The sequence below is a fragment of the Dipodomys spectabilis genome, unplaced genomic scaffold, assembly GCF_019054845.1.
Source record: "Dipodomys spectabilis isolate Male_0828 unplaced genomic scaffold, ASM1905484v1 ptg000140l, whole genome shotgun sequence".
NCBI classification, from domain to species: domain Eukaryota; kingdom Metazoa; phylum Chordata; class Mammalia; order Rodentia; family Heteromyidae; genus Dipodomys; species Dipodomys spectabilis.
The window spans coordinates 3763685-3885580 of record NW_024870817.1 but is presented as its reverse complement, the minus strand read 5'-3'; the positions used below and the strand labels follow the sequence as shown (position 1 = coordinate 3885580).

Below are 121896 nucleotides of genomic sequence, written 5' to 3'. Positions count from 1 at the left end.
AGTAACAACACAAGAGGTATCACAATACAAGAATTCAAATTCTACTATAGAGCCATAATAACAAAAGCAGCTTAATATTGGCACAAAAACAGACTTGAAGAACAATAGAATAGAATAGAAGATCCAGAAATAAAACCACATACTTACAGTCAATTGATATTTGATAAAGGAGCCAAAGACATACAGTGAAAGAAACATAGTCTCTTCAACTATTGGTGCTGGGAAAACTGGTCAGCCACATGCAGAAAACTAAAAGTGGACCCCAGCCTGTCACCATGCACTAACATCAACTCAAAATGGACTAAAGACCTCAATATCAAACCTGAAACTTTGAAACTACTGCAGGACAGAGTAGGAGATACACTTGAACTTATAGGCACAAGTAGAGACATCCTGCACAGGCAGAAACAATCCAGGGTCACAACAAATTGGAGAGCTACTCAACAAATGGGACTACCTTAAAATAAAGTTTTTGCATGGCTAAAAACAAGCTACTAAACTAGAAAGACAGCCAACTGATAGGGAAAGGATATTTACCAGCAATATATCAGACAAAGTCCTAACATCCATTATATACATGGAACTCAAGAAACTAACCCCTCCCAAATCTAACAAACCAATCATTAATCGGCAAGGGTTCTAAAGAAAGACTTCTCAGAAGAAGAGACAAAAAATGGCAAAGAAAACCGGCACCAGTGGCTCACTACTGTAATTCTAGCTACTCAGGAAGCTGAGATCTGAGGATCACAGTTTAAAGCCAGACCTAGCAGAAAAGTCCATGAGACTTTTATCTCCAATAAACCACACAGAAAAACAGAAGAGCTCAAGGACAGCCATGGGCCCAGAGTTCAACGCCCATGACTGACAAACAAAAACAAAAACTGGCAAAGAGGGCTGGGAAGGTGGCTCAGTGGTAGAGTACTTGCCTTGCATGCTCTAGGCCCTGGGTTCGATTCCTCAGTACCATATAAGAAAAAAGCCAGAAGTGGCGCTGTGGCTCAAGTGGTAGAGCACTAGCCTTCAGCTGAAGAGGTGAGGGACAGCGCTCAGGCCCAGAGTTCAGGCCCCACGACCGGACCCCTCCAAAAAAAAAAAAAAAGAAAAGAAAAGAAAAGAAAAAAAACTGGCAAAGAAACACATGAAGAAATGTTCATCATCTCTGGCCATAAAGGAAATGCAAATAAAAACCACCCTGAGATACCACCTCAGAATGGCCCATATCCTAAATTCAGCCAATGACAAATGCTGGTGGGGATGCAGAGAAAGAGGAACCCTATTGAACTGCTCGTGGGAATGTACACTAATACAATCACTCTGGATAGCAGTCTGGAGATACCTCAGAAAGCTAAATATAGACCTCCCCTATGACCCAGCCATAGGACTCATAGGCATCTACCCTGAGCAACAGGAACTAGGATACAGGGACACATGGAACTGAGCAACAGGAACTAGGATAGGTTGCAGCACTGTTCACAATAGCCAAGATATGGAAACAGCCCAGATGCCCCACTATAGATAAATGGACCCAAAAATTGTGGTACCTATATACAATGGAGTATTATGTAGCCATTAGAAAGGACAAAATAATGGCATTTGTAGGGAAATGGGTGGAACTAGAACAAATCATTTTGAGCCAGGTAAGCCAGGATCAGAGAAACAAACAGCACATGGTCTCCCTGATATGCGGATGTTAAATTCAAAATGCAAGAAGATACAACAAAGCAAACAGAACTCAAGAAACAAAGGACCTCTACCTAATTTGTCATATCATTTCTAAATGACTCTATGTTTTTGCCCTCATATATGGTATATACATGTGCACATCTGAGGGCAGCTAAGAGAAAGACACAGAATCAGACGGAAACAAGGGAAAAAGTACAACAGAGGGGACCATCAGCTGCATTGAACATTGATGAAAATGAAGCAAGTAACTCAAAGGCAGTGATTGGAGGGAGAGAATGAGAGGGAAAGAAGGAAGACCTTATACTAAGCAAAAAGAAAGAAGTGTATATATCACCTAATTTGGAAGAAATAGTTGTATTGTCAAAGCTTATAGAATTCACAAACTTTACAGACCATGATAATGAAAATTTTCCTGGTGATGGTTAAAATGTGTTTGTGACTTTAAGTATCCCTATCCCATAATACTGTGAAATTTGAGAAATATATATAATCACTTAATCTCAATAAACATTATTAAACAACAACAACAACAACAAAGATGTCATTCTTCAGGGAGCTAGTGGCTCATACTTGTAATCCTAGCTACTCAGAATGCTTAGATATAAAGATCATTGAAGCCAGCTTGGGCAAGAAACTCCATGGGACTCTTGTTTCCAATTAATTACCAAAACAAAAAGTCAGAAGTGGAGATGTGGCTCAAGAAGTAGAGTGCTAGCTTTGGACAAAAAATCTGAAGGACAGCATCTAGGCGCTGAGTTCAAGACCCAGGACAGGCACATACACACAAAAATATTTTTTTCTTTGCATTTTTTATTGTACATAAGTACATTTCTTGTCAAACTTGTTACCCCTTTCCTCATTTTTCTCCTACTTTCCCTCCCCCTAACTTCCCTACCCCCAAGTTGTACAGATCATTTCCAACATACTGTCTTGTGTATTTCACTGTTGCATTGGTTCTTTGTCTCACTATTCTGTTTTTCCCCTTTCCTTCCCTACTTCAGATAAATGTATATACAATGCCAGAGCATCAAAATCAAATAGAGTGACAACAGGGAATATACTATAGGGGGAAGAACATACAAAAGAGACAAAAAATCATATAGTATATTAAAAACAACAAAGAAAATCTCGTCTCCATGTTTTGTAGTTCATTTTGCTTAGATCTTATACGGTCATATGTACATAGCTATTGAGCTATTCTGCTCATTTGCTAGGATTATCTTAGACGTATACTAATTATTGCAAATAAGGAAAACCACGGGACCTATATTTCTTTGGGTCTGGCTTACTTCATATGATATGACTTTGCTCAAGTCTTTCCATTTCCTTACAAATGGGGTGATGTCATTCTCTCTGATGGAAGCATAGAATGTGTGCGTGTGTGCTTGTGTATGTGTGTGTGTGTATGTACCATATTTTCTTGATCCATTCATCTACTGAGAGACATCTGGAAGAATGGTTATAATCAAGAAATCTAATAACAACAGATGCTGGAGGGGAAATGGCTAAAAGGGAACCTAATGCAATGTTGATGGAAGTATAAACTTCATCAACCACTTGGAAAACAGTATGGAGATTCCTCAAAAGACTAGAAAGAGCTCTCCTATGACCCAGCAATCCCACTTATGGGCATTTGTCCAAATGATCACAAACAAGGCCATACCAAAGCTACCAGCACAGCTATGTTTATTTCAGCATTATTCATCATAGCTAAGATATGGAACCAAAATTACATTCTTTTGAATCAGATTCCAGGAAGCTGAAGCCTGAAGTTTGAGATTCAGAGCCAGTCTAGGCATACAAATCCAATAGAATGTTATCTCCAACTAGTCATCAAAAAGCTGGAAGTAAGCCAGGTGCCAGTGACTCATGTCTGTAATCCTAGCTATACTCAGGAGGCTGAGATCTGAGGATCATGCTTCAAAGTCAGCCTGGGCAGGGAAGTCTATGAGACTCTTATTTCCAATAAACCACCAGAAAACCGGAAGTGGCACTGTATCTCAAGTGGTAGAGCGCTAGCCTTGAGCTGAAGAGCTGAAGGAGAGTACCCAGGGCCAGAGTTCAAGCCCCATGACAGACAACAAAAAGCTGGAAGCAGAGGTGTGGCTCAAATAGTAGAGCACCAGCCATGAGCAAAAAGGCTGAGTAAGAGCACCAGGTCCTGAGTTTATACTGGCAGAGTCACACAGAGACACAAAAGACATTCTTCACAGAACTGGAAAACAATCTTAGATGTATACAGAATCCTCTGTCAATCTCTCTGTCAACCTCTCTCAGTCTCTGTCTCAGTCTCTGTCTCTGGCTCTCTCTCTCTTTCAAACACATACATAAACAAACACACAAAATCACCAAAACCACTTTGAACAAGATGAGCCAAGCAAAAGGCATTATATTATTGGGCTTCAAAACATATTTTAATTATTTCAGATTGTATTTTGAAATCAGAGTATCACTGCATCACTGTGTATCTCATAGATTAATATGTAAATAATCGGTGGTAAAGTTACAACAAAATCATCTTTGAGAGTTTAAAGTTTCCCAAGGATATCAGTTTCTCTCAAAACTGAAAAATGTTTTTAAACTGAATTTCCAGTTTCACTTGATACACATTGTCAAAAGTACACTAATTCCTTTTGTATTTTTTTTTGGGGTCCAGTCGTGGGGCCTGAATGCTGGGCCTGGGCGCTGTCCCTCAGCTCTTCAGCTCAAGGCTAGCGCTCTACCACTTGAGCCACAGCGTCATTTCCGGCTTTTTTCTTTTTGCTTATGTGGTGCTGAAGAATCGAACCCAGGGCCTCAGGCATGCAAGGCAAGCGCTCTACCACTGAGCCACCTTCCCAGCCCTCATTTTGTATTTTTATATAACTTATTTCAATTTTTTTTAGTAGTTGTTCAAAAGTTTCAGTTCAACATGTCAGTTTAGGAGTACAATGAATCTTGATCCATTTCATCTGATCTCTAGTTTACATCATTCTCCCCATCCATTTTAACTCCACCTGTCCTCTTAAGTTACCTGATTCCATTTTCACAGTGATTTTTAAAATCATTCTAAGACTTAATCCAAAAGAATGCACTTAGGTGAGCTTTCAGTATTTATTTTTTCTATTTGAGATAAATTCTCCTATATAGCTAAGGCTGGCCTAGAATTCTCTTTTTGGTCCAGTCCTCTCGCCCAGCCTCCCAACTGCAAGGATTATAGAACATGACACCATATCTGCTGATTTTTAAGAACTTTTTTTTTGGTGGGGGGGTCCGGTCGTGGGGTCTGAACTCTAGGCCTGGGCGCTGTCCCTCAGCTCTTCAGCTCAAGGAAGGCTAGCACTCTACCACTTGAGCCACAGCGCCACTTCGGGCTTTTTTCTTTTTGCTTATGTGGTGCTGAGGAATCGAACCCAGGGCCTCAGGCATGCAAGGCAAGTGCTCTACCATTAACCACCTTCCCAGCCCCCCAGGAACTTCCTTTATTTTCTAAAGTCTCTTCTCTCCTCTAAGTATTTAGAAAACAGTAAAATTGGTTTTAACAAGGGAATTGTTGAGTTTTATTAAACTGCTTCTTTTAGTTTGTGATTAGTGATTAGTTTGTGATTAGTGATTGGTTTGTGATCTGTGATTAGTTTGTGATTTAGAAATGTGTTCTGATGTAGCAGGAAGTTACACCTAAAGTCATCACACTGTGCCCCAGCTCATTATATTATATTAGTTAGTTAGTTACTTATTGCTGGTCCTGGGCCTTGAATTTGGCCTAGATGCTGTCCCCTGTGCTCCTTTTGCTCAAGGCCAGTGATCTACCACTTAAGCTACAGTAGCATTTCTAGCTATTTCTGTGATTAACTGGAGATAAGAGTTTTATGAACTTTCCTGCTTAAGTTGTCTTCAAACCATGATCCTCAGACCTCAGCCTCCTGCTGGGATTACAGTGTGAGCCACTTGTCCACTTCATTATTATTCTGTGTTATATACATTTGCTTGTTTTCTTAAGAGATAAAAAGAAAAACAGAGGGTTGAGAATGTGACTTAGTGGTAGAATGCTTGCCTAGCTTGCATGAAGCCCCGGGTTTGATTCCTCAGTACCACAAAAACAGAAAAAACTGGAAGTGGTGCGTGTGGCTCAAGTGGTAGAGAATTAGCTTTGAGCAAAAGCAGCTCAGAGACAGCGCCCAGACCCTGAGTTCAAGCCCCAGGACTGGCAGAAAAAAAGAAAAAGAGAAATAAGAGAGAGATACACATATGTGTAGCTATACATATAACACACACACATACATATAACACAATCCCACACTTACAAGTATGTTTAAAGAGGTCCTGAAAGTTACAATTCTTTTGAGTGTATAATACTAAGGACTTTCAACTTGTACTTGAAAATTGCCAAACTTTAATTTTCAGTAAAGTCAATATTATTCACTGACACTTAAAAATGCTAACCCATAAACACATTTTCAGTAATGTCACACAAGAAGACACTTTATTCTAAAAGACACATCACCACAGACACTTTGCTGAAGAATCATGTGTGATTGCTCTTTTCCAAAAGAAGAACACAGCAGCAGATCTTACAGAATATTTCATGAAGAGACTTGCGATTTGTTGCCGTGACCTTCACATTTTCTGCAGTCCTACAAGTTCAAACCAAGAACAGTCAATCAGTCAAGGAGTTTCTCATAAAAACCAGTATACAGATTTTCACAAGTGTATAGTGAAGTAGAAAAATATATAGCAAGGGAGGAATATCCCCTAGTTCCATTTTCTTCTCCAACTGTCACCCTAATTGATTCACTCTACCATACAAAGACATTTATTAAGGAAAGTAAGAAAGGACTTGTGAAAATATAAAAGGACACTTTCTCCCAGAAAATGAGGAAGCATCATATAATTGTTGTATGTGTGCATGTATGTATATGTGCTGTGTGGGCATGGTGATGTATGCTTCTATCATCTACTCAGGAGATAGAGGCACGAAGATCACAAGTTCTACAACAGCCCAGGCAAAGTTACCAAGACCCTATCCAAAAGCAAAATACAGCCAGGTATCAAGGCTCACACCTGTAATCTCAGTTACTTGGGAGTCAGAAAAGAGGAGGGTTTTAGTTCAGAGCTATGCAAAAAGTTAAAAACATGCAGTCTCAGTCAATAAAGCAAGTGCAGTGGCATGTGTTCACTCCATCTATGAGGGAGCAATAAATGAGAAAACCATAGTTCAAGGCCCAGCCTTGGAAAAATGCTAGACTCCACCTGATAAATAGCTAAAGTGATAGGTGGCTAGGGATGTGGTTCAAGGTAGAAGCTACCACGACCTACTTAACAGGCTCGATGCCTTGGGTTTAGTTCCCAGAACAAAATCCTTTTTGGTTACACAGCAATCATATTTTTATCCAATCTTGGAAGACATAAGTTGCATAAGTGTATAATTTTGTGTGTAAAAGAAAAAATTTACCTGAAGAAAAATTCGATATTGCTAACACATTCTACACTCCAATAGAGTGGTTTAGTTTTCACATGAAAGAATTATGACTCATAGTAAAATAAAGTGCGAAGTACAAAAATGAATATCAGTTCAGGTGATTATGTTTTCTTCATCAGTAAAATTCAGATGAGGATAAAAATATAGAGGAATAAGATAATATTGAATTTTACATCTGCTAAAAATAAAAGAAGCAGGAATCCATGTGCAGCAAAATTGTCAACTGGCCAGAGAAATTTTCTGGAGAAACTTCGCCATATCAAATCATTAATAAATAAAATGTTAAGTTTTCAAAGGTTCTAAATAGACGTTTTTTAAAAGTTAACCCTTCTAACTATTTGAGCCACACCCCTTTATAATAGCATCCCTGAAAAAAATGGATGGGACTTATTTAAATTTTCATTATATGAACTGGACAAGAAAATCTAATTTTACTTTGAAAAATTATTGAGGAACAAATATAAAGAGCCCAAATAAAAGGTAACAACAAATACACTAAGAAACCCAATTACCTCTACATAGCACACACTCAATAATGAGTAGGACACCTCTGTACTTAGAATTACCCTATGTAGACATTCCACTTGGACCTTCTTTTACAAAGAATTATCTTTCTATTAGGAATACTAGATTGTGTATCCCATAATATCTTTAATTAATTTTAAACACTAGGACATATTACTACATTGTCAAAACATAATAGATCATGTGGCATTCCACTAAGCATATTCATTTGTTAAACATGTAACTATTACTAACGCTATTTTAAAAGCTGTAAATATAATATTCTATTTGATAGAGTGAAAATGTGACTCAAGGGAGAACTCAAACAGTATAATTCCTTAGAAAGGCAAAGTTCAGCAAAATAAACAAATAGCAGGAAGTAGGTACTTGGAAGAGGTGGAGTGTGGTCAAGGAGAGCCAGGTAGACGAATAAAGAAGAGGAGAGGGTGATAATGCAGTCAAGAATACAATGTACATACTACAAAATCAAGAAGAGGGAGGCAAGGGGAGGGTTGGAGAGGGAAGGGTGAAAGAAGACATAGAGATGTAACTTTACAACTTTGGTGGGAGGGGGGGAGGAGGATAGGATGGGAATCGGAAACAAAGGAGGAGGCTACAATGCTTGATAAGAAATGTACTCATTATCTTGCCCATGTCATTGCAACCCCTCTGTACAGTATTTTCACTATAAAATTTTTTTTAAATAAAAAAAGATGTATTGTATTCACAAACTGCTTTGTTAAGTGGCAACCCCTTTGTACAACTACATAAAGATAATAAAAGAAGAAAATGGGAAGTTCTTACTTAATGAATCCAGTTATATATTAATTCTTTTCTTTCTTTTTTGATTTCATGGTTACAGGCAGGTCATCTATGCTTTCCTTTTTAAAACGTTTCATTAGGTGAAGTCCAATACCAGCGAGTAAGATGGTATATAATTTGCAGGAAAAACCTGAATTTGAAAACATGCAGTGATCTTGCTGTAAATTTAGTTTCAATGAAAGTATTCATAAAAAGAACATCATTTACTAAGCAAAAGAAACATTATTCATCTCTGCGGGTATAAATTCCTTAGTTATAAAATATAATTGATGTTACAAACGTATTTAAAATTACTTAAAGGAAAATAAAAATGTTTATAAGCATTTACAGCGTGTGAATTCTAAAACATAAAAGTAAGTTGTCCTTGCTGGGCTCCAGTTGCTCACGCTTATAATCCTAGTTATTAAGGAGGTTGAAGTCTGACGATCACAATTGAAAGCCACCAGGGTAGAAGAATCTACAACACTTATCTCCAATTAAATACCAAGAAGTGGTAGAATTTTACTCCTAAAGAAAAACAAAACAAACAAACAAACACAGACACAGTACCCAGACCTTGATTTCAAGGCTGGTGTGCACGCTCTAACACACACATACACACACACAAGCACACAAAGTAAACTATCCCTTCAAAATGGGATCTGTGGCCTGTTTAAAGCAGAACTCGAAAAATAAGGAAACAGAGTGGGTATAAGGGAGGAGTGAAGATGTTGAAGATATGACACAGATCTAGCTGCGCTGTATTCATAAATTGCCTCGTTAAGTGGCAAAAAACATCAATACATAACATAAAAATTAAGAAGAGGGAAGGGAAGGAGTGGAGTGGGAGGGTCAATTGAGAATGTTAAAAGGGGCAACATAGATCAAGAAGCACTGTATTCATAAACTGCTCTGTTGAATGACAACTCCTTTGTACAACTACCTAAAGGAAATCAAGATGTATTTAAAAAAATAAGCTGACATGTTAAATTAAAAACCTTCATGCAGCTTCAATTTTTAAATGTTTCTTATTTCTCAAAGACAAATATAAAAAATTATGTTAAGTGAAGTAAGCCAGACCCCAAAAAAAAACTTAGGTCCCATGGTTTCCCTTATCTGCAATAACTAGTATATGTCCAGGACAAGCGGAAGAGGTCAAAAGCTATGTCATATGACAATATAAGCTGATGCTAAGCAAAATGAATCCCAAGATAGGGACACAAGAGATTTTTTTTTTTTTGGGTCTGGTCGTGGGGCCTGAACTCTGGGCCTGAGCGCTGTCCCTCAGCTCTTCAGCTCAAGGCTAGCGCTCTACCACTTAAGCCACAGCACCACTTCTGGCTTTTTTCTTTTTGCTTATGTGGTGCTGAGGAATAGAACCCAGCACCTCAGGCATGCAAGGCAAGCGCTCTACCACTGAGTCAACTTCCCAGCCCGACACAAGAGATTTTATCTTTCTTGATGTTCTTGTTAATGTACTTATAATATACTGTGTGATTTTTTTTTTGTTGCATGTTCTTCCCCCATGCTATAACCCCTGTTGTCACTGTATTTGATTTCGGTGTCCTGCATCATCTATCTATCTATCTATCTATCTATCTATCTATCTATCTATCTATCTATCTATCTATCTATCTATGTTTCTAATTTGGTTATGGGAAGGGAAATAACAAACTGCTGATATAAGGACCCATTGTAACAATGGGATGTACAAGACACTATGTTGAAAATGACCTTTACACCCCTGGGGTAGGGAGAGGAGTTGGGGAGTTGGGAGGGAAGGGATGGTAGGGGAAAAACAAAGGAGAAGATAACAATGCTCCATAGGAAATGGACTCATTACCTTGCTCATGTAACTGTAACCCCTCTCTACAGTATCTTTACAATAAAATATATACTAAAAAGATAAATAGAGAAAATCGAATTGCTTTGTAGTTATTTACTTTCATTTTATATTTCAAATTTCAGAGCATTAATTCAAACATTATATAAAAGTATTTAAACTGAAGATGTGAACACCCCTGATAATTAAAGGGAACAATACGGTAGAGCAATTATCTGACATAGAGATTAAATAGGGAACATTAAGGATTCTCTGCCCTTCATGACTAAAATATTTTATATATTTTGTGACATAATTATATCTGATACAGTTACAATAATGATATTGCAAAGTAGTAAATTATTGCAGTGAATTCTCTAAGAAATCTAGTTTTTGAGGAAAAGTTGAGCAGTTGTGAATTAAGAAGTCAGTAGATCTTCCATGAAAAAAAAACTAGAAGCAGGCAAAATATATGAGAGTATTAAGAAGAGCCAAAAAACACAGCAAACGGTTCCTTTTAAACCTTGTTGTCCCAGTGTAACACTGAGATATACAAAACAGTATGTTGAAAACAAACTTTACAACTTTGCTGGCTGGGGAGGGAGAAGGGAGGAAAGAGTTGGGGAGGTGGGGAGGAAAGGGATGGTAGGGGACAAATAAAGGAGGGTGTAACAATGCTGGACAGGAAATGGACTCATTACCTTGGCTCATGTAACTGTAATCCCTCTGTACAGTATCTTTAATAAAATATGTATATTAAGAACAAAAAAATTAAAAAAAACCTTGTTGTCTGTGTCTTCTAGGTTTGCAGGTAAACAAAATGTAAGAGTGATGAGATATGGCTTTTCAAAGAAAAACACTAGTGGCTAGCTGGAATCTGCTTTGAAGACCCCTATGGAGCAATGACAAGGAGAGTGGTAGGGACACTGGAAAGGTAGCACACTCAGCAACACACACCATCATCAAGGAAAGCTGTGGGCATTGCCAAAGAATCGCCGTGTAACCTGTGATCAGCCAATGCATAGGGGCAGGACTATCTGTGGCACTGAGGTGGGAGTCAACTCTTCAACACAGTAGTTACACTATTCTAGGCTTGAAGCTGTAAAGTTTGTCTGCCTTGCTGGTCAGGACCCATTACTAGCCTGTGCTTCCTAAGTTCTCTTTTGAAATAGGAATATTAGTCCTATTCCTATCTGAATATTGTAAATTGGAGCCATATAATGTTTTGATAAGCACTTGTGAATGAGTATGGGAAGAGACTGTGGACTTGGACTTTGGTGTGATACTGAAATGAGTTAAGAGTTTTGAACGAGGCGATGGAATAATCACATTTTACATTGTGAGACCAACGTGAGCCTTGGGGGTCCAGGTGTGCTGGATGTAGTTCATTCACTCAAGGGCTTGTTGGTTGAAGGCCTGATCCTGGAGATCTGTGAAGGGATGAATGCTAAGCATCCTCTGTCATTTTGATGACATCCTTCAGCCTCTGGAATGCTCAAGACTCCAAATGTGTATCTGCACTTAGCATTTCAAGTGACTCTGATTTACACAGCTCATCTCCAGAGTTTGTATATATGTCTCCAGAAAGCTATGTATTGGAAACATTTCATTTTAATAGTATTTGAGACCGAGCCTAATAAGGGGTGGCTGTGCTCAACCAATTCACAGAGGCTCAATCTTCACAAGTCAACTACTGCCATCATCATGGAAGTAGGTTGGTTATCACAAAGGTAGATTGATGAGTCCCAGCTCCCTTCTGTCTGCCTCATCACTTTCTCCCTCTCTTCTTTAAGCCTGAATCATTATTAAATTCCCCACCATGTTAATAATACATTAAGAAAGTCTATACTAGGCGTTATCTGTATTTCTTTTGCCTGTCCTGGGGCTTGAACTCATGGCTTGGGTGTTGTCCCTGAGCTTCTTTGTGCTCAAGGCTAGCACTCTACCGCTTGAGTCACCATAGCACTTCTGGCTTTTTTTGAGTAGTTTGTTGGAGATAAGAGTCTCAAAGACTTTCTTTCCTGGGCTGGCTTCGAACCAAGATCCTCAGCCTCCACGAGTGGCTAGGATTACAGGTGTAAACCACTGGTGTGCCTAGCTTTAAATTTAATTTCAAGTTTCCAGAAAGATCTAGTGAATTTTCCAGAGAAATATAAACACCGCTAGACTTTCCCTACATTTTGACCCTAGCAGCTACCACCACAATGAGCTTCCAGGCTCATTGTATATTTTATCTATTCAACAAATACTAAATGTTTACTATATTCTAGGTACTACCAAAGAAGGGGGAAAAAGACAGAGAAAAAACATAAAATTTAGACTTGACTTAGATAACAGTATTTTGGTGATTTTTGATGTTATCAATTCCTCCATTTTTTAAATCTTTTAAACTGGAAAGGCTCCTAAAGGTAAGCACTTGATTGTATATATGTACAAAGAAAATTACTTACTCAATTGAAATTGCAAATGCTCTGATTGCTATGTTTTCTCAGGAATACCATAGAATTACAATATATTTAATACAATATTAAATAATACAAAGTTTCCATGAATTACACAGTACTTATTTGTAAAATAGTTTTCTATAAGGCCAGATGATAAACCTCTTTTAATTTTCAAAGTACCTATTTGTGAAAATTACAGTTATTATTATTTTTTGTTGTTGTTGGTCATGGAGCTTGAACTCTGGGCCTGGGCGCTGTCCCTAAGCTCTTCAGCTCAAGGCAAGTGCTCTACCACTTGAGCCATACAGTACCACTTCTGGTTTTCTGGTGCTTAATTAGAGATAACAGTCTCATGGACTTTCCTGACCTGGCTTTGAACTTTGATTCCAGATGTCAGCCTCCAGAGTAGATAGGATTACAGGAGTGAGCCACTGGCATCCGGCTTGAAAACTACAAATTTAGCCGGTCGCTGGTGGCTCACGCCTGTAATCGTAGCTCCAATAAACCACCAGAAAACCAGAAGTGGCGCTGTGGCTCAAGTTATAGAGCGCTCACCTTGAGCTGAAGAGCTGAGGGACAGCGCCCAGAGTTCAAGCCCCACGACCGACCAAAAAAAAAAAAAAAAAAGAAAACTACAAATTTAAAAACCATTTTACTTCTCTAAGTTTCTATAATGTGTGTCACTTACATATTCCCACCCATATGGAGGCCATTTTCATCTTGTTATAGATCCAACAACGTCCTTTGCGTCCACATATATTAGCGTCTCGAAAAGTACATGAACTTCGTATTGTCCATTCAAAGATTAAGGGTCCAGGAATGGTCCCTGTAATATTCAATCACTGTTTCCCATGAAAATACTAGAAATTTTCTCTTAAAACATCAGTGTACAGACATCACTTAAAATTATCTAGTAATTTATATATAGCTATTATAATTAACTCCTGGGAGCAATATTACGTTTTCTAAAAATCCTTATGTCTCCATGTATCAAAATAGTTGCAAACAAATGTTTTGTTTTTTTTTTTTCTTTTTAGAATTTTGTGATGGCATTTTCTATAAAACATTTCAAAATATATTTTTATTTTGCATGGAATATATGGGATAAATATTTATAACAATTACTATTTTGTAAAGATAATTGTGGTGTTTTTCAATGATAAAGAAATGAGTTGGCAACCTACATCTTTTGTTTATCAAGATACTATGAAAGATAACTGAAAGCACAAAGCCTTTCATATGTTCCGGTCATCCTAAAATTTATATGGCATAAAATCTCAAGAAGCAGCTGTGTAGCTTGAGGAAAATCCTACATACTCTCAGAGACTACATCTCCCCAGCAACAGGGCTACTTCCAGCTGAAGGTGAGTGGACAGTTACACAGAATCATCCCCAAAATGCTAGAAACTGGATTCTCGCCTTGTGACTCTTGATATTTGTCAGTGGTCATTATCTACTTTTTTTTTTTTTTTAAATCGTTGCTCAAACGGAAAACCCTAAACCTACTATTTACTACATCTATTTCTTTTTTTGTTTTTTATATGTTTTTTATTGTAAAAGTACTGTACACAGGGGTTACAGTATCATGAGTAAAGTAATAAATACATTTCCTATCGAGCATTGTTACCTCCTCCTTTGTTTTTCCCCTACTTACATCTATTCCTTATCACTGTTTTCCAATCCACCACAAAGTTTGCATCATGAATTCTAAAGGTATCTTGAATATGTTGATTTTTCTTTCTCCACTAAAACCTCCAGATTCCAATTCAGAATATCTCTTTACACTTAAGCAAAAACCCTCATTTCTTTTCCTCCACATGTTGAATAATATTTTTGCCATCAGTTATCATTTAAAAATAAAATATTTCTCCTTGCTTAAAATTCTTTAGTGATAAAGCACCATATTAACTATAGTCTGTATCTATAATGCCACCTTATTATAGCCTCTTTCAGGCAAAAATTCATTAGCCTTAATGGGCCTTTTTGTGGCAGGGAATTTGCTGTTTTTTATGCTACTTCTTTTTTTTTTTTTCTTTGGGTCCGGTCATGGGGCTTGAACTCTGGGCCTGGGCGCTGTCCCTCAGCTCTTCAGCTCAAGGCTAGCACTCTACCACTTGAGCCACAGTGCCACTTCCGGCTTTTTTCTTATGTGGTGCTGAGGAATCGAACCCAGGGCCTCAGGCATGCAAGGCAAGCACTCTACCACTAAGCCACCTTCCCAGCCCCTCTATGCTACCTCTTAACAAACCTCTCCTTATCCTTCTCTGATCTTCATCAAAGCCAGATGTATTTCTCTACATTCCCTTATTACTTGCATTTCAGTCTGTAATCCAATCCAGTCTCGTTCAATCCGATCTAGTTTTTCTTACTGCAGAGGTGTGTGTGTGTGTATGTTTTGTTGTTGGTGGTGGTGGTGGTGTTAGTTGTGAGGCCTGAACTCTGGGCCTAGGCACTGTCCCTGAGCTATTCAGCTCATGGCTAGCGCTCTACCACTTGAGCAACAGTGCCACTTCTGGCTTTTTCTGCTTATGTGGTGCTGAGGAATTGAACCCAGGGCCTCATGCATGCAAGGCAAACACTCTACCACTGAGCCACTTTCCCAGCCCCTGCAGAGATATTTTTAAAGCATTGCTTGAACTGAACGTTTTAATTATAATGCAGATTTGAAATACAGATTTTTTTTTTTTGGCTACTTAAGGTGTGAAGAGTCCATTACCTTTAGGAAATGTGTTCTTGGGAATAAATACATTAGTGAACACGTCTGATTCAGTATCTTTGGTGATTAAAATATTTTTAAAAACTAGTCTTATTTAATGACTTACTAAACATGTAAAAAAAAGTAAAGTGGTTTTGATTATACAAATGTTTTGTATTGGCTATTAAAACAACTCATATGAGATGATGAATATATTTCAGGTTAAATGCATTGCATATCTCATCCAATATAATTTATTGTCTCTCTTTTTGGACAGCCAGGGCTTGAACTCAGGGCTTGGCCATTGTTTCATTGTTTTTTTTTACTCAAGGTTAGTGCTTTCATTTGAACTCCACTTCTGGCTGTTTGCTTGTTAATTGGAGAAGAGTCTTACAAGCTTTCTTGGCCAAGCTAGCTTTGAACCATACTCCTCAGATCTCAGCCTTCTGCATAGTTAAGATTACAGGCATGAGTTAGTTAGTAGTACCTAGTCAATTATTTCTTCACAAAGACTGCTTCCTAAATTTTTTCAAATAAGTCTTCTATTCATTTCTTCTATCATAATACATTGCAATTTATTACAAAATTCTAAAATCTTTAAGCATACATACATATAAGAAAAGAAACATTTGATCTAATGAAAATTGCTACAAATTCATACCAAGTAGTCTCACAATCACATAGGAAAAGCCCAAGGCCAGAGAATGGAGTCTGCTAGGTACAATCCTGAAAACAAACAGCAATGGTATTACTAGCTATACATAATGTATGCTGATTTAAAGCTTTGGTTTTTTTCTTATGTATCAGTTGTACTAACAGTTCAATTAGAAGATTTCAACTCCTTTCATTTCCCATTTTCTGCTTATTGCCAACCAATATCTTTCTTTTTTTTTTCATGAGAGAATGTGTATGTTTTGGTCCTGAGGCTTGAACTCATGGCCTTGGAGAAGTCCCTGAGCTCCTGTTGCCCAAGGCTGTGCTCTACCTGTGTGTGTGTGTGTGTGTGTGTGTGTGTGTGTGTATGTATGTTTAATTGGAGATAAGAGTGTCTCACAGACTTTGCTTCTCAGGTTGACTTTTCAATTGCAATCCTCAGATCTCAGAGTAGCTGGGATTACAGGCATAAGTCACTAGCACCTGGCTGAAAGAGAGGATTTTGTGAGCCAAATCTACTATCCCAGCCTCCTTTCTCTGCTGATATAAGCTCTCAATTTTCATACCAGATTGGCTGCATTGCACTTTGGCATTCCTTGCATCCTGCCCATATCTGAAATAGTCACTTCATTCAACTTTGCTTAACTTGTCTCAATTTTCATGCATTCCTCCCTTTCCTTGTGTACCTTTGGTTATTATATTCTCTACTCAAAAGCTAAAATAAATTAGCAATAATCTTCCTCAATAATGAGTAATATAGTAATTGACATAGATGTGCATGTGTCTTTACGATTTATATTTATTTTTTTTAATTGTTGTTTAAAATGAGTATTTCTGGGATCTTGTCTCCAATGATATTCTTTCCTTTCTACACAATCTAATCCATTGATGAAAATTTCTACTTCTTTTTTATTTATTGACTTTTCATTTCTTTCTTTCCACAGAGGAATAAAAGCATGTGGGGAGTACTGCCACCCATTACTAAGACTAAAGATCTCCCAGGCTGGATTTCTCCTAGCACTGACAGCCTACTGCTAGTGTTGATTTAGCATGGAATAGTACCATACAATAGTTTCTTTGGCCCTCTGAAAGGGTACAAAGCAATCAAATAAAAGCAGCTTGCATTGGCTGGGTAAAGCACCTAAACTCTGATTGATCTTGAGAGCCCTAGCCTCACACTTCCCTGTTTAGGAAACTTGATTCATATTCACAAACATCTGAGCTTTCTTACCAGAGTTCATAGTTTGTGATACAGCTCCAGTGCTTTGTTTCTTGTTGCTTTTACTCTGGGGTACACTGCCAGGTTCTACAATGATTCTCAGGGGGCTCACTTGCTTAGCCAGTAGAAAGGTAGCATGGGTCTTCTCTTCTCCCCAGCTAGGAGTTTGAGTACAACTTCTCCTCTGTGCTAATAGACACATTAGAAAGTTCTGGGAGGCCTTTCGCTGAGTTTGTTTACTGCACATGATATAGATTTCCTATTTTAAAACTTATTTTTGTAGAGTGCCAGCTGGTGAGTGCCTGTGGGTCTTCCTGAGGTTTGCCTTTTTTCTCTTGTTTGAAGCCCTGCTCAGAAAGTCCCTTTGTGGCCTACTGTTTTGCTCCGAGCTCTATGTTACATTGTTCCTTTTGCAAATATAAGTTTAATATTTCTGGTTTTAATTTGATTTTTTAAATTTCATTTTTTTAATATTTATCATTGCCTTCTCTTGCCTTTTTGTGTCCCTTGTCTCTCTCTGAGCCATGATCCAGATGGTTTGTGCTAGGTGTTCCTAATCTACCATTTAAAAACTCTCATTAGTTTACTCTTTGCAATGGTTCACAAATGTGTACACAGGTAACAGTATTCATATTAACATGGTAAAATAAAGATTAACATGGGCAAGGACTTAACTAGCTCAAATCTCCTATTTACCCATCATGCTGTACCTATCTGAAAAATCCTTATCAAAGTATTTTAATCATTTTTTGCTTTCCTTTCATTCATAATTTTTCCTGTGAATGAAGATATTGTCCCTTGTCTGGTTGGCCTGTGAAAAACCATCTATCTTCACAAGGAAGATATGGTAGTACCAGATCAGGTTATGTTTTGCCCCCTACTTTGTTACCTGGCTATTTTCTCCAGGATATTTATGGCTCAAAATTTCTTGTTAACCTCTTGAGAAAATTAAATTTCAAAATAATGACCAATGGTTCTATGGATAAGAAAAAAAATAATGCTGTGAATCTTCAGGAAGAATTCATGAAAAATGCTGGCTGGGCCAGACACCAGTGGCTGATGCCTGTAATCCTAGCTACTCAGGAGGCTGAGATCTGAGGATCAGCCTAAACAGTAAAGTATGTGAAACTACGTATCTCCAAGTAAGCACCAGAAAACCAGAAATAGCACTTTGGCTCAAGTAGTAGAGTGCTTGCCTTCAGCTGAAGAGCTGAGGGACAGTGCCCAGAGAATTAAGTATAAATTCTGACAATATTAACTTTTTCTTTTGTATCTGCTACCAGGAAAGATAGAGAAAATTTTCAATAATATAGTATAATCTAAAAACTTGCCCTTTTGTCCTAAGTGAATGATAATTGTAAATATTGTATACCTACCGGAAAATTACCAGATTGAGTGGTATAGAAGAAAAACAGGAAAAAATAATTGCAGAAAAGATAAAAGCAAAAAACAACGGTAATTTATAACACTTGGTGTCACATTTTCCAGGCAGGGCATCAATAAAATCACCTTCTATATCAGAGTTTAACAATCCATTTTTAATGCAGCTGCAATTATAGTATGCCTATTAATGTCAAGATAGAAAACAATGTGTCAGAAAGTCATGAATCAAAAACTCTTCATTAAAAAATAAAAACTTAATCAGTAATTGTAGGCAGACTGATGTATTAATAAAAATACCCTCACACTAACTCTGATGTTTATTATTTAGAAGTGAAACATTAATGATAAACTCAAGTTATTATTATTATTATTATTATTATTATTTTACTATTGTCAGTCATGGGGCTTGGACTCTGGGCCTGGGCACTGTCCCTCAGCTCTTCAGCTCAAAGCTAGTGTTCTACCACTTGAGACACAGCACCACTTCTGGTTTTCTGGTAGTTTATTGGAGATAACAGTCTCACAGCCTTTCTTGCTCAGGAAGTCTTTGAAGCATAAGCCTCAGCTTTTAATCTCCTGAGTAGGTAGGATTACAGGCGTGAGCCACCAATACCTGGCAAACTCAAGTTATTTTACCCAGGGATGTGTGTGTGTGTGTGTGTGTGTAATAACTATTATGTAAAGTTCTGCTGACAAAAAATCCTCAAATATTCATACTTTTTTCATAATGATCCATAGTATGTAAATTGGGGGCAATTAATGTAAAAAATAACAGACAATTTTAGTTGGTATTTAAAATACAATTATATAAGTGTGAAACGTATTGGAACTAAGTTGAAAGGATAATACCTTTGATTTATAATGTAATGATGTCATGATTATTATTTATTAAACCCAGCAGATATAGTGTCTGGGTCACAAAATGCTTGTAGAACCATGTAAAATGATTTCATATTAGTTACTTTTTATAGTTATATTTTATTAGCATTAATTCGTTGACAAGAGGTTTCATTTAGACATGCCCATATATGCATTTAATGAATCTTGATCAGACTCATCTCTCTCCCCATTCTTCCTCATCTTTCCTAAACCAATATCAACAAATGTCGCCAGGTGCCGGTAGCTCACGCCTGTAATCCTAGCTACTCAGGAGACTGAGATCTGTGGATCACAGTTCAAAGCCATCCAGGGCAGGAAAGACTGTGAGACTCTTACCTCCAATAAATCACTCAGAAAACTGGAAGTGGCACTGTGGCTCAAGTGGTACTTGCTTTGAGCTGAAGAGCTGAGGGACAGTGCCCACGTCCAGAGTTTAAGCCCCACGATGGACAAAAAAAAAATTGTCTCTGACCCACTTTCCAGGTACATAAACTATTTCAACAATATTTCTCCTTCTTTGTTCTCTCTGCTTCCACTAGTAATCCAGTACAGATGGGATCTGTCTTTTATTCCTGTCCCTCATTTTTCTTTCAGTGTATGTTAATTGTTAAATAGGGTTTCGCTATGGTATATTTCATGGGCAGGTATATAACATTGAAATCAGGTTGACCTCTCATTATTTCCCCAGCACCACTTTTCCCATTATTCAACAGGTTTCAGTGAGTAGTTTCTTTTTACAATTCTTCATTTATCATATGCAATATATTTTGGTATTGTTCATAGTTTAACATTCTCTTCCCTCTTCAGTTCCTTCAAATAGTCCCTCAATTATAACATATAACATGTTTGTAATTTTAGCAATTTGAGGAAGGGGCAGTATAGGAGTTTGAACTGGGATCCTTCCATTTCCTAGGCAGGTGCTCTTCCACTTATGCCAAGACTCCAACACTAATTTTAGTGAGTCTCAAAAATAAATAATAATTTAAATATTATTATATTCATATTATTAAGCAAAACAATATATAAAACTTGCATAGATATGTTAATTTACATAACAATACATTTAATTTATTTTTTAAATGAAGAAAGGGTAACACAAAAATAAAAAGTTTATGGAGGGTCAGTGAAAGTCTCAACATGGACATGAATAGAAGAATAATTAAAACCTGAATCTTTATTATGTTATTTCAGGGTTAATACTGCAAGAAAAATGAAGCAGTACAATTTTTCTAAGACCTAAAAAATGATTAGAGTCCAGAAATTATTTAGAAATTTGTTAACTACCAAAACTACCCTAAATAATGAACAATAAGAAAAGCAACAAATTGAACAGGAATATAGAGATAGACTACTAATAAAGAAATAAGAGATAAAAGGTGAATAGAATCCAAATGATTAACAAAGTAAAATTTCATAAGCATTGTTGAGGAAGTTCTTATTACTGGGTATGTTGAATAACAGAAATATGAAACTATCCAAATTAAAGTTCATTGAGAAGAGAAACCAGAGTTTACCATAGCCACATTATGGAATCAATTCAAATGCCTTTCAGTGGATGAATGGATCAAGAAAATGTGATATATGTACATATACACAATAGAATTCTATGCTTCCATCAGAAAGAATGACACTGCCCTAATGATAAGGAAATGGAAAGACTTGAAAAAATTATACTAAGCTAGACCTAAAGACACATAGGCCACATGGTTTCCCTTATTTGTAATAATTAGAATGTGCCTATAAATCTACAAGTAAACCCAATGGATAGCAAATGACAAATAATTATACCTGGACATGATTAACTATACAGCTTAAACATTTACACAATGAGAACACAGGAGGACTATAGGAGAGGATCACAAGGGCTCAATAGCTATGTGCATATGATCATATAAAATAATGCTTATCAAAATGAACTCCAAGTAATTGAAGCAAGAAGTTTTTTTTATTGTACTGTTCATGGTTCTCTTTTTTCTCCTTTTTTTCTTTGATTTATTCCCTCTGTTGCTGTTTTTTTTTTTTAAATTTTGTACTCTGTCTTGTATATAAGTTTATCTGATTTGGGGAGGGGAAAAGGAAGTACAGAAATGGTGGGACAAAGAGTGAACCAATTCAGCAGAGATAGTCACTAGACATTATGTTGGAATGAACTTTACAACTGGGGAGAGCAATGTTGGGAGGGGAAAAACTGGGCAAAATGAGGTGGGGTGTCACTGCTCAAAAGGAAATGTACTCATTACCTGACTCATGTAACTGTAACCCTTCTGTACATTACCTTTACAATAAAATTTAAATAAATATCCTTCTGGTTGTTGGGGGAAAATACAGAAAAAACACAATGGCAATATACTGTGTCATTTAGAAAACATCCTACTTGGGAAGATAGATATAAAAGGAAATCATTGATAATGGGCATGTGGTTATTATGGATGAAAATAGGGCAAAGAAAAATTGCAGGTGGTATTAGGGGATGTAAGTGTATACTAAGCATAAACTTAAATTGTCTCAATGATGAAGTGATATTTAAGAAAAAAGTTGAAGAAAGTATAGGAATGAGTCATATGATTATCTAGAAGTATGTTACCAGTAAGAGCAGATAAGCTGTTGTAAAAAATTGCACTAGCACTTGCTTGACAAGTTTACAAAAGAGCTAAGAGAATAATATGGGCCACAAAACATCAAGGAGACCAGAGAAAAATAAAATTAGGATTGTAAAAGTAAGGTATACTGTCCAACAGTTATTAAGTAATTGATAAAGAATGTAAGAACTTTAGTCTCCATTCTTATTGATGAGAAGCTCTTCGGGAAATACATTTTTTGGGGGAGTCCAGTTGTGGGGCCTGAACTCTGGGCCTGGGCACTGTCCCTCAGCTCTTCAGCTTAAGACTAGCGCTCTACCACTTGAGCCACAGTGCTACTTCTGGCTTTTTTCTTTTTGCTTATGTGGTGCTGAGGAATCGAACCCAGGGCCTCATGCATGCAAGGCAAATGCTCTACCACTGAGCCACCTTCCCAGCCCCAGGGGAAATACATTTTAAAGATCATTTTGGTTGCTAGCAGTCTAGGAAATTAAGGGTAAAAGTAGACACATGTTCAAGGAACTATTAAAACAATGTGTGATACAATAGAGCTAGGAAGAAAGGTTTTATAAGAGAAAACAATCAAGATGATCATATGTACCATTATTTAGAAAGTCGATTTAAAAGGATTTGCTGTAGAAGCCTAGCGTAAATGATAACCAAAGACATAGAGACACATAGAAAGGGTCTCCCTGGGATAAACAGAGGTCTTCAACCCAGGATAGCAATCAGGGAAGGAACTAAAAAATCACACTATGATATTACCTTGCTTTTATTTTCTCCAAGGACTCCTTAATAGGTTAATTTAGTCAAAGGAGGGCTAAGGAGGGCAAAGGAGCACACATCTTATCATGTACTCTTCTCATACACTGAAGAGGTAGAAAAGGGTAACGAGTGGATCAGGAAGTCAGACACAATATATACAGCACAGTAGTTGGTTGTAAGTCAGAAGAATCTAAGCTAAGAGAATGAGTGAAAACACAAGATAGTAAGGTCACCAAAAACTAGGCTCTGGAAGGGCTGAAAAACTCATGGATCTATGTAATGGAGAGTTAACTGAAAGAAATAAAGTGTAGTTCAAATGTAGGATAACTGAAGTTGAGATCATAGAAGGGTGTAGGAACTGACAAGAAAAACCCTTGGGAAGAATGGAAGGATATTGGATGAGGAGGATAGTCAAGATTTGGAGGAAAGAATAAATCAAGAATTTGTAAAGGTAGCATATTTTAAAATCCTCAAGATAAATTCTGCAATCACCACGCATAGTATTCAGGAGCATGACAGTGCCCAAAACCTAAATACTTGAGATCTTTTATTCAAGGCTAGTACTCTATCACTTTGAGCCATAGCACCACTTGTGGTTTTCTGCTAATTCATTGGAGATAATTGTCTCTCGGCCTTTCCTGCCTGGACTCGCTTTGTATTGAGATCCTTAGATCTCAGCCTCCTAAATACCTAGGATTAGAGGCAGCCAAACATGAATTCTTAAAAGTCATTCTGGCTCTCTCCTGTACTCCTAGCTACTCAGGATGCTGAGATCTGAGGATAATGGTTCAAAGCCATCCTGGGCAGGAAAGCTTGTGAGACTTTTATTGCAAATGAACCACCTGAAAACCAGCAAGGGAGCTGCATCTCAAAATGATACAGTGCTAGTTTTGAACAACAACAATAACAAAAAAAGCCCAGAGCTAGAACCAAGGCCTTGAGTTTAAGTTCCACCACCAACCAAAAAAGAAAAAAAAATGATGTCTGGTGATGGTAAAGAGAAAATAGTCCAAATGTATCAAAGAGGAACTAGTAGAATATTAATCTCTTCTATGGTGCAGAAATATGAGACAAATAGGAGAAAAATAGACTTCTATGAGTTAATGCGTCTATTAATTAATATTTTCTGGAAGAAGTAGACACTGACAACCAGAAAGGTAAAAAAAATGCTTTAGAAAGAGATAGTTAAAAAAATAGTTTTCAACAAATCCTCAAAGAAACAACTGCCCAATAAGTAAGTGGGCGAAAGACCTAAAGAGAAGCTTCTCTGAAGAAGAAAGAAGGATGGCCAATAGACACATGAAGAAATGTTCAACATCCCTAGCCATAAAAGAAATGCAAATCAAAACAACATTGAGATATCACCTCACTCCAGTTAGAACAGCAAAAATCAAGAACTCTAACAACAACAGATGCTGGAGGGGATGTGGACAGAAAGGAACCTTACTTCATTGTTGGTGGGAATGTAAACTTGTTCAACTACTTTGGAAAGCAGTATGGAGGTTCCTCAAAAGACTCCATATAGAGCTCCCCAATGACCCAGCAATCCCACTTTTGGGCATTTACCCAAATGACCACAAACAAGGCCACACTAAAGCTACCAGCACAACTATGTTTATTGCAGCATTATTTACCATAGCTAAGATATGGAACCAACCCAGATGCCCCTCAGTAGATGAATGGATCAAGAAAATGTGGTATATAGACACAATGGAATTCTATGCCTCCATCAGAAAGAATGACATTGCCCCATTTGTTAGGAAATGGAAAGGCTTGGAAAAAATTATATTAAGTGAAGTAAGCCAGGCCCAAAGAAACATAGGTCCCATGGTTTCCCTTATTTGCAATATCTAGTATAGGTATGAGTCAAGCGGAAAAAGTCAGAGAATGTGATGTTAGGAAAACTAACCCTCAAATATGTATTTTAATGTTTTTGTTTCATTCATGCATGTGTTTCTAACGCATTTATAATATTATTTCTTTGTTGCTTTGTATGTCCCTCCCCCACAGTGTAACCCCCGCTTTCACTATATTTGATGTAAGTATAACATGTGGAGGAGACGGGGACAAACAAGTCGTTTAAGGATTCAGGTGGACCTGTTGCAACAATGAGAAGTACAAAATGTCATGTCAAAACCAGCTTTACAATGTCGGTGGGGGGGAGGGAGGGGGGGTATGATTGGGTGGGGGGGAAGGGGGAGGCTGGGAAGGGAGGTGAAGGATAAACAAAAGAGGAGGCTGCAATGCTTGGTAAGAAATGTATGCATTTTCCTGCCCATGTAATTGTAACCCCTCTGTACAGTATGTTCTCAATTAAAATAAAATAAAAAAAAATAGTTTTAAATAGTTTTGGCTGTCTTGTTATCTTTAAAGAGTTGTATAGCTGGGTGCTGGTGGCTCGTGCCTGTAATCCTAACTACTCTGGAGGCTGCAATATGAGGATCTTGCTTCGAAGCCAGCCCAGGCATGAAGCCCATGACTCTTATCTCCATTTAATCACCAGAAAATCAGAAGCGGTGCTGTGGCTCAAAGTGGTAGAGCACTAGCCTTGAGCTGAAGAGCTGAGGGACAGCACCCAGGCCCCGAGTTCCAACTCTACAACAGCAACAACAACAAAAAAGCGTTTAGAATAAAGTTGCAAAATAAATTCAACTCCAATAATTGAAAAGGCAGATTAAAATCCAACCACAAGTAATGAGAAGCACAGGTAGGCATTTTGAATTCCTCAGTAGGAAGGAACTAGACTGAAAGGCCAAAAGGTGAGAAGTGGCCAAATGCCTAGATGTGGGAAAAGATCTTGCAAACTTTTGGGTGTCATGTGCTATTGATAGTTAGTACAGAACTAAGGTAAACCACAAAAGTGAGAGAAAAAAAATGCCTTGAAGGTAAGTAACAGTCACTCACAGATTCAAAAGTATAAAATCAGTCTGGTATAATATCTGGAGGTATATTTTGATGCTAATGTGTCTCCTCCATTTCTAACTCCCACCTGATAGTCCATTCCATGGAACAGATTTTTCCCTTGTTTTAACATTTAAAATAAGATAAGCAGGACAGAAAATCAGGAGTAAAATAGAAGCATGATTTGCAAGTTGAACATATTACTGAAGAATTACCTTTTCTCTGTTTAACACTTTAGAACGTTTACAGCCTGCAAAGCAGGGAGAAAAATATTCTATGTCATCTCTTCCACATACAGAAAAATAGACCATGGCTGAGCATCTACAGTGAGCATTGCAAGGCGCTATGAGGTTTCCTACCTCACCTGTCCTGTAAAAAATAAGGAGATCAAATTTAACTGTATTATTACTGTTTTGAATTAATATACACAGCAAGTTATCAATGATAAGCATAGGGTATGCTTATTGAAATTATTTCCTTTAACAGCTTTTCTGAAGACATAATTAAATACAGTAGTAAACATTTTAGATTATACCTCTTCATTTTTTTTTTTTTTTTGGTCATGCAGCTTGAACCCTGGGTTTGAGCATTGTCCTTGTGCTCTTCAGCTCAAGGTGAGTGCTCTACCACTTGAGCCACAGCACCACTTCCAGTTTTCTAATGGTTTACTGGAGATAAGAGTCTTACGGATTTTCCTGCCTAGGCTGGCTTTGCACCGTGATCTGCAGATCTCAGCCTCCTGAGTAGCTAGGATTACAGGCATGAGCCACCAGCGCCTGGCCCATGATACTATTTTTAAATATTAAACACAAAAGTATATATTTTTATTCTCTATATATGATTTACAATTTTAAAACTGACATATAATAGTTAGTGTATAAATAATTATTCATTGGTTGAGAAATATTCTATTGGGTTCTGATTTTAGAATATAATGTATGAAATCATATTTACCCATCATAATTTTCATTGATTCCAGCAAATTTATCTGGATCGCAGTTTACAAAAATTACAAGGGAAAGACATGCAGCAGATACAGCAGAAGTAAGCATTATAAATCTCAGCAGGCCTTTACAAGACAGTTTTAACTTAGAAACAATGAAACCTCCCAGAAAATGGCCAATTGAACCTCCTGGAATTAAAATAACTCCTGAAAAAAAAGAGAAGAAATTAATTAAGCATTACAATAAATATTGCAGAAAATAGTTAACCTATACAGAAAATTCATACAATGATGTAATTCTCTCAATGATGTAATAAAACATAGAATTTATTTCTGTGTGTGTGTGTGTGTGTGTGTGTGTGTGTGTGTGTGTGTTTCCTAGGGCTTGAACTAAGGGCCTAAGCATTATTCCTTAGCTCTTTTGTTCAAGGATAGTGCTCCGATACTTGAGTCACAGTTCTACTTCCATCTTTTGGTGGTCAGTTGGAGATATGGGTCTCATGAACTTTCCTGCCTGAGCTGGGTTTGAACCACAATCTACAATCTCAGATTCCTGAATAGCTATGCTGGTGGCACAAGCCACCAGCAGCTGGCCAGAAAAAAAAAAGCATTAATAAACATCTTTTTTTTGTTTTTGGTCCTATCATGGGGCCTGAACTCTGGGCCTGGGCGCTGTCCCTCAGCTCTTCAGCTCAAGGCTAGCACTCTACCACTTGAGCCACAGCACCACTTCCAGCTTTTTAATTTTTTTTTTCTGCTTATGTGGTGCTGAGGAATCGAACCCAGGGCCCCATGCATGCAAGGCAAGCACTCTACCAGCCCCATAATAAACATCTTAACCCACATAAACATCATAAGAAAAGCAAATTAAGAGTAGCACTAGCATCATGGACCTATTGAATTTTCCAACTCCTATATGGTAATAACAACTGGACAAAGACTGACAATCCATGCCAAATAGAAGTTGGAAGATTTTTCTACTGACAGTTGTACCTAGCTAGATGACTGGGTTTATAGCTATTGCAAAAGACACGATTAAAAGAACATGAATTCTTAAATATACATTTTTGAGGGAGACTGAACCAAGCCACCCTCTGGATCTGTAAATGGATGGGCAATATGAGTGATCTAAGAGAAATGGGGGACTCTAGCAATTATCAGATGGAGTTCCCATTCAAGCACAGCTACTTACAAAGAGGGACATGGGAAGAGAGAAAGGAAAACAGAAGAGAAATATAGTTAGGAAATAGTCAATGAAGATATACAGTAAATTCCTACACTGATGTAATCCAATGCAAACCACAGCATGCATGTTGGGTTAAGTTGAGATAAAGAAGAGAAAATTAAAGAACAAATCACAGAGTTCCCATTACCATCAGATACAACTTTCAACCTAACAAACCTGACAAACACTTGAAAAATAAGCATTTTCCAAATGTTCAGAAAGATACATAACAAAAGATACATGACATGAAAATGAAGAAGTAAATGAAAAAGGGAAGGCCGGTAACAGGTGGCTAAAAAACCATAAGAAAATTAGACAGTTAAAGAAAAAAGACCGGTGTAAGCTCAAGGTAGCACAGTAGGGAAACAGCTCTACTTTGCTCCTCCATAGGCTAGAAACAAAGCAACAGGTGCATAACTAAACAACAGCTGATAGAAAGGAATGTATGCATGTAGGCAGTCCTCACCAGTAGCACAGAAAAGGAAATCTGGAATACTGTAAAGATGTTCAGGAGAACAACAAAGCAAGGTAAACAGAATACCTCAACTCCTTCTGCTCAGCAAATCAACTGGAGAAAGAGATATCTTCCCTCCAAGGAAGTAAAAACCAAAGAGTCACAGCATGGCAATGAAGATTGCACCCTACAGACAAATCACTTAAATAGGTGACCTGACATCCGCACAACACACTCCACTTAAAGAAAAAAAAAATCCCCATCATGTCTCTGCAAAATATGAAGGCTAAAGCCAGAAACCATCTTGACAATTATCCTGTTGTTAAGGACTCAACTGCTCTGGAGTTTTGAAAACTTGGCACAATCAAATCTCAGTTTCCTTATGGAGATTTCACTGCATTAACCAGATAGCAAAAGTCACACCCTTAACTAAAAAGAAGTACTTCTGAGAGGTTTTTGCTGTGAAAAGTTAGAAGTTGTAATGGGAAAGAGATGTAACACACAGTGGGCAACTGCTCTGGGGCACAGAGGGGAGAGAAGGTTTCTGAGTAGAGATCTAGAAGACAGAGGCCAGGAGAGGATTCCTCCAATATGGGGCATCACCGGCTCTCTCCCCAAATGAAGCCCCCTTATGGCTAAGCATTCACAAAGGAAAACAGAGTGCCTCATAGTCTGCCTTCACTGGAAAAGAGAAGCCAGTAGTCATTGGTTCTGTGTTTGTACGTTGCCCAAATTGGCCCTCTCCAAATACTGGAAGCCTATCCTTTCCTGAGACATTTTTTTGTTTATTTCCTTGTCCTTTTTTTTATTCTTCTCTTGTTCACTTGTTAACATGAGACTTCTCAAACAAATGATTAGTTGAAACACTCATATACTCTACACAATTCTTGGGGTTCTGATAGGTGATAAGACAATTGGACTAAAGGGTTTGAACCTCAAACTCAATCATTCTGACCATAGTATTTTCAAACCTTTACCAGTAAGGATAACTCATGAAGTCCAACAAGATTCTGAACACTTTTCATTTCATTTTTATTGACTATGTAGACAGATTGAAGATGTTCAACTTGTTGGGCAGTTGAGGAAGAACTGATTTCTTTCTTCCCTGCAAACAATAGGCAGACTAACATCACTTGAGACTCTGACTTCTGGAGGTGCTTATACTTCTGTTTGACATAATACTTGTTTTTTTGCCCACTTTGAACTACATGTGTTCCCTACAGATGGTTTTGTGGACTTACATTTCTGAAAAATAGTGTAAGTTTTCATCAGGCTAGCTAATGGGAGATCAATGAATGTAAGATTCACTGGTTCTTTAAAAGATTTGCTTTTGGAGGACACATATTGTTTGTCAAAAATGAAGGGTGAAAAAGTCCAGCAGTGGAGCTAAAGGGATACTGTGATGAAAGTGAACTATACAACTCCTGGGTGGAGAGCGGATGGAGGTAATGGAAGAGAGTGAGGGAAAGGAAGATACTAAACTAAAGGAAATGTACTCATTACATAACTTATGTAATTTTAATCCCTCTGTGCATCACATTTTAGTAACAAAAAAGTAATTTAAAAAAAAAACTTTTTTTTGGGTCTGGTCATGGGGCCTGAACTCTGGGCCTGGGCGCTGTCCCTCAGCTCTTCAGCTCAAGGCTAACGCTCTACCACTTGAGCCACAGCGCCACTTCTGGCTTTTTTCTTTTTGCTTATGTGGTGCTGAGGAATCGAACCCAGGGCCTCAGGCATGCAAGGCAAGCGCTCTACCACTGAGCCGCCTTCCTAGCCCCCAAAAAAGCAATTTTTTAAAGTGAAGCTTTGAAACAGAAACTTGATAGCCTAAGACTGATCAGAGGATGGACCAGATAAACCTCACAATTCACTCTTTGACAGTTTTATTTAACCAATAGGACTAATAAATGCAAGCACATAGGAGTACAAACCAGATGGGGTAGTATACATCTGTAATCTTAGCTACCTACATAAGAGGCATAGGTAGGAGGATTTTTTTTTTTTTTTTAAATTCCGGTTGTGGGGCCTGAACTCTGGGCCTGGGTGCTGTCCCTCAGCTCTTCAGCTCAAGTCTAGCGCTCTACCACTTGAGCCACAGCGCCACTTCTGGCTTTTTTTCTTTTTGCTTATGTGGTGCTGGGGAATCGAACCCAGGGCCTCATACATTGCAAGGCAAGCGCTCTACCACTGAACCACCTTCCCAGCCCAGGTAGGAGGATTTTGGTTCAAGGCTTGCCCTGGGCCAAAGCACAAGAGTCTACCAAAAAAGTAATCAAAGTAGAAACTGCTAGGAATATTGCTTAAGTTGCAAGCATGAGACTCTGATTTCAAACTCAAGAACCACCAAAAAAGAAAAGGAAGAAGGAGTAAAAAAAAAAAAAAAAAGACTTGTCATTGAAATGTTCCAGTGTTCAAGGAGAAATGGCCAGTAGATCATACAACCTCAGGAGACCATGGAATTCTCTCTAAAATAAAGTCTTCTATTGGAATTCTCCCTTCCTGGCAGGATCAATACACATTATTTACATTAATTCTGAGCACAATGATTTCTGCAGTCCAATTACAAGAGGTGATACAAAATTTGTTCCCAAAATTAGCTAAAATAATCAGATACCATCTTAGTCCTGGAAAGTGCTCTACTAAGCCAGATCACTATCCTTGTAGGTCAAAGCCAAATATTTAGTTAATAATACATCTGTTATACTTAGTTTAATATGTGAGGCTAAGTGCAAAAATCAATATATAAGCTTAAGGGAAAATATGACAGTTATAGGATTTATTGACCTGGCTGGGTCCAGATACTTGATGGTCTCATCTATCTCATGGAATCAGATAATCTTATTCATAGTAAATATTATTAGAAACAAATTGGACTTATTTAGTGTGAACCTGTCGATTATAAAAATCAGAGTAGCCAAGAATGTGGTTTATGCCAGGCGCCAGTGGCTCACACCTGTATTCCTAGCTACTGAGGAGGCTGAGAGCGGAGGATCACAGTTCAAAGTCAGCCCGGGAAGAAAAGTCAGTGAAATTCTTATCTCTAATTAACCACCAGAAAACCGGAAGTGGTGCTGTGGCTCAGGTGGTAGAGCACTTGCCTTGAGTTGAAGAGTGCAGGGATAGCGCCCAAGCCCAGAGTTCAAGCCCCATGACCAACCAAAAAAAAATGTGGTTTACTCACAGGAAAATCTATCATTATGTTCATGGAAATAGATCTGTACCATGTTTTGGCCTTTGAAGAAGTTTCCAGTCTATAATGCAGGGCCTTTTATAGAAAATTCTATTTAATATCTAGATTTTAACTGAAGTTTTTTGCATGGTTAACATTGCTTTCCAGAAAAGGCCAACAGCTCTGTACATATGACCATATGAGATGATGTTAAGCAAAATGAACCTTAAGATAGGGACACAAATATTTTTTTTCTTTCTTGCTATTGTTCCTAACGTATTTATTTTTTGTTGCTTTGTATGTTCCTCCCTCATGGTATAACCCCTATTTTCACTGTATTTTATCTCAGTGCCCTGTATCTTGTATATACACTTCTCTAATTTAGGGAGGGGAGGGAAAAAAACCAAAATGCTTACATAAGAACACAGGTTGACTCATGTAACAATAAGATATACAAAAAACAAACAAAAATTGCTTTCTAGTTGACTCACTTAGCTTATGTCCATTCCTTCTTTCATATCATATTTCATATTAATATTACTTTTTACTATTCTTATATTTGTTACCCAAAAAGTTGCAACATGTGTCCTTAACTATTTATTGAATAAAATAAGTCAATTCTTTTAACTACTTTCCCATTAATCCTAGAGTATTATAGCACTTAATTCTATTAGCAACTTTTATGGAGGAAGCAAATTCTCAATAACTGAGATTGAGGATTGATTACACAACAGGAATTCACCTCTAATGACAAATGAAGAGCAACTTTAGTAAATGTACCCAGGTGTATATTGATAAGTCTATTCACTACATTATATGAAAGAGCAAAACTTTGGAGGTAACTTTATATCTGTTATTAGGATAATATGTTCGTGCATAAAATCTCGTACTACAATTAAGATGCATTAAGTAGATATATGGCTACCTGAGTTGGCAGAATGTATTTTCTCATAAATAAAGGTAGCAATGAACAGACAAGGGTCTCATATCTAAAATATACCTGGAACTTAAAAAATTAAATCCTCCCAAAACAAATCTTCAAAGAAACAACTGCCCAATAAATAAGTGGGCTAAAGACTTAAAGAGAAACTTCTCTGAAGAGGAAAGAAGGATGGCCAATAGACACATGAAGAAATGCTCAACCTCCCTAGCCATAAAAGAACTGCAACTCAAAACAACATTGAGATACCACCTCACCTCAGTTAGAATGGCTATAATCAAAAACTCTAATAACAACAAATGCTGGAGGGGATATGGACAGAAGGTAACCTTACTGCATTATTGGTGGGAGTGTAAACTGGTTCAACCACTTTGGAAAGCAATATAGAGGTTCCTCAAAAGACTCCACATAGAGCTCCCCTATGACCCAACAATCCCACTTTTAGGCATTTACCCAAATGATCACAAACAAGACCACACTAAAGCTATCAGCACGACTATGTTTATTGCAGCATTATTTACCATAGCTAAGATATGGAACCAACCCAGATGCCCCTCAGTAGATGAATGGATCAAGAAAATGTGGTATACATACACAATGGAATTCTATGCCTCATCAGAAAGAATGACATTGCCCCATTTGTTAGGAAATGGAAAGACTTGGAAAAAATACATATATTAAGTGAAGAAAGCCAGGCCCAAAGAAACACAGGTCCCATGGTTTCTCTTATTTGCAATAACTAGTATATGTCTGAGTCAAGCAGAAAAGGTCAGGTAAGTTGATGGAAAGGGAATGAACCCCAAGTTAAGTATTTAAATGTGTTTTTTTCCTTTCATGCAATTGTTTCTAACATATTTATAAGATGATTTCTATGTTGCTTTGTATGTCCCTCACCCACGGTATAACCCATGCTTTCACTGTATTTGATGTTGGTATAATTTGTGGAGGAGAAGGGCAAAAACAAATGGTTTAACTAGGGATACAGGTGAATCCATTGCAACAATGAGATGTACAAGTCGTTATGTCGAAAAATGAATTTTGGAGAATCGGGTGGGGGTGAGTATGGGAAGGGATGGGAAGGGGAAACAAAGAGGAGGCAACAATGCTTGATAAGAAATGTACTCGTTATCTTGCCCATGTAATTGTAACTCCTCTGTATGGTATTCTCAACAATAAAATATAAATAAATAAATAAATAAATGCAGCAAGGAAAAGTTTATATTAAATGATACGTGAATGCTAGACATATTTAAAGAGAAAGTACAGAGAAACAAGCAGAGATTCGTGGGAGGTTGTGAGACCCAGAGTTCAATAAATAAACAAGAGAAAACTGTTCCAATCTGTAAGGAGACTTCATGGTAATTTCAAAAAAGTGATTAAATAAGGAGTGGGAAGAAGAAAAATGTAGATACCTTACAATATTTAACATATAAAAAATACTGACATAATAATAAGGCTGTTCATACTTGTTCAAATTTCAGCAAAAAGAGTTGAAGTATATTATTTCTTATATATATATATATATATATATATATATATATATATATATATATAATCTGCTCTATCTCTCCATAAGGACTTAATACAAACTCTTTGAAAAAAACCTATGAGAAGTCTACCTGTAAGCATAGTTGCCATCCTGGGTGTTAATATAAATTGATTTTCTATATATACAGGCAAAAACTTGGAAGCTCCAATAATAATTAAGGCTTCTATAGATTTGCACAGAGTTTGGCACATGAACAGTGGATTCTTCATCAGACCCTAAAACAGAAATAATTTTTGTCATATATTTTATTAAGTCAAGACCAGATGCATTTAGTCATATGTTAATGATCAATCTATAAAAATGTGCCATGCTTTATCTAAAAATTATATATATATATAGTATGTACATGTTATCCCAAACTATGTATATATACATATAAATATGTAACCCAAACCCAAAATATATGATTCACCAATATACACATTCCATAAAAGTTGGAGTTTTTTTTGTTGTTGTTTTGTTCTGTTTTTTTTGGGTCCGGTCGTGGGCATGAACTCTGGGCCTGGGCGCTGTCCCTCAGCTCTTCAACTCAAGGCTGGTGCTCTACCACTTGAGCCACAGCGCCACTTCCAGATTTTTTTCTGCTTGTGTGGTGCTGAGGAATTGAACCCAGGGCCTCATGCATGCAAGGCAAATGCTCTACCACTGAGCCACATTCCCAGCCCCAAAGATTGGAGTTTTTGACCACTTATGCTTAATTTGGTCTTTATATCTCCTACAATTTTTATTTGTGTGCCTCAAAGTTTGTTGAAAAGCTTTGAGAAAAATCTTGTGCTTTGTGAGATATAATCATATTTTGCATATTTATCTAATTCAGCTATCTATTTAATTGTGCATAGCAGGATTTCACTGTATTTACCCATTCCCATAGGTGATTTTGTTACAACCTACACCTTACTGAAACAAAGATGTCTGGATTTAAAGTCCTTGAGCAGTTGAGGACCAGTAGTTCACACCTGTATTCTCATCTACTCAGGAGAAAGAATCTGGAAGCATGGAAGTTCAAGGCCATCTTGAATATAAACATGAGACATCCACACCCTCAGCCAAAAGTTGTACATAATGGCACACACTTGTCATCCTAGCTATATGGGAAGCATAAATATGTGATAGCAGTCAGTCCATTAACATGAGCAGGAGCCTACTTGAACAATAGCAAAGGTTAAAAGGTCTTGCAGCATGGTTCAGGTAGAGTATCTGCCTAGCAATCACAAGACCCTTAGTTCATTGTCCAATACCACTGAAAGAGGTGAAAGAGGAGAGAGAAAAGAGAGGGGGAGGGGCAGGGAAGGAGGGAGGAAGAGACAGAGACAGAGAGAGAGAGAGGAGAGGAGGAGAGGAGGAGAGAGGAGAGAGAGAGACAGAGAGACAGAGAGACAGAGAGAGAGAGAAGAGAGAGAGAGAGGAGAGAGAGATCCCTGTACTATTAATGTCCCATGATTCCTTTAGAAGTATATATCTAGGATAGAATTACTAGGAGGGGATAATAATGAATTTAATCATTTCTCTAGATTTTTCTCTAGAATACATTTTTCAATATAGGACTTTCATTTTCTTCATGTTTCAGCTTCTGCTTCCTAAAATCCAACAGAGCACTATTTAAGCTTCTGCAAGTACTTCCTGAGTTATACTGTTGCATTATTAAGATTCCTTGAACTTGAGGAAATCTTATGATTGCTCATGCAGGTTGGGTCATAAAATGATAATATGACTTTCACTTGGATCTCATTGTCTCAAGACTCTTGTCTTTGAACTTAGTCACCATGTTATGGGATAGTCCAGGCCAGATAGAAAGGTTATGCATGAGTGATCTAGCAAAGAGCAAGTTTTTAAAACTAATATTTGAGCAAAGAGGGAGAGATGATCCCATTCCATAGACATTGATCACTCTAGTTAATTCTAACTACAGCTGAGAGAAGTGTGCCCAACTTGTGCATTCATGCAGAAAATAGACTTTTTTTTATTATTTTATATAATTTTTATGGTGGTTCGTTAACTGGTATGTAATAAAAAAAAGTCTGACATTATTTGCTAGTTTCCAAAAATTAGCCATACAGACCTACACACACAAACACACACACACAGAGACATGTATGTATGTATATACATAAGTATAAAAGTTATACATATATAATTTTTAGTACAAATTTCAGGTGTAACTGCATTTCTTCCTGTATTTTTTAGCTATTCGTTATGAGTGTGTCTATGTGTATATGTGAAGTGATATTTTCATTTCTATTATGCTTCCTGCAATTTTTCTGAATATTTTCTCAAAATTACTTATTCATTCTAACTATTAACTTCTTTAATTTGGGTATCTATTACTTATATATTATGTTGTCTACAGGTTTCTTCATAGAAAAGAAATCCTGAGTTTGATATAATCTAACTCATAGGTTTGCATTGTATTTACCCTACTGAAATTTTGGTTAACACACATATTCCATTTTCCTATTACAAATATATTTCATTCATTTCTAACATGGAACTGAGTTGCTTTATGTAAAACATTTGTAAACTTGGAAACTACCTTTGAACCTTTGTGACTTTACCATTTTATCACTACAATACAAAATCAAAACACGAAAATAGAGATTCTACCTCATTTTATACTTAGGGAACAAATTTTCCATCACTTATACTGAATGACTACTTTTTGCTACTTATTTTATCATATAACAGACTTGTCTTTTTTCTTTTTTTTTTGTTCTGGTCCTGGGCTTGAAATAAGACTGTCTCACAAATTTGTCAACCCAGGCTTGCTTCGAAGAACTATGATCCGCAGATCTCACCCTTTTGAGTAGCTAGCATTACAAGCATGAGGCACCAGTACCTAGTTACATATTCTTTTAAATATACACTCTCTGCTGCTGAGTTCTCTACTGTATTACTCTTGCATATTTATCTGTTTGAAGTAAAATACTATACTATTTTTACTATTATGATCTTGTAGATATGATAATGTATACTAGGTCTTTGCTGTCTGTTTTAGTTATTTGTGATTTTATTCTGCCATATTAACTTTAGAACTCATTTGTCATTTTCTAAAAAAAGATGAAGTTCATGGCATCTTAACAATTTCACTTGCACCGAATTTATAGATTATTTGGGAAATAAATCATGTACATAAACAAAACTATTTCATCGATGAACATGATATATTTTTCACTTTATCCCCATCTTTTTTAATATAGATGATTAGTTTAAATTTTTCATAAAGTTTTTAGGCATCTCTGTTAATGAGTTTCTGAACTATTTATAGTTTGTGATTATTTTTACTGTACAATCTAATAACAGACATATAAACAGGAAAAAAGTATTCAAATTATCTTTGCCGATAATATCTTATATGATCAAAAATCTACTCAATATCAAATGGCTATCACAAGTGATATATTTAGATTTAGGATACAAATAAAAACATAAAATTCAGTAACATTTTGTATGTTCATAACAAACTTTCTGAAAAATAAATCATAAAAACAATTACCAACGTAACAGCTACAAAAGCACCTAAGAAAAAGCTTAACAAAGAAGATGAATGATCTTTACAATGAAAAGTGAATAGTGATGATTAAATAAATCGAAGAAATGAAAAAACATGGATGTTAGATGATCATTGTTTGGAAGAATTCATATTAGTATGTCTGCACTACAGTGGTAGTCTTGCCTGGCATGCATGAGGCCCTGGGTTCGATTCCTCAATACCACATAAACAGAAAAAGCTGGAAGTGGCTCTGTGGCTCAAGTGGTAGAGTGTTTGCCTTGTGCTGAAAAGCTGAGGGACAGCTCCCTGGCCCAGAGTTCAAGCCCCACAATCAACAAAAAAACAAAACAAAACAAAATATAATCAATTGATCAATGAAATCTTTATAAAAATAACAATGATATTATTCACAGAGTTGTTAAAAATAAAGTCCATATGAGAGCAAAGAAGACTCCAAATAACTGAAGCAATCTTTTAACCAACATAACATATTGTGTTATCATATACACAAAATACTACAGCTGAACCTATTGGTTAATGCCTGTAATCTCAGTTACTTAGGAGGCAGAGACAGGAGGATCTTGAGTTCAAGATCAGCCTGGCAGTTTTTGAAACAAGATGAAAGCAGAAAAGCTGGGTTTAGTCTCCAGTACCAAGAGGAAACAAGCTAAAGAAACAGAAAGAGAGAGGGGGTAGAGGAAGGGAGGGAAGGAGGGAAGGAGGGAGGGAGGGAAGGAAGGAAGGAAGAAAGGAAGGAAGGAAGGAAGGAAGGAAGGAAGGAAGGAAGGAAGGAAGGAAGGAAGGAAGGAAGGAAGGAAGGGAAGGAAAGAAGGCAGGCAGGCAGGCAGGCAGGCAGGCAGCACAGAGTCATATTTACCAAAGGATCATGTTGCTTATATGAAAACAAATGGGCAGGTAGATAGTTTAGAAATAAGGACATGTATCTACAGTGTACAGATTGATGACAAATGTGCCAAAAATATAGATTGGAGAAAGGGTAGGCTTTGGGGAACTGGGTATTCATTTTCAGAAGACTGAAACTTGACCCCTGTTAACATTACTCTACAAAAGATGTGTACAGGTAATATTTTTAAGATGATTCCAAAAGAACAGGAAATAAAAATAGACATATGGGGTTATATAAAACTAAAGCACTGCAGCAGAACAAACAATGACCAAATGAAGAGAATACCTAGAGAACAGGAGACGATAACTGCCAACTGAATTAATTGTCAAAGGATTAATATCCAGAATAAACAAATGAAAATATTTAATAACAAAATACCCAATTTAAGACTAGAACATAAGCTAATAGAGAGTTCTCAAAAGGAGAAATGCAAATGGTTAGAAATATGAGTAAAAAAATCAATAAAACTGTCACAATGGAAATAAAAATCCAAGTAGAATTACAGCAGTTAGAATGGCTACTGTTAAAAAGAAAAAAATTGTTAAGGATGTGGACTAAAAGGAACTCATACGCTTTTGGTGGAAATATGGATTAGTCCAGTTTTATAAAAATCAGACTTGATGTTTCTCAAAAACCTAAAAACAAATTTACCACATGATCTAGCTACCTCACCTTGGCGTACCTGTGTTAGTCATCTTTCTATGACTATAACAAATATCTGAGGTAGTATTGAGAAAAAGTTTATGTGGGGTCACAGTTTTAAAGACTTTGTATGTGATTGGTTGATCCTGTGTGCCTTGGGAATCCTGATGCTGCACAGCCAAGACACATGAGAATTAAAAAAAACAAACAGGAAGAGAGTCCCACAATTCTCTTTGAGGTACAACCTTAATGACCTGGGAGGGCTCATGATTCCCCCAAAAGTACATATAAAATTGAATATACATGGTTATTTTCTTAAGCCCATTATCAAAAACTGAATTGTTCATGGAGAATATTTTACTTTACCCAAATAGAAATAAATAAATCCTTAATGTTAGCTTCAGATTCCTTATCTTTGGTGTAAATCAAGGTGTTTTCTTTCTTTTTCTCAGCAGTTATCTTTTCTGAACCTATACATTAACAAGCAAAAGAATCTTATGACATATCCAGTAATTAGGAAAAATACCAGAATCTTATCGGATTAAAATGCACTGTGCTAAAACAAAACTAAAGCCTAATTCTCTAAAACCACAATACCAAAACTGTTTTTAAAATATTGTTCTTATCTTAGTAACATTTGCAAATGAAAAACTGGCTTATAGGTTTTTGCCACCAGCAGTTTGCATCTTCCTCTGAGGAAATTTCAATCAAGTTCATGGATGGTACCTTGAATGTAAAATTTCTAACCATAGTGAGCAGAGATGCCAGAACATTATCTGCAGGGCAGACAAAGGTAGAGCTGAAAATGGATGCCCAGAATGGTCAAGATCTATTCAGAAAAAAAATCTGTTGAGACAAAAGAGAAAGTTACAAGAGTCCAAATGGATTCATACTGGGCATAGTGGCTCTAATCTCAGTACTTAGGAAGTACAGTGAGTTCCAGGTCAGTCCAAACTATGTAGTGAGACTCTGTATCAAAACCAATAGCAAGATTGAGTCACTGCGGCCACCTCTTTCAAAAGTAATTTAAATCTACTAGGTTCTGAATAATGGATGATCACACCTGAATATTTCACATGGGCAATTTAATTGTGTATCTTATTCCTAACCCTTAAGCATATACTATCATGGCACAACCAATTATTAGTCTATTGTGCCATTTAATTATCTAGGCCATATTATTACACCGGGCAGTTATCTCTTGGCTACTAAGGAAAGAAAGGCCTTTTTAAAAGTTACTCATTTATTTATATTATTTTAAAATAATTGTACAAAACCCTCTAAACTCATTAAGAGCTGAAAAGTGTTATTCCTTTAAGGATTTAAAGGATTTAAAATCAACCTCCTGTATCAGAAGGTATTTAGTATTGAAGTAGTACACTGTTTATATAGTAGAACTATAACTGGGTCATTACTAGGTTGCCATTTTCATTTGTTTCTGTGGATAAGGAGGGATTCAACATGTTAAATTAATGGAGTTTGAGTATAACGTTGTTTTATATTTTATAATTCTTTGCATATTATTAGCCTTTTCCACACACAGGAAATACATTTTTACCTTTAAGGGATTTTTTAAACTAATTTCTCTTTGGCATCTCTTTTAATAAAAAGTAACTTGTCTTCTGGTCCTAATCATGGTAGCCTAACAATTGAATTACCTGCTTCCCAAGTTTTCTGTGCTGCTTCCTAAATATGATAGGAAAATTACTTTCAGTTCCCTTTTCTAAACAGGGCCAACAGTCCATTTTCAACCCAAGTCTGCTATTGAAAATACCATATTGGTCCCCCATATACTTTTTAAATTAAAAAGGACAAAAGGCATTTAGGCATGAAAGATAGATATGGTCAACTAAAATTAATTATTATTAATAGGGCTAGACTGAGGCAAAGGATAGTAAAGTGTTTCTCTTACTACCTTCTTTTAGATATTAAGTTATAAGAATAGGTGATGTAAAAGGTCTGTATGAATTTATCCTCTCCTTTGAGATGCTAAGAAACCACAAGGCTCCTTGAAGATCTATAAAGACAGAAACCATGACAAGTATGTATGGCCAAAGGAGCTGTGAACGTTACCTGTTGTAAGCCTCACCCATCTTATTCACCCAGAATCATTGTCTATGGCCTGGGAGTTGCTAACCAACAAGACCACTTCGATTCTCCCAGCTCAGACAAGGGACAGGGGGGAAACCAATGCAACAGCGATATTCACAAGACAATACGCTGGAAATAATCTGTACAACTCTGGGGAGAGGGTATTGGTGGGGGAAGTGGGAGAAAATAAGCTAAGGTGTAAAAAGTTTGACAAGAAATGTACTTATTACTTTGCTTATGTAGCTGCAACCCCTCTGTACATCAACTTGAAAATTAAAAAATTAAAAAGGAAAGTATAAAAGCTAGAGATACTTTCATTTTGAGCCTTTAACTTGCATTTCTTTCATAGAGAAAAGGAAATGTTTTGTTTCTCCCCATTTTCAATGTCTCCCTATTGATCTTGTTATACTAAAACAAGCCCGTACTTAATGTAAAAAAAACAAAACCAACTTGATTTCTCTATGTGCTTTGTAATGTTTCCACAATAATCATTTCAGTACTGTCTTAGAAAAATCATGCGAGGTAGTAGTACATATATTAAACAATGCTTGGCAAGTAGATTTCAGTATACTTGAATTTTAAAAGACAATTGTGAACTCTAGATATAAGATATTATTGAAAGAAAATAAATGAAAATATATGCATATGAACTTTTGCTATATCAATTAAATATTTGTCAGCAGTCATTTCATTTGTTCAAAAACAGGAGACTTGACACTATATGATAGCCCTCCACCAATATAAGGGCATTTACACACACACACACACACACACACACACACACACACACACACACACGCACACACACGCACACACACGCACACACACACCGCAGAAAAGTTAAAATGTAGTTCAGGCATGCTCTGATACCGAGTTTTAGGGAGGACAAACAGTAATGAATTATATTTTTATACTCACCTAACATAACAGGTGGAAAGCATAAAAGTGGTATAAATGTGGACCATGCAACTGCAGAGACAAAAAGAAATTCCATCCACCAAGCTGAGTACCATTTTACAGGTTGATCACTCTCATAGTAGGTAGAGCTTCAATGGAAAAATATGAAAAACCTGAATGTACAGCCTTTTATTAAAATAAAGTCACAATCAGAGAAATAGAGAGGAAAAAAGTGAACATTTTCTGTTTGTTGGTAATTTTTCAGTATTTTTGTTGGTTTAGATGATAAGAAGTGATTATTAGCTTTTAATTATATATGTATCACTTTGGCCTCAAAGGATTAAAAATTTCTAAATGTATCTGTCTCTATCTCTTTTTCAATCTTCTTCCTTCCTTCCCTCCTTCCTTCCTTCCTTCTTTCCTTCCCTCCCTCCCTCCCTCCTTCCCTTCCTCCCTCCCTCCCTCCTTCCTTCCTTCCTTCATTCCTTCCTTCCTTCCTTCCTTTCATCTCTACTGGGGCTTGAACTCAGGAACTGGGCATTGAACCTCAGCATTTTTGCTCAGTGCTAGCACTCTATCACTTGAGCCAGAGTTCTACTTCCAGTTCACTAGTGGTTTATTGGAGATTAGAGTCAGATTGTCCTGCTTGGGCTGGCTTTGAACTGCAATTCTCAGATCTCATTCCTAGATTCTCTCAGAGAGTCTAGGATTATAGGCATGAGCCACCAGTGCCAGCCTTCTTCTTTCTTTTCCTTGATGCCAATAAGATAGTAAAACAGGTTTTATTTGTTCTAACTTATTTTTTTTATATCAATAACTTTGCCTTTGAAAGACTCTTTTAAGTTTTGCATCTCCTTTAAAATCATTCCTGTCAACTTGTTCAATCACTCTGGCAAGCAGTATGGAGGTTCCTCAAAAGACTACACAAAAAGCTCCCCTATGACCCAGCAATCCCACATCTGGCCATTTACCTAAATGATCACAAACAAGGCCATACTAAAGTTACCAGCACAACTATGTTTATCACAGCATTATTCACTATTGTTAAAATATGGAGCCAACCCAGATGCCCCTCAGTAGATGAATAGATTAAGAAAATGTGGACTATATACAATGGAATTCTATGCTTCTATCAGAAAAAAATGACACTACCCCATTTTAAGGAAATGGAAAGACTTGGAAAAAAATCATATTAAGTGAAGTAAGCTAGGCCCAAAGAAACATAGGTCCCATGGTTTCCCTTATTTGTAATAATTAGTATACATCTAGGATAATCTTAGAAGATGAGTAGAATAGCTGAATAGCTATGTACATATGACCATATAAGAGGACGCTAAGGAAAATGAACTCCAAGCCATGGAAATAAAAGGTTTTTCTTTGTTGTTGTTCTCCATGTACTATGTGATCTCCATCTCTCTCTCCTTCCCCTCCTCTCTCTCTGTATGTGTTCATTCCCAATATGGTTTACCCCCTGTTGACACTGTATTTGATTTTTATACCCTGGGAATTGTACTCTGAACTAAGGAAGGGAAGAGGAATAATAAAATGGTGAGAAAAAGGACCAAGTGGGGCCTATGCAACAGCAATACTCGCATGACAATCTGTACAATTTGGAGCAAATGAGGGGAGAGAAAGAGGGAGAAAATGAGGGCGGGAATAACAAGTTAGACAAGAAATGTAATCACTACCTTACTTATTTAACTGTAACCTCTCTGTATAGAACCTTGACAATAAATTTAAAATTTAATAAAAATAAAATAAAACTATTCCTGTCTATTTAAATCATGCATTATGGCAAGTATGATTTGGGGTTTGCATAATTGATCTTTCATGTCACATGACCCTTTGAATCACAAATATCTCTTGCTTGTTTTCTGTTCCTCCCTGTGGTTTTTCTTAATGTCCTTTTGCTTCTCTCAGAATTTTGCAATGGGTAGGGTAGGACAGGAAAGATTTTCTGCTAGGATTTGTTCATTTTCTCTTTCTCATAGTGTTTGAAGTTTCAGAATGCTTTATCTGTGGTTAAGGCCAATAACGAATATTTGTAGAGCATTTTTTATGGTTTCATTTTATATGAGAGAAGAGATTTGGAGAAACTTATACCCCCAATATGTTCACCCCACACACCACTGAAGAGTGTCTCTAACCAATCATGGAAGTACAATGACCATATCCCCAGAAACCTCAACTGGAAGGGTTAGGTTTCTCACAGGTGACCCTGTTATCAACCAAAATCCAGTGAATCCTGGTTCATAGGTCTGGGAATATATCCCCAGACTTTTCACTGTTGGGATGACTTTATATCTATTTCTGGCCTTATTGAATAATAAAAATATCAGTCAAGCATGATGTAGGGTTGCAATGTCCATTTCTTATTCCAAATTACCACTCAAGCTACATCTTCCCTTCTTTACATTGTTCTTCTTACTGTAGTGAGCATTAAACTCAGTGCCTCAAACATAATAGGAAAGAGTGCTGAAAATGACCTCAATTGCCACCTCTCTTTTTCTTTCCCTTTCCATTCTTTCTTTCCTTCTGTCATGGGGCTTGAACTCAGGGGGCTGGGTGCTGTCCCAGCTGAGTGCTATCCCTGAGTTTTTTTGGGTAAGGCATGTTGTGCACTAGCTCTACCACTTTGAATCACAGCTCCAGTTCCAGATTTTTTGGGTGCTTACTTTGATATGAGTCTCACTGACTTTCTTGCTCGAGCTGGCTTAGAACTGCAACCCTCAGATCTCAGCCTCCTGAGTAGCTAAGATTAAAGCATGAGCCACCAATCCCAGCATGCCAACTCCTTTGGATAGGATCTTTGAAAGTTGCCTTGGCTGGTCATCCATCTGCTTCGACACTCTCTTGCTTCAGCCTCCAAAGGTCTTACAGGTGTGCAACACCACAACTAACTCTTTGTTACTTATATAAAAATTTTGTTTATTTTTCACTTTAAATGTAGATATGTATTCTAAATATAGACATACTTAATGTGATTATTTCATGTTTACATAGAATTGTAACCTAGAAAAGTGAGGGGCATCATCAAAAAAATCCTATATAGAACAAGGTAAAATCTGATAAAGTGGCTTATATTTATCAAACATACTTAGGAATTAAAATAATTTCTTCCTACTAGAAACCTTTGATCAGAAAATGAAATATCACTATGATTATATGCACAACATTAACACAGCTAGGCATAAGCTTAATGCGATGCATCCAATAAAGAATACAATAAAATTCATTGAAGGGCATAAAATTTGCAGATAGTAGTACGACATGTTACTTTTGGGCATGGAAAGATGACAATTATTCCCAAATTAATACATTAAAAATTTCAATTGAAATGAAAATACTTGATAATAGTGAATTACCTGGCAGAGAAATTTTGAAAAACAAAAGCCCTGATATTGAATGAGGAACAATAATGAGAATAATGAGTGGATGTGTGTGTGTGTGTGTGTGTGTGTGTGTGTGTATGATCAAATAGTAAAACATGCAATAACACTTCAGCAATTTTGGCCAGGTGCTATTGGCTCACACTTGTTAGCCTAGCTACTCTGGAGGGTGAGATCTGAAGATTGTGTTTTAAAACTAGCTCCAGCAGGAAAGTCTGTGAGATTCTTATTTTGGAAAATTGGAATTAGCGCTGTGGCTCAAAGTGATATATCACTAACCTTGAGCAAAAAAGCTCAGGGACAGCACCTAGGTCCTGAGATCAAGCCCCATGACCAACAAAATAAATAATCAAATAAATAAATAAAATAAACCAGCAATTAAACAATGTAGTATTGTCATGGAAATAGAAAGGTATACCAGAGGATAGACTAAAGAAACAAGAATACAACCTGTACATACGGTCAAGTTTAATATGTGGTAGTAAAAATCATTACTAAGTAGAACAGAGCACATAAACAGAATCAAATACGAAAACAATCATACAATTATTTCAATGCATGTACAAAAAGGCTTTGAAAACAATTCCACCATCATTTCATGATAAAAATCCCCCCCAAGAAACTAGAAATAGGAAGACTATACCTTTACAAAATAGAGACTATATATAGTCAACTAACAGCTATTATACTGATGGGTGGAAACTAAAAAGTAGAAATGAGGTGTGTCTTTTTATTTCATACCTATTTTTTTTTTGGTGGGTCCAATCATGGGGCCTGAACTCTGGGCCTGGGCACTGTCCCTCAGCTCTTCAACTCAAGGCTAGTGCTCTGCCACTTGAGCCACAGCGCCACTTCCGGCTTTTTTCTTCTTGCTTATGTGGTGCTGAGGAATCGAACCCAGGGCCTCAGGCATGCAAGGCAAGAGCTCTACCACTGAGCCACCTTCCCATCCCCTATTTCATACTTATTTAATGCCATGCTTGAATTCTTTAGTCAAAGAAATAAAAGAAATGAAAGAAATAAAAATACAAATAGGAAACCAAGAAATCAAATTATCCCTATTTGCAGACAATATGATCCACTCTGGGTATCAATCCAATAGAACACAAACAAGGCTTCAGTAAAACCACCAGCACAACCATGTTCACTGCAACACTATTCACCATAGCTAAAATGTGGAATCAGCCTAGATGCTCCTCAATGGAAATGGATTGAGAAAATGTGGTATCTGTACATAATGGAATTTTACTCATCCATTACGAGTAATGTTATTGTACCAATCATAAGGAAATGGAAATATTTGGAAAGAATTATATTAAGTGAAGTAATCTAGACTCAGAGAAACAAAGCATACATGTTTTTTTTTTTTTCATTAGTGGCAGATAGAATGTGCCTATAAGTCTATAAGTAAACAGCCTGGGTGGTATGCAAGCAGTACCAAATAAATTGACTTAAGAATAATAGACACAATGGATAGCTCAAATACTATAATTTATTAGAAAGACTAAGTGAAAGCCCAACAAAGTAAGCTCCCAGAAATGGGTAGTGAGAGGGCAAGGGGAGAATGGTAGACAGTGGAGGAGAAGGGGAAAGAATATAGTTGTGAATTTATTGTATATACCACAAAATTAAGAAATGAAGGAAAGAGTCAGTTGAAAGGAGGGTAACCTAGATCAAGATTATTCATATATTGCTTTGCTATACAATTGCTCCCTTGTACAACCACATAAAGATAATTTCTTGAAAGCCAGAAATATTCTAGGCAGAAACTCTCCAAGTTCACAAATATTTATGAAAAGTAGAAACATATAAAATCAACATACAACAGTCAATTAAGAGAGGACGCTGGCCCCAGCCTACTGGAAAATTACTAATATAGGATGAAATATAGATTCATTACATACATCATGCCTTATATTTAGGCCATTCCAAAAACTCCATTTGTGACCCTTGCTTTGTGTATAAAGTCCTGTGGTTTCTTCCTGGAGCTAAACCCAGCATTGAACTCCAAGACAAGAGTCCTATGCTAGCTTTCTCTCAATCCTTCTGAGGGTGATAACTTGCCTCCATCCTTCACTATGTGATCAGAGGAAGAGGAACTGGAGTTAACTACTTGGATATCTGGCTGAAACTGTTGTAGACGCTCAGTCTTAGGTATTGGGCCTGCACTGGAAGTCACAAGGCTCTTTCCAGTATTGTGTTTCATGTCTACAGCCTGGACTTGTGACTTCTCCCTCTCCAAAGTAAATTAGTCTCTCTCCATGATGGATTTATTGGGGATAGGAGAATGATAATGTGAGTAACTCATTTCCAATTTCTTAATTTTTTTTTTTTACTGTTATATAAAACCAGGTATAAATGATCTATCATCTGATTTCTTAGTACTTGTGAAAGCAGTAAAGTCTATGTATAGTTATTCAAATTGCAACAACCAGGAAAATAATAGAAATTTGTATTCTTTTGCCTTTTTCTTCCTTCTCAGTAAAATAAAATAATAGTTATTCTAATCTGGATACTATTGGCTCATGCTTATAATCCTAGCTACTCAAGAGGCTGGAATCTGAGGATCATGGTTCAAAGCCAGTCTGAGCAGAAAAGTCCATAAGACTCTTACCTCTAATAAACTACTCAGAAAAAACCTAAAGTGGTGCTGTGGCTCAAGTGATAGAGCATTAGCCTTGAGAAAAAGGAGCTCAGCCACAGTGCCCAGATCCTTAGTTCAAGCTTCAGGACCAGCAACAAATAAAATAAATAATTGTATAAAACAATATTTACTGTAGTTACTATTCAATCATGGGATTATATCATGCAATTCTAACACAAACTTAAAACATTATGGTAGGAGATGTTGCAAAGGTCTCATTTTCATCAGTTACACTCAGCATTCCACATTCTGTACATAACAAGTGGATAGCTTTGATTGGCAAGAATTCTAGGCTTTGTCCAGAGTTCAAAGGGCAAGTTAGAACTGCCCAGGAATTTGTATTAACCTCAAGAGTATCCCACAACTCATGATTTGCAGTAGTTACTGGATATCTCAACTTCTTTCAATGACTATTGCAATGACTTGAATCGTGCCCTATGCTATTCCCCATAGTGTTGACTTCTAGTTGCTCCAAACAGTAAATTGACTCTTTTAAAGCAGAAAGTAGAATGATGGTTCCCACAGATGAAATAGACTGGGAATGGGGAAGTTGTATGATTTCAGTTTTGAGAGGTATAGTTTCTAATCACCAAAAAGAATACAGAAAGAATTAATAGTAAGACTGGCATGATATTTAGTGGTTTTGATTATATAAGTAGCAAAAATACAAATACACACTTCAAATTTATTTTATACTTTAAGGCATGCATAGGCAAAACAGCAACATTTGGTATATTTTTCTTAAAAATAGCTGCATTATGTGTTTCTAACGCATTTATAAGATTATTTCTTTGTTGCTTTGTATGTCCCTCCCCCACAGTGTAACCCCCGCTTTCACTATATTTGATGTCAGTATAACATGTGGAGGAGATGGGGACAAACAAGTCGTTTAAGGATTCAGGTGGACCTGTTGCAACAATGAGAAGTACAAAATGTCATGTCAAAACCAGCTTTACAATGTCGGTGGGGGGGGGGGGTGGGGGGGGTATGATTGGGTGGGAGGGAGGGGGGAGGCTGGGAAGGGAGGTGAAGGGTAAACAAAGGAGGAGGCTGCAATGCTTGGTAAGAAATGTATGCATTATCCTGCCCATGTAATTGTAACCCCTCTGTACAGTATGTTCTCAAATAAAATAAAATAAAATTAAAAAAAAGAAAAAAAATAGCTGCATTAAAATTATGCATACATATTTGCAAGCTATACTGTCACTTCAATAAATGTTTCATAAACAAAAATAAAAGGAAAGAAAATGGCTTACCTTTGCATTAAAGTATTATTATTAGTTTTAAGATGTGGTGCTCCTACTGTAACACCCAAACCGTATCCTAATATTTCTGAAGCATCACCAATACCTATCAAGTAAACATTAAACATAAAGACATGGGTAAACATGATAAAAATTAATTGATATAAATGGATTATTTCTGAAAGCTTTTCCTATATATTTCATATTAGTTTAAATTCTTCAGGGAAACATTCCAATAGGGGACACTATGTGTCTATATTGTAGGGACAAAGTGGGTAAGGAATTGAGGTAAAGAGAGAAGAGAGAAAGATTTGTTTTAAGATATTGGAATTGTTTTACAAAAGTATGGAACACAAAAAATTTCATGCTTGTAAAGTATGTCCCAGCAGGCTAAAATTTCAGTGTTCAAGCAGAACTACTTCTTGTTACGAAGACTTCAGTCTTTGTTGTTAGGGCTGTAAATTCACAGGCTGCAACTCACCCTGTATTATGAGAGTTAGATTGCTTTACTCAAAGTCTACTGACTGTAACTGTTTGAAACAATTTAAAATCATCTAATTGTAGGAACTTCTGCTAAAAATTGTCTAAGTGTCATAACCTAGACAAGATGCATATAAAATTAACCATCACACAATCAAGTAACAGAGAAACTTAATTTCTTCTATATAATTATACATATATGATGTGGGTGTGTGTCTGTGTGCCTGTATCTGTGTCTGTGTACCATTCCTGGGGCTTGAACTCAAGACCTGAACACTGTTCCTGATCTTTTTTTTTTTTTTGGGTCCGGTCGTCGGCCTGAACTGCGGACGGGGGCGCTGTCCCTCAGCTCTTCAGCTCAAGGCTAGTGCGCTACCACTTGAGCCACAGCGCCACTTCCGGCTTTTTTTTTCTGCTTATGTGGTGCTGAGGAATCAAACCCAGGGCCTCGTGCATGCAAGGCAAGCGCTCTACCACTGAGCCACCTTCCCAGCCCTGTTCCTGATCTTTTGAACTCAAGGCTAATGTTCTACCACACGAGCCACAACTCCATTTCTGGCTTTCTGCTAGTTGACTGGAGATCAGAATCTCACAGATTTTCCTGCCCAGGATGGCTTTGAACCACAATCCTCAGATCTCAGCCTCTTAGGTAGCTAGGATTACAGGCATGAGCCATTGAAACATGGCATATTTTAATAGAACAGGTCTATATTTAATATGAATATAAGTTCAATACACTATATTTCTATTACTAAGGCCCCACAGTAACATGATACTTTTGCGTCATCACTTCCATAACTTTCACTTTATCTGCCACAGTGGCAGGAGGTGGAAATTCAGTGTCCTTTCCCATATTATAAGGACATGTGATTTAATTGGCTTGCAATAGAATTGAAAGTCAAACAGAAATTTGCTACTGTTCTTGACCAACAACTACCAAATTATCATGAATATTTTTTTGTAAAAATGAATATAAAAATCAATATTCTCTATTTTGGCCTACTGACATGATTTTTCTTATCTTTGATGGAAAAGTGTATTATTCCAATACAAAGTACCTTAACAATAAATATATAAAAACAATTTTTCATTTAATAAATATAATTATTATAGAACCACTACAAATATATTGTACTATAAATGACCTATCAGTTGCAGAATACATTGCAGAAAAAATATATTATTCTGAAATGTAGCTATGCTTACTTATTATATGATGTTCTTGCATAAAATACTGTAGATAAGGAAACTCATGCCATGTTCAGTTTCAATTAAACACAGATCATTTGTCTCCTTGATAAAGTGAACTGCATTATGTTTTCAGTAAGCTTCAATATACTGAGTAATCCCAAAATCAAGTTAATGTATGTAAGCAGATTAGTGCAATGATAAATGCTCTATCATCACCCTGAATCTACTGATGAGGCATATAACAATAAACACAAGGGCTTGCAACCTCTATCTCCAGGTTTTAAAATATTACATTTCTGATTATTCAACCCAATAATTTTAAATTCCTTCTCCATTGGAGAAATTAATTTTAACCTATATAACTTGACATTAAGATAGATCAATCAATTGATTGATTGATAGATTGATATTCTCTACAACATAAAAAGTATGTGTTTTTCTATTGTTTTATGTATTTTCAATGCATGAAGAAGACTTGAATTCCAAATCCCAAGTCACTTCTCAGAACTTCTCAGAGTGATCTTTTAATTTATTTATGCTAATCATAAAAATTAGTATTTATAACAATGTCATCACAGAACCAATACTTAGCATTATTCTATCAGTTAAAAGGATACCATCAAAATTCAAAAGTTCACTGGACATCATGATATGCCTGTTTTCTCAGCTAAACAAGAGGCAAAAATAGGTGGTTCAAGGCCAGCCCAAGCAAAAGTTAGAGAAAGTCAATCCTGCAAAGAAGATAGGAATACCATTCAGGGATGAACCCAAAGGAGTAATGCTGCTGCCAATCTCAAAATACTATTTATCAAAACAAATTGAATGAAATGGAAACATGGTTCGTTGTTGTTGTTATTGGTCATGGTAGTAGTGGAGGTGTCACTTGTTTTTGCTTTTGTGGGTTCTGTTGTTGTTGTTGTTGTTGTTGTTGTTGTGTTTCATGTCTTTCCTGGGAGCACAGAGGCTCAGAAATGGATGGAAGAAGGGTGAACAAATGTAGTCAGGATAGTAGAGGAAACTTTATGGAAAATCAACTGTGAAACTTATAGGCACTGATGAGAGGGGGAAATGGGAAAAGCGAAGGAAAAGGTGGCATTGTCCAAAAAGAAATGTACTCATTACCTGATTCATTACCTTACAGTAATCCCTCTGCACATCACCTTGTAATACCAATAAAAATGTAAAATTAAATACAAAAGCAAATTGCAAAGTCCCAGATATTCAAATAAAATAGTTGAATCTTGATTTAAAAAAAAAGATAGACATGGTGGTGTATGATTTTGGTTCCTGCTACTGGGAGGCAAAAATTGGAGATCCTATCTGAAAAAACAAAAACAAAACAAACAAACCAAATAGAACTGGAGAATAACTCAAGAGGTAACATGCCCTGACTTCAATTCCTGGTATCTTTTTTTTTTTTTTTTTTTTGGTCAGTCATGAGGCCTGAACTCAGGGCCTGGGCGCTGTCCCTGATCAATTTTGATCGAGGCTAGCACTCTACCACGTTGAGCACAGCAGTACTTGTGGTGTTCTGGTGGTTAATTGGAGATGAGAGTCTCATGGACTTTCCTTTCCAAGCTGGCTTTAAATTGTGATCCTCAGATCTCAGCCTCCTGAGTAGCTAAGCAGAGCCACCAGCACCCAGCTCCTGGTATTTTCCATAAAAACTATGAAATCTCAGTGAAAATTCAAAATGACTTAATCATTAAAAAGAAGAAAAACTTGCCTAAATAGATGCCAGATGAGTAGGTAGAGACATTGTCGTCAAGAAGGGTCATCCCAAGGATATAAAGAGGCATTCCTGCAATTCCTTGAACCATCTGTCCAAGGATGAAGAAAACTAGATACTTGATTTGGAATATTGTTCCAGATCTTGGGCAAAAATTGATATTCTTGTTTTCCTGGCAAATATCTTTTGAAAAGATAACAATTAAAATTTTAATAGACTTAAACAGCTAAGCACACAATGAATATGTAGTCATTATCAAGTATTTTCTGTCTATAAGCTATAGCTACCATTCTGCTATTGTTTTTAGCTAATATTTAATTTGCATTGAATGTAGTCACATAATCAATCATCATATTCTCAGAAAAATGCCCTAATAAAAATATTTATGGCAACTCGGGAAGAGATAGTAATGCTATAAACCAAAAATAAATGTACATATATGTCTGTTTACATATATGTAGTATTTATGCAGCAGCATATCACACATATTTCTTTATACACACATATAACGTAAACTCATTTTCCTCTATTTTACATCATATTCTTCTAATTTTTAATCTAAAATAAATGTATTTCTAATTTCCTGCACTATCTGAATAATCAAAACTTACCTTCTGAATGTAGTTCTACATTTATTTTTTGCAATCTTTGTTTTAAATTTGTGCCTATTTTATTAATTTTTTTAAACTAACTTGCTTCTAACAAACAATGTTGTGATATGAAGTGTATGAAGTCCTCCACCTATAAAAAAGTTGCTTCTCAGCTATTGGCACTATTTTAGGAGATTCTGGAAATATGTCATTAAGGAGTTTCTTTAAAGAGGAAAGAAACGGAAAAAAGGAAGGAAGAAGAATATTCCAAATACAATAAGTAACATATCTAAGTAGAGGGGCAAAATGATAATTTCTGCATGGATAGTTTATTATTTTGTTATTTCTGCACCTCTAATATCAAGCACAGAGATACTAAGAGATACTGATTCTAAATAGGCTTTGTTAAAGGAACTGTATAGTGTGTTCATCTAATCACAGCATTCTATAAAGGACAGAAGGAACTATAATTCCCAAAAGGTTTACATTATATGAAAATTGATGAGATTTGATACAAATTATCATAGAATGTTATTTCTTCTCCTTGCTAGGGATCGCTCTCTCTCTTTCTCTTTCTCCTTTTCTCCCTTCCTTTCCTTCCTCCCTCCCTCTCTCTCTCCTTCCTTCCTTCTTTCTTTCTCTCCTTCTTTCTTCCTTTCTTTCTTTTTCTTTCTTTCTTTCTTTCTTGTTGGTTGTGGGGCTTGAACTGTGATCCTGGGCACTATCCCTGAGCTTTTCAGCTTAAGGCAAGCACTCAACCACTTGAGCCATATTGCCACGTCCGATTTTCTGGTGGTTAACTGGAAATGAGTCTCATAAACTTTCCTGCCCAGGCTGGTTTTGAACCATGATCCTCAGATTTCAGCCTCCTGATTTTTCAGTTTGTTTTGTTTTGTTTTTTGGTCTGCCATAGGGCTTGAACTCTGGGCCTGGGCACTGTCCCTCAGCTCTTCAGTTCAAGGCGAGCGCTCTACCACTTGAGCTACAGCGCCACTTCCAAAATGGAGTATTCAGTTTTTTGGGGGGGGGGGGGGCGGAGAGGGGGCGGAGGGGCGGCGGGAATCTCACTCCTGAGTAGCTAAGATTACAGGCGTGAGCCACTGGTACCTGGCTCACATGAAAATCTTACCTTCTTTTTCTAACATTGACCGATGAATTTTAGCATTGAAATATGGGACAGCAAATAGAAATGATCCAAAGCCTATTAGGACGGAGGAACATGCAATCCACCTTGCTCTGTTTCCCTTCCCTCCATAGTAAGCTATAAATAATGCTGCCAGGCATGAGGTAACATCATAAGTTAGTGTCAAGAACATTTTCTCCCATGTTCTCACTTCATATTCCTTGTGAAAATTGGCATTGCTGAGGTCTACAAGGCCAAACACAGTACCTAAAATGGAAACAGAAGAAACAAAAGCAATAATATCCCTTTTAAGAGACAAAATAGATCACCATTATCATATCAAAACAAATCCTAATTTATACTTACTTCAGTGCTTTTGTACATTATTCTGAACATTTAAAAACCTATAAACAAGTATGGATTTCACAATCATTTTCTGAGATTAACTTCTATGAAATACTTGCTACATGAACTCTGTGTGTGTGTGTGTGTGTGTGTGTGCTGAGTGTATGTGTGTGTAAGTGCTGATCCTGGCCCTTGAACTCAGGGTCTCAATGTTGTTTCAAATGGTTATAAAAACACAGCTGTATGTATAACTTCCTTTTCCCACTACTTTCACCTCTTCTACCAGTTGACACCAGATAACACAGTTTGTTATTTCAAAGCATATTTGGTATCTTAGAAAACAACATCCTGAATTTGTTGACTTTGACTCTTTCATAGAGTATTATGGTTTGTATAAGACAGAAAAGTCTTGTTGTTGAGATAAGTCAGTGAATACCATAAGCATGAACTGTACTTTTGTGCAACAAAGTGAGTTCTTCATTAGAAGAATGATGTATAAGATACTCATTTAATCCAATTATGGTACTGCTTGAAGAGCCCTGGAGTCAAGAACTCAGAGCAAAATAATATATATTTTGATGAGAACATAATACTCATACCCTAAAAGATATAGAACTATGTAATCAGTCTGCCTCTAGGTAGCTGACTGGGTACCACTAAAATAGGGTTGGCTTTTACTGTTCTGGTATAGCAAGGCAGGCCCCCAATGGAACAATGCCTATATCAGCAATGATACAAATAAGACCCTAAAATCAGCTCTGGTATGTCTTGCATTGTTGATGAAAATATCATAGTAACAGCCTAGTGAGCAGGAATAGAATAACTAGGTGCCAGATTCTTTTTCTGTCTGTTTCATTATTGACAGCTTCCTCCACAATCAATTTATTTTGCTGAACATTCACACAGGATAATTCTGTCTATTCAGAGAGATATATCATATGCGCAGCTACTCTACTCACATACTGGCTAACCTAGGAGGGAATGGTCATAATGGTACCCAGACAGTATGCTGGTTTGTTGTGCTGTTCCGAGTTTCAACTGAGATAATATTTACTTTCTCTAAGTATGATTCCAGACGTATCACAACAGCTTTGTTTTTGGAAAACCACAGAAGCCCATCAAAACTTATGTTCCTATATTAATAATGGGAAGTGCAAATAGGAAGCTTTTCATTCATTTTGGAATAAGTAGTTTTACATATTCCTAACTACTTAATCCCTAGAAAAATTACTGAAGTGGAAGAAAAGCTGCTATGTAAGATATTTTCCCCTAGGGCAGACTTCGTTATTAATCTGTGAAGGCCATATCTGATTCCAGTTATAAGTTAGGCAGCAATGAGGGACAGGGAGATGGGTGATGAGAGAACTCATCATCCCTTTAACTTAAGAGGAGCCAATTCAGTGTCTTCAAGCAAAAGCAGAGTGAAGCACTCTATAAATCTAAACTCTGGGAGAGTAATGGAGCATAAAGAATGAAGACAACCTCAGTGATAGAATGATCCTAACACAGGACAGACCCACAGGTGTTGCATGCTTTAAATTCATTGTCTGAAAGTGACTCCCAGTTTGTATAACAAGGCAGACAACAAAGATTCTTTTTAATTGTCAAGGTGATGTCTAGAGGGGTTACAGTCACCTAAGTAAAGTAATAAGTACATTTCTTGTCAAACTTGTTACTCCTTCCCTTATTTCTCTCCTACTTTCCCTCTCCAAGTTGTACAGATCATTTCCAACATATTGTCTTGTGTACGCACTCTTGCAGCAGTTTCCCCCTTGTCTTTGTCTTACCATTCTGTTGTTCCCCTTCTCTTCACTAATTCAAATAACCGTATATACAATACCAGGGTACCAAAGTCAAATGCAGTGACAATAGGAGAGATATCATAGGGGAAAGCAATACTAATCAGCTCCAAGACATGTACACAAGAGATTTTTCTGTGTTGTTGTTGTTGTTTTGTCGGTCGTGGGGCCTGAATTCTGGGCCTGGGTGCTGTCCCTCAGCTCTTCAGCTCAAGGCTAGCATTCTACCACTTGAGCCACACTTCCGGCGTTTTCTGTTTATGTGGTGCTGAGGAATCGAACCCAGGGCCTCATGCATGCAAGGCAAACACTCTACCACTGAGCCACCTTCCCAGCCCCAGTTGTTGTTGTTTTTAAAGAACCTTTTTTTTTTTTTTAAAGGATTCAACCCATTTTCACAGACCAAGTAAAAAAGATTAATTTGGAATTCAGAGGTAATACACTGATTTTAATACTGAAAGACAATAAATGGACAAATTGATTCATAAAAGAGTTTATAATTCTTCACAAACTTTTTCACAAAAAGCAAGGGATACAGATCCTAATTAATTAAATAATGCCACTGGTAACTGTTATAACACTGGTAATCTGTTATAACAGATAGACAAAATAATTACAAGACAACCAATATACCAATATTCTCATGGAAATAAAAATTATTAAAGCTTCCATAAACTTAATCCAGCAATGTATATTTTAAGAAAACATTAATCAAGTAATAAGGGTATTTCCTAAGAATCCAATGTTGATTAATACCCAAATTTAAAAGATCTGATTTGTAATTTAAAAGAATAAATTTTAAATCCTTTTATGATGATCTCAACAGTGTAGGAAAAGCACTTGATAACATTAAACATCTAATTGTAACAAAAATTCTTAGCAAGCTAACAAGTGAAGGGAATGTGCTCAAAATAAAACAGATATCTTTGGAAAAAATGCATATAGTTGATATATTTAACTATGAAAGGAAGTCTGAATGCTTCATCCACAATATGTTACTTCCTTTCAGAGTTCCACTATTTTAGTGGACATTCTATACATTACAATTAAGTAAAAAAGCCTTAGGACTAGAATAAAGAAGTAAAATGCTCTTTATAGATGACATGATCATATATGTATAAAACCTTAGTTTGTACTAATCCATTCATTTACCAAATTGCAGAAGGACTGGAGAATGTATCTCCCATTCAGTCATGCAAATACTCAGCATTTTAAAGTCAATTCTCTCTGGATTCATAGTTAACAAAATCACAAAATTGTAGGTTTATTCAAAATAAATGAACAAGTTGATTGAAAAAACATAAACACAAGGCAAAGGATCTAGACCAGTCAAAATGAGTTAAAGGAATAATAAATTCTAAAAGATACTGGATATATTAATTTTGTATTACTGTAACAAATGAAACGAAGAGAAGAAAGATGGAAAGAGAGAAGAGCTAAGCGTGGCATGAGTTTAGTCATAAGGAGATCTCAGATCCATGTTGAAGTCCAGCTTACAGAGTGAATGAACCATAATTTTTTTAAAGATTTACAAGGACTTAAGAAGTTGAGAAATCATAAATAAGTATTTCAGATTAAAGGAAGCTCCTACAGAATGTTAAAGGGTGAACTGAAATACATTGTATCTGTGAGTGAAAAATGGTAAAAGGAAACTGACGGAAAGCTGTTGAATAATTGAGAATAGTAGGGATGTGGAAAGAGGGTAAATGAGGAAGTTGTTCTAATTGCAGTACATGAATTTGTGAGATACCTCACTTTCCACTGTACTGTTTCCCCTTTGAACAATTGATAAATACTTTTAAAATGAGTGACAGGAATATAAAACATGTCCTATCTGGAGTGTTGGTATTAGTAGGAGGGCAAATGGAATATAGTCAAAATACCTATGTAAGTAGGTGAAAACGGAATGATAAAGCTGGTTGATATTGGATAGGGATGGGGGAGGGAGAATGGAAAGTATTAGAAAGAGTGAGGTGAGGCTGATCAAGGTACATTATATATGCATATATGGATATGTCAAAATGAAACTCTCCTGTACTTCTTTTTTATTTTTTAAATTAATTAATTAATTTTTTATTGTGAAAATACCGTACAGAGGGGTTACAATTACATGAGCAAGATAATGAGTGCATTTCTTATCAAGCATTGTTGCCCCCTCCTTACTTTAGTTATTATAATTTTTTTCAAGTCTTTCCATTTCCTTAGGAATGGGGCAATGCCATTCTTTCTAACAAAGCATGGAATTTCATTGTGTATATATACCACTATTTTTGATCCACTGAGGGGCATCTCGGTTGATTCTGTACCTTGGCTATGGTAAGTAATGCTACAATGAATCTAGCTATGCTGGTAGCTTTACTGTGGCCTTGTTTGTGTTCTATTGGGTAAATAGAAGGCCCATAGAATGGGAGAAGATTTTTATTAACTATGCATCAGACAAGTGTGTTATATCTCAAGTATCCTTAGAGCTCAACAAATTATACCCACCAAAAATAAAGTCTCAAAGAAACAATAACCCATTAATAAATGGGCTAAAATCTTAGAGACTTCTCAGAAGTTGGTATGACCAGTAGAGATACATGAAGAAATGTTCAACATCTTATGCCATAACAAAATGCAGATTGAAACAACATTGAGATTTCACCTCACCCCAGTTAGAATACTCATTATGAAGAAAACAAATAACATATGCTGTTGGGGATGTGGCCTAAAGGGAACACTACCACACTGTTGTAAACTTGTCCAATGGAGGTTTCTCAAAAGACTAAACCTAGAGTTGCCCTATGACCCAGCAATATTTTGACATGGCACTTTAGAAGGAAAGGAGATCAGGTTATGCAAATTCCAGTCATGATGTAAAGAAACTAATAAACAACTTACATCTAGTTGAACATAGCTAGGACCATACTCCCCCTAAAGGCTTTCAAATCCACAATCTACAAATATGGTGATCAAAAACAAACACCTTTGAGTTTTAAGTCTCACCCTGCTCCCTCAATTTTCACAGGCAAGCAAACAAAATCCAGATAGAAAGTAGCATTTCTAAATGTCCTCAAATGGGCAGAACCAGAAAGAACCTCGTGCTCTAACACTTTGTTTACAATTTTATTTTAATCTCCTGTGGCTTCAAACCAAAATGTAAACTTTGGTAACCAAACAACATTAAAGAACCTTACACCACCAAAATTTGCTGGCTTTCTAGAGGCTGGAGCTCATCATTCACTATCTGTAGGGTGCACCGTGTTAGTGAGGCCCTTGTGAAAGTAAGACAAGTAAGACACAAAGTAAAAGAACAAGTCTGAAAAGAACTGCCTCAATCTGGGCTCCTGAAAGGCGCTTCCTCCCCACCTCCCACCATTTTTCCTCCTTCTTCTATGCATCATTAAAGCAAACCCTACGGTCCATTTCACTACTCCCTTCCCAAGAACAATCCCAACCCTGAGACTTACCTTGAGCTAGCACCAGGATGCAGTAGAGAACCAGGAAGCTGTAAACGTTGTTAAACTGCTGGCAACAGGGGATTACTATACAGGCCAAGCCACAGGTATCCTCAATAACCTGCTCTTTTTCTTCTGTCCCTACAGGCTGGCTCTCAGCGAGTTCAGTCTCAGCTTGTTTCTTTTTCTGGAGCCTGCTAAACTTCATCATGACTGCTGGAATCACTGTGAGATACAGGGGATTCAAGGCTTTGTCTGAGGCCTTTTCTTCAGTGGTTATGACACTCTGGGTTCTTATAGACCGCTCATCCCAAGATAAGGCATTGGGCGAAGGCTCGCCTTCCTGGGGTACAAGACTCAGCTTTTTCATAGGCCAGCCCTCCTGGGCTGGAGCAGTCAACTTCATAGTCCGGGCTTGCATGACTAGGGCACTCAAAGTTTTTGGAGCTGAGGGTGGCTTGGCCTCAGATCGCCCTTCAAGTAAGGCTTGCTTCATGATTGTGCCTCCTCTTTCCTTCTTCCAGGTGCTTTGCGGAGATTTGGCTCACCCTGGGTAAGTTGATCCTGTGTGTCCAGGGGCCTGGATAGCTAATACCCCTGCAAAAACCCACTGGGTGTGGCGAGCCTGGGCCCTGCAGCCTGAACCAGCAGACGGAACGTTTCTCCTTTGTTCTGGGGCAGGAGACAAACGTCTCTGCAGAGGGGTTGACAGTTGCCCTGAGAGAACTTTCAGGACTGTTTATATTCTTCGTTTTCATGTGAGGAAAGGGGTGAGGAAAGCTGGACCGGACTGATTTCGATAAGTACTTGTTTTTTGGGTTTTTTTGATAAGTACTTGTATGGACAGGAAGTGCTTTGAGTGTAATGCTATTAAAATTCAAAGCATTCCAGCATTTATTTAATGCCTACTCCTTAGAAAACAAGGAAAGAGAAATGCTCAAAAGTGATAACGTTTCTCCACACTCGTTTGATTGCGGTGTCTTTCTAACTGGAAGATAAACTAAAATTTGTTGTAGGACCAGAAGATGTAGAATGATACATCCAGAACAATGGAAGCTTTGGAAGTACAGAAGAAATCAGAAAATAATGTATTGAATGTCCAGTTAGGAAAAAGATTTGCAAGTAGAAATTGTGGTCCTGCAACTTCTTTCCTCACTCAAGAACAGAGAGGATTATTATTCCTTTGGCAGAATGAAATCTGAGAATGTTTTTAGTACATAGAGCAAAAGCACCTGAAAAGGAACATCAGCTTCTTGTTGTAAAAATAAATTCTTAAAAAAACTTAGAAGAGAATTTAAGAAAACAATAATGATACATATTAAAAGCTTTCTATAGTATCATACAGTTGGGAAATTCTAAAAATTGTCTCAATAAGCACACTCAGTTTTAAGAGAATATAGATTAGGTAACCAAATAAAATTTGGAAATAATATATCGTAATATAAGAGGTTCAGCAAGGAAGTAGAATTTGTTAATTCAGAAAAAAATAATAGAGCTAAAGAATGCAGTATCTAAACTTAAAAACACTAATAACATCTACAGCTGAATTAATGAGAAGAAAAGCAAATTTAAAGACAGAATACTGAAATTATCTAGGCTGAAAAATAAAAGAATAGGAGAAAGAAGAGTAAGAAATATTATGGGACTTATGGGATACCTTCTAGAAAGCCAATATATGAAGTATGTGTATACATCAGTAAGTTTAGTAATAAACGTATATCTGTGAAAGTGTGACCACTATAAGAAATATGCTTATATCTATCTCTCACTATTTCCTCCTGTTCTTATTCTTATTACCATTATTATTGTTTTGTTATTGCTATTATTGTGTACATAGTGAGAATACTTAGCATAAGACCTTCAGTCTTGAAATTTTTTAAGAATATAGTTTTCTTTTTTTTGGGGGGGTGGTGTCTGATTGTGAGGCCTGAACTCTGGGCCTGGGCGCTGTCCCTCAGCTCTTCAGCTCAAGGCTAGCGCTCTACCACTTGAGCCACAGTGCCACTTCCAGCATTTTTTCTTATGTGGTGCTGAGGAATCGAACCCAGGGCCTCAGGCATGCAAGGCAAGCGCTCCACCACTGAGCCACCTTCCCAGCCCCATTTTTTAAGAATATAATAAAGTTATTGAGTATAATTACCATCTCTGTACATTAGATTTCAGAACTTATTTATTTCTTAGAAATGAAACCTGAATATTTTACCTATGTCCCCTTATTTCCCCTAACATCAGTTTCTGGGAACTTATCATTTCAGTCTCTGTTTTTTGTTTGTTTGTTTGTTTGTTTTAATGAGTTCTACCTTTCAGAATCCAGATAAAAATGAGATAGTGCAGTATTGTGATTTCTGCATCTGGTTTATCTTATTCAACATGTCATCCAAGTTCACCTATGTGGTCACAAGTGGGAGGATTTCCTTCTATTTTTAAAGGTTTAAGAATAAGTCTTAAAATAATGATGAAGATATTGTTTTTACATTTTGCCTATAGTGAATATGCAGCAATAAGTATAGAAATTCACATACATCTTTGATATATACTGATTTTATATCCTTCATATATATATATTCAGAAGGAGTACATTTAGATATCTAATTATTCTACTTTTTAATTGTTAAGGAAACTGCATACTATTTTTCATAATCATTATACCAACTACCAAACCCATCAATAGTATCCCTTTCACACAAATATAGTGTAATATTTTTCTAGTGCCATAAAAATGACAAGAAACAAATGAAGATGATTTCAATAAGGTATTTTATTTAATCTAATGTACCCAAAATATCATTTCAATATGAAATCAATGTTTTCTTAAAAAAAAAAACCCACTTGTTCATGGAGATATTTTAATCCCCTTCCTTACACACACACACACACACACACACACACACACACACACACATACACTGATTTAGTTGGTAGTCTTAGAGCATCTCATTTAGAACTAGCCATATTTCATGTTTTCAGTAGCCACATGTGGCCAGTGAATGCCACAATGGAGCATTCAATTATAGTTCTAAAATGTAAAACGGTTACTTTAGCTGGGCACTGGTGGCTCACATGTAATTCTAGCTACTCAGGAGACTGAGACTGAGGATTGCAAATTAAAATCTAGCTCAAGCAGAAAAGTCTGTGAGACTCTTCTCTTCAATAAACTACCTCTAGCCCAGAAAAAATAAAGCTAGAAGGGAGCTTTGACTCAAGTGGTAGATCACTAGCCATGAGCAAAAAAAAGCTCAGGAACAAAACTCAGACCCTGAGTCAAGCCCCCGTACCAGTGTCAAACAACAAACAAAAACAATAAAAAAAGTTACGTTAGGGCCATAATTTGCTTAAATCACAAAATTATCAATAACAATTAATTACCCAACTGAAGCTTCATTTTGTTTTGCTATAATGTTTTTACAAAAATTTTGTCTTGAAAGCCAAACTAAATGGCTTAATTGTTGTTTTTAACTATAGTACTTATTCAGGTAGAGTTAAGTTTAATCATGCAGTTTTTATAACAAAAGAAAGGAAGCCTCTATCCAACCACAAGAATTGTACAATTGTTTACAATTATTTCTCATTAATACTTATTATACATTATTAAAAAATATATAATAGATAGTTTCTTGCTTTGAATATTTAACACTAGTGAAAATCACATGTATAAATTCCATGGTATAAATTCACTATAATTTATTTAATCAGTTCCATATTAGTGACTTTTAGGTTGGTTACATTTTTTGACTCGGCTTACTTTTCCTAATTTGATTTTCTTTTTGTTTTTTAAGTTATTTAAGATTATAAGTCTAATATACACATATACAAATACATACACACATACATATATATTTATGTTCATATATATTTTACTACAAGAAAGCAAAGAAGTAGCATTTTTCACATAGTGATAGGATAGACTTTGAACCCAGCTCATTGTTATAGTTACTAATAATTTTCAGTCTTCACACATCTGACTCTTTGTAAAATGAAAGTAATAACCCATTTGAGATCAGTGTGATTGTGAGAAGCAAAACTTTCCAAGTGTCTAGCTCTACTACTAGCACATAGTAAACATACTTACATAAACAATTATTTTTTCAATTTTTTTAAAAAAGCAATTCCATTTTAAAAAACTACCATGTGTGGAGGGGGGACCAATATGGCGACGGGGCAGTAGGGAAACGCCACAGCTCTCTTCAACCAAAAAGAGAGTTCGAGTTCCAACGTTTAATCTCCCTAAGAGACCGACAACAACAAAAAGACGAACACTCAGAGAAAAACCAGAGGTGGAAAATAACAAAAAAAGAAAGAGAGGAAAAGAAGAAATTCAGAACAGAGAAGAGCGAAGACCCCTCCCCCAACCTTTACTGGCCGCGCGGCAGTGCGCCAAGCCGCCGGCCAGCCGGCCCGGCGGGGGCTGCTGGAGCCACAGAGACACAGGGGGCCGCTTGCAGATCACCAGGTACCAGATTGCAGAACAGCGGATCGCCAGGAACAGAGAAACCTACCAGCCGGGAGTCTCCACGAGGATCCCACCCCCACCCCTCACTCTCCACCGGAGCGGAGAGGCTCCATCCGGCCAAAGCCGCCCGGCACCAGCAGCGCGACAAAGGGACCTGTCGGCAGACCACCCGCCCAATCGTGATCGCAACTACCTGGCGGGGGGCCGCCCAACCCAGCCCGCAACCACCCCAACTGAACTCGGACTGCAACAACAACTGACGACCTACAGGGTGAGTACCCAACAGGGGACAGGGAATCCATCAAGGGAGACCAGAGCTGGAGGGAATCCCCAGACCCTGACCTAGACTCCCTACCCCAACACCCAGACCACAGGACCCACTAAAACTGGGAACTGTTCGAGAGCTCCACCAGCCGGTGGAGCACACTCTGCTGACCAGGCCAGAGCAAGAGCGCCCCTGGAAGGGAGCTTAAATGCCCAAGCCAAGAACAGCGCCCCTGGGTCAAGACTACCAACAGTAGAAGAAATTTGAACTGTGTCCTCCAGGCTGCATAACCTAGGTGGTATACACATTAGCACAGGCCTAACGAGCGCGCTCCAGGCTGGGGCCGGAACCAGGCCCGGGGACCGGCGCCTGAACAAAGCAAAAAGGGTCAGAAGTGGGGCTGTAGCTCAAATGGTAGGGTGCCAGCCTTGAGATGAAGAGCTGAGGGACAGCACCCAAACCTAGAGTTCAAGCCCACAACCAGCCCAAAACAAACAAAAACACATCAGGAGCCCATAGCAGACTCCAGTATTTGGGAGAGTGCATCCAGAGCATCTGATCTTCCCAAGAGCACTCGCAGGAGCAAACACAAGCAGTCTAGGCTGCTCAACCCTTCCAAAGGCGGGAATTGCTACAGCAGAGAGCTGAGAATCCTAAGTAAGTCAGAATAGCAGCTGGAAATAGGCTCCCAACAGAATCCAGATCAGGCACAGACTCTCTCTACCAATACAGAATCAGCAACCAAGCAAAGACAGACACACCAAAACAAGATTGAAGAGCAGTCCCCTGAACCCCCATGCGAAAATCACAGAGAAAAATCACAAGGTTTACCACTACCCAGGACAGCAAGCTCACCTCAAAAGCCAGCAGCCACGCAGGGGAGAGCCCCAGTGGGAGCAAAGCAGGAATGGAAGACAAAAAATACATCCAAGGGTTGCTGGAGGCAATGACTCAAGAAATAAAGCGAGAAATGGATCAGAAATTGAAAGAGCACAAGGATGAACTATCAAAAGATATACAGGATATCAAACAAAAGTTGGATGCAAAAATAGAAGCTGCACAAACCTCAGTAAGAAGTGAGATAAACGCCAAATTAGAGGTAATGCATACTGATCTCACCTCATTGAGAGGTGAGATCAGTACTCTGAGAACCAACATTGAATCCATAAAGGGATCCATTTCCACCATGCAAACCACAATAGAAGCCACGGTCAACAGAGTGAATGAAATGGAAGGTAGAGTGTCAGATACAGAAGACAGAATACACCAACTGGACCAAAAAGTGACAGATATGGAAAAATCACTCAAATTAAACCAAAGGGAAATTCAAGAGCAAGCAGATAATGCTAAAAAATTTAACCTTCGCATAATCGGAGTGGACGAAGGTGAGGAATTCCAGAGCAAGGGAATGCAACACCTATTTAACAAGATAGTCAATGAAAATTTTCCCCACCTCAAAGACGACCATCTTAACTACATCACAAAAGCTTATCGAACACCCAACAAGCAAGATCCCAGGAGAAACACTTCTAGACACATTATAGTAAAAATGATGGATCTGAATAATAAGGAAACAATCCTGCATGCAGCAAAAATGAAGAAGGAGCTATACTACAACGGGAAAAAAATTAGAATCACTGCAGATCTCTCCACACAAACAATGAATGCAAGAAAAGCCTGGGAAACCACCATACGAGCCCTGAGAGCCAATAACTGCCAACCCAGACTGATATACCCGGCAAAGCTAGCATTCACATTCGATGGAGAACTGAAAACTTTTAATAGCAAAGAAAAACTAAATGAATACATAAACATTAAGCCAGCATTACAAAGAATTCTAAGAGGGGGGACACAACCTGAAGAAAGCAACCAGGAACTGGGACCTGCCCCAAACAGGCATTACTCAAAGTCTAACTGAGCAAGCACAGGAGGAAAGGAAAGAAGAAAAACTTAGGAAAACGGAATGGCAGGGACAACAATGCATCTCTCTATACTTTCTCTTAATATAAATGGGCTGAATTCGCCAATTAAAAGAAAACGAACTGAGGACTGGATCAGAAAACAAGACCCATCCATCTGTTGCCTTCAGGAGACCCACCTCTCAGCCAAACATACAAACAAACTCAGAGTGAAGGGGTGGAAAAGGATCTACCAATCAAATTCCCCCAATAAGAAAGCAGGTGTAGCTATCCTGATATCTGACAAAATAAACTTTTCATTAAAATCAGTACAGAAAGACAAGGACGGACACTACATATTAATAAAGGGAACAATCCAAGAGGAGGATATAACCATCATCAACTTATATGCCCCAAATATCGGTGCACCCAGATATGTTAAACAAATGCTCTCAAACTTACAGAATAAAATAGATCCCAATACCATAATACTAGGAGACTTTAACATGCCACTCTCACCAAAGGACAGGTCTACCAACCAGAGGATTGGCAAAGAAGCTACCGAATTAAGTGAGGCCATACTTCAAGCGGAATTAACTGACATCTACCGAGTATTTCACCCTAAAACAACACAGTACACATTCTTCTCAGCAGCTGATGGAACTTTCTCCAAAATAGACCATATCATAGTTCATGCAAGGAACTTAAGCAAATACAAAGGGATCGACATAATCCCCTGTATCCTATCTGACCACAGTGGAATCAAGCTAGCTCTCAATAACAAAGCATACCGCAGAAATTTCTCTAATACATGGAAATTGAACAGCACACTCCTTAACAAGGCCTGGGTAACAGAAGAGATCAGAGAAGAAATAAAGCATTTCCTACAACTCAATGAAAATGAAAACACCTCACAAAGAAACTTGTGGGACACAGCAAAAGCAGTCCTGAGGGGCAAATTTATTGCCCTCAGTGCCCACATCAAGAGAATGGAGACAGACCAAGTAAATAATCTCATGTTGCAACTAAAACAGCTAGAAAAACAAGAAAAAACGGGACCTAAAGCTACTAGACGAAGCCAGATAACCAAATTGAGAGCAGAGATTAACCAATTAGAAAATCAGAAAACCATAACCAAAATAAACCAAACAAAAAACTGGTTCTTTGAAAAAATAAACAAAATTGATGGCCCGTTGGCAAGATTAATTAAAAAAAGAAGAGAGGAAACCCATATTAATAGGATTAGGGATGCCACGGGAAACATCACAACACGTACCCAAGATATCCAAACAATTCTAACAGACTACTTTCAAAAGCTATACTCTCTAAAGGAAGAAAATCTGGCGGAAATGGATGCATTTTTAGAGAAATACAAGTTACCCAAACTGAGCAAAGAAGAAGTTAACCAATTAAATAAGCCAATATCCTATAATGCGATACAGGAAGCTATCAAAAGTCTTCCAACAAAAAAAAGCCCAGGACCAGATGGATTCACAGCAGAATTCTATAAGACCTTTAAACAAGAACTAATACCCATACTCCTCAAGCTCTTCAGAGAAACAGAGAAGGAGGGAGCTATCCCAAACTCATTCTACGAAGCCAATATCACACTCATCCCCAAACCAGGCAAAGACCCAACCAAAAAGGAGAATTACAGGCCAATCTCCTTGATGAACACAGATGCAAAGATCCTTAACAAGATTCTAGCTAACAGAATCCAGAAACACATTAAAAAAATAATACACTATGATCAGGTAGGCTTCATCCCAGAGACACAGGGATGGTTTAACATACGTAAGTCAATAAATGTAATCCAGCATATCAACAGAGCCAAGGTCAAGAATTACATGATTATCGCCACAGATGCAGAAAAGGCCTTTGATAAAATTCAACATTCATTCATGCTAAAAGCTCTGGAGAAAATAGGAATAGAAGGAACATTTCTAAAAACAATAAAAGCCATTTATGACAGACCAATAGCCAATATTATACTTAATGGGGAAAAGCTACAACCAATCCTCCTAAAAACAGGAACAAGGCAAGGATGTCCACTGTCTCCACTCCTCTTCAACATAGTCCTAGAACCCTTAGCCAGGGCAATAAGGCAAGAAAAAGACATTAAAGGGATCCGCATAGGGAAAGAAGAAGTGAAACTATCCCTTTTTGCAGACGACATGATACTATACCTCCACGATCCCAAAACCTCCATCCCCAAACTTTTAGAAATCATAAGTCACTTCGGCAAAATAGCAGGATACAAAATAAACCCACAAAAATCAGTTGCCTTCCTATACACTGATAACGCACAGGAAGAGAGGGAAATAAAGGGAGCAACCCCATTCACAATAACCTCCCAAAAAATAAAATATTTAGGAATTAACCTAACCAAAGATGTAAAAGAACTATTTAATGAGAACTATAAAAAGTTAAAGAAAGAAATTGCAGAAGACACTAGGAAATGGAAAGACCTCCCATGCTCCTGGATAGGCCAACTTAATATAGTAAAGATGGTGATACTTCCAAAACTAATATACAAATTCAATGCAATTCCTATTAAAATCCCAATGACGTACATCACTGAAATACAGAAAACAGTCCAAAAATTTATATGGAACAACAAAAGACCTAGAATAGCCAAAACACTTCTAGGGGATAAAGACAATATGGGAGGGCTATCCATGCCGAACTTCAAACTCTACTACAGAGCTATAATCACAAAGACAGCATGGTACTGGCACAATAACAGACCCGAAGACCAATGGAACAGAATAGAAGATCCAGATATAAATCCACAGGCCTACAGCCAGCTGATATTCGACAAAGGAGCCAAAGACATACAATGGAAGAAACACAGCCTCTTCAACCGCTGGTGCTGGGAAAACTGGGCAGCCACATGCAGAAAACTAAAAGTAGACCCCAGCCTATCACCATGCACCAACATCAACTCAAAATGGATTAAAGACCTTAACATTAAACCTGAATCTCTGAAACTACTACAGGACAGAGTAGGAGAGACACTTGAACTAATAGGCACAGGAAGGAACTTCCTGAACAGAGTCCCAGGGTCACAACAAGTTGGAGAGAGACTCGACAAATGGGACTACCTTAAAATAAAAAGCTTCTGCACAGCTAAATCTATCGCAACTAAGCTAGAAAGACAACCAACTAATTGGGAAAAAATATTTACCAGCAATATATCAGACAAGGGGTTAACATCCTGTATATACAGGGAACTCAAGAAACTAATCCCTCCCAAACCTAACAAACCAATTACTAAATGGGCAAGGGAACTAAAGAGGGACTTCTCAAATGAAGAAATAAAAATGGCAAAGAAACACATGAGGAAATGTTCATCATCCCTGGTGGTGAAGGAAATGCAAATAAAGACAACCCTGAGATACCACCTTACCCCAGTCAGAATGTCCCACATCCACAAATCAGCCAACGACAAATGCTGGAGGGGATGTGGAGAAAGAGGAACCCTATTACACTGCTGGTGGGAATGTACACTTATACAACCACTTTGGAAAGCAGTCTGGAGGGTCCTTAGAAAGCTAAAGATTGACCTCCCTTACGACCCAGTCATACCACTTCTAGGCATCTACCCTGAACAACAGGAACCAATATACAAGGACACGTGCACCTCCATGTTTATTGCAGCACTGTTCGCAATAGCTAGGATATGGAAACAACCTAGGTGCCCCACCACAGATGAATGGATCCAAAAATTGTGGTATCTATACACAATGGAATATTATGCAGCCATTAGAAATGACAAAATAATGGCATTTGCAGGGAAATGGATGGAGCTAGAAGGAATCATGTTGAGCGAGGTAAGCCAAGAACGAAGAGACAAACGGTACATGGTCTCCCTGATAAGTGGATGCTAAATCCAAAAGGTTAGGTGATACGACAAAACTAACAGGACTTAAGAAACAAAGAACTCCCGCTCATCTGGTTGAACCACTACTAAATATCCCCATGCTGCTGATCACAAATATGGTATATAACATGTGAACACTGTTATATATTACAGACTGTGGTAGACAATTTGCTCCAGGGAAGTTAGAATGAACTTGTGACTTTGAAATTATGTAATCATTTAATCACAATCAAAAAAAAAAAAAAAAAGAACCTCGGGGAAGGGAGGGAGGGAGGGGATGGTAGGGGGAAAACAATGGAGGGGGTAACAATGTTCAAGAGGAAGTGTACTCATAACCTCACTCATGTAACTGTAACCCTCTGTATAGTAGCTTTACAATAAAAAAAAAAAAACTACCATGTGTGACTTCCTACAAATTACACCTTTGATTACTACACAGAAGATGGCTCAATTGGGACCATCCAAAATGCTCCTACAGAAAGCTGCAAGGAGAGAAAATAAAGCAAACCATAATTGCTTAAATGGATGCTTGGTCTGAGATGTGTGAGAGGCAAGGTTTACAATACCTAGAAAGAAAGTTAAAACTTGTGACAACATATTGCAAGTCTTCCTGAAGAAAATTTGGGGACAGCTTGATTTTTTTTTTTTTAAAGCTTGATTTAAAAAGATCAATTAATTGATGACCAGATTGCGATTTTGTACTCAAAGGAAACTGGGAGTGTTGAAGTCTTGCAACTTAAAATGTGTGGGTTTTTTTTTTTTATTCATTACCTAGTACAACCTAAGAATTCAGTGTATATGATGACAGGATTAGAATTTTACACATCATTTAGGAGATGAGTACATGAAGTAACAAACAACCTAATGAGAAGATGTTGAAGAAGGCCTTTAGAAATGCATTTTTTTGAGTGAGATAATACATGCTCAAAAATAACTTCTGGTTTAAAACCATAATGATTATCTGATTACATGCTAAAGTTTTAAAAATAAATCAAACACTTTATAAACTCATGAATTGCTGAGAAATTATTTGACATTTGTTAAAACAAGAAGGAAGATTTTTATTCAAGAGTAGTACAACAGAAGTAGGAAACTGTTGTCAACTTTCAATAGCTCAAGGAATCGATTGATGGTAAGACTTATCCGTTTTCATTGAGGTTACAGGATACCACAGGTAGGCTAGTCAAACAGAAAATAAAATTATTTCTCATATTCTGAAAGCTGGAGAGTGTATACTCACTAGGCTGCACCTGTTGAGGACTTTTTTCCTGTATCTTAATTTGATAGGAAGCATCAAGCAGTGAGAGACCACACAAAAAGAAGCTGGGAGTGAGGCTAGTCAGTTGTCACTGGAGGAGTTGTTAGGAAACATTCCTTGCTCTCTTCCAGGGGCACAGCCCGGAGGACATCACCTTACCATCTTCCCCCAGTCCCCAGCTCTTAAAGGTTCTGACACCTCAGCACTACCACACTGGTGACTAAGGTCCCTCTGTGTGAACTTCTGGGGAACATAGCTAAATCACATTCAACACATAATCACGAGTTAATTCTGGATCCATTGTTAGCATTATCATAGAACACAGGTATGGAAAGAAAGACTTCAACAGTAGAGATCTGTTGTACATATCATGACTGGTTTGGCAAAATTTGATTTCTCCTTACATTTCGCAAGTTGCCATTTCTTTTTATTGTAAAGATGCTGTAGAGAGGAGTTACAGTTACATGAGTAAGGTAATAAGTGCATTTCTTGCCAAGCATTGTTACCCACTCCTTTGTTTTGTTTTTCTCTACTATCCCTTACACACACACACACACACACACACACACACACACACCCCGAAGTTGTAAAGTTCATTTTTCTTCTACTATCCCTTTCTCTGTGCACCCCCCCACCAAAGTTGTAAAGTTCATTTCCAACATAGTGTCTTGTGTCAGTCTCATTGTTACAATACCTTTTTCTTTTTCTCCTTTTTTTTTTTTTTGGCCAGTCCTGGGGCTTGAACTCTGGGTCTGGGCACTGTCCCTTACCCTCTTTTTGCTCAAGGCTAGTGCTCTACCACTTGAGCCACAGCACCACTTCCCGGTTTTTCTGTGAATGTGGTACTGAGGAATCAAACCCAGGGTTTCATGCATTCAAGGCAAACACTCTACCACAGAGCCATATTCCCAGCCCTACAATGTCTTTTTTTTAAAAAAATAAGTTTTTATTGTGAAAATACTGTACAGAGGGGTTACAGTTACATGAGCAAGGTAATGAGTACATTTCTTATCAACCATTGTTGCCTTCTCCTTTGTTTTTCCCCTACCATCCCTTCCCTCCCACTTCCACAACACACTCCAACCCCTCCCCACAAATAGTAAAGTTCATTTTTCAACATAGTGTCTTGTACATCTCATTGTTACAATGGGTCAACTTGTATCCCTATTTAAACATATTGTTTTTTCCTTTCCCCTCCCCAAATTATACCAACATCAAATACAGTAAAAACAGGGGTTATACCGTGGGGGAGGAACATACAAAGCAACAAAAAAAAAATTACATGGTACCTTATAAATACGTTAGAAAAAATAGCAAGAAAGAAAAAAAACCACTTGTGTCCCTATCTTGGGGTTCATTTTGCTTAACTTCATCTTATCTGGTCATATGCGCAATGTCTTTCTAAATGCTTACCTTCCTCCTTTATGGCTATTAGCTCTAAAAGACCTAATTTGCTGCCATCTATAGGGCATATAGTTTCCTCTTGACCATAAATCCAAAGGAAATGGATTGACACATTATATTAATATAATCTTCACCTGCTGTGTTTTTGTTGTTTATATTTTCTTTCAAGAAAACGGCTTCGCTTATTTTCAATGACAAAATTATTTGCTATTTTCAGTCATCTCTCTAGCACTCAGTCATTGACATCTTACTTAGAGTTATCGTGTTAGTGTATAATGGATTTTTGTGTACTATTTATGTGCTATTGTTTATAGCATACATTATATTTGTGACTGAGACATTTGTTAAAGTTGAGTTCTTGAAATTAAAAAAAATTAATAGTATCTCTTAAATCTAATTTTACAAACAAGTTGGCAATCACTGGACACAAACTGGGCCAGAGAAAGGTTTTGTATGATTGACTGAAATTTCTTTTCCATAGTAATTTAAGGAAGGAGCATCTGTGACCTGTTTTCTCTCTCATTTGTAAAGAGGGAGTGGTTTTCTACTGTACTCCCAGAAAGGAATATTACCAAGGAAAGATTTAAATTAGACCTCTCTGTCCACTTGCTCACACAGCTAGTTCCTTACTCGCTTTGTGATAGATTACAACTTTGCTTGAAGCCATCTAAAGGGTTAAAATTTTACCTCCAGAAAATAGTACCTCTCAGGTCCTCTGGGAAGAAGTTGCTTGCCTTTGTGTAGTGAGGCCCTCCTGAGAGATGTTGCCTTTCCTCCTCCCCCCACCCTTCTCCAGGGAAAAGGTATCTTTTGTAGCTTAATAAGTATTCTTAGGAAAGGAACAAAAAAGTCATGAATGATAAGACTATCTTTTTTTAAAAAAATCATTTCTTGTAAAGATGCTGTACAGAGACGTTACAGTTACATCAGTAAGGTAATGAGTACATTTCTTCTTGTCGGGAATGATAAGACTTTCTAATGGCTAACTTCTCTTCAGATTTCAGAACTTAAAAATGTGTGTCAGCAAAGGAAAGATTCAAAATTTGTTACTACTCTGGAATTGGTTACGATCCTGGTGCCTACCTAATTAATATGCCCACACATCTAATATACTTCTCTAACAGATACCTAAGGAAAATAGTCTGATAGGTGCTAGTCTCTTTAGTTTGTTATCTTTTATCCTTTCTCTCTGTTGTTGTCTCTGTCTGTCTCTGTCTGTCTCTGTCTCTGTTTCTCTGTCTCTGTCTCTCTGTCTCTCTGTCTCTCTCTCTCTCTCTGTCTCTTTCTCCTCTCTCTCACTCACCTGCTACTGGGGCTTGTATTGGGCCTTGTACTTGGTCTGTGTTTTGGTGCCTGGAGTTCTAATACTTGAGCCATGCCTTCAGCCAAGTTTTTCCTAGTTATTTTGAACAAGAAATCTCATAGAGTAATCTGTCTAGGCTGCATTCACATCTCTGCTTCCTGTGTAGCTAGGATTACAGGCATGAGATACCAATGCACAGCCAGTTTGCCAGCCTTTTTTCCCCATTTATGTTAGTACTAGGTCTTGAACTCGGGCCTCATGGTCTCTCACTTGGCTTTTTTGTTCAAAGCTCTACCACTTGAGTTATGCTTCCAGTTCCAGTTTGTGAGCTTTTTAAATAAATCTTATTTGCCCAACAAATTGACTTTAACTTGTCTTTTTCAAATGACAAACAATGAACTTGGTGGACTAGAGACATAGATTACTTAGGGTGGCATGTCCATCTCATTATTTAAAAATCTCCCATTGTAGGAGAGTGGGCTTACCCCAGTCAAAAGAGGAAAAAGGATGCTGAACATTGGGTAACCTGGACAATATTTACTGATCATCATTGATCATTTAAATTTAGTTTTTCGATTTTTGTTTTTTTGGTTTTTTTTTTTTTGGGTCCGGTCGTGGGGCCTGAACTCTGGGCCTAGGCGCTGTCCCTCAGCTCTTCAGCTCAGGGGAGCACTCTACCACTTGAGCCACAGCACCACTTCCGGCTTTTTTTCTTTTTGCTTATGTGGTGCTGAGGAATCGAACCCAGGGCCTCAGGCATGCAAGGCAAGCACTCTACCACTGAGCCACCTTCCCAGCCCCTTAAATTTAGTTTGAAGAAGATGCAAGCCAAGCATAGTAGCTCATACTTATACTCCTAGATACATGGGATGGGGAAATCAGGAGGATCGTGATTCAAGACCAACCCTGATCTCTTCCCAAATAAAAAATTAATATTTTTTATTTTAATATATATTTTTATTGTAAAGATACTGTACAGAGGGGCTACAGTTACATGAGCTAGGTAATGAGTCCATTTCCTATTGAGCATTCTTACAACCTCCTTTATATTGCCCCTAGCATCCCTTTCCTCCCGACCTCCCCACTTCCTCCCTCCTCTACCCCCTACCCCTCTACCCTTCCATCCCCCCCACTCCCCATCCCCCCACATCCCTCCCCCACAAAATTGTAAAGTTCATTTTCAACACTTTCTTGTACATCTCATTGTTACAATAGGTCATCCTATATTCTTATTTCAGCGTTTTGTTATTTCCCTTCCTCTCCCCAAATTAGAAAAATGCATATAGAAGATGCAGGGCATCAGAATCAAATACAATGACAACAGGGGTTGTACCATGGGGAAAGAACATACAAAAGAAACAAAAAAAATCACATAGCACATTACAAGTATATTAATAACAGCAACAAAGATAAAACCTCCTATGTCCCTACCCTGGGTTCATTTTGCTTAGCATCATTGTATGGTCATATGTACATAGCTTTTGACCTCTTCTGCTTGTCCTAGACATATACCAGTAATTGCAGATAAGGGAAAACATGGGACCTATGTTTCTTTGAGTCTGGCTTACTTCACTTAATATATTTTTTTCTTCTTTTAACCAACAAAAAGTTCTACATGGTGGTTTTTGCCTATCATTCCAGTTATGTGGGAAACCTAAATAGGACAATTTCTATATAACCTGGCCTAGGCATAAATATGAACCTACATCTTTGGTGCTTTTTGTTTGCTTGGTTTTGATTTTGGTTTTTTTTTTTTTTGGGTCCGGTCATGGGGCCTGAACTCTGGGCCTCGCCACTGTCCCTCAGCTCTTCAGCTCAAGGCGAGTGCTCTACCACTTGAGCCACAGCGCCACTTCCGGCTTTTTTCTTTTTGCTTATGTGGTGCTGAGGAATCGAACCCAGGGCCTCATGCATGCAAGGCAAGCGCTCTACCACTGAGCCACCTTCCCAGCCTGATTTTGGTTTTTGTCTCAGTTGCTGAGCTTAAACTCTGGGCCTGAGTGCTGCCTCTGAGCTTTTCTGCTCAAGACTAGTGCTCTACCACTTGTGCCACAACTACTCTCCTTTCCTTCCTTCTTTCTTTCTTTCTTTTCTTTTCTTTTTCCCTCCCTCCCTCCTCCTTCCTTCCTTCCTTCCTTTCTTCCTTCCTTCCTCCTCCCTCCCTCCCTCCCTCCTCCTCCCCCTCCTCCTCCTCCTCCTCCTCTTCTTCTTCTCTCCTTCTGTAGTTAATTGGAGATAAAAGTCTATGAACTTTCCTGCCTGGACTGACTTCAAACTGCAATCCTCAGATCTCAGTCTCCTGAGGAGGAACCTCCATCTTTCAAACAGCCAAAGCAAACAGAGATGGAGATATGGCTCCAGTGGCAGAGTACCTACCTAGCAATTCCAAGGCTCCTAACACAAACCCCTATACCAATAACAAAAAAATGAGATGTATATTTCTTCTACAAGTCTCAGTTATGCTCTTCAACCAAGCTTTCGTACAGTTGGTATTTTTTTTACATATTTGACTTTTGTATATACTTTGTTCAATGTGTTCAGATTGCAAAGGTAAAAACAACCCTAATCAGTAACATAACATACCTAGTCTTTTGGTTGTACAGTTGTGAATCAAAATAGCAACTGGATTTGTGAAATGGGATAAATAGAGAAAGCCCATATTTTATAGGATTGAGGAAAGATTCTGAAATGACAGAAAATCGTTGGAAAGTCAAACTGAATAGATGTTGAAAAGTATTGAGCTATATGTAAAAGCTGAGAAGGTGATTCCAGATTACTGTCTTCACACAGAGATAGGTTCCAGTAATGCAAAACATGACAGTCTGTATTATCAGAGGGTTTTATGGCCTACTTCAGTGTTCTCTAACATACTTTTGGTCTTTTTGACATTAGCCTATATTCGTTTTGTAAAGTGAGTTTCCTTGTGATATTTCTATACAAGAATACCTGGAGTATCTCCTCCTCCTCTTCCCAAGTTTCCTATTTTTCCTTTGCCTCCTTCTCCTCCATAATCTTTTGTGCCAGTACTAGGTCTTGAAATCAGGGCCTAAACATCTCTGTTCACAAAGAGTGCTCTAACACTTGAGACAGCTCTCTACTCTGAAAATACTTTTCTTTACAATTCTTAGCAATTTTGAAAGAAAACACACTCCTTATTATGGCATCATTCTTTATGAAAACATCATTAGGGCTGGGAAGGTGGCTCAGTGGTAGAGCACTTGCCTTGCATGCATGAGGCCCTGGGTTCGATTCCTCAGCACCACATAAGCAAAAAGAAAAAAAGCCGGAAGTGGTGCTGTGGCTCAAGTGGTAGAGTGCTAGCCTTGAGCTGAAGAGCTGAGGGACAGTGCCCAGGCCCAGAGTTCAGACCCCTCGACCAGATCCAAAAAAAAAAAGAGAACATCATTAGCTTCCTTGGGAAAGGACAAGGTGAAATATTTATTTTTCTCCTAAAACAAAAGAAATAATTTATTTGAAAGGTAAAGGTAATTTTTTTATTTATATAAAACAATAGTAATAACTTTGAAATGATAGTGTTTTCCTTCTCTCTTATGATGAAGCTGGTATTTCTCAAGGACAGTTGAAATAGCACACTGACCCAGGTGCTCTCTCACAATTTGGCAATGACAGTTTCCCATCAGAAGTGGGGTCCAGCTAGATACTGGTGGCTCGTGCCTATAATGTTAGCTACTTAGGGGGCTGAGTTCTGAGGATCTCAGATTGCAAATTAAAGCCAACCTGGCAGAAAGTTCATGGGAGTCTTATATCCAATTAACCACAAAATAGCCAGAAGTTGAGGTAGGCACAACTGGTAGAAGGTCAGTTTTGAGCAGGAAATAAGCTAATAAGGCCCTGAGTTCAAGTCCCAGTATCAGCACCCAAAGAAAAGGAGAGAGAAGGAGGAGGAGGAGGAAGAGGGAGGGGAAGAGGAGGGAGGAAAAGAAGGAAAAGAGGAGGAGGGAGTGGAGGAGTAGGAAAGGGAGGAGGAAGGAGGAAAGGAGGGGGAGGAAGAAAGGAAGAAGGAAGAGGAGGAAGAGGAGGGGGAGACACAACAACTATGAGTCTTACTTATGAGTTGGTATGGCCTTGTACTTACAGCCTAAGTGACATCTTCAGCCTAGGAAGCTAAGTCATAAGGAAACCCATGTACATAGTCATCAGGTATTTGATAAGAGTCAAACATATATGTTGGATAAAGGACACCTTGTTCAACAAATGGATACCTATATCCAGTTTTTGGATTAGATCCTCTGTCACTCTGCACTAATATCAACTCAAAATGGATCAAAGTCCTCAAAATCAGATCTGAAACATTAAGACTTCAACAAGGAATGAGAGAAACAGTAGAACTTACTGGCATAGGCAGGAACTTTCTGAATAAAGACCCAGAAGCACAGTAAATCAAAGAAAGAATTGATAAGTGGTATTACATCAAAATAAAAAGTTTCTGCACGGCAAATGATGTAGATACCAAACTAAAAAGAAAGTCTATGAACATGGAGATTATTACTAGCTATACATATGACAAGGGCCTATATCCAGAATATACAAGGAGAGGAGTTCAAGGAATTACTCCATCCTAAATTAGTAACCCATTTAATAAATGGACAATGGAGTTAAATAGAGATTTCTCAAACTAAGTAAGAATGACCAAAAAAAGAGGAAATGCTCAACATCAGTGGCCATAAAAGGAATGTAAATCAAAACAACATTGAGTCCCTGTCTTATGCAGCAAAATTGGTCAAAATGAAGAATTCAAACGAACAAATGCTGTTAGGATGTAAGAAAAAATAACTCTATTACCCTGCTGGTGAGAATATAACTTATGCAACTACTCTGGAAGGCAGTTTGGACATTCCTCAAAAAACTAAGCATAGAAATTCCCTATAATCCAACCATACCACTCTTGAGCATCCATTCAGAGCATTACAAGTCAGGGTACAGGAAAGACATTTGTACTCCCATGTTTATTTCTGTACTACTTATAATATCCAAGTTATAGAAATAGCCCAGATGCCCTAACAATGGGTTAGTGGAGCAAGTGCTACATATATGCAATGAAAATTTACTCATTTATTAGAAAGAACAATATGTCATTTGCAGAGAAATGGATGGACTTAGAAAAAATGTTAAGTGAAAAAAGTCAGGCACATAGAGACAAATGGTACTTGTTTTCTCTTATATGTGGAAGCTAGATACAAAATGCAATTATAAAATACAAAACTAGATATAAAAATACAATAAATATAAAATACAATAAAAATACAAAAAGAGGTCACATCTCTTAGTTGAAAATATGGACATATAGATTAACATTTTTCAGTCAAATTTTAAGATATTAAGGTAAGTTATAATGCATATGTCATTTTCAATGTTTCTTAAATATTTTCCTAAATGTTGACCAGGGTCTTGTTACAAGATAAGACTCATATCTACATACAGAAGTACAAGAAGGAGGATAAGATTTCTGTTTTTATCATTCCTAACTAAGCTTTTCCTTATTTTATTTTGCAGTTTCTGTGATATGCTATGAGGCAAGCAATCTACCGCTAAGTGAAACCCCAACTTTCTAATTATTTTTAGTGATCTACCACTGGAAACTTCAATTAGGACCTCCTTTAATGTATTTGAATACAAAGAATTGGAAATCACTTGACTGGTGAAGAATAATTTCAGTTTTCAATGTCACTCACTATCTGAAGTCTAATAATACATCATAAAACCTGTTTGGTAATGGACTGCTCACACATATGTGAAAGAGGCACAGTAAGATTCATGATGGATAAGAGATGTTAGGATGCAGAGAAGAAAGCATATGTAAAGAGTGCAGAAAAGAGCCATAGCACCCTGACACATCCTGCTTTATCAGGGAAAAAACACAAAGTTTAGGATCTGTAAATTAATTCCTTTCAAAAATGCACATTTATCAGTTTTAGGCCACTGTTTTAATTCATTTTATTCTTGAAACAATGCAGCAGCTAGTAATAACCCATTCTATTGGATGAGAATAGTTATACAAAGTGGTATTTTATTATTTTTCCAGGATTACAAATTTATCAAATGACTGAGCCAAGATTTACACCCAAGTTATTTACACAGCTCACATTCCTAAATTCTATACTTTGTACTTCTCGTATTTGTTGTGAACACATACACACAACTTTTTGAGTTGAATCTACATGTCAGTCTGCTTGGGATGCCATAATAAGGTATAATGGATTTGGTGGTTTAAAAAATAAAAGTATATATTGTACATATCTTGATATTGGAAGTCCAAAAGCAAGATGTCAACAAGCTCCTGTTATAGTGAGAGCTCACTTCCCAGCTTGCAGATGTCTGCCTTCTTGTTGCATCCACGCATAAGCTTTCTTGGTGTATACATGTAAAGAATACAGAAACCTTTTCTTCATTCTTGTAAAATAAGTATCCTTATTGGGTTACAGATCTTTCCCTCCTTATAACCTCATTTGACCTCATTTACTCCTAAAAGTTCGTTCTCCAAATACCACCACACTGGGATTTGGAACTTTGACACATGAAACTGAAGGAGACACAAATATTTCATGTATAACAATATATACCAGCATAAAAAACCTAGGAAGGAAAAAAAACCTATCAAGTAAAAACAAAGGAAATTACTGATGATCTCAACATGGCTTGTCCTAGACATCTCATTTAATTCTAGCTTAGTTCGTAGAAGGCTAAGAACAAATCGAGGATGTGACATTTGATTTCATATGTGTTCATCAGTGTTGACCGTGGGTGATCACGTCAAGAAATTAATATTTCCATTTGCTGTAATACTTCTTATACTTCTCTCTTGCAGTGTGTGAGGAAACTGGCAGGAAGGAAGGTGTGGCTGAACATTTCCCCCCAATTCTTGCCCTGAAATATCATCTGTACCTTTGCCCCCAAGGCAAAATTAAAACAGGTGCGAAGTCCTTCAGGAGATATGAAGCCTTACCCTATGTTAGTGCAAATCATTCAAGGAAGTTTCCTCCTTCCCTCACAAAGAAATGAAATGGATTAGCTCATTTGTTTTCATTATTTTATTCAAATAGGAAATGGTCATTTTACTAACATTTTCATGAGCTTCAATTTACCAATCTTTACTTAGCAACTGTCTAGAACATGTTTTTATATATAATGCATATTACATAAATATGGATTCATATATGTAACTTTCAAGTGAGTTTATTTTAGGGTTTGAATACCCTTTCATTTTAGTAAACTTCATTTGGAGCAATTTTTCGTAGCACAGGATAAACAATGTTGGTTTTAGAATTGAACTTTTAAGGTTAATATTTCAATTTCAGGTTTTAGATTTCAATTCATGAATTTTATGAAGTATTAGGCAAAAAAAATCCAGTATTCCACACTCTCAAGAAAAGTAGATTGAGCCATAGACTGTTACATCTCAGTAGTAATCTAATTGGATATTGCCAATTTACTCTTAGAAATCAAGTCTCACTTATAAATCAGATAATACTTGTTGGAAATAATAGTGAAAATTGTAATAGTACAAGCCACATAATAGGAGATATTGTATGAACACTCTGCTTTTTATTTTTGTTGTTGTTTGTTTATGTGATACTGAGGAATCAAACACAGGGCCTCATGCATGCTAGGCAAGCACTCTGCCACTAGGCCACATTCCCAGCTCCGACTGGGCTTTTTATTGTCATACTGGTTTTGACCATATTTATGGTTTTCAGAAAGAAATGGGGGCAGGGGAGGACAATCTGAAAACTAAGTAGAGGTAAAGTGTGTTAAAGATGGAAAGAATCAGGGTCATATTCTATTATTCTCAGGTTTAAGATGATATTGTACATTAGAGTGACTAAAACAACAAATCTCTTTCCTTTGAGACAATAGAGAGACACTATTACTTACTGAATTTCTGATTGTTTTTGTCAGAGCATTGTCGGAACATTGATTATGATGGTCAGAATTCTTGTTATACTGATGCAAGTATTTAACAACTTGCTGAATCACACCTGACTGACATAATTAGCATCAGTGATAGTCTCCAAAGGCTGAGTGTTAAAGGCTTGACTACCAGACTGTGGTGCTGTTGGGAGGAGACAGATGCTTCAAGGATGGGACCTAGTAGATGTTCATTGATGGTGTGCCCCTAAGATGATATTAGGAAATCCTACTCCTTTTCTCTTTCTCTTATTCTCTCTGGCCACTAGACCTTCATGATGTGAGCAGTTCTGCTACATCTTGTACTCTGTACCATGAAGTTCAGCTTTGCCCCAGGCCCAAACAATGTAGCCAAGCATTTATGGATGAAAACTGAGATGATGTGCCAAATAAATCCTTCCTCCTTTAAAGTTGTCACTGTCAGTTATTTTATCACAACAATGAAAAACTAAGTAAAACACTTAATTTGTTCTTTTATAAATAAAAACATATAAAATGTCTGTAACATGAAGTACTTCATAAATAATGATGATGGTGGTTATCACTAGGACAAACTAAAAATCTATAGGTTAGCTGGGTGCCGGTGTCTCACGCTTGTAATTCTAGCTGCTCAGGAGGTTGAGATCTGAGGATCGCGATTCAAAGCCAGCCCGGGCAGGAAAGATCGTGAGACTCTTATCTCCAATAAACTACCAGAAAACCAGAAGTGACGCTGTAGCTCAAGTGGTAGAGCGCTAGGCTTGAGCTGAAGAGCTGAGGGACAGCGCCCAGGCCCAGAGTTCAAATCTATAGGTCAAGTCCTTTGAAAAGCGCATGGCATAGGGTTGGACCCCATCAGATCCACCACATGTCAGCACATGTTCTTTAGTGAAAGGAAATAAAATGGCTAGATTATACCACTTGTCAATTCTATACTATGTACAATCTAGAGTCAGGTTCATGTCCATAGCATTACAATCAGGGTCACATCTCTCACTTCAAAGATGAGAAAAATGGCACAGAAGAGAGCAAATTTTAGGAATATTTCAGTGTGTCAAACCTAGGAATACAAGGCGGGTGCAGAGTTGTGATAGATGGAAGTTTACAAGAGTTGAGAGGAAAAGAATCCTTATTTGAAGGTCTGAAGGCATATATAGTAATATTAACAGTTCAGATCCAACAAGTTTACTCCACACTAAAATCCAAGCATTAGAAATTCCCATTTGAGTTTAGGGATAGTCTTTCCTGCTGTTGGAGTCTAGATGAGGGCACACAGTATTTGAGTGACTACCAAATGGAAAGATGTCAAGTCAAAGGGCATAGTTTATGGAAGAGCTTTGGAAGTCTAGACAAGCATTATCACAAATTACAAATTAGATCTCCCAAAAGGTTATGCAGGTGCTTAGTACCATCTGTTGTGGTGGTCCTAATAACAATGAGGGAAAAGTAAGAATGAACTAAAACTGGAATGCATATGAGTATACAACTGATAACTGGGACTAATATACCTTTCAAATGGGGTGGGATTTATTCAAGAACTTAGTATATAAAGAAGCCTGAATTCTGGATCTGTCTCAAGTCTTCATGTCTTCTACAAAATGAACAGACTAATAACATTGTAAATGTTGAAATTTAAATGGTTTCAAAGCATAAATCTAAAAATGAGCGTATTTAATAAAAATGATGAAAAGTATCCAATTTAAAACCGAAATAAGTGTTTCTATGACTAATTACATGCAATTTATCTCAAAATATGTAGTATGAAGAGACAGAAAAGAAAGCCATTTATTTAAAACTACAGGAGCAACATAAAAGTTTGTGGCAGTAAATAGTATATCTAAAATGATAGTGAAAGATTCATCACTAATTTGCAGAATTCAAATGAAAATAGGTACATTTAGCATGAACTAGAAAGAAGACAAAGAATTACCATGCGTAATAGTATTTTGCATGAGATTAAATTCAGAATTTATTTAACACAGTTGTTAAATGGGCATAGGAAAGTTTCTCCTGGATAAAGAAAGTGAGATGATAACTCCACTGTCTGAAATCTGAAGTTTATTAACCTTTGGATGGAAATTCTTCTGCTGCAGAAACTGATTGTTTTTAAAGATCTTTGTTATAGATTTTGGTTTTGCTTTACTTGAGCCCAACACCTCTTTTTATTTTCATTTCTTAGAAGAGTATTATTATTATTATGCAATTTAATTCAAGTGTTTGTCTTGGAATTAGGCAAAATAGACACACATTACAAATTTTCAATTATGTGTCACATCTCACTAAACACAGCTGAATTACAAACCAAAGTAGACATCTATTTAGAAGTATGGTCAAAAGGTTCTGCCCTTATAATATCAAAAAGCATTGAATGATATTTTGTGAATAAAAAAATAATTGCATGTACTACCATAAATTTGACTTTTCCCTTACAAAAAAAATTAATGTATATATTAAATGAGCAGGTCACATTAGACAATGTGTGCGTTTGTTTAAAAATTATAATAGATCAAATTTTTCTCCCCAAAACATACCTATGTAGGAATATCTTCATATTATTTTAAATAATTAATCAATACAATTCCTGAAACATGAAAGAGTTGGCGTTTCTTACTTGTTTCTAAGTAAATGGATGCCTGTTTATGTGTCCTAGTTTAACTCCTTTTCTCTAGTCAGCCCTGATATATTAGTACAATTGTTGTTAATTATTTTTGATATATTCACTGGATACGGGTGCTCTGAGGGGTAATGTATCATCGTCATTAAGATTGATCTGTCTGGATTTGTATTTTGACTCTATTACTTACTAGCTTTGTGCAATATTGATTTTTTTAAATATAATTTAAGAATAGTACCACTATCCATCTCATAGAAAAGCTGTTGAATTAACTGAGATATGAATACATCCTACTGAACAAAAGTGTTGCTAGAGTAATGAGAGAGAGGATAGAAATAGAAGCTAGGACAACAAAAGGCTATATAGACTGTGTGTGGGGGGGGTAGATATCTTTAGAAATGTGGAGTATCGGGCTGGGAAGGTGGCTCAGTGGTAGAGCGCCTGCCTTGCATGCTCAAGGCCCTGGGTTCGATTCCTCAGCACCACATAAGCAAAAAGAAAAAGCCAGAAGTGGCGTTGTGGCTCAAGTGGTAGAGCGCTAGCCTTGAGCTGAAGAGCTGAGGGACAGTGCCCAGGCCCAGAGTTCAGGCCCTACAACTGGACCCAAAAAAAAAAAGAAAGAAAGAAAGAAATGTGGAGTATCTATAACAAACACTGACATTCAGTCAGAGGAGTACCTGTACTCATGCTAATATATGGGAGGACAGGACATTTGAGAAATGTCCAGAACTTTTCTGGGCTTGGATAAGTGAGCTTAAAGGAACACTGGGAATTGATCCATGTTCACAAGGCATGTTTCATGTACAGTATTACATTTGTTGCAAAGACTTTAGATGAGCCAGGCACCAGTGGCTCACTCCTGAAATCCTAGCTACTCAGGAGGCTGAGATCTGACGATTGTGGTTCAAAGCCAGCCCAGTGAGACACTTATCTCCAATTAGCCACCAGAAAACCAGAAGTAGGGCCGTGGCTCAAGTGGTAGAGTGCTAGCCTTGAGCTGAAGAGTTCAGGGACAGCACCCAGGCCCCACAACCAATGAAAAAAAAAAGACTTTAGATGGCAATCTTCTTGTTTTAAATTAGTTTTAATCATCAGAAGCAACATTAGAAGGTAATTATATATAATATTTATTCTAATTATATATATTTATTGTGTAACAGATATTATATTATAATTAAATATATTTTTTGCCAGTTCTGGGGCTATCCCTGAATTTTTGTGCTCAAGGGTAGCACCCTACCTCATGAACCACAGCTCCACTTCTGGCTTTTGGTGGTTAATCAGAGAAGTCTCATGGATTTCTCTACCTATGCTGGCTTCAAACTGAGATCCTCCAATCTCAGCCTCCTGAGTAGCTGGGATTATAGACATGATTCACCAGTGCCAGGCAAAACATTTTATTTTTAAGTAATAAAAATACATGATTATTTTTCCCCTTAATGGAAATGATAATGACAGGCCAAGTATCCACACTGCATCTTCACTGACATGCTCTCTAGGAAATGAGAAAAGGAAAATTGTATCACCTTTGTTACCAGTTGCCAATGTTATTAATGTGTTGTGATTTGAAGATTTCAGAACTCCAAGAAAGTATGACTTATTAGTGACACAGATTTGTTTTCTTCTTCTAGAAACCAAGGGTTCTTTTTATTTGATCAATCACTCTTCACCTACTTGACATGATTCTAATATTATCTCAATACTTACCAAACTACATTGGCCAATAAATCATCACTTGACTCAGGAATCAATGATTGCTCTTGGAGTTAACATCTGATTCAACCAGAGACACTAAGTTCTCTTCTTTGAATTAATATGAAGGTTTCTTAAAGGAGCTCTCTTAAAATTGGGCACACTGATGATTTTGTAACTCTGGTAATATGAGAGTCAACAATTATGTCTTCTTCTTCATCTCAGGGAATCACATGAAGAGCCAATAAGAAGGGAAAAAGAGGGAAGAGATGAAAGGAGAAAAATGAAAATGATGGTGTTGAGTAAGTTAAGTCCCAGACCAGTATTAACTGTTAGAATGATCAGCTCTATCGGCCAATATAGATGGCTTTTTAGTTTTGTTAAATAGACTTCTGATTTGCAACCAAAGGAAACTCAAATGATATGGGCTATTAAACAACTTAATTAGGACAACCAAGCAACCAAGTTGGCAAAATAAATGCAACCAACTGCACATTTCAACTGTGATTGTGATAGTCTGTGCTTACTGTTTTGTTAAATATTTCGGTGGGTTAACTTACAAAGGTCTGAGAAGAATCTGGCAAGCGAAACTATTAGAAACTATTAGAATCACTTGTGACTTATAAAAGTACCACAGTTATGAATTGTATTTCTTTCTTTCTTTTTCAGGAACCACTTAAAATGGGCAAGCTACTTAAGGGTATGAATGTTAGAGTCCTGACACAAGGGTTTGCCAGTTGATTTTGCAGTCAGTAATTATCTGACCTTACATAAGCCATTTAATCTCTGTGTGCCTTAGTCTCTTTTATGAACTAGGGATATAAATTGCTCCCATCCCATTAAGCAATTTAAACATTAATGGGTTAATGATGTAAAAGTTTTAGTTAGAGTGGTATTAGACAAACAATAAACATTACAAAGGAGAACTCATAGGTTGTGAAAACTTCTAGGTTGTGCTATAAACCTAGAACCTACTTTTCATTAAATAAGAAAATAGAATAATATTCTTCATAAAAATTATTGTGGTCACTAATAATATGTCTGATAAATAGTGGATTTGGGTACAATGATGTTCATATAACTCTGGCTCTTTTAAGTATTCATTATTCTCTGTACTTTTTTCCAATTACATTGGGTTTTTAAAAAGTCAGTGTGCATGCTTAATCTCAATCATTTGACAAGTTAAGTTGCTTCCTGAGAGCTTTATTTAAGGAAGACCATGAATGTCACAAAGTTAATTAAAAGCTAAATGTCAGGGTGGTAATGTCACAGGTCTTTCTATAATGTTCTCAGACATGGGAACATGATTTAAAGACTGGCCAATTTCCAGCAGTAAAATCAATGGTAGGGAAAGTGCACCAAGTAAACACGTACCAGTCTACTGTCAGTAAGCCTGGGGATCCATATATTGTATTTGTAAATTAACTGTTATTTGCAAATTGAAGACAATACTCTAATTTGCAAACTGACTATAAATTTAAAACTTTTAGCTTTCTAAAAAATAAAAGAAACAGATTAAACATGTAGAAAAATAGACAACTGATCTTATCCCTTATTAGGTAAGAGAATTTAGTTAAAGAATGTAACTTGTCTGAATTGCAAAGTGTTTTCTTATGAACTAAATATAAATTGTGTCCCCATTGAACTCAAGGATTGCTAAGGTTCAACAGAAACAATTTGTATCAATTTTATTTTAGTTAGGTTCTCTGGACTGAATTCAGGGCCTTCCTGCAGTAGCTCTATTACTTAAGCTCTACTCCCCATACTGCTGCTTTTGCCTTCATTATTTTTGAGTATAGTCGCAAATGTAAGCTCAGGCTGGCTTAGACCACAATACTAGTATTTAACATTTCCCAGCTACTTAGGAAAACAGATGCACTATAATACCATATCCAATGAAGGATTTAAAATGGGGTTCTCACATTTCTGCCTGGGCTGGCTTCAAATCACAGTCCTCCCAATAACTACCTTCCAAGTAGCTAGGATTGCAGGTATAAGCCTCCAGCATGCAATGGTAGTATCAGATCCTTTAACATTATGTTCTGTTAATGCAAGTTTCTTCTGTACAACCTAGTGTTTTCCAGGCAATAGCACTAAGCTATTTTCTAAAATAATAGTATCAGATGCTTGCCATGAAGCACAAATATTTCAACTTAACCATTAGTTAATTAAGCCACCAAAATGATAAATTCCTGGAAAAATGACCCACAGAAGAGTTGATAAGAATCCAGATTCAAACTCAGTAGTTCTGCCATAAATTTGTTCCAATCCTTCCTACCCCAGAATAGCATCTGAGATTTCTCAGATGTCTTAGTTCCTAGGTCTCACCTTTGTCTAGCCATATTTCTGGCAATCAGTTAAGTTCTTACTTGGCCATAGTTAGTGTTGATAGTGTCCTTCTCTAAGTGACTGCTCAGGCTGTTCCAGTCTTGTGCCTTGAAAGTTCTCAAGACTCCCATTTGGCAAACATACAAGAGAGACTGGGAATTACTAACCCTGAGTAGCACTTGAGTAGCAGGGGAGGAGAGTCTAAGGGTAAATACTCCCTCCTGTTTGTCACAGGTATACAATTGCCAAAGATATATTACATACTTCTTCATCAGAGGGCTGGGAAGAGCCACTCTAGAAAACAGTTTGGCAATCGCTTTAAAAATTCAGTGTGCAATTACCACACAATTTCAGTCCTAACAAATTTATCATAGAGAAGTCAAGAGTAGTTCTTTAAAGTGAAGTACCTCTATGATGAAAACTTTAAAATCCTGAAAAAGGAAATTAAAGCAGAACTAAAGAAGTAGAAAAACCTCCCATGCTCGTGGATTGGGAAGATTAACATCGTGAAAATGGAAATACTGCCAAAGGCTATCTACAAATTCAATGTGATACCTATCAATATCCCAACCTCATTCTTCAAGGAGCTAGAAGAAGCAATCCAAAAATTCATATGAAACAATAAAAGACCCGAATAGCAAAAACAATCCTTAGCAGAAAGAACAGTGCTGGAGGAATATCTATACTGAACTTCAAACCCTACTACAAATCCATAGTATTCAAAACAGCTTGGTACTGGCACATGAACAGACCTGAGGCCCAATGGAATAGAACTGAAAACCCAGAAATGAATTCACAGACTTATAGTCATCTAATCTTCAATGAGGGAGCTAAAAAATACAGTGGAAGAAAAACAGCCTCTTCAGTAAATGGTGCTGGCAAAACTGGCTAAACACCTGTAGAAAACTAAACCTAGATCCCCACATATCACCCGGCACCAGAATCAACTCCAAATGAATCAAAGACCTCAAAGTCAAAGCAGACACACTGAAAACAATACAAGAAGGAATAGGAGAAACTCTAGGTCTCCTTGGCACAGGCTAAAATTTGCTTAATAAAAACCCAGAAACACTCAAATCAAAGAAAGGTTGGACAAATGGGATTGCATGAAACTGCAGAGCTTCTGCATGGCAAAGGACATAACTAGCAAGATCAATAGAAAGCCCACGAATTGGGAGAAGACCTTCACTAAGCCATACAATGGACAAGGGCCTCATATCTAAAATATACTTAGAACTCCAAAAATTAAATCCAACAAAAATAAATCCTCAAAGAAACAACTGTCCCATTAATAAGTGGACTAAAGACTTAAAGAAAAACTTCTCTGAAGAGGAAATAAGAATGGCCAATAGACACATGAAGAAATACTCAAACTCTCTAGACATAAAAGAAATGCAAATCAAAACAACATTGAGATTCCACTTCACCCAGTTAGAATGGCTATAATCAAGAACTCTAATAAGGGGCTGGGAAGGTGGCTCACTGGTAGAGTGCTTGCCTCGCATGCATGAGACCCTGGGTTCAATTTCTCAGCACCACATAAGCAGAAAAAGCTGGAAGTGGTGCTGTGGCTCCAGTGGTACAGCGTTAGCCTTGAGCTGAAGAGCTGAGGGACAGTGCCCAGGCCCAGAGCTCAGGTCCCCCATGACCAGCAAAAAAAAAAAAAAAAAAAGAACTCTAATAACAACAGATGCTGGAGGGGATGTGGACAGAGGGGAACTTCGCTGCACTGTTGGTGGGAGTGTAAACTTGTTCAACTAGTTTGGAAAGCAGTATGGAGGCTCCTCAAAAGACTCCACATAGAGCTCCCCTATGACCCAGCAATCCTACTTTTGGGCATTTACCTAAATGATCACAGACAAGGCCATACTAAAGCTACCAGCATAGCTATGTTTATCACAGCATTATTCATCATAGCTGAGATATGGAACCAACTCAGATGTCCCTAAGTAGATGAATGAATCAAGAAAATGTTATAACACACACACACACACACACACACACACACACACACACAAAGTGGAATTCTATGCCTCCATCAGAAAGAATGACACAACCCCATTTGTTAGGAAATGGAAAGACTTGGAAAGATTTATATTAAGTGAAGTAAGCCAGACTCAAAAAAATAAGAGTCTCAAGAATGTCTGCCCAAACTGGCTTTGAACCATGATCCTCAGATCTCAGCCTCCTGGGTAGCTAGGATCAGAGGTGTGAACCACTAGTTCCCAACTGATAATGTAATTTTTAAAGGATCACGTGATTACCAAAAGCACATATCTGCATTTATAAAGACTTTTCTTGTTTGCATATGTACATATCTATATGATTATTATAAATACAAAATTCTAGATACTTTTATCTGTACCAAATGAGTAGCTTAGCACAAGAAGTTCCACAGGTGTCTGTTTTCAGTTTCTTTCCATCTGTCACTTCCTCTCTCTTAACTCATTGACTAATTTCCAAATGAGATTTAGTTACTGAAAGAGGAAAGAATGTTTTTTTCCAGACATTCAGAATATCAGTTTTAAAATTTTCTAGTCAATCTTTACCAACTTATTATTAATACACATATATTTTACGTTAGATTCAGTGATAGGGGCTTCATGTTATCATTGCTAGAAATCCCTAGTTCACGGTTTGAACATTGGGGAAATCTATTAAGAATATAAAGAACACGAACTGACCATGCTCGGTGCTGTATGTGGTGTTTAAGAAATACATTAAACTCGTTTCTATAAAGATCAAATCAGCCAGGTGCCAGTGGCTCAAGCCTGTAATCCTAGCTACATAGGAGGCTGAGATCTGAGGATCACAGTTCAAAGCCTGCTGCAACAGAAGAATCCCCATGAGACATTCTTATCTTCAATTAACAACTCAAAATCCAGAAGTGGAACTGTGGCTCAAACTGATAGGGATCTAGACCCCTGACCAACCAAAAAACAAACAAAAAAAGGAAGAAAGCGGTCTGGGAAGGTGGCTCAGTGGTAGAGCGCTTGCCTTGCACGCATGAGGCCCTGGGTTCGATTCCTCAGCACCACATAAGCAAAAAGAAAAAAAAAGCCGGAAGTGGCGCTGTGGCTCAAGTGGTAGAGCACTAGCCTTGAGCTGAAGAGCTGAGGGACAGCGCCCAGGCCCAGAGTTCAGGCCCCACTACCGGACCCAAAAAAAAGGAAGAAAGATCAAATCAGTCTTTCTCCTTCAATGATACATAATTAAGGACAATAAATTTGTCAAAGTTATCTACACTTAGAAGGAATCAGATACTGTAGAAAATATAATAACTTGTTTTTTGTTAGCTACGTGTGTATTTAAAATAATTTCTGCTCTGAGGAAGAACCTTCGTTCTGTGCACTCTGACAGCTCTGACACGTTCATTGCTATGAGTATACTGGCCACAGAATCATTAATCTTCTGTTGTGACAACTTTATTCATACATTTTTTGGGGGGAGGTCTAGTTGTGGGGCCTGAACTTTGGGCCTGGGCGCTGTCCCTCAGCTCTTCAGCTCAAGGCTAGCGCTCTACCACTTGAGCCACAGCGCCACTTCCGGCTTTTTTCTTTTTGCTTATGTGGTGCTGAGGAATCGAACCTAGGGCTTCAGGCATGCAAGGCAAGCACTCTACCACTGAGCCACCTTCCCAGCTATTCATACATTTTTTTTTGAAATTGAAGTCAGAATTAAAGCACTATACATTTCTTTTCCTGATAAGACATGCAAATACTATTAGTATCAGTCAGATAATTTTTGTTTTTCAATTGTCTAAAATTTGTAAAAACTATTAAACATAAGAACTATTATTTCTAGTAATGGGCTATTCAACCTTTCTGTTTTACCTATGATTATAAAGTGTATTTCTATGGTGTTTTTGTTATAATGTTGCTTTTCTGGACTTAAAAAAAATTAATGCTCATGAATCATCTTTTCCACCATACTCAATTAAAAATTGCAGTTTGAGATTTTTGTGGATTTACCTATCTAGTACTTATTCTCCATTTTATAGTATCAACTTGGCATTTTCCCCAGATGCTCTGGTTTGGACTGCTCCATGCAGTATTACTTCTCAATTTCAGAGTGGCTACAGGCCCACACTGAACCAGCTACAGTGTTTTTCTTTCAGTACAGTAATTTTCCCAGGGCTGGGCTAGTGATTCAAGCAGAAGCAAAAGTAGTCTTCACTACTGTGTAGATACTAAGACTTTTTGCCACTAAAGAAAGTAGATACAGATTTAAGCTAACAGTATTGTATTCCAGGCCTTATGAAAAGAATCTTTCTGCAGGATGACTACAACACAGACATCCAAATAAGAGATGAGATTAAAAACAAACAAACAAAAAAACCTCTAGCCGGGCACCAGTGGCTCACACCTATAATCCTAGCTAGTGAGAAGGCTGAGATCTGAGGATCACAGTTCAAAACCAGCCTGGACAGAAAAGCCCATGTGACTCTTATCACCAGAAAACCGGAAGTGGTGCTGTGGCTCAAGCGGTAGAGTACTCACCTTGAGCTGAAGAGCTCAGGGACAGTACCCAGGCCCAGAGTTCAAGCCCCATGACCAAACAAAACAAAACAAAACAAAACCCTCTTAGAACTGAAGTTCATCTCTTCCATACCAGCAATTTGTGCTAAGTAACCACTTTGTTTTAATTTTTTATCTAGTTTGCTTTTGTTTTTATCTCTTACAATGTAATGATTCATAATTAATACAACTTTATAGTTTTAAGTACATAGTATACAACATGTGATGCATATTACTCAAATGTGTGAGTAATTCATAAATTCTATTTGAGTTTCAACAATAAATTTCACAATTTTATTCTTTTGCTACTAACAGCATGGTGTATCTATCTTGGGAAAGTTTCAGGAAAGATATTTTTTTCTTGCTATTGTAGATCTTATATGGATAAAGGATGAAAATCTTTTTTATTTATGTGTATATATGTTCAACTATCTGTTATTCTTCTTAATTTTGTCTCTAGTGTGCTCAGTGTCATTCTCTGTAAACATGTCTTATCTCAGTTGGTTTTTGTTGTACTAAGCTTCCCATTAGTAATTTTTCATCGTTGGATTATATCCACATTTCTTTCCATGGACGTTCACAACGTGAACTGAATATTGGATTCTTCAAAACTTCTTCCTCTGATCAGCTCCATTCAAATATAACATTATCTCTTATCTAGGTCTTCTCATTGGCAATGATTCTTCAAACCAGGTTAAGAAGAATTACATTACACAGAGGTGCAAAGGAAATGGACTGAAGCCAGGTAGTTGCTCATTGACAGAGGAGGAATTTGAGTTCGCAGCAAGTGCAGTTTGAGGAAGAATCTGAAGGCAGATGGGTGGCTCATTACCCCTCCTAGCTTTCTAATGGGAACCAAATTCTGAAATTGTATTGTTAAGTTTCTCTACCTGAGGGCACTTGGTTTGCCTCATTGCATTGGTAGTAAGCACTGTGGAGAGACGGGATGTGAATTATCTCCCAAAAGGAAGGGCAAAGATCTGAGCAAAACCTCTGATTAACTGCACTGAGCCTTTAGGGCCTATCTCCTGGGCAAGGAAAACAGAAGCTGCCCAGCTATTATTTTCAAAACAAGATAATTAGTAATGTTGACTAAATGGCCACTCTGTGTTATTTCAGAAAGTGTAAATATTATGCCCTAACCAAGTACTATGGGCCCTGTAAAAACAGAGTTCCAACTGTGGAACCTCAAGATGAGCTTATTTTCTCCTTGAAGCACCCAGTGTTACTAACGTTGACCTCTTTCTTCTTATGTTTATTAAATGGCTGCTATTCTCCATTAAAGTGAGGAAGGTAATTATTTGTGATTTGATCAAGTTTTCGTGAATTTGATAATTTTCATTATACTGAAGGGAATAAAATATGGTGAAACTAATTTTGTTTATGATTTTCTGTTCTTTTTTTAAAAGTTAAATGTGTACTAAACAATTAAAAGGACCCCTTGGAACTAATAGTAAGAACATAGAATTCATGAATTAAAGTACATAATTTAGCATGCCTTACTGAGGATAAAAGAAGTAAAATTAAAATAATTATGAAACACAAATTAGGAAAGGGAAAGAAAGGACTGTCCAGAAGATAATACAAGAAAGCAAAGTAAGATAATAGCAAAACATATTTTAGGGAGGTGGGGGGAGTATGGGAAGGGATGGGAAGGGTAAACAAAGAGGAGGCAACAATGCTTGATAAGAAATATACTCGTTATCTTGCCCATGTAATTGTAACTCCTCTGTACGGTATTCTCACAATAAAAAAAACATATTTTAATACCCCTTAAGTTCAAATGTACCTCAGAGAAATTTATCTAAATGCTTCTGAAAAATCAATGCAACTTTGGTTACATTGTAATTTTTTTGTATAGCACTTAGCAAGAATTTCACTTCTCCCTACAATGCACAATCTGTATGGTGCATTGTTGCTAAGCTACAGTAAAGATAATATCTACTGATCAATCCAGAAAGAAAAGTGAATGGCAATAGAAAGAGGTAATAAAAAGGAATAGAAAAACTTGTCTATGCTTCTATGTAACCTGCTTCAATTGAATTACTGAGAATCAAAGTTCTGACAGCTAAGAATGTACTGACATTCAAGACTCAGTTTAGTGATTTTGTTGAAAATAGCCTTATAAATTCAGACAGCAGTTAAGAGGGAAGTGGGGAAGGGAGAAAAGCTTCTGGATTTTAAGGTAGAATTGATTTGTTTTTTGAGCCAATTAATAATTTTAGTGAAAAAAATAATCAGATCAAGACTTCATGTATCTGGAAGCTATTAAATTTGCTTAGTAATCTTAGCAAGTCATGTTAGCTCTTTTTTAAAATATATTTTTTATTGTAAAAATGCTGTACAGAGGGATTAGAGTTACATGAGCAAGGTAATGAGTCCATTTCTTATCAAGCATTGTTACCCCCTCCCTTGTTTTTCCACTACCATCCCTTTCCTCCCCACCTCCCCAACTCCTCCCTTCCCACACCTGCAAAATTTCAGAGTTCGTTTTCAACATAGTGTCTTGTAAATGCTATTGAACATTGTTATAAAATTTTCTGTTTCATCAGAGTGCATGTTCAATATCAAGATCTTTTCCAAATGACAGCAAGGAAAAAAGTCAAGAGGTATTTCAGGTTTTAGGATATATTGGGTCAAATTTCATCACCCAGAATCACACATAATACTCAAAAGAGTTATCATTCAGTTGCTTTTTAATAAAGTCTTTCAAAATGAGAGAGAAATACAACACCTTCAGCAATAACCCATGATAAAAAGAGCGCATTTGCTAACTAAGTTTAATAGGAATTACTCACAAAATTGCCCTCTCTTGAGAAAGTACCATGCAGCTTTAATGTTTGATCTATCTGGTTTTGATTATTTAAATGTATTTTGGTGTTTTTTGGTGTGAGATTTTTGAATTAATCTTTATAGTAAGACCCTAATGTCTTTTTTAAAATTAACTTTTATTGTAAAGATTATACACAGAGGAGTTACTGTTACATAAGTGAAGTATTGACTACATTTCTTTTTGAACAGTGTCACCTCTTCCTTCATTTTCTCGACCCCTATGATGTTAAATTTCATACTGCATTTGATTTACTAAAACTGAAGTAAAGCTGTATAATGTATATTATATAATTTATATATGTATATTATATAATGTATATAATATATACATATTATATATATATATCATGTTAATTTCTAATCTTTCCTTCCACAAAAGAATAGCAGTCATGAAAGGTTATAGAAGTGATCTGTCTTGGTTCTGGTACTGACTCAGCTTCTTTTATTTATTTATCTATTTTCTATCTTTTTTTTTTTTTTTTCCTATCTGTGAAACATAGCTCCCTCTTCTGGACCATCAGAAATACATCATGCTACCTGAAAATGCAGGGCACTGTCCAATAACGGTAATTTCAGGTAATTTGTTTCAACTATTAAAAATTATCCAACTGTTCATGAACTTCCTTATTGGTTTATATCACTATTACACAAATCTGTGCAATTAAGAACTTTTCTTTAGAGAACAATTATCCTGTTCAATCCATGTCATATGGTATCTTCTCCATGTCACTGGTACAAAGAAGGGCTGATTATAATGTTAATGATATAGTCAGACACAAATAAAATGAAATGTAAGGTTCTAGAGAGATATTGACTTCCTCCAGGACATTAAAAATGCATGCCTAAAACTCAGTATCTACAGCAGAGGCATCTGTAGTGTAAGCTAACTTGTAGATTTTAGAGTTGAAACCCTGTGGCTATAGATATATAAGGTGTGAAGAACAGAGTCTGAGTGACTGTTAGGGAAATGGAGGTAAGAGAAGCAGATCTGCATCTGTGAATGACTTCTGCTAAACCACAGCCATTTCCTCAGTACTAACTTCTTACACCACCAGATGTTGTAAGAGTGTTGTAATGTAATGTGCATTGACTTCCTCTGTAGGAAGAAACTTGTCAAACATGAAATTCATTATATGCACTTTTTTCCATTAGAAGAGTTGAAACAGCATATAGCTATGACTAGGCCACAGATCCAATGAACAGAACTCACTGAGCAGCCCACAGGAAGCATGAGTCTGTAGCCCACTAGAAGCCATTTAGTGTTTTACCACCAAATAAACATCTTATTATACACAATAGAGTAAAAGTTTATGGATGAAATTTCCTGCAATAATATATGGAAAGTTCCTTCAGTTAATAAAGTTATGACTATTGTTACCTTAAAAGCCAAGAATTGCAACTTTTATTTAGTTGGCTTTAACTATGTATATTAATATTATATGTTATATATTAACTATATATTATTATGTATTAATATTATTTATTAACTATATAAAATATAGTTAAAACCAGCTAAATAAAAAACCATGTGTGTGTGTGTGTGTGTGTGTGTGTCTTTTCTCTTTTGGTTTTGGGAACCAAACCCACAATGTTGTATTGTACTTGCTAGGAATGCACTGCCACTGAGTTACAATCTTAGCCCTTAGCTGGTTTTAGAGTATGGTCTGAACTATGCTGAGTGAAGTTTGTTTGTTGTTTTTTTCTTTTTTTTGCCAGTTCTGGGACTTGAACTCAGGGCCTGGGCACTGTCCCTGAGCTTCTTTTGCTCAAAGGTAGCACTCTGCCACTTGAGCCATAGTGCCATTTCCAGCTTTTTGTGCATATGTGGCACTGAGGAATTGAACCCAGGGCATCATGCACACTAGGCAAGCACTCTACCACTAAGCCACATTCCTAGCCCTATGTGGAGTGTTTTATTATGTAAATTGACATACTGTAGAAAAGTAATAGCTTGTAAAATAACAAGTTAAACTTTTGTTATTTGCTGTAAATATTCAGTATATTTCTGTGATCTTTAACATAAGCAACATATTCAATACTTGAACATATTCAACCAAGATGAGAAACAATTTACACTCAGGGCCACAGCGGGAATGACATCATGATTTTGGCCAGTAATATTCTTTAGGGACAGATGTTGCTAGGAAACAGGAGAAACATGAGGCTTTCCAACCATTTGGGATGACCATTCTAAAGTGAGTTGCTAGTTGTATCACCTCTTAGAAAAACAGTGAAAAATAACGTCTGTGATTAGTGATAAAGAACATGGCAAAAATGATGCCGACTTTCTATATTCTTAGATCCTTTGATTTTTCTCTCTGCATTCCAATGTTGGCGTGAAAAAATTATATCATAATCCGCTTAGGCTTTGCAGTTACTCAGTCCAATTTATAAATGATATTGAGTATTTTTTTTTTAATTTTGAATGTAGAATACATGTTTTGATTTTCTAAAGATAAAGAATCTCAAAAAATATATACTTTTCCAGGGCTGGATGTGGTGATTTATATCTATAATCACAACTATTTGGAAGACAGCAATAGAAGAACTACATTTGAGAGTCATGCCAGATAAAAAATAAATAACTGAAACTTTATCTGAAAAAAAACCTAAGTCAAGATATGTTTTAAATGATAGTATGCCTGACTAGCAAGGGTCAGGTCCTGAGTACAAACCCGAGTACTGCCAAAAATACCAAAGTACAGTGCTCAGGCCCCAGAGTTCAAGACCCACAACCAACAACAACAACAACAAAAACCAACAAAATTCCAAAATACTTTCCATAACACATTTGGAAGAAAAAAAGATTACATGATTTCAAATACAGTAATTTTAAGACATTTTCTACTAGCCAGTGAGTATTGTGTGTGTGTGTGTGTGTGTGTGTGCATGTATGTGTTGCCATTTTACAGTATGTTGCAGCATATCTCTGTAGCCAATTAAGAAAAGATTCTATGCTCGTTGGGTAAGAGAGGTTTTCATCAAAATAATAATAAAATACATTGAGATAGAATATATTTCTAATTCTTTCCTGTGGAAGGTTTTTCCTTCTTCAATTATGAAGGTGGGCATGCTGGATATATTAATTTAGGTGATACTTATTTTAGGAGGGGTATTTAGAATAAATCATTCCATGCACTTCTTTTGTTGTTGTTGTTGGTCGTGGGGCTTGAACTCTGGGCCTGGGCGCTACAGAACTTTTGACATCTTGAGAAGGTACACTGCTTTTTTCCCATATGACCCATATATCTATGTTGGGATTTATGAATTTGAACTCATGACATTGGATGATAGTGTTGCTTTGTTTTGTTTTTCCTTCTACAACCTATCACTGGAACTTACACCAAGGCTCAGGCAGGACAGTATAAAGGCTAGATTGAGGTTCTATTTCTCACCACTGAAGTTCAGTAGCCAAGCAGTCACCAAGTGCTCAGAGCACCAGGTCCAACTCCTAACACTGCTCAGATCAAGGTAGAATAACACAAGCCTCTTATAGAAGGGTTGGGCTGCTTTCACTAGAGGCTCTCTTCTTTGTGTATTGGGAGATACTGCTGGCTGCAGGGAGCTTTGTGGCCTATGAGTTGTCCTGGGAACTCAGCCTGTTCCCAGGGCCAGGAAGCAGCTAAGCCTCAAAGTAACCCCTGAGTGTGTCAGAGAGTTGTGTGAACAAGAATATTGAATTCTGCAGTGACTGGGAGAAAAATTGAGGCAGTGAGGCAGGTTGGACATTCTGTCTTACTGCTTATGGCAACTGCCACCTTTGTGGAGGAAGAGGCTGCGGAAGTTTCATGACACTGTGAGTCAGGACTTGAGCCCCGTGTCTGAATATCAGCACACACACTCACTCACTCACACACACACACACACACACACACACACACACACACACACACAAAACACCCCACAATCAATTTCCCAGTAGAGGGTTTTGGTGCATTCATCTCTGACTCGATTTCTAGTTCTTAATATTCTGGTTTAGAATAACTTAAAGTCCCAAAGTCTGATTTTATAATTTCATTTAAAAAAACACGTCATATTTAATTTCTTATAGTACCACTAAAGTCCTAGAAAGGTTTGTGTTGAATCTGATTCTATTAAATTGCTTATAAATAATGACTTCTCAGCTGGGTGCCAGTGGCTCATACCTTCAATCTTAGCTACTCAGGAGGTAGTGATCTAAGGATCACAGTTTGGAGCTAGCTTGAGCAGAAACGGCCATGAGACTCTCATTTTCAATATAATACTCAGAAAAAGCTGGAAGTGGGGCTGTGGCTCAGGTGGTAGAGTGCTATCCTTGAGCATAAAGAGCCTCAGGGACAGTGTGCAAGTTTTGAATTCAAGCCACAGGACCAGCAAAAACACAAATAAAAAATATATAATGATGAGTTCTCAAAGTTATTTAAAACATCTTATATAATAAACCATAAAAGGAAAACTTTATACCTCTTTTAAATTAATTTGCAGGCTTTCTTAGAGTTGTGCATTTGAAATCAAACTTGTTTCATGTAAGATAAAATTAAGTTTTATTAGGAAATTCACTTTGTGAATTAGCACATACATCTATGTTACACCAGTGTTGCCTTGTATTTAATTTGTTGCTTTTTATTTTAGACATATTACTGTTAGTCCCAAGATAGAGACAAACTCTTAGAAGACAGAAACTATACATTATTTCATCTATCATATCCTCAGGGTCTTGTTCTGTGTCTGTAACATCTTAAGTGCTAAACTAATATTTAAAGGATAAATAAATACATGCATAAAATTAAAGAGATGTGTAATCATTGCACCATATATTCATTTTATAAACATTCTTAGTCATCTTTCTGTGTCAATGACAAAAAGAGTAAAGACAAAAACTACTTACAAGGAGGAAAAGTTTAGCTGGTTTTATAGTTTCAGCAGCATCAGCCATACTGAACTGACTCCATTAATTTTAGTCCTGAGAGAAGGCAAAATGTTTGAATGATATGAAAAAATGGTGGGGTGGCGTGGCAGCCAGAGCAAAGAGAGGAAGGTATGAGGGACAAAATGTATCATAACAGACTTCATTCCCTTTATCTACTTCCTCCACCAAGGTTTTGCTCCTTAAAGTATTAGCCAGCTGCTTTCCATATAGCCATCGACTGGTCTCCAAACTAGCAAATAGCCTTTGCAAGATACTTCAACTCCAAACCATAACATACACACTTTGTATTACTAGTATAAAAATGTTCCACTTCTTTTTTTCTATTGGTCCTAGGGCCTGAACTCTGAGCCTGGGTGCTGTCCCTCAGCTCTTCAGCTCAAGGCTAGCACTGTACCACTTGAGCCACAGCACCACTTCCGGCCTTTTCTTTTTCTTCTTCTTTTTTTAATTGTGAAAATACCATACAGAGGGGTTACAATTACATGGGCAATGTAATGAATACATTTCTTATCAAGCATTGTTGCCTCTTCCTTTGTTTCCCCTTAGTATCCCTTCCCAACTCCCCCCTTCACCCCCCCACACCAAAGTTGTAAAGTTCGTTTTCGACATAACGACTTGTACATCTCATTGTTGCAATGGGTCCACCTGTATCCCTATTTAAACGATTTATTTTTTCCCTTCCCCTCCACAAATTATACCAACATCAAATACCATGAAAACAGGGGTTATACCGTGGGGGAGGGACATACAAAGCAACAAAGAAGTATCTTATGAATATGTTAGACACATAGCAAGAAAGAAAATACCATTTGAGTCCTTACCTTGGGGTTCATTCCGCTTAACATCAACTTATCTGACCATTTCTGCTTGTCTCAGACATATACTAGTTATTGCAAATAAGGGAAACCATGGGACCCATGTTTCTTTGGGCCTGGCTTACTTCACTTAATATAATTTTTGCCAAGTCATTCCATTTCCTAACAAATGGGGCAATGTCATTCTTTCTGATGGAGGCATAGTATTCCATTGTGTATATATACCACAAGAAAATGTGATATATATACTTCCGGCCTTTTCTGCTCTTCTGGTGCTCATGCAAGGCAAGCACTCTACCACTGAGACACCTTCCCAGTCCTGAAATGTTCCACTTCTATAACTTTAGAAGTTATAGACACAGTTTCAACTTATCATTTTCTACCACTGTCTGGGGGTTGCCCAAGAATATGGAGAACCTCCCCATGATCATTATTAAAAAAAATAAGCATGTGGAAATATTTTATTTCTCTGTGTCATCATTGGAATTTTCTACCTTGAAATTTTGTAATCTACCACTCAGAAAAGTATGTAAAAAAGGGGAGGTAAACATTTATATGTCCTAATCCACCTACTTCAAATATAAGGTTAGATTTCAAAAGTGTCTCATTCCATTTGGACACTAGGTGGAGCAATTTGCTCAAGCAAGTTGTAGAAAAACTGAGACCATGTACTCTGAATTTTAATCCCACCAAACGAGTTTTCCAAGTAGAAAAGACCAGGAGCCTTTCAGTCCTTATTGCAACTTTGACACTCTTTTAGTTACCTCAATAGCTGTTTAGTGGTATCTCATTGTGGGTTTTATTTGTATTTCCTTAATGATTAATGATGTCAGACATATTTTCACATTCTTATACACTGGTTATGTATCATCTTGGCTGAAGTATCTATTCAAGTCTTTGCCCTGCATTTATTGGATTGTTCATTAATGGAGGGTTGTCAGCATTCTTTGTATTATTACACTACCCAGAAATTCCCAATCTACCATACTTATCCAAAACAAATATAAAACACCTGTCTGCATGTGTTTATACGCAAATACTGGTAGCAGTTTTATTTGCATTCACAAAAAAACTGAAAAAGTTTATCACTTAGAGAAATATAAATAAAATATGGTACATACTGTGAGAAGTCAGCACAAGTCTATATACTAGCTGGGTACCTGTGGTTCACACTTGTAATCATACCTACTCAAGAAGCTAAAAACTAGAGGTTGGCGATTTGAGAATAGCCCAGATGAGAATGTCTGCAAGACTCTATCTAAAATAAAACCACCAGCAAAAAAGTTAGACTAGAGACTTGACTCAAGTGGTAGAGTGCCAGCTACATAAGCAAACTGAGCAAACGCAAGGTTCAAGTAGTAGAATACTACCCTTGAGTATAAAAGCTTAGGGACAGTGCCCAGGGCCTGAGTTCAAGCCCCAAGCCTGGCCAAAAAAAAAAAATAGTATAGAGTTTGTAATTGATTTTTTTGTTCAAGAAAAATGTTAATAGAAAAGTTTCAAAAATGTAACAAAATACAAATCATTTTTAAGTGAATTTGGCTCTGGAAATGGTAATAAGTTTTCAGCTTTTAGAGGAGCATAGTATAAATTATAATGCAAGCTGATGGGTAGAGAATAAAATAAGTTACTTTCTGTGCCTAATTAGAGCAGACTGCTCCTTGGCTTTTAGATGACCCTGCCTATATGAAACAACTTGTTCATCGTCTTGGCTTTGATTTTATTTCTAAATAGCAATTTTGCAATAAAACTCACTCAACCTGATATTTAAAAAAATTTTTTTATTGTAAAGATACTGTACAGAGGGGTTACAATTACGTAAGGTAATGAGTCCATTTCCTACCAAGTATGGTTGCCCCCCTCCTTTGTTTTTCTCCTACCATCCCTTTTCTCCTCACCTCCCCAAGTCCTCCCCCACCCCAAGCTATAAAGTTCATTATCAACATAGTGTCTTGTACATCTCATTGTTACAGTCGGTCAACCTGTATCCTTATTGTAGCATTTTGTTATTTCCCTTCCCCTCCCCAAATTAGAGATATGTATATACAAGATGCAAGACACCAGAATCAAATACAGTGAAAACAAGGGTTATATCATGGGGGAAAAACATACAAAAGAAACAAAATATCACACAGTACATTATAAGTGCAGTAAAAACAAGAGCAACCAAGGTAAAACCTCTTGTGTCCCTATCTTGGGGTTCATTTCCCTAGCATCATCTTATATCGTCATCTGTGCATAGCTTTTGACCTTTTCAGCTTGTCCTAGACATATTCTAGTTATTGTAAATAAGGGAAACCATGGGACCTATGTTTCTTTGGGCCTGGTTTACTTCACTTAATACGATTTTTTTTCCAATTTCATTCACATGTAAGTGCAATTGACACAGTAAGCTTTAGAGTATTTAGGGAATTCTGGATTTCAGTTCCAGGCTAAGACTGGTCCAAAGTGTGAGACCACGTGTCAAAAATAAACTAACACAAAAAGAGTGGTGGTGGGGATGGAGTGGTAAAATGCTTGTGTAAAAAGAGAAATGCCTATGTTCCAACTTCTGAGATTCCTCTCCCACCCCATTCTTTAGTTATAACCTTCTCAGCCCTAAGCAAATACTAATTTATTTTCTGTATGTATGAATTTTTCTATTTTTCATTTTATATGAGTCATATAAAATGTGGTATATTGTAACACACTTTGTTGTCTTAACATAATGTTTTTGAGATCATGTATCTTATGGCATAAGTCATGGTTCCATTTATATTAGCCAAGTCATATTCCACAGCATATATGATTTGTTTATCCACTCATCAGTTGGTCAGCCTTCCACCTTCTGTCTATTCCATACATGAATGCAACACTCAATGTAAGTATTTGTGTGGATGTGTGTTTCATTTACTTTTAGTATGCTGATGTTATTTTATTGGTTATATGGTACACCAAGTTTAATAATTTGAGGAGCTATCACGAGGCTATGCAAAGTGGCAGCACCATCTACTTTTCCATTCGTGTATGAAGTTAGTGTTCTTATCTGTGTTCTCATTTCTTAACTTTTTGCCAGTACAGATTACATGGCTCTCTGCTGAGTGGCTGTGGCACAACTCATGATGGTGTTCATTTGTTGATGGACAGTTTTTGTCTTGCCAGGTACCTGTACTTTTGTTTATCTTCTCTGTTTGAAAATATATATTAAAAAATAAATAAATAATTAAAAAAGAAAATGTATATTATCTCCTCATTGTGGGTGTATATGTGTGTGTGAGTGAGTGTGTACCTGTCTTGGGGCTTGAACTCAGGGCCTGAGCTTTCTGTACTCAAGGCTAGTGCTCTACCACTTGAGCCACAGCTCCACTCTGACTTTTTGGTGGTTAACTGGAGATAAGAATCTCACAGATTTTCCTGCCTCGGCTGGCTCTAAGTCATAATCCTCAGAGCTCAGCCACCTGAGTGTAAGGTATATTAAATAGGTAGGCTTCATTAGGTTGCCAATGAAATCAACACCACTCACTATTCAGGCAGGAAAATAAGTGTATTTACCGAACTGCTGCCCCACTGTGCATGATGGAGAAGCATGAATGAAAGGGAAGGGGTGACCCACCCCTGAGCCCAGACTTATCTAAGCCAGGGACAGGAAGAGGTGTGGCCAGGTGGAGGAAAGGCGTGGCCACACTGGATCGGGATGTGACCTCAGAGTCTGGGAGGCATGTGACCAGAGGTGGCCTAGGATGTGACCTAGCAGGAGGTGAAGGTGACTACTTCCAGGTTTTCCAGTTACCTAGGTAACAGATAGTGGGTGGAAACTTAGCCAAGAGGTAGGGAGGTGTCCCTGTGCAGACCTTACACTGAGTAGCCAAGCTTATAGGTGTGAGCCACCAAGACCTGGTTCATCATCCCATTTTTAAGTGTATTATTTATATTTCATTGAATTGTAAGTTTTTTTTATATAATCTAGGTTAGAGATCTTTGTCAGATACATCAATTGCAAATGTTTCTGATTTTTTTTTACATTGAATGTGCATTGTTTTAGTTAAAATGAAGTCCAATTTATTGATTTTTCTTTTTTGTGTGTGTTTTTAGTATCATCGTCAGGGATCCATTGTCAAGCCAAGGACATAAAGAATTATGTTTTCCTCTAAGAGGCTTTTACTTTTTTGTCTTTGATCCAGTATGAGTTAATACTTTGTGTAAAATATAAGACAATGGTTCAATTTCAGTTTTTTTTAAATGAGTCTACCTAGTTGTCCTAGAGTCCTTTGTGAAAAAAATGTTTTTCTTCCTATTGAATGGTTTTAATATTCTTGTTAAAAACCAATTGACCATAAGTGCATTTCTGTGTTTTTAATTTTATTTCATACAATACAGGCATAGCATTGATTAGTATTATTTTGTTGTAAGTATTATATAGGGAACACTGAATCCTCCAGGTTTTTCTTCTTTTCAACAATAATTTGCATATTCTGGGTCCCTTGAGATTATGGTCCCTTTAATTATGGAATCAGCTTATCAATTTTTATAGGAAGTCAACTGGAATTCTATGAGATAGCCCATTTAATCTGCTGATCCATAAACATTAGATGCTTTCCATTTATTTAACTTATTTATTTCAACTTTTAACATTGTTCTGAGAGTATGAAATTTCTAAAATATAATATTATCACTATTAAATTAATTCCTAAATATTCTACTCTTCTGGTGCAGATGTATATAGGGTTATTATTTCAGAAAATCTGTTAAAATGTCTGGGAAAGCAATATATTTTGTCTATCATCTTTCATGATAAAATATTGCTGTACTTTACCTTTAATATTTTTTAGTAGAGTCCGTAAGACATTTCATATACAAGATCATATCATCTAAGGATAGAGGCTGTTTTGTTTCTTCCCAAATTGGATATCATTTTACTTTTTTCTTATCTAATTGTTCTTGGCTAGAAATTTATGGCACAATATTGAATAGAAGTGGAAGCATGGTCCTCTACGTCTTGATCTTGATATTAGTAGAAAAGTATACTGTTTTTTTGTTTTGTCTTGGATGGGTTCTAGGGCTTAAACTCACATCCTGTCTGCTATCTTTGAGCTTTTTCCCTCAAAGCTATTGGTCTATCACTTTGAGCCACAATGCCACTTCCTGTTTTCTGGTGATTAATTGGAGATAAGAGTCTCAGATTTTCCTGCCTCTACTAGCTAGCAATGGTGATCCTCAGATCTCAATCTCCTGAGTAGCTAGAATTACAGGCAAGAGCCCTAACGCATTCAATTTTTAACCAGAAATTATTATATAAACAATAGATTTTTTCATAAAAGTTCCAGAAATTTTTTTTTTTTTTTTTGTCAGTCATGGGGTTGGAACTCTGGGCCTGGGCACTGTCCCTCAGCTCTTCAGCTGAGGAGAACGCTCTACCAGTTGAATTACAGCGCCACTTCCACTTTTCTGGTAGGTTATTGGAGATCAGAGTCTCATGGTCTTTCCTGCCCGGGGCTGGCTTTGAACTGTGACCTCAGATCTTAGCCTCCTGAATAGCTAGGATTACAGGCGTGAGCCACCGGCACCCAGCCCAGAAAAATTTTCTATTCCTTGATAGGCTCTATTTTCAAATGAGGTCAAAGACCTATAACTTCATTTGGATAAATTCTGAGGAACACACTCAGCCTGAAATATCATGTCCATTCTTTTGCCTTCAATAGATATTTTTTATCTATGGATCTAAGTTATGTTTTCTGTAGGTAACAAGTAATTCTGCTTTTTTTTTGGGTCTTTTTGCATTGTTACAGATTGAACCCAAATTTTTGTTCATGTTAAAAATGTGATCTACTACTGAGCCAAATCCCTTTTTTCCTTCTGCTCTGTACTTTTTTATTTGCTTATTTTTTCCTATTTAATGTTTTTTATAGAGATAAACTTAAGTTAGCATTTTAGTTTTTGCTTTCAGTATGTTTTGTGTCTTTTTCTTCCATTCTTCTTTATGGTTTTTTTTTTTTTAGCAGTAACTATGCTAATTTCACTAATGGGAGCATTTACAACTTTTACTAATTTTTTTTCACTATATTTAAAACCTTTCAGTGGTTGATTTAGGGTTTGCCATCTAGACCTTAGACTGAAGTGATCAACTTCAGATTTATTCTTATCTTTATTCCACTGATACAAGAAAGCCATACTCCTACGTCATTCTATTGCTTTTACATTCATGTGATATTATAGACATTGCACAATAATATTATTATAATGGTAAAAATTCAACCACATTTCTGTCATGATAATTTAGCTTTTTATAATTATTTTCTCAGCTCAACACAGCCCTATCTCCATCTAACACCTTTGGGCTATGGTAGACAATTCTCACATTACAATGAAGTAATTTCCTTACAAACACTTTATAAGTTAAAAATATTGTAAGTTGAAACTCAATTTAGTGCCCCCAAAAGAACCATGGCTTAGCAATACAGTAGAGTATGGAATATTAGTGGCTCACTGGGGTAGTTTTATGGCTAAGAGCTGTGGCTTATTACCATTACTTGATTTCATAACTGAATTTTGTTCTGCATATTATTAGACCAGGATAAGATCAAACTTTAAGTATGAGTTGTACCAGCTGTGCATCACTCCTATCCAACCATAATGTCAAAATGTCTGAAGTTAACCCATTGTGAAAGACCACCTGCATTGGAAAATGTACTACATGTACACTCTAATTCTATGTGCAGTAACCCCAATAATGCTAAATGCATATTCTTTTACACAATTGCTTTTGAAGCCAGTAAGGACAATAAAGAAAAAAATAGGCACTTAATACATTTTTATTAACTTCTATAGCTACTGGCAGTGTTTACTTCTGAATTTGAAATACCATGGGGTTGCTTGCTTTTAGCATGAAAACTTAGTTTTAAATAACTTGATAAGGTGGGTCTTGCGGGAACAAATTCTTTCCATTTTTTTTAAACCTGAGAAAGTGTTTATTTCTCTTTTATTTGTGTAAAACATCTCTCTGGGATATGAGATGCTTGGCTGGCTGTTCTTTTTCCCTTGCTTTGAGCACTTGGGATATGTTCTTGCACCTCCAGCCGCTGCTATTTCAGCTGAGATGTAAGCTGTTAGTCATGTTGGGGTTCCCTTGTGAGTAATAAGTAATTTTTATTTTCCTGCTTTCCAGATTTTCTTCTTGTCTTTGACTTTTAAGCATTATTTTACTGTCACATATCTTTAGAAATGTCTGTGTTTATCCAATATGGATTGTTTTTTCATTCCCTGGATGAGAATGTAACAAGTTTTCATATATCCTTTATTATTTTCAGATATCCTTTCTTCTCATTCATATCTGCCCCCGCTTTTTGGCCTCTCATTGAAGTCTCATATTTCTCTTCAGTGTTAATTTTTCTTCAGCTTTTTTCTTCCTTGTTCTTCAGCCAGCTTACACTGGCTCTATCATTGTACCATTAAATTTGTTCTTCTGCCAGTTTAAACATAATGTTGAGCCTTCTACTGGGTTTTCTAATTTTGAGTATCAAACATTTACAGGCCCAGCATTTTGGGGTGTGTGTGTGTGTGTGTGCGTGTGTGTGTGTGTGCGTGTGTGTGTGTGTGTGTGTGTGTGTGTGTGTGTGTGTGTGTGTGTTGGTACTGGGGTTTAAACTTAGAGTCTTATGTTCACAATTAAGGTTTATCACTGGAGGGTGGTACTCTATTGCTTGAGCCACAACTCCATTTCTAGATGAAGGTTTAAATGGAAACAAGAGCCTCTCCTCTTTGTCTGCCAAGATTTACTTCAAACCTGGAACCTGCTGTTCAGAATCTTTGTATCTATTTCCATCAGCAAAATTGGTCTGCAATCTTGTTTTTGGTATGTTGTTAGGCAGTTTCGGCATCAGTATAATACTGACTTTATAGAGTTTCTTAGTGTTTCTTCTTTTTTTGTGTGTGGAAAAGATGGGTAGCAGTTGCATTACTTATTTTTAAAGTAAATTCAGTAGTCCGTCTACACAGTACTGGGCTTTTTATTCTTCTTGGGTAATTCTTATTATTACATCAAGTTCCTTAATTTTATCAATCTGTTTAAGTTTTTTTTTGGGGGGGGGGTCCGGTTGTGGGGCCTGAACTCTGGGCCTGGGCGCTGTCCCTCAGCTCTTCAGCTCAAGGCTAGTGCTCTACCACTTGAGCCACAGCGCCACTTCCGGCTTTTTTCTTTTTGCTTATGTGGTGCTGAGGAATCAAACCCAGGGCCTCATGCATGCAAGGCAAGCGCTCTACCACTGAGCCACCTTCCCAGCCCTGTTTAGGTCATTTTTGTCTTATAGTTTTCAATTTTGGCAAAGCATTATACAGCTAGAAATGTATGGACCTCTCTCTTCAGGTTCTTTAGATTATACTCAAAAGGCCATAGAATTGTTGATTGGTTACCACATAATACATAACCTGATATTTTTTAACCCACATAATAGAATCTATTCTATTTTTCACAGTTCTTATATACCTAAAAATTCTACTTAAACAAATTGAATATATTTCTAGGATCAATAAGCATATTATGATATTACACATTTTTTCATTTCTTCTGTTTTCTCTCATAATTTTAGCCAAAAAAATACTCATTCCTAGAGTCTGTCTTAAATGATAATGATGACTAATTTTAGGATATTTGTAACTAATTTGAAGAAGTTAAAACATTCCCAGATAGCTGGTAAAGTAATTAATTCTTAGTATTTACCTAGGGATGTTTATAGAAGAGACTAATTAGCACTTGAATCCATAGGCTGAATAAAGAGAATTGCCCTTACTAATGTGAGTGTATATCATTCTGTCCACTGAGGACTCAAAGGGAATGAAAAGTGCAGGGAAGAGGAATTCTCACTCTCTAAGCTGGGACATTCCTTGTCTTCTGCCTGAAACAATGGGCAATCCTAGTTTATTCAGGCTTTTGAACTCAAAGTAAATTTCATTGTCAACTTTCCTGGTCATCCAGTTTACAGATGTCAGATAATGGTAATCCTTAGTCTTCATAACCATGTGGGCTGATTCATAGATAGATAGATAGATAGATAGATAGATAGATAGATAGATAGATAGATAGATAGATAGATAGATAGATAGATGCACACAGATAGATTCTCCAAAACTTATATGGATATAGGTTCTGTTTCTCTATAGAACTCCAATCCCTTGTTGTGGGCAATATTATAAATACTGCTGCATGCAGACACTTGTTCAGTGACACAGCATCCCATGAGGGTAATAATGACATGCTGTTATGACAAAGATTAATGATGGATTTTGAATATAGGCTAACTGGAAACAAGTCAGAACGATGGAGAAAAATGAGGATGTAGAGTATCCATGGTGTATTAAGGTTCTTTTCTTTACTGAGATGTCACCATAGATCATCATTCTCCTGAGAGGACGTGACTGAGCCTATATAGTTTTGTCAGAAATAACGGAACAAATGTCAGGCTTTTCTCTAGTGGAGTCTTTCTTTGTCTCATAGGCTTCACAATAATGTTATTGTACTATCTTTCATGAATTATGTTAGAGAGTCACTAAAATCTCCTGACACCAGGTTGTGGAAAAGATAACACATTGAACAGTGAGAAAAGGAGGAGAAGTGTGATTAATAGTTGAAAGAGAGAAGCAAGGAAGCATAACTCTTCCTCTCAACAGATGCTCTCTCATCTGATGACACAGAGTCAAGTCATAGCATTGTTAAAGGTATTTGGCCAACTTCTTTAGGCACCATCTGCTCATTTTCCCAGAAAAAAAATAATCCCTTTGCAAAGGTTGAGGAGAAAGTTAAAAAGGCTATTCAGACACTTTACAAATTTTCCATCCATTTTCAGAATTGTGACACTTTGAAATGTGACCCAGATGAAAATGAACCTCAAACAAGGCAAGGACAATCAGAATGAAACTGGGCAAAATACAGGAGGAGGACTATTACCTCCTCGATAGGAAAAGTACTCATTACCTTACTCATGTAATGTAACTCCTCTGTACAGTATTGTTATAATAAAAAACATGTAAAAAAGAATGCACAGAAAACAAATAAATAAATAAATGTAACAAAAAAAGAAAGGAGGAAGAGAGAAAAATTTAAAGAAGAATTTCTAAGTAAAGTCTGTCATTCTTCTTGTTCTTCTTTATATGTGGTCTGAAAGTAAATTGACTGAATAAGGAAGACTTCATCTTAAGTTGAACATTTATCTTACCTAAATGAGTTCCTATGATGCATCCTCTTGTGATTGTAGTGGAAAATATAATGAAGCAGGTTTGGGGTAGTGGATACAGATATCTACCAGGTTCATCCAAACCCAAGCTCCACAGAGATGTCACTCGTATTCTTTCTTAACTGCTGCCTAGACAGTAAGCAGCATATTTTTATTTGGGGAAGGATTTAAGCCTAAAAGCTACCAAGTCAGGTTCATGTAGTGGCTGAATTATGATGACAAGCCATATCACATGCAAATCTCAATTCTACCATGTACTCTTGGGCAAATTATCAATCTAAACCTCTTTTTCTTCATGAGCTATCAGAAGGCCTTCCAAAGCATCTTATCACACAACTCCAGGAGTGATATATTCATGTAGAATCCTATATAAATTGTCTCTCCTTCAGCAATGCAATCGGATTAATCCTGTGCCTGACATAAAGTGAGCATTAACAAGAGCAGCTGTTGGGGTTGGGGTGTTACTCTCTGGTAGATGGCTTACCTAGCACATGCAAAGCCCCAAATTCAAAACCCAGCATTGTAAGAAAAATGACAGCTGTTAAATATCCAATATTCTGCCCTCTGTTGTAAACAAGAAAGTTCTGCAAATGCCAACACAGCATGCCATTACTGTTTACATAAAACCCATGAGCAATAAAGCCATATTTTCAGTGTTAGAATATTGAGTTGTGCTATGTTCTAGCTCTGTGGTCTTGCAGCATTTATTTAATTCTTGGTACTTCAGTTTCTTTTGAGAGGAAATAAGGTTTGGGGTCAATTTTAGGAATTAACAAAGTTAATATATATAAAACATTGGAGACATCTGTCACAAAATAAATAATAAGTATGTAATTATTTATATGTTGTGTGAAAAACTATCCTCTATGTGTGAAGATGAAAAAGCAAAGCACTGAATGCCACAAACAACTCAGGTAATTATGTACATTTAAAAATTGTATGTATAACCAGGCACTATGCATTTACAAACAAATACACCAATTAAATAATAGTATACTAAAGGAGGGAATCCAAAGGTGTAACTCCTCAGAACTACTAATGCAGTGTTCATTAAAATAAACACCAGGAAATGGAAACATATTTGGGGAAGTAGGGAAAAGGGAGGAAACACATGAATGGTATGAGGAAGGGAAGTAAATGTAGTCAATATATTAAATGTGTATTATGTAAAAAATGAGCTATATAACTGGTAAGTAGGGACAGGAAGAGGAAATTGAGGGAGAATAAAGGAAGCGGCGACATTGACTAAGAAACATTTTGCTTGTAACTGGAGTTAGGAAATTGTAATCCCTTTGTACTACTATAATAAGCAAACAATAAATAAAGAAATAAATAAACTATTATCATGATGAAAGAAAGAAAGTAGAAAGTGATAAAGAAGAGAGGGCAAGAAAAAAATATTAAAATAAAAATAAAATTGTACACATAAAATTTGTGCATCATAGTTAAGAAACTAAAATATTTATTATCTAATAGGAGGGGAACTAAGTAAATGTAAGAGGTACAAGTTTTTATTATAAGGCTTCTAATGCATTTTGAATTTCGCATTCATGATCCAAAACTGAAGTTTATAATATAGATAATGTTATGATAACTTGATAATATTAACCCGATTTCTATCATGACTATCCTATTAAAAAACTGAATAACTGTTATATATTTGAATAGACTGTATTTGATGTGCTTTGGTACAAGCTATCCTAAAACACCTTTGTGCCCTATATATTTTAAGTTGAAGGAATTTAACACATAGTATATACAGAGTATTCTTTATGACCTTCCTTGCTATTTCTTCAACTTTTTTTTGCCCTAAAGGAAGTCATGTAACCGGTGTCTCCCACTTGAGGTTGGAGACATGGCTGAGCAAAAGCATCAGGTCCTGAGTTTGAGTCCTGGTCTTGGACCTAATGGGAAAAAAAGACCTGTCCTCCCTAGAGTAAAAGGGGTAGATACTCTTACCTCTGCATATACAAGGGAAGAGTGGTTTCTTGCTATTTCATGAACACCAGACCGCCAAAATCTTTGCCTTGTATCATCTTTCTCGATGACTATTTACTACCTCCTCCTCCTCCTCCTCCTCTTCCTCCTCCTTCTCCTCCTCCTCATTTTCCTACTCCTCCTCCTCCTCCTTCTTCCTTTTTTGTGACAGTCTTTAGGCTTGAAATCAGGGCCTGTGTGCTGTAAAACTACTGTTGAATAAATATGTTAAAATATTTCATCTTATGAATCTGCCTTTGGTTATAGAAGCCTCAAGCATGAGACCAATAAGGAAAAAGTAGTTTTCCTCTCCATCTATTACACAGAGGAAATATTGGACACTCTCTCCAGACTTTTCACATTCTTCTTAGCTAAAAATTGAATGTAATTTGTTACTCATTAAACCAAAGGAAATACAAAGAAAATTATTTTAAAGACACAGAAGAAATATAAATTTCTAGATGTACATTTCATGGAAAGAAAAAGCTATAGAAATTGCTTAAAAATTTTAATCCATTTAAACTTTTTATTGAACACCTAATCACTTGCCCACTTGTTAAATAATAATTGATAATTTAATATACTTTAGGCTGGATGTTGTGGTGTACACATCTAATCCTAGCACTTCAGGAAGCTGAGCTGTGAGTTGGATGAATTCATATAGCAAGAACTTATCTTAAGAAACAAGCAAAAATTATAAAAATTACTTACTACACTTCTATACATCTAAGAAAAATCCCATTTCTTATGAGCTGAAAGTTTTTACCTTCACCATTCAAAATTCAGTAATAAACATTGTAAAATCCCAGCCTCTAATGGGGTGGCATTAGGGAGTGAAGTCTGTAGAAAGTAATACAGTTTAGATAGTTCAAGAGGATCCAGCCCCTGGCCCTGGATCAGTGTCCACTCAAGAGCTTCCTGTCTTACTACGTAAGGATAATGGTACCAAATTTTCAAGCCAAGAAGGCTTTTACTGATAATTCCAGTTGGCTGCTTCCTTCATCTTAGGCTCCAGAATGATTGTGAGCTTACCTGGGCATTAGCAACAAAATGGTATACAGAAACCATTCTCAGTTCTAAGAATGGAATATGTTTTCTCAACACATGAGTTTTGTGTACGTCATTCCATTTACTCAGACACTCTTGTTTTCAATCCCTTATTCTTCTCTGGTCAATGCTGAGTATCCTCCAGATGGCAGTTTAGCTATTATGCTCTTTGAAGGTTTCTTCCTAATAACATTTTCCCTTCTTTTGCCCTCAACATGCACATACACACACACAATCACAGGCACAGACACATAATACTATATTGGGTTTTGCATTTATAGCTCAAATCCCTTCATCCAGAATAAAACTACTTGAAGACAGGACTATCATCTGGTCCATTGTATTTAGTTTATAATAAGATAAAACTAAACAAGCAATTCTTTGGCAGCTTTTAACATATTTGGATATATCTGTCTAAAGACTCAGTTAAGCGCTTCTCACATAAAGATGTTCTTTACACTAAAGAAAATAAAGTTCATAGAAAAGAGGTTCAGCTCACTTTTCATAACTGCAAATTGCAGCAAATATGAAATCACAGCTATGAGTGGTGATTTAAAATGCTAAATAAAAATCCTCACAAAGACACTTCTGGATTCTTCACAGATGATCCTTTTAAAAGAATTTTTTTCTCTGAAATAAAGTAATGTTTACAAATGAAAGATTTAACCAAGCCAAATTATGAATTACAGGTATTGTGCTGGAATAAGGATACTGACTTCCTTTGTCCTGGAAGTATCAATTCCCCTATAACACTTTAAACACATTTTCTATAGGTAATATTTGTCTTTGAATAGTGGCTAATGAGAGAACCTACTTTAGAAATGTTGTTTGATATGACACGATGAAAGAGGGTTTGATGTAATCCTCACTGATGCTTTTTATCTGGAAGCTGGTATTCTAATTTTACTCACCTCATTAATTGTTCACATCATCGGTACAAATTTTCTGCTTTGTTATCTGTGAGGAAGAAAAAAAAATCACAGATTTTAGATCATGGTAATGCGAATAGCTGAGTTAGCTTTATCTGCAATTGGAGTTTCTTTGCTTTAACAAAAAGAGTTGTGAAGTGCGATTGCAGAAATAGAGTGTTGCTCTTTGCAGTGGTATTTCAATATTCCAGAGCCAACACAAATTAGCTGCCTGAGACAATTGTACTCAAAGTGTTTCACACTGCTGCCAAATTACAAAATTTATATAAGAGTGTAGAAGAGACCAAAAACTGATCTTCAGAGCAGTTAGCAATATTTTTTTAAGCTGTGCCACAAACAGATGGGGACACAAATGTGTTCCGTTTTTCTCATTCATGGTTGTTCTAGAAAAGAAACATTTTCTCAGCATAGAGTTATTTACAGTTGGTATTAAATGAGATTTTGTCCATGTCTGCTTTTCATCATTAGCTTACATCTTCACATCTCCTGTTTATTAAGGGTGGTCAGAGCTAAAGTGTCCCAAACTTTTATAAGCTATGGTTGCAAACTAGCATGGATAACATGCAAAGCAACTAACCAGCTATGTAGTGATTAGGTTATAATAGCCAAGCTCTGATTATAAGCTAAAAAACTTGGTCCCTTATTAGAAATCTTCCACTCAATGTGAAAATTGTTTACATATATATATAGAGAGAGAGTTGTATATATACAAATATACATGAATATATAAATATATAGATACTTATACACATATACATATGTACACATATATACATGCATATATATCAATAAGGCACATAGCTTTCTAGTAGTTACCATATTTTGGCAGATGAAAATGAGCTGAGAGGTAATTGAGAAAGGTAGGTCACAAAGTTTCCAGACACTCTGAATCAAATGTAGATTAATAATCCAAGAAGCTACAATCATTAAAAAAATCAGAATCTATAAATTGCACATGGAAACTTCAAAGCATTCACACAAGTATGGCCTAAAAAGCAATGGTTTGTTAAATTGAGCAATTGTCTAGAAAAGTGTTTTAGAAGCTGCATTACAAAGTCTTATGTAGTCTAATTCACTGAATTTCCTGCAGTGCTCCATTTAGCCACATGAAGGATTTTAGTCTCTCAGCTACTTTTTGCTTGAGAAGGAAGGGGGTTCCTGGAACTCACTGGTCTTACAGACTTTGCTCTGCTTATGACACATACCTTATGTCAACTTAAACCTCTCTTCCTCAATCACTACTTACTGCAAATAGTTACTTTAGCACTTAACTTTTAATTTATATTACAAATTTTGTACTGTTTCAATTTACCTTATTTGCCTACTTTCTTGTTTGTGTGTTTTTAATTTCCATCTCTTTCCAGTAGAAAATGAATACACTGAGCACAAATGACTTGTCTCTCATATTTTCTGATAATCTCCCAGCATGTAAATCAATTCCTATCTTGCAGTCACTCAATAAATACTTGTAAAAGTCCTATGCCTTGCTCATTTTCTGTTCTTTTTCTCTTTTTTGTTGACATATATGACTCATACAAGTATTTTTTGTGATATAGCCATATATGTCAACAATATATTCTGACCCAATTCACCACTCTGTTAATCTTTCTTGTTTTAGTTAATAAGAAATAAAGAGAAAGTTAAGAAGCTCAGTGTTTCCAAAAGACATTATTTGACTTAATTTAATATCAGATATTAACTATCTCAAATCCATTCATGAAGTAGATGGAGAATAAAATATAATCTTGCAAATCTTCATCTGCATTAAGGTTACCAGACCATGAAAAACAAAAAAGCTAAAATGTGCATTTTAAAGATTTTTACTCTACTAAAGAAACACACATTTAGTAATCCACTTATCTATTTCCATAGGAAACAACTCTCTGTCTCATTGCATATGTACACATCCATGGTAGCAAGAAAAAGACACGGAATAAAACCTAAACATTTAGACATGCACTGACATGTATTCACAAAACTTACCAATTATCTGCTTCATTTAGCATGATATTGTCAAAGTGAAAATAAATTAGGAAATAAAGATTGGGGGATATCTAGACACTCCAGATAGGCAGAAAATCATCCACAGGTCTTACTTGAGTCCATCAATCCTCTTCAGAACTGACTGGAGTTGCACTGGTACCAATTGGTCACAGTAAACACTATTTGGATTAGTGTCTAAAACAAACAGATTTAGAAACTGAAGATTGTATGTGTTTATCCTTCCTTGAAAGCATAGCATACGTGCAAAGGCTTTCTTATTATTGTAGTTTTTAGGCAAGGTAAGGTTACTTCCATGTCTTCATTCCTTATCTCTTAGCCAGAAAATAGGGGGAAAAAGACTAAAGGCTAAATTGAATAAAACAAGAACATTATAAATATGTTATGGTTTAAGCAAGTGAATCTCTCCTCTATAGTATTTTTATTTGGTAGCCACAAGTGCATTTATATTGACAAAGAATACTATGACTACCATTTAAAAATAAGGAACTATTTTCCTTAAAATAAATATTGATATGGCCGAGTGCCACCAGTGACTCTCAACTATCATCCCAACTACTCAGAAGGCTGAGATCTGAGGATCACAGTTCAAACCCAGCTGTGAGACTCTTATCTCCAATTAATTACCAAAAAACTAGAAGTGTTGCTGTTGTTCAAGTGGTAGAGCTTTAGCTTCAAGCATAAGAAGCTCAGGGACAATGCTATACACAAAAATGTATAAAATGTATAAAAACTAAATTTTAATAATGGCACAGAAGTGATTGTGTTGAGATGTCTACTTTCTGCTATGATAGAGTATGAGAAAGGCAGAGATGGAAACTTGTGGCCACCACTTACCATTATGATAAAGTTTACTAATATTATTCATAAAAATTAGCATATATGAATAATTACACTGTCTTAATTCAATCACCTAAAATTAATTTAGGTAAATTAATTTAGTTCACTAAATTAATGAGTTGAAACTAGTTGGAGGGCAACTTCTGTTTTTATTTAAGCATTAGTTTGTCAACATGCTACCACCATAACAAATACTTTAGATAAATTCACTAATAAAGAGGAAAAAGGTTATTCTGTGTGTTAGTTGGACTTTTCATGACTGAGACAAAATATCTGACAGAAACAATTGAGGAATATTTTTAAATTTATTTTGACTCATGGTCTGAGATGCTTCATTCTACTTATGTGGTGCTGATGAATCGAACCCAGGGCCTCATGCATGCAAGGCAAGCACTCTACCATACCAGCAAGATGCTTCATTCTATAAGCTATGGATCTGTTGGACTCTGGGCCAGTGGAGAGGAAAAACACTATAGTAGCAGAGGCAAGTGGGAATGGCAACTCACCTCATAGTCAACAAGAAGCAGAAAGACAGAAGGTCTTGACCCAAGATATAGCTAATAATACAACACGCATTGACTTATTTGCTCTAGCTAAGCCCCATCTCCTGGAATTTCCAGAATCTTCTAAATCAGTACCATCTATTGGAAGAGCTCTCAAACCCTGAAAACTACGTATTGCTCTCTCAAACCTCCAACACTGAGCCTACAAGGGACATTTATATTCAGACCTTAACGTTTTGGCTTATACTTTTGGTGGTTCATTATGCGTGACCCAGATCTTTATACCTGTGGTGTTAAAACTAGATAGGAGCATGAAGCAGAGCCAAAAAGCCACTTACCCAGCTTATGATCAGGAAACAAAAAAAGACTGAGAAGAGGCCCACCTCTTCACATTTCTACCACTTCATTAATTCAATAACACTAAGCTGAGGAGATCAAATGTTTAACACGTGAGTCTTTGTTACTATTCCAGATCCAAGCTGTAGTAAGCACCCAGCTGCTCGATTTGCCTAAATTTCCATATGATTAAATGTTGACTGATATATCATACATGGAGATGATTTATGCAATATCCAGAATTGGGCTACTGAAAACCTCCAACCTGATTCTTTCTCTTTTCTGTTTCTGTGTTTTCCAGGGAGCACAGGACTCTGATGTACTAGATGACAGAGCTACTCCAACCTGGTGACTTGTATCTGTAACGTGAATGAGAAATCCATTTTAATTCTATTAAGAAATTATGGGATTTTCTTTCTCATGATTGATATATATTCATTTCACATAGTAAGGGGATTCAGTACAACATTTTCATACATATATAGTATATATATATATATATATATATATATATGTATCCGTTGTATTTTGATACTACTGTCTCTTTCCTTTCGTTTCTCTAATTTTTCTCAATTTTCATGATCTTGTTTTTTGTGTTTATTTTAAAATTTCCCTCTACCTTCCAGAAATGATAGGAAACATGTAATATTCGTCTTGGTGGAACTGACTCATTTCATTTAATATTATCATTTCTAGTTCTATCTATTTTCAACATAATGTTATTCTTCTTAATGTCAGAGTAAATCTGTATAGAATATACTATATTTTCTTTATCTTTCAGATATTGATGGCCAACTTGGCTATTGTGAATAGTGTGGTGATGAACATAGACAGGTATCTTCATAGTGGCCCAGTTTTGAGTGTTTTGAATATATACTGAGAATTATATGACTGGATTAAATGGAAGTTCTAGTTTTATTTTATTTTTGAGAAAGATCCACTTAGGTTTCCATAGTCTATATTAAGTTGCCACTAGCAGTAAGTCAGAATTTTTTTCACGCACATCTCCAACCCAGCATCCTCACAAGAATTTCTTATTTGTTTTCTTGACAATAGCCATTCTAACAGGGATGAGATCAAACTCATTGCTGTAGTTTTAATTTGCATTCATTTGATGTCTAAGAAGCTTGAATATTTTTCCATATGTCTAGTGGCCATTTGTATTTCTTCATTTGAGAAATGCTTCTTTATGTCAGCTATCTTACCCCAAGTAAATCATCTTTCTAGCTTTAAAGAACTGTACACTCTGACTTACAAAGAAAATACTGTAAGACACTAGGAATTAATGAGCTTTTGTAATGTATGAGATCGACTTAATTCATAGTTAATGAATGCGAGAATTTAAATCCAATTCTTACTCCAAATTTTTGCATTCTTTTAATTGCCTTGCACCACACAATTCCTATGCTACCCCTCTCTCCCCCATCTGACCAATAGAAGATTGATCATTAAGTTGTGTTTAAGTACAAATTGATGTCAAATTAAAAGAGAGTTTATAATTCATCAACTCCAAACTCCAAATAGCTAAAGAAAGGTGTATACTAGGAGAATGAGACAAACTAAAACTAAAATCTAGTCCATAATATCACTGCACATAGGAGAATTAAATACATAGGCTCAGTTGGCTGTTCTCTTCACATTCACACAATCCAATATTTATCATCTTATGGTGCCTTACTGCACTCATATGGAACCAAATAATAATAGTTAATGAAATTCACACAGCTCTGATACTCAATATTTTATAATTCACTCATTAAAAAGTAAACTCCTATATTAACCATAAAAAGTAAGGGTTCTATTCTTGTTTGCATGCCGATGCAACATACTGAAAATCTATTAATATATGTGACATTTTCCCTCTTTTTGGTCACCGAAATTCTTTATCGTTATTAGCACATCATTTGAGTGTACAGTGTACTCTTC

The 121896-nt window shown here is 36.8% G+C and overlaps 1 protein-coding gene across 1 annotated transcript; it reads right to left on the bottom strand.

Moving 5' to 3' along the window:
* Positions 1–8469: 8469 nt before the first annotated feature.
* Positions 8470–60558, bottom strand: Slco6a1 (solute carrier organic anion transporter family member 6A1). Its single transcript, XM_042691008.1, has 13 exons — positions 60075–60558; positions 54488–54748; positions 52766–52951; positions 49381–49474; positions 42113–42240; positions 39470–39573; positions 34138–34282; positions 26742–26937; positions 26003–26156; positions 18657–18844; positions 16069–16133; positions 13401–13538; positions 8470–8597 (listed from the first exon to the last, which is right to left on the bottom strand). The coding sequence occupies exons 1-13, from the start codon at positions 60556–60558 to the stop codon at positions 8470–8472; spliced, it is 2271 nt and encodes a 756-aa protein (XP_042546942.1).
* Positions 60559–121896: the final 61338 nt, after the last annotated feature.

Coding starts and splice junctions, on each gene's coding strand:
- Slco6a1 (XM_042691008.1), bottom strand. CDS start 60,558: ATGAAGCAAGCCTTACTTGAAGGGCGATCTGAGGCCAAGCCACCCTCA. Junction 26,157..26,741: donor ATCAATGAAAATTATGATGG/GTAAATATGATT, acceptor TATTTTTTACAG/GACAGGTGAGGTAGGAAACC. Junction 8,598..13,400: donor CTCCATATGGGTGGGAATAT/GTAAGTGACACA, acceptor TTTCAAATTCAG/GTTTTTCCTGCAAATTATAT.